Genomic DNA, 144,179 nt, shown 5'->3' with positions numbered 1-144,179 from the left:
TTTCTTCTTAGGGGTAGACTTATTGCAGCGTTGACTGCCTACAATGTGGTCTGCCGGCTTCCCTCTTGATTCGCATAGCGCACAGTGAGGGGAGTTCCCACACTGTTTGGTCGAGTGGCCCGGCTGACCGCAGCGGAAGCAGAGCTCGCTGCGATCGGTCTCCGATGAACACGTCGCCCGGGTGTGTCCCTCTTCATGGCACCTGAAGCACCTCATGGTGCGCGTGGACAACAGGGTTACCCGCACCACAGTCCAACCGACATATACTTTGCTGGTCGGCGCCGTCACTTGTTTTGCGGCCTCGACGGGGCACTTAACCCACGCCGAGCCGCGACCTCTCCTGTCCACGCGGATCTCTCCGACCCTAACATCCTCGGCACGACAGCCGCTCACTCTCGCTATGGCAGTCGCGATTTCTCCCGCCGATGCCGAGTCGTCGAGACCCGTCATTATCATTTCGGCACATTTCTGTGGCCGAGAGACGCGCACAATATCCTCTCCGACTATTTCCTTGAGTCTGCCAGCCAGAGCGTCAGCCTTCTCCTTGCAGGCCGCTCCCGAAACCTCGTACATACGGGCCCCGGTTACGGCCCGCTTAAATTTGACCGCCGGTATGTCCAGCGCAGCCAGATCCAAGTGCTGCTTTGCCTTGTCTATGACGTCCTGGTAGGTGACGCCTTTTTTCTCCGCGTCCGGCTGCAGCGTGAGCACTACGGCTGCAGACTTTGGGGCGCGGAGCTGTCTGTCCTTCTTCTTTCTGACTTTCTTTTTCTTTTTCAGCACCCTTTTCCCCTCTTCTTCCTTTCCAGATGCTTTCCCTTTTCCTTTCCCTCTCCTCACAACCTCGGTCCATGAGGGAGTGGCGACTGGCTGTGACCCAGCCGCCGCTGCCGCTGCGTCGCGCCTCGAGGTGGCAGCTTCAACGGCGGCAGCGGACTTTCGCCCCTTCTTCGCCTTTTTTGGTTTAGGCCCCGGGTTTGTCAGAGGCATCAGTGTGGAGACTGATGGCTCCGGCAGAGTCGGAGTCTCTATTTCGTTTTCAGCCTGTGGAGGCCTAGCGCCGGAAGATTTAGAGGCAGCACTTTCTCTCTTCTTATCCGCGGCCAGTGGGGGACGCAGGCGAGGCTCCGGTAGGAGCCGAGCTTCTAGCCCTTCTAGCCTCGCGTCCATGCGGGCGTTCATCAGAGAGACCGCCTCGCGCACCGCTCGCTGCAGTATCTCCTCCATGTTCGGTTCTTTCGTAACGGGAGCCGTCTGTGGTTGCACGTCAGCGAGCTTGCGCTTGACGGCTTCTAACTCCTTCTTCATTTCATCGAGCTCTCTGGTGAGTCGTGTGTTTGCCTCTACCAGGGCTCTCGTCTCATCCGATGTAGACCTGACGAGGAGGGCTGACCACGCCTCCCGTATGGTTAAGGTCGCCTTTTTCAAAGCGGCAATCGAGGTTCCTTTAAGGTTTTTCGATTTTTGGGTCACAGCATTGATGGTGTCCAGGCTCTGACTTATAGCCGAACCCAGTTTCGCCACCGTGACCACGTCATCCTCCGCCATCGTGCAATCCGAGAGAGAGGTTTCCGACAGCCGGTGGGACCGTAGGTCCGGTAACCTCTTTGTCATTTCGAGGACTTCCTTCTCCGTCTCGATTTGTATCTCCTTCTGCCTGAGCTCTATGTACTCTTTCTTTGTTTTGGCTAGACCGACATATTGCCCTGTGGTGGGCGGTCTGCCTCTTCCTCTTTTCGAGGAGGGCTTTGGAGCTGCTCCTCTGTCCTTTTCAGGACTGTCCTCGAGCTCACTACCGCGCCTCTTGCGCCGGAAAGTGGCCCGGGTCCTCTCCCTCTCGCTGTCCATGTCCGGGTTATGAGAAGCGGCGGACTCATCGCCGCTCTCGTCGCTACCGCTTCCGGGTCTTCTAAAGAACCCGGAGCCCATGCCGGTGGATACGGGCGTTGCCGCTCGTGATCCACCCTCGCTAGCCGTCAACATTGCCAAATCGCATTGCCTATCATTGTCCGTAAATTCGTTGCCAAAGTCGTCATTCCTCCTCCCCTCCTTCAAAGCATGTTTGGGGCCCCCAGTATACACGGCCCGATCCCCCGCCGAAGCGGGAGTGTGGGATTCTCCGGCGTTGCCGGTACCCACCCTGGGAGAATTATCCGCATGCTTGTATTCCATATTTGTGTCAGTTCGGGGTGATTCTGCCCCGGCGCCCTTGGTACGTAGCCACCTGCTCGTAACGCATCCCACGGCCGGGCGCCAAAAACCCTGGATTAGGGGCCCACAGGCCCATCCATCACTCATTCACACACAGATGTTCACACGCAAACAAACAATAATGTAGAGAAGAGTGTAAACAAAAAAGGAAAGACAGGGTAGAAAAGATGGTGAAAGATAGTGAAATAAAATAAAACAATACAAACGAAGGGTAAACTATAAAAAGAGAGAAAGACAGGAAAGACCGGCGTTCAGCCATCCTGAGTGCCTCACCCCGTGTAAAGGGCGGGGTGGCGCACCCAGGCGCCCAGGGACACGAACGTGGACGGACCGGTATCGCCCCCAACCTAACCTAACCTAACCTTTTTTTTTTTTTTTTTTTTTTTAGGAGGGGAAATGCTTTACGCATCCCCCGCCCCCTCGGGGGAAGGGGCGGGGGTATGTGGGACTCCCTACAAGAGGTCTACCCACTAAAACCCCCCCAGCCCTTCGTCATGCGCCTAGTGCGGGAGGGACGGGAACCGCGGAGCGACTACAACTCCGCCCCTCCCAGCGCGCTGCCGCAACCGGCACCTTCTTCGAGCGGCTTGAGCCGCTGACCTCACCGAGAGCCCCCCGGGCTATAGGGGGGCTGTCTTCTCGGGACCCTTTATGCGGGCGGGAATCCCCCGATCACCGCCCGCGGGTCTAGGCCTCCGTCTCCATAGCGGCAGAGACGGGCGGAGCCCGCGCGCCCTTGGGCTTCGGCTTTTGCCGAGCCTTCCTGGACGGGGCCTTCTCTTCTCGGGGGGCCGGCTTTTTCGCGGCAGATGGACATCCTCTGCCGCCCAGCACGTGCCCCCTTTCTGCCCTGCCAGCGGCCTCGCACAGGGCGCAGTTAGGTTCCGCAGCCCCGCACTCCACCGCCTTGTGCCCCGGTTTCCCGCAGCGGAAACAAGTCCCACTACGGTCCACCGGGCACTGGCACTTGGCAGCCACGTGGCCGGTGTCCTGGCAGCGGAAGCAGCGCGTCGGCCTCGCGGCCAACAGCGTCACTCCCGCCGACACCCAGCCAACCCGCAACCGCCCAGAGCTCGAGAGCTTCTTGGCGGCCGCGACTGGGAGGCGGATCCAACACGACCCGTCCCCCCGTGGCCCCTCTCTCATTGGCCCCACCCGAACATCGCCGGCCAGGCACTCTCCTTCGAGTGCGACCGCTTCCTTTATTTCGGCGGCCGTCACTGAGTCGTCAAGGCCGGCGATACGCACTTCAGCGCATGCAGCTGGCCGCCCGACTTTCACCTCTTGAGGCAGGACGGTCCTGAGCCTCGCGGCAAAGGCGTCCGCCTTCTTCTCTGCGCCCTCACCGGCGATAGTGAGGAGGCGCCCTCCAGTTCGGGCCCGGCGGAAGCGGACTTGCGGAATATCAAAGTCCGCAATGCTTATCGCCTGCCGGGCCGTCTCAAGAGCCTTGGCATACGTCAGCCCCGCCTTCACAGCCGACTCCTCAATGGTGAGAGCGACGGCCGCAGTGGCGGGGACACGAAGCCTTGGCTTCTTCTTCTTCTTCTTCGGGGCGGCTGTAGATGTTGTAGCCGCCCCCTTCTTCCTCTTACCCTTTAGACCCACCGTGGTCCAACGGGTCTCTGTACCAGGGGAGCCGATGGTCGCTCCCCCCTGTGCCGCCTCCTGAGCGGCCATTGACGGCCGCTTCTTCTTTTTGCGGGCCTTTTTGCCCTTAGGCGCCGTCGACGTGGCAGGGGCCTCTTGCGGGGCTGCCGCTACCGACGGTTGCGTCTTCTTCTTTAGTGCCGGTTTCCCTTTCGCCTTAGGCAGGGGGGGTCCCGGCAACTCTTCTTCCATGGGCATCACAGCGCTCGCGACGGCGTTCTGGGTTTCACCCCAAGTCCTGTCAGACGCCAGCGAGGGCCTTCGTCGCGGCTCCGGCAGGAGTCGGTCCTCCAGCCCGGCCAGCCTGGCGTTCAGCATATTGCCGAAGGTCACCGCGTTCGCGCGGGAGACCTCGGCCAATAGCTCGCGCATGTCTCCTCCGGCAGGTTGCGAGGTCTGTTTGCGCATCTCGTCCAGCTCCTGGCGTAGAACCGCCACTTGCTTTTCGAGACGCGCATTCTGGGCCTCGAGCCTCTGTATCTCCTCTGATGAGGAGCGACTCCTCATCTCGTCGAAGACCATTGCGATGGTCGACACCGACTCCTTAAGGTACTTTTGAAAAGTGCCCTTAAGGTTAGCGGATTTCTTGGCGATCATCTCAATGGTCTCCAACGCCTCCTTCACTGTCTTGGCCATGTCAGCGCCCGTCCTCTCCAACGCCTCTTCTCGCGCGGGAGATGAAGCGGGGAGCGCGGCGAGGGCGGAGCTGGCGTTCTTCCACGTCCTCCTAGCCCTTTGCGCTTTTTCGGCGACCTCTTCCTCGGCCTGCAGCCGGAGGGCCTCCTCCTTCTTCTGGTTGTAATCGGCCTGCGCTTTCGCGTAGCCGATGTACTGGCCGGTTGTTGGTGGCCGGCCACGTCCTCGTTTTGGTTCAGGTGCCGTCTCCTTACTAGTAGACGGCCCTGCTTCGTCTTCAGCCAGTTTTCGCCTTTTGATAGGCGTTGTCCGTCCGGTAGGTGCGGGCAGTCCCACGTCGTCCAGCGACATATTGCTGCCGGACGCCGAGTAACAGTCCTCGCTTTCGTCTGTGCTGATATCTGGGTACGATGTATAGCCGGCTCGCCTGGCCCGAGCACGGGCCAGGACGTACGTAATGTACTCCTTCTTTACACCGTCCGTATCACCCCTAGCCTCCTTCTTCTTCATCAAATCCCTAAGCCGAAACAATGCGTTCGGCTGCGGCTTTGAGAAATCGACGTCTTCGTCGGTGAGTGGCTCCCTAGCCGGCGCGGTTAGGTGCGCCGGCTTGGGATCCGCGCTCTTCTTGGCGCCTTCTTTGGTGTCTCCATCGATAGGCGGATCCCTCTCCAGTGGGGTCAGAAGCACCACCGGTTCGGGATCCCCGCGCTTTTTAGCGCCTCCCTTTCCTCCCTCCTTCTTCCTCGCCGCCTTAGCGGCCCCCTCGTCCTTCCTCGCGATAAGTGGCCCCTCCGTATACGAGGGCCGGCCACCGTCCGAAGACGGCGCATGGGATTCCCCGGCTCCCGAGGAGCCGAGACCCACCCGGAGAATACTTTTCTTATCGTGACTGTCCATACTTCCTCACTCCGACACCCCGGGTCGCGGGCCCTTTCGTCACACTGTGGGCGCAGCCAAACACACACACAAACACTCGCCCATACCGGCGTTCAGCCACCCCTCCCGTGTCACCGTGAAAACGCTCACGATGGCACGGGGGAGGTGCCCAGGGACACGACGTGGACGGACCGGTATCGCCCCCAACCTAACCTAACCTAACCTAACCTAACCTAACCTAACCTAACCTAACCTAACCTAACCTAACCTTTTTTTTTTTTTTTTTTTTTTTTTTTTTTTTTTTTTTTTTTTTTTTTTTTTTTTTTTTTTTTTTTTAGGAGGGGAAATACGCGCGTGGGAAACCGCGGAGCGACTACAACTCCGCCCCTCCCAGCGCGCAGCCGCAACCGGCACCTTCTTCAAGCGGCTTGAGCCGCGTACCTCACCGAGAGCCCCCCGGGCTATAGGGGGGCTGTCTTCTCGGGACCCATACTGTGGGCGGGATCCCCCGATCACCGCCCACGGGTCTAGGCGTCCGTCTCCATTCGGGCGGGAGCGGGCGGGGCCCGCGCGCCTTTAGGTCTCGACTTTTTGTGTCGAGCCTTTTTGGTCGGCGCCTTGTCTTCTCCGGGGGCCGGCTTTGACGTAGATGGGCATCTACCCAGCTCGTGCCCCCTTTCGGCCCTGCCAGCGGCCTCGCACAGGGCGCAGTTTGGTGCTGCAGCCCCGCACTCCGCCGCCTTGTGCCCCGGTTTCCCGCATCGAAAACAAGTCCGGCTACGGTCCACCGGGCACTGGCACTTGGCAGCCACGTGGCCGGTGTCCTGGCAGCGGAAGCAGCGCGTCGGCCTCGCGGCCAGCAACGCCACCCTTGCCGACACCCAACCAATACGCAACCGCCCAGAGCTCGAGAGCTTCTTGGCGGCCGCGACTGGGAGGCGGATCCAGCACGACCCGTCCCCCCGTGGCCCCTCTCTTATTGGCCCCGCCCGAATATCTCCGGCCTGGCACCCTCCATCTAGTGCGACCGCCTCTACCACTTCTGCGGTCGTCGCGGAGTCATCAAGGCCGGCGATGCGCATCTCCGCGCTTGCCACCGGCCGTCCGACCTTCACCTCGGGTGGCAGGACGGTCCTCAGCCTCGCGGCAAAGGCGTCCGCCTTTTCTCTTGCGCCCTCGCCGGAAATCGCGAGGAGGCGCCCTCCGGTTCGGGCCCGACGGAAGCGGACTTGCGGAATGTCAAGTTCCGCGATGTTCACTGCCCGCCGGGCCGTCTCTAGCGCCTTGGCGTACGTCATACCCGCCTTCACGGCCGACTCTTCTATTGTGAGAGCGACGGCCGCAGTGGCGGGGACGCGAAGCCTTGGCTTTCTCTTCTTTTTCGGGGCGGCTGTAGTTGGTGTAGCCACCCCATTCTTCTTCTTGGCCCTGGGACCCACCGTGGTCCACGGGGCCTCAGTACGAGGGGAGCTGGTGTTCGCTCCCCCTTGTGTCGCTTCCAGAGCGGCCATCGACGGCCGCTTCTTCTTCCGGCTCTTTTTGGCCTTGGGCGCCTCGGGCGCGGAAGTGGCCTCTTGCGGGGCCGCTGCGGCGGCTGGCTGCCGTGTCTTCCTTGGGGCCGGCTTCCCCTTGGCCTTCTGCTTCAGGGGCTCCGGCGTCACATCCGGTGGAGCCTCTACACTCTCGACGGGAGCCGGCGTAATACTCCGGGCTCTGTCCGCCGCGAGCGGAGGGCGCAGTCGAGGCTCTGGAAGGAGCCGACTCTCCAGTCCAGCCAGCCGAGCGTTCAGCATGTTGCTGAAGGTCTCCACGTTAGATCGAGAGACCTCAGACAACAGCTGGCGCATATCCTGCTCGGCCGGCTTTAACACCTGACGGCGTAGCTCCTCTAGGTCTTTGCGCAAAGACTCCACTTCATTCTGGAGCCGAGCATTCTGAGCCTCGAGGGCCTTCATCTCTTCGGTCGCTCCGCGACTTCTCATTTCGGCGACGGTGGTGCGTATGTCGCTGACCGCCTCCTTGAGGAGCCGCTGGAACGTCCCCTTGAGGTTATTCGACTTCGCTGCGACCATGGAGATCGTTCCCAGCGAAGTCTCAACACATTGGGCCAGAGCGTAGTTGGTCTGCTCTGGCCTGTCTTCTTCCATGGCGGCGGGGCTCGCAAGGAGCGAAGAACGCGTCTCTCGCGCCGCCCTGGCCGCCTCGGCTACCTCCTCCTCTGCCTGGAGTCGAAGGGCCTCCTCCTTTTCCCTATTCAGATCGGCCTGTGCCTTCGCCAAGCCGACATATTGTCCGGTCGTTGGCGGGCGGCCGCGTCCTCTTTTGGGTTTGGGCACCGCTCCTTTACTGAGGGGCGGCGCCATGTCGTCGTCAGAGCGCCTCTTCCGGCGCGTCAAATCCGAGAATGCGGGCAAGCCCTCGGAGTCCAGCGATATGCCAGACATCTCACTGGAGTCCGAGAGCCAGTCCTCGCTGTCATGTCCGTGTAAGTCACGTCCATGTTGGGAGACTCGACCGCGAGGGGAGTCTCTACCAATTTCGTCTTTTCCGGTACTTGGAGGCGGCATTTTCACGTCGCGTGTCAAAAGAACACGCGGCAGATCCTTGTCGCCTCTCAGTTTCTTCTTCTGCATCAACTTCAGCATCCGCTCAACGCCGTTAGGCTGCGGCTGACTGAAGTCGATGTCTTCGTCCGTTAGAAGCTCCGCCGCCGGCGCGGTAATGGGCGCCGGCTTCGGGCTGTCGCGCTTTTTCGCGCTGTCACTTCCTCCTCCTCCCAACGCCGCCAAAATGGCCCTCTGTCTCGCCGCTTTAGCGGCCTCTTCTTCCTTCTTCACCGCCTTAGCGGCCCCCTCGTCCTTCCTCGCAATAAGTGGCCCCTCCGTATACGAGGGCCGGCCACCGTCCGAAGACGGCGCATGGGATTCTCCGGCTCCTGAGGAGCCGGGACCCACCCGGAGAATACTTGGCTTATTACGACTGTCCATACTTCCTAACTCCGACACCCCGGGTCGCGGGCCCTTTCGTCACACTGTGGGCGCAGCCAAACACACACACAAACACTCGCCCATACCGGCGTTCAGCCACCCCTCCCGTGTCACCGTGAAAACGCTCACGATGGCACGGGGGAGGTGCCCAGGGACACGACGTGGACGGACCGGTATCGCCCCCAACCTAACCTAACCTTTTTTTTTTTTTTTTTTTTTTTGAGGAGGGGAAATACGTTACGTATCCCCCGCCGCGCACGGGGGTGGGCGACGAGGGTATGTCGGACTCCCTCCGGCTCGGTGCGCCGGAGGTTTACCGACTAAAACCCCCCCATGCCCTCCTTCCGGCCATTGTGGGGCGCGGGCACTATTCCGGACTTCCGCACCCCACACGTCCGTTTGCCGCATCCGGCACTACTCCACTGCGGCGGCTGGTGTTCTGCCGCCGCCTTTCTTCACCGAGAGCTCCCCGGGCATCTAGGGAGCTTTCTTCTCGGAGCCCTTCGTGCGGGCGGTGATCCCCCGATCAACCGTCCACGGGCCTATGGCTCCACCTCCATGGCCGGCTGGGGCTGACTAACCCCAGCACCACCGGCTCCAGGCTCTTTTGGCCGAGCCTTTTCGGAGGGAGCTCCGCGTCTTTTCCGGCGCTTGGTACTGGGGGGCGGCTTCGCTGTGACGCAGCCGCTACTACCCAGCACGTGGTCCTTCTCCTTGCCGAGTGCCTCGCAGAAGAAGCAATTGGGCTGCTTCTCCCGGCACTCGGCTGCCTTGTGCTCCGGCTTCCCACAGCGGAAACAGTTCCGGCTGCGATCCACCGGGCACTGGCATGTCGTCGCCAGGTGGCCGGTGTCGAGGCATCGGTAACACCGCTTAGGCCTCGCGGCCAGCAGTGTCACCTTCGCCGAGACCCAGCCCACTCGCAGCCGCCCCAAGCTGAGCAGCTTTTTGGCTGCCGCGACGGGGACGCTCAGCCAAAGCGAGCCGTCGCCCCACCTTCCTTTCGTAATGGGGCCCGACCTGATGGAGTTGGCCGGGCACCCACCTTCTCTAGACACCGCCTCGAGGACCTCGGCGGTCGTAGCCGAGTCGTCCAGCCCGGCGATGCGCATTTCAACGCATTTCGCCGGGCGTCCGACTTTCACAACGTCAGGGTCGAGAACTTCCCTCAGCTTCTCAGCGAGGGAGTCCGCCTTTTCTTGGGCGCCCTCACCAGGAATGGTGAGGACCCGCGCGCCGGTCTGAGCTAGACGGAAGCGGAGCTGGAGCTTTTGGATGTCCAGCTCTGCCAGTCCGCTGGCCTTCACCGCATTCTTAGCCTTTAATAGGACGTCACTGTATGTGACGCCCTTCTCCGCGGCGTTCGCCCCCAACGTGAGAGTGATCGCTGCGGTGGCTGGAACACGGAGTTTGGCCTTTTTCTTCTTCTTTCTTGGGGCGGCTTTAGCTGGAGTAGCCGCCCCTTTCTTCTTCTGCCTTTGCGGGCCAATGGTGGTCCACGGGGCCTCGGCGGGAGGGGCGTTGATGTTCTGCCCCTTTGTCGCTTCCTGAGCGGCCATTGTTGGCCGCTCCTTCCTCTTCTTCTTCTTAGGCTTTGCAGCCTCTTTCTCTGCAGGTGCAGTAGGCGGCTGTAAAGGAGCCGCCGCACCGCCTGCCGAACCTTTGTCCAGCGCCTTTGCCGTCACCGTCTTCTTCGGCTTCGACGTCTTCTTCGGGGCCGCTTTTGGTGGGGCGCCGGATGTTTCACCAGCACTGTCTGCCGCCAGCGGCGGTCTTCTTCTGGGCTCAGGAAGGAGCCTATCTTCCAGGCCGGCGATTCTCGCATTGAGCATGTTGCCGAAGGTCTCGATGTTGGAACGCGAGACCTCCGACAACATCCTCTGCAGGTCGTCGGCTGCGGGCCCAGTTACGCGACGGCGCAGCTCCTCCAGCTCCTTACGCATCGCGTTGACTTGGCGCAGGAGGCGGTCGTTCTGCGCCTCCAGTGCCCGCATTTCTTCTGTCTGACCGCGGCCTCTCATCTCGGTGACGGCCGCCTTGATGGACGCGACCGCCTCCTTGAGGGCCCGCTGGTACGTCCCTTTCAGGTTTGAGGACCTTGTGGCGACCATTGTCACCATATCCAAGGCCCTCTCCACGCCTGCCGCCAGGGCCGCGCCTGTCTCCTCCGAGTCCTCGGCAAGGGCAGGGCTTCCACGAAGGGAAGCTCTCGCCTCCCTCGCCTCTCGCTCCTCCCGTGCCTTCCGGGCTACTTCCTCAACCTTCGCCCTGAAAATAGCCCGGCGCTCCTCTTCCTTCTCCCGGTTGAGGTCCGCTTGGGCCTTAGCCAGGCCGACGTATTGGCCGGTGGTTGGTGGCCGGCCACGTCCTCTCTTTGCCTTGGGCACCGCTCCCCTGCCAATGGGCGGCGCCATGTCCTCCTCAGTGTTGCGCCTTTTACGGCGTGTCTTGTCCGGGATTGTGGGCAAGCCCTCGGAGTCCACTGATATGTCAGAGACAGTATCGTCAGAGTCCAAGGGCCAGTCCTCACTGTCATTGCCAGTATAGTCCATTCCTTGTGGAGGCGGCAGGGAGAATTCGCGCATCACGTCGCGCAAAACCACGCGAGGTGAGCGCGTCAAATCCCCACCAGCCTCATTGTCTCCTCCGGGTGGCAGCGCAGAAGGCGTGCTGGGTGGCGTCATTTTAACGTCCCGCCAGCGCAACACCTCTGGCAGGTCAGCGTCGCGTACTGGGCAGTTCCGCTCCTTCTTGCGCTGCATTAGTCGCTTTATCCGGTCTATTGCGTTAGGCTGCGGACCGGAAAAGTCGACGTCTTCGTCGGTGATAGCACCCGCCTCCGACGCGGTTAGGTGCGCCGGATTCGGGTTCGCGCTTGTCTTCGCGCCCTCTCCTTCTTTCGCCGTTGCAACGGCCCCCTTACCCTCCAACGCATTTTGTGCCGCCCCCGTATACGTGCGGCAGACTCCCGGCGGACCGGGAGTGCGGGATTCTCCAGCATTGCTGGTACCCGCCCGGGGAGAATTTTCAAAATGGCGTGTCTCCATGGTTCGATCTGTTAAGGGAGATTCTGCCCTAGTGCCCTTGTGACGTAAGCCACCTGCTCGCCACGCATCCCAAGGCCGGGCACCACAAACCGGGGATTAGGGACCCACGGGTCCATCCATCGCACAAACACACACACATATATACACGGAAACACACGCTGATGTAGAGAAGAGTTGAACAAAACAAGAAAGATAGAGTAGAAAAGGTGATGAAAAGACAGACAAAATAAAATAAACAACAAACGAAGAGTAAACTATACAAAGAGAGAAAGACAGGAAAGACCGGTGTTCAGCCATCCTGGATACGTCACTTCGTGTAAAGGGCGGGGTGGCGTACCCAGGCGCCCAGGGACACGAACGTGGACGGACCGGTATCGCCCCCAACCTTTTTTTTTTTTTTTTTTTTTTTTTTCCGGAGGGGGAAATGCATTACGCATACCACCCAGGCGCAGGGGGCAACCCGAGTGGTTATGTGGGACTCCCGTAGCTAATGAGACCACGGTATACCCACTAAAACCCCCCCCCCCCTCTTCCGCCACGCCGCATATTGACGGGGCCACAGGAACGATACACACATCTGCGACCCCGCCAGCGGCCCGAAGACTTCACGATGGGCGCACAACACATGCGCCCTCCTCCCCGGCCCCCACCAAGGCTGTAGCAGACGCCCCCCGAGTCTGCTACTTGGAGGCCATGTGGCAGATCAGGTCTGTGGCTCTGCCACCGACCACACCTCGGCCGCAGAGGATAGGGCAAGCGGCGCACCGTAATACCTACTTGCCTCTTCCTCTGCGGCCCCACCAATGCCGTTCAAGCGGAACGGCCCCGCCAGCTCGCAGGGGGGGTAGGGAAAGCGGCAACCTACCACAATGCCTCTCCCCCCCGCGATCCGTCCTCGGCCGCAGAGGATAGGGCAAGCGGCGCACCGTAATACCTACTTGCCTCTTCCTCTGCGGCCCCACCTCGGTGCGCATCCGCAGCGGACTCCTCCAGTCCGCTGGGAGCGCCCTCCTCGGGCCAGGCGGCGACACCGGCCGGCCCTGGTTGCCTCTTTGCTTCACCGCGGTTGTCCAAGCCGCGGTTACTAGAGCCCCACCGCCACGACAAGGCGTGCAACCATCGGGGGGATCGCCCCCAACCTAACCTAACCTAACCTAACCTAACCTAACCTTTTTTTTTTTTTTTTTTTTTCTTCCGGAGGGGGAAATGCATTACGCATACCACCCAGGCGCAGGGGGCGACCCGAGTGGTTATGTGGGACTCCCGTAGCTAATGAGACCACGGTATACCCACTAAAACCCCCCCCCCATCTTCCGCCACGCCGCATATTGACGGGGCCAAACCTAACCTAACCTAACCTAACCTAACCTAACCTAACCTAACCTAACCTAACCTAACCTAACCTAACCTAACCTTTTTTTTTTTTTTTTTTTTTTTTTTTTTTTTTTTCCGGAGGGGGAAATGCATTACGCATACCACCCAGGCGCAGGGGGCGACCCGAGTGGTTATGTGGGACTCCCGTAGCTAATGAGACCACGGTATACCCACTAAAACCCCCCCCCCATCTTCCGCCACGCCGCGTATTGACGGGGCCACAGGAACGATACACACATCTGTGACCCCGCCAGCGGCCCGAAGACTCCACGATGGGCGCACAACACGTGCGCCCTCCTCCTCGGCCCCCAATAAGGCTGTAGCAGACGCCGAAGACCGGCCGGCCCTGGTTGCCTCTTTGCTTCACCGCGGTTGTCCAAGCCGCGGTTACTAAGCCCCACCGCCACGACAAGGCGTGCAACCATCGGGGGGAACCTAACCTAACCTAACCTAACCTAACCTAACCTAACCTAACCTAACCTAACCTAACCTAACCTAACCTAACCTAACCTAACCTAACCTAACCTAACCTAACCTAACCTAACCTAACCTAACCTAACCTAACCTAACCTAACCTAACCTAACCTAACCTAACCTAACCTAACCTAACCTAACCTAACCTAACCTAACCTAACCTAACCTAACCTAACCTAACCTAACCTAACCTAACCTAACCTAACCTAACCTAACCTAACCTAACCTAACCTAACCTAACCTAACCTAACCTAACCTAACCTAACCTAACCTAACCTAACCTAACCTAACCTAACCTAACCTAACCTAACCTAACCTAACCTAACCTAACCTAACCTAACCTAACCTAACCTAACCTAACCTAACCTAACCTAACCTAACCTAACCTAACCTAACCTAACCTAACCTAACCTAACCTAACCTAACCTAACCTAACCTAACCTAACCTAACCTAACCTAACCTAACCTAACCTAACCTAACCTAACCTAACCTAACCTAACCTAACCTAACCTAACCTAACCTAACCTAACCTAACCTAACCTAACCTAACCTAACCAGAGGGATATCTTCCTCTCGTTCTGTAAGAGGATTGTGAGTGTAGTAAATAAGAGAAACTGTGATATTTTAGACTGTGATAAGTAGAATTAGGTTCTTAGCGGTAGGCTTCTCATTTGTGATATTAGGCTAGTTGAATGTTGTGCTGTAATTATATTATTGTATTATTGCTCTATTATACTTGACATTTTAATTTGGAATTTGAATCTGTAAATACTAATGGAATTTTAAAATTGGAATTTATACAACTTGGAAATTGAAATTGGAAATATTTTAAAGTATACCCTTAATTGAAATTTATTTTATTGCTGCATTAGAATTAAGAAAATGAAGAAATCACTTGTAGTCATAAATGTAAATAGATGAAGTAATGTAAAAGTGACAAATGATGTATCACGGAATTAGCTAATATATGTAGAAAATAAAACCTGAAATGTATGTAGCAATAAGAAAAGATGAACAAAATACATAGAAAAAAAGAAACGTTAAAAAGATAAAGACATAAAATAAGAAGTAAAAAAGATGAAAAGAAATAAAAAGAAAAGAAACATACCTAATCATGTTAGGGGGATGAGAAAAAAAAAAAAAAAAAAAAAAAAAAAAAAAAAAAAAAAAAACCTAACCTAACCTAACCTAACCTAACCTAACCTAACCTAACCTAACCTAACCTAACCTAACCTAACCTAACCTAACCTAACCTAACCTAACCTAACCTAACCTAACCTAACCTAACCTAACCTAACCTAACCTAACCTAACCTAACCTAACCTAACCTAACCTAACCTAACCTAACCTAACCTAACCTAACCTAACCTAACCTAACCTAACCTAACCTAACCTAACCTAACCTAACCTAACCTAACCTAACCTAACCTAACCTAACCTTTTTTTTTTTTTTTTTTTGATGCGCAGGGGAAACCCATCATGGGTCCCCCGGGTCGGGTACGTGCCTCAGTTAAGCTGAAGCACCCCGGGGGTATGTGAGACTCTTACTCACTAAAACCACCTGCGGTTGCCTTCAGCCGTACACGGAGGGATGTCCTGGATCTCTCTAACACAGGACTCCCTCCACGACCGGCCGGTCTACCTCACAAGGGACCGGACTTCCACCAAGTTAGGGAACGCTTAGGCAAACTAAAGCGTTCCCCTCGACGCCGGGACTAGCTAAGCCGGGCAGGTACCCATCCTGACCCGGAGCCCCGTGGGACGGAAGTTATTGGAGGTTCGCATAGCGACGCCTCCGCACTCCCGTCCTACGCCGGCGGAGCGGAACGGAGGAAGGGTCATCCTCTCTGTTCCGCTCCGCGGCCTCTTTCTGTGAAAGGACGGTTTCACAGAAAGAGACCGCCGCCTGCCAAGCCTCGTCACTCTCGAGCATGCAGCGCACCATGCTCGGAAGTGAGAGGTCTCCACCTAGCACCGCCACGAGATCGTGGCGCTGCACGGCCCAACGATCGCACACCTCGAGGGTGTGCTGGGCCGTGTCCTCCGCAGCGCCACAGTCGTGGCAGGCTGGCGTTGGCTCTCTCCTGGCGACCCTACACAAGTACGCACCGAAACATCCGTGTCCGGTGAGTACCTGTGCAAGGCGGAAGGTGAGGGGCTTTCTCTTGCGGCGCATCCACGCCGCAAGAACTGGACGCAGAGCCTCAGCAGTACGTTGACCGTACTGGGTCTGCGCCAGGTCCTCACCCCACCTCCTCAGCAGCCACTGCTCTCCTAGCCTTCGGACCCGCCGGAGCTCCTCCCATTGCAGGCCTTCGCCCTGCGACCTCCTCTCTGAAACGAGGAGGTGCAACTCGGCGAAGACCCTTGCAACCAGCTCCCACGGCGGGTCTCCCGCCAGGGCAGTAGCCGCCGCCCAGGAGACCGTACGGTACCCCCTGATCACCCTCATCGCTATGACCCGCTGCGCTTTTCGCAGCTGGGCCTTATTGCGAGCGGTGAGGGAATCCGCCCAAATTGGGGCACCGTACAGGGCTATACTCCGACAGACTCCGGAGTACAGCCGAACCTAACCTAACCTAACCTAACCTAACCTAACCTAACCTAACCTAACCTAACCTAACCTAACCTAACCTAACCTAACCTTTTTTTTTTTTTTTTTTTTTTTTTTTTTTTTTTTTTTTTTTTTTTTTGAGGAGGGGAAATACGTTACGTATCCCCCACCCCTTCGGGGGAAGGGGCGGGGGTATGTGGGACTCCCTACACGAGGTTTACCCACTAAAACCCCCCCATGCCCTCCTTCCGGCCGTTGTGGGGCGCGGGCACTATACCGAACTTCCGCACCCCACACGTCCGTTTGCCGCATCCGGCACTACTCCACTGCGGCGGCTGGTGTTCTGCCGCCGCCTTTCTTCACCGAGAGCTCCCCGGGCATCTAGGGAGCTTTCTTCTCGGGGCCCTTCGTGCGGGCGGTGATCCCCCGATCAACCGCCCACGGGCCTATGGCTCCACCTCCATGGCGGGCTGGGGCTGACTAACCCCAGCGTCGCCGGCTCCAGGCTCTTTCGGCCGAGCCTTATCGGAGGGAGCTCCTCGTCTCTTCCGGCGCTTGGTGCTGGGGAGCGGCTTCTTTACTGTGATGCAGCCGCTGCTACCCAGCACGTGGTCTTTCTCCTTGCCGAGTGCCTCGCAGAAGAAGCAGTTGGGTTGCTTCTCCCGGCACTCGGCGGCCTTGTGCCCCGGCTTCCCACAGCGGAAGCAGTTCCGGCTGCGGTCCACCGGGCACTGGCATGTCGTCGCCAGGTGGCCGGTGTCAAGGCATCGGTAACACCGCTTAGGCCTCGCGGCCAGCAGTGTCACCTTCGCCGAGACCCAGCCCACTCGCAGCCGCCCCAAGCTGAGCAGCTTTTTGGCTGCCGCGACGGGGACGCTCAGCCAAAGCGAGCCGTCGCCCCACCTTCCTTTCGTTATGGGGCCCGACCTAATTGAAGTTGTCGGGCATCCCCCTTCTCTGACGACCGCCTCGATGACGTCGGCGGTCGTTGCCGAGTCGTCCAGCCCGGCGATGCGCATCTCTACGCATTTCGCCGGGCGGCCGATCTTGACCACCTCCGGATCCAACACCTCCCGCATTTTTGCGGCCAGTACATCCGCCTTCTCTTGTGCGCCCTCGCCAGGGATGGTGAGAACGCGAGCGCCGGTCTGTGCCTGCCGGAAGCGAAACCCGACTCTGTTGATGCCGAGTTCCTGCACTGCCCCACCGACCGCGTCCTTCGCCTTCAGCAGCACGTCCTTGTACGTGACCCCCTTCTCCGCAGCACTCGCCTTCAGTGTGACGGTGATTGCCGCGGTGTTGGGGGCACGGAGCTTGGCCTTCTTCTTCTTCCTAGGGGCGGCTTTAGATGGAGTAGCCGCCCCTTTCTTCTTTTTGGGCCTGCGCGGACCGACGGTGGTCCACGGGGCCTCGGCGGGAGGGGCGTTGGTGTTCTGCCCCCCCTTTGCCGCCTCCTGAGCGGCCATAGATGGCCGCTTCTTTTTCTTCTTCTTGGGCCTCTCAGCCCTCTTCTCTGCAGTTGCGGCGGGTGGCTGCATAGGAGCCACCACGCCACCTCGTCCGGTGTTTTTGCCGTCGCCGTCTTCTTAGGCTTCGGCGCCTTCTTCTTTGGAGCCGCTGGTGGTGGGGCGCCGGGGGGTTGCCCAACGCTGTCCGCAGCCAGCGGCGGTCTCCTTCGGGGCTCCGGGAGGAGCCTGTCCTCCAGGCCGGCAATTCTTGCGTTTAGCATGTTGCCGAAGGTCTCAATGTTGGAACGTGAGACCTCCGACAACATCTTTTGCAGGTCTTCGGCTGCAGGACCAGTGACGCGACGGCGGAGCTCTTCTAACTCCCGACGCATCGCGTTCACTTGGCGCAGAAGGCGGTCGTTCTGCGCCTCCAGTGCCCGCATCTCCTCGTTTTGTCCGCGACCCCTAATCTCGGTGACGGCCGCCCTGATTGATGCGACCGCCTCCTTGAGGGCCCGCTGGTATGTCCCTTTTAGATTTGAGGACCTTGCGGCGACCATCGTCACCATCTCCAAGGCCCTCTCTACGCTGCCCTCTAGGGCCGCGCTGGTCTCCTCCGATGTCTCCTCGGCTGGGGCAGGGCTTGAGCGAGTGGAGGCTCGCGCCTCCCTCGCTTCTCGCGCCTCCCGCGCCGCCCGGGCTACCTCCTCTACCTTTGCCCTGAAGATAGCCCGGCGTTCCTCCTCCTTTTCCCGTTTAAGGTCCGCTTGGGCCTTAGCGAGACCGACGTATTGGCCGGTGGTTGGTGGCCGGCCACGTCCTTTCTTAGCCTTGGGCACCGCTCCTCTGCCAGGGGGCGGCGCCTCGTCCTCGTCCGAGATTCGCCGTTTGCGGCGTGTCTTATCCGGGTCTGTGGGCAAGCCCTCGGAGTCCATCGACACGTCAGATGTCATGTCGTCGGAGTCCAAGGGCCAGTCCTCACTGTCATAGCCGGTGATGTCACTTCCTTGGGGAGGCGGCAGGGAGAATTCGCGCATCACGTCGCGCAGAACTACGCGAGGTGAGCGCGTCAGGTCCCCACCGACCTCTTTGTCTCGTCCGGTTGGCAGCGCAGAAGGCGTGCGGGGTGACGACATTTTGACGTCCCGCCAACGCAACACCTCTGGCAGATCGGCGTCGCGTACTGGGCAGTTTCGCTCCTTCTTGCGCTGCATAAGTCGCTTTATCCGGTCTATAGCATTAGGCTGCGGACCGGAAAAGTCAACGTCTTCATCGGTTATTGCTCCCGCCTCCGACGCGGTTAGGTGCGCCGGATTCGGATTCGCGCTTATCTTCGCGCCCTCTCCACTACTCGCCGCCGCAGCGGCCCCCTCATCCCTCATCGCACTAGTTGGCCCCTCCGTATACACGGGCCGGCCACCGTCCGAAGACGGCGCATGGGATTCCCCGACCCCTGAGGAGTCGAGACCCACCCGGAGAATACTTTTACTATTGCGATCTGCCATTACGTCAAACTTCGACACCCCGGGTCGCGGGCCCTTTCGTCGCACTGTGGGCGCAGCCAAACACACACACAAACACTCGCCCATACCGGCGTTCAGCCACCCCTCCCGTGTCACCGTGAAAACGCTCACGATGGCACGGGGGAGGTGCCCAGGGACACGACGTGGACGGACCGGTATCGCCCCCAACCTAACCTAACCTAACCTAACCTAACCTAACCTAACCTAACCTAACCTAACCTAACCTAACCTAACCTAACCTAACCTAACCTAACCTAAACCAAACTGACAAAACTATAGCTGAAGCAAACACAACAATAGACACAAAGACCCAGACACAGAACATCCCGGTAGACTGGAAAAAGGACCTTACAGACATAAAAGAGACGATACAGGAAATAAGAGACCCCTTTACCAGTATTTCAACCAACATAAAAGACCTGAAAAGGAAAATAATAGAATCGACAGACATGACAGCAGAACTTATAACACCGATAAGAATAGCAATAGAAGAACTAAAAAACAACGCAGAACTGAGAAATAAACTAGACTTACATGATAACATCTCCGACGACGTCCACGACCTGAAAAGAAAATTAAAAGACACGATAGACACCACAGCAGACTTAATCAATCCTATCAAAACTGCACTTGAAGACCTGAAAAGAGAGAAAGCCCAAAATCAAAAAGATAAAAACCCTGAAACAAATGAAACAGATGGAAAAACACAAAAGACCTACGCCGACGTAGCAAAGAAAAGAAAAACAGACTTTAAAATATGCATAGCATCTGATGACAAACTAAAAACGGCAGAAGATATACTACAGACAATAAAAACAGATGTTAATGTGATAGACCTAGGACTGGGGATAAACACTGTTCGAAAAATAACCAATCAAAGAGTCATCATAGGGTGTAACACCATAGAAGACCGAGAGAAACTAAAACTAAACCTAGAAGCAAACAAATCCCTAAGAATGCACGAACTTGAAAACAAAAATCCCCAACTAAAAATCATTGGACTAACACATGATATCCCCAACAACCAAATACCGGAGGCACTAATAAAACAAAATAAAATAATAAATAAAGAAGACCCAAAAGAAATAAAGATAGTAAGAAGGATAAGAGGACGTACCAAAGAACTGACAAATGTGGTACTGGAAACATCTCCTAAGATATGGAATCTACTAGTAGGAAATAAGGCACACATAGGTTTCCAGATAGTACCTACGAGTATAGTGGATCAATCACCTGTAATCCAATGTTACAGATGCTTAGCTTTTGGACATACAGCAAAGGTCTGTACGGGAGACCTAACATGCGGATACTGCGCACAACCCCACGACACCAGACAATGTCCAAATAGAAACGGCCCACCTAGATGTAGCAACTGTCACGAGGCAGACCACCCATCGTACTCTGCAGACTGCCCCGTGTGGTGCAAATGGGACAGACTAGCAAGAGACAAGATTAGCTACTGCTAAAGTTGCTCCAGGAACCGCTACAGAAACTAAAATAGCACAAATCAATACAGGTAGAGGACAAACCGCGACAGTTGAAACAATCCAAGCCACAACAACCGCTAAGTTTACAGCAGTCCTCATTCAGGAACCCTATGTAGGAGCATCCGGTACACTGACATGTGGGTATAATACCATCCAGAAAACCAGCAACAGAATCAAACCCGTAAAGGCTGCGGTCATAATATAAGATCCAAACGTCAGAACCCTCACGAAAGACAAATGGCAAACGGAAAACATAGCAGGGGCCAAGATTACACTACCCAATAATCAAGAACTGGGGCTGGTGTCAATTTACTGGGAAGAATATGAGGATATAGAACACCAAATAAAAGAACTAGACACAGTGATAAATGATATGAATACAAACCTACTAATCCTGGGCGGCGACGTCAATTCTAAAAGCCAATGGTGGGGAAGTAACACAGAAGACAAAAGAGGAGAAATCCTAGTAGAACATCTAGCCAGTAATAATAATAATAATAATAATAAAGCCTCATTTATTCCTTAACAATTTACAATATTAACATTTACACTTTTAACATTTTTACATATTTTAATATTAATTTATATACTTATGTATCACATTTTTATCATGGCATGCTAATTTAATACCTTGAATTACCTATTAATTATTACAATTTCATTTTTCATATCAAATATTAGTATTTAAATGTATAATATTGAGTATTTATCAATTTAATTAAACTTTTATTTTAATAATTGAACAATTATAATTTTTAAAGAAACAATTTAAAATTATTTGATTACACCATTTAGAATTAAATTATATAGTAACTTTTAAATTATATAGTATTACATCATTTAAACAATAATTAATATGTTAAATCAAATTTCAATAAACCAATTTGTTATAGCATACTCCTGTTACATAATCACATAATTAAATTAAATTAAATTAAATGCATGGAATTTTTACAATTATAAAATACATTTTTCATAGTTTTAAATAAATTTCATTAAACTTCTTATTAAATAATTAAAAATTATAATTTTTGGAATAAATTAGCAATATTTTTTACAATTAATTTTACATTTTTATCATTTCAAATATCATTTATATCTTACTCGTTTATCTTAACATGCTAATAATAATTAGCATGTTAAGATATAAGGCTATCAAAACATACTTATATTACATTTTTAATAGTGCATGCATGCAATTTTCATATTTAAGATTTTATATTATTATTATTATTAAGGACCTCTCTACAGAGTAAAGGCCTCCTCCATTGATCTCCACATTTCCCTATCTGTCGCCTTTTCTTTCCAGTTGTTTCCAGCTATCTCTACAATTTCATCTAACCATCTTTCCATTGGTCTACCTCTACTCCGTTTACCCAGTGGGCCCTTCCAGGTGGTAACCTTTTTTGTCCATCTATCATCGCCCATACGAGAAACATGGCCTGCCCATTTCCACTTCATTCTTTTGCAGTGCTGTAGAGCGTCTATGACTTTTGTTATATTTCTAATATCTTTATTTGTTCTTCTATGTTTAAGTTTTATTTTTAGAGTACTTCGTTCCATGGCTCTTTGCGTTGTTAATATCTTGTTTTTAGTGAATTTGTTAAATATCCATGTTTGAGATGCATATGATAGAGTAGGCAGTACACAGGAGTCGAGAACTTGTTTCTTTAGCCTCACTGGAAGGTTTGATTTAAAAACTTCTTTTAGGGACCAGAATTTGTTCCAGGCCATATTTATTCTTCTTTTTAGTTCATCTCTATATCTAGATTTTTTGAATGATATCTGTTTTCCGAGATAAACATATTCGTTTACATAATCAATTGGAACATTGTCAACAAATATTGGAATTGTTCTACTATTCGTCATAATTTTTGTTTTGCTTGTATTTAGCTGTAGACCAATTTCACAGCTGACTTTGTGTAATTCTCTTATCATTGACTCTAGTTGTGATGCAGTTTCAGCAAAGAGAACAATGTCGTCAGCGAATCTAAGGTTATTTAAATATTTTCCATTTATATATATGCCTTTATTATTCCAATTCAGATTCTTCATTATGTTTTGCAAGACGGCTATGAAAATTCGAGGAGATAGAGGGTCGCCCTGCCGAGCGCCTCTACATATACTTATCTCGGGACCTGGTTTTTCTAATATAACTTTACTTTTGCTTTTCTTATATATGTCTTGAATTAGTTTAATAGTTTCTGAAGGTACTCCACAGTATTTTAGGGCTCTCCATATGCTATCGTGTGAGATGGAGTCAAATGCCTTGGCATAGTCTATAAACGCCAGGTAGAGCGGACGGTTCATTTCGACATACTTCTCTATTACCAGATCAAGAGTGTGGATGTGGTCTATGGTTGAGTAATTTCTTCTAAAACCCGCTTGCTCTACCGGCTGGTCTAGTTCAATGTATGCGGCGAGACGCTCTTCCAAGCAGGACGCAAATAATTTATACATATTTGATTGTAAACTAATCGGTCTATAGTTACTTATATCAGCAGGGTTTCCTTTCTTGTACAGGAGGATAATATTCGATTTCGCCCATTCTTCTGGTAGTTTTACTGTCTAATATCTTGTTGAAAAGTTCAGTCAGCAGTGGTATAAGCTCATGTTTACCTGCTTTTATTATCTTATTGGGTATGCCGTCCGGGCCGCTGCTTTTTCCGTTCTTCAATGATTTTATTTTTGTTGAGATTTCCTGGTATGTAAATCTTTGTAGAGTGGACGTGTTCTCTTCTAGTGGTCGAGTATCTGTTTGAGACGGTGGCTTGAATGAGTACAAATCTTTATAGAACTCCGTTGCAATTTTTATTATTTCTAACCTGGAATAGGTGTTTTTATTATTTTTGTTTGACTGTAGGCAAGGAATCCATTTTTTTGTGATTCTTAATTCTTCTTGAGCTTTTTTCAAGCTTCCGGAAGCTTTTAAATGACTCTCAATGGTCGATATTCTGAAGTCTTGGTATTCTTTCTTAATAATTCTATAAATATTTTTGTACAAGTATGATTTTTCTCTTTTTTCATCAATTGTTAAATGTTTTTTATTTGTTAAATCATTTCTTCTTTTTATAAGCAATTTTGTCTGGTCTGAAATAATTGTTTTTCTTTTTTTATTTATATGGTTCTTCAGTATCGGTTTTAGACTGTACTCTATTGCCATCTTGATTTTTTCATAATACAGCTCTACATCGTCTATTTCATCTGGATGTATACAGGAACAATGTAATTTTAGTGCTTCGTTAAACTGTTGGTACTGCTCTGCCGTTGACAGGGTGTAGTTTTTATTTTTGTACTTGGCTCTAGATTTTTTGAGCGTTCCCAGCTTAAAAGTACTTCTCAAGAATTTATGATCGCTAGGGAATGTGAAGTTGTGTAGTACTTCGATGTTCGTGAATTTTTCTTTAACATTGGACAAGATGTAATCTATTTGGCTTTTATTGTTCTTAGGAGAAAGCCATGTCCACAAGTTTTTTGTATTCTTGCGAAATAAGCTGTTTATTACAAACAAATTGTTTTCCCAGCAGAACTGTAGTAATGCTTCTCCACGGTCGTCTCTTTTTCCGAAACAGGAGTCTCCAAGAATTCTATCTTCTCCTTTCGTTTTACAGCCTACTCTCGCATTGAAGTCTCCCATAATGATTAGATTTTTACTACACTCTATTAACGATTTTTGTAGTTGATTATAAAACTCTAGGATTTCATTTAAATTTGCATCAACAGTGGGGGCATAAACTTGTAATAAAGATAAATTTACTGTTTCCAACTTCATGTGTAAGATACAAATCCTTTCTGATATTGCCTCAAATCTCTCTATATATTTTTTAAGGTGCTTTTTTATAAAGAAACCTACACCATATTGCCCTTTTGTTTCGCCGAAGTAGCAAAATATGTGTTCTGGATCTTCTTCGATATTATATCCTGTACGTCTTGTTTCTGCCAGACCAATTATATCATAATTAATTTTTGATAATGCTTGCTTAAAGTCTAGTAGTCTTTCGTAAGATAACAAGGATCTGGCGTTGTATGTGCATATATATAGTTTGTGGAGTGGAGGGTTGTAGTCTGAGACCCCCGCGGTGACCGGCCGTATTGGGGGACTTAGAGAGGTCGCTGTCCCGTGTCACATGTTGGATGTTGAGGAACTTTTTAACTCTTTATGCGAAGGCGATATGTTTTCTACATAATTTTTTGTCAGATATTGGTCCATTTTATTTTTCTTTATGGGATTTTTTTCCAGCCTTTGATTGCGGTTCTGTTTTTCAGGTGATTGTGGTAGAACTCTTTTTTGCCGGGTCTGAAATTCTGAATTATTAGTAATATTTTCTTTATCTGGTAGTATTATTAATTTATTATATTTTATGTAGCCTTTCCTTCCTTGTTCTTTTTCTTTTTGTAGCTGAAGATTAAGGTTTTTTCTTTCTTCTAGTACTTTAGGCGGATAATCTTGTTTAATGTAGTAGGAAGTGGCTTGTAACATTTTTTTATTTTTAAGAATTTCTATCTTTTTTCCCATAGTTGTAAGGGTGACAATAATCGGTTTAATTTTTTCAGACTTTTTCCCCATTCTTGTTACATATTCAATATCTCCTGCTTGACAGTCTATTTTTAAAAAGCTCTGTATTATATTTAAAATTTTGTTTTGTAGATTGAAATATGAGTTTTCGTCTTCCTCAACACCAAAAAATATCAGATTCTTTCTTTTTATAATATTTTCAGTAATTCGATTTTTTCCCCTTGTTTTTCAGTATTTTTTTCCAATTGTTGTTGTCTGGAGTCTAATATAAGAAATTTTTCATCTATGTTTTTGTTAATACTCTTGGGAATGTTTTCTTTTATTTCTTTTAGCTCTCTAGCTTGTTCGTCTAGTTTGATTTGTAGTGATTTCAATATTTCTGTTATGTGTTCCATTATGTATCTATTGTTTGAGCCCTCTACCGAATAACTTGTGAACTTTTATTGACTGAGGCACTTTGGTATAGTATGTAGTTCAAAACTTTTATTCATAGATGTCGCTGCTTGATCTATCTTGAACTTTTGATGACTTGGTATTTTGTACCAACTACCAATTTAGGTTATGTTTTCACAGTCATTTATAATTTGTCCACTATACACTTTGTAATCCACATATTCATTTTCTGCACGACGAAATATATGCGGCAATGCCCGTTGATTATGTTATTTTCAGCTTTTGGTAAGAATAATCCTTCAATGATGCCACTATAAGTCGCACCGTATTTTCAGCACAATCACTTATGTATTCTTGTTTCTTATATTCTCTGTCCACACATTGTTTACTTTTTCACTTATTTATTAAGTTTTTGCACTGTTTTGTTTGTTATTTTTATTTTTAGAACACAATAAACTCAGACACGATGTTGACAGTTGGGCAGCAGCGCCCTCTCCCTCTAGCCAGTAAAGACCTAGAAATCCTAAACAAAGGAAACACGCCAACTTTCTACACCATCAGGAGAGGTATCCCCTACACAAGCGTTGTAGACCTTACCTTCTGCAGCGCAGCGACCGCCAGACTCGTCAGCACCTGGAAAGTAGACAAAGAATTAGTCACAACATCAGACCACAGAGCCATAACTTTCACCAGCACAAACGGGAACCCTGAAACAGAAAAAACAACAAACCAAAGAACAACTAGGAAATATAAGACAACTAAAGCAAACTGGACAGAATTTAAAGAAGAAATAGTAGACAGATTAACAGCATTCAACATCACACCACCTGAAATAGAAAAGATAAATAATAAACAAAAAGCAAACGAACTAGCTGATACATATACTGAAATCATAAAAGAGGCAAGTGATAAAACAATACCTAAATTAGAACAAAACAAAACAAAAACGATAAAATGGTGGACCCCGGAACTGAACGAGAAGAAGAAAGAAGTCAAAACATTGAGACGAAAAATAAAGAAAGCAAACATATATAGAAAAGAAACAGTAGTGCATAACTACCTTCAAGCACTAAACGAATACAAATAAATGATACTTACCACAAAGACCGCCAGCTGGAAGAAATTCTGCACATCGCAAGAGAGAGAGAGCCTATGGGACAGAACATATAGAATAATGAAAACAACCAAAAAGGGACGAGAATAACAATTGCTGAAAAACAATGACACAGACTGCAACGCATATAATCAGCCAAACTACTAGCTGATACATTTTACCCAAATGACAGCCATGAAAACGACACGACACAACACATATTGACAAGAACAGAAGCTGCTAATTACATAGACGAGCTAAACAATGACGAGACAAATCCACAATACTATGACGATCTAATAAACATATCAGAAAATGAAATAGAGGCCACATTTAGAGATCTTCACCCTAGAAAAGCCCCCGGAAACGACAGCCTAACAGCAGATATTCTGTTCAACGCATTTAGAGCAAGCCCGAACACTATGGTAGCCCTATTTAATGCCTGCCTAAGGAATGGATGCTTCCCCAGGATATGGAGAGTAACCACAGTATTACAGAAACCGGGAAAAGACACATATAGCAACCCGAAGTCATATAGACCGATAGGTCTGCTTCCAATCCTGGGAAAGGTATTTGAAAAGATCCTCTGCAGGAGATTACTGAGAGGTAGAGAAGGCCTCAATCCTCGACAATACGGGTTCATGCCACAGAGGAGTACTGAAGACGCCCTTTACGATGCAATAGAACTAGTGAGAGATGAGGTTAAAAAACGAAAAATAGTGGTCCTCATCTCACTGGACATCGAAGGGGCGTTTGAAAATGCATGGTGGCCACAAATTAAACTCCAGTTAAAAAAGAAGAAGGTAAACAAACACCTGAGCAGAACCTTTGACGACTACCTTAAAGAGAGAAAGATAGAACTTACCTATGCTGGACACACCATCACGAAGGAGACGGAGAAAGGTTGTGTCCAGGGCTCAGTGGGAGGACCCCCGATGTGGGATATAATAATGGATCCCCTTCTAGAAGCAGCTGAAAACCTTGAGGCACATCTCCAAGCTTTCGCGGACGACCTAGTTCTAGTCGTAGCCGGAACGGACGCCACACAGATCCAAGGCAGAGCAAGTAAGGCACTGGAAGAGATGGAGAAGTGGGGCAAAGAGAACAAACTAAAATTTGCTGCACATAAAACCCAGGCAGTAATAATAACAAAAAAGATAAAATACGACACACCAAAAATAACCTTCTGTGGAACAACATTAGTCTTCTCTGACCACCTAAAACTGCTCGGCCTTACCATTGACCATAAACTAACTTTTAAAAAACACATAGAGAATGTCAATGATAAGGTCATAAACATCTACAGAAAAATATCCAGTGCCTGCAGAGCTACGTGGGGTTTGAACCCGGAGATAATAAAAGCACTTTACACGGCTGTAGTTGAACCCACGGTTTTGTACGCAGCAAGCGTCTGGGAACCGGCCATCGAGCGAAAAGACATCAGGAAGAGAGTTGACCGACTAAACCGAATGTTCACCATCCTGATGTCAAAGGCCCATCGAAAAACATCCCTCATGGACAGCTCGGTGATCAGTGGCACAATCCCACTGCGCTACAGAATTGTGGAAAATGCAGAACTGTACAGAGCAAAAAGGGGCAAACCATTGATACAATTCCCGGACAGACCCATAGAGCACAGAATGGATTCGAACTCCCACACCCAGCCAAAAGAGAGTCACTCACCATCGACTGGATCACTGAAGAGGAGGAAGTAACCAAACTGCCAGAACATATCCCAACCCTTTACACTGACGGTAGCAAATTGGAGGGAAAAGTGGGGGCAGCCGTTAGTTGCTGGACTAAAAATAGGGAAACTAAAACAGCTAAAATCAAACTTGCAGACTACTGTTCAGTGTACCAGGCAGAACTGGCAGCTATACTAAGAGCTATACAACTACTCCCAAAAATGAAAGCTAAGAAAGCAAACATAGTTTCTGACTCAAGATCGGCCCTCCAGACGATAGCAGACCCCAACAGCATCAACCCACTGGCAGTTGCAATTAAAGACCACATAAGAGAAAATAACTTGGACATCAGCTGGTACTGGATCAAAGCACATATCGGTATGGAGGGAAACGAGAGAGCCGACCACTTAGCTAAAGAAGCTACGAAAGCCAAAACAGCTCCGGCGTACGACGCAGTCCCAATAAGTGCTGTAAAATACTTCATAAGGCAATCCACCATTGCAAAATTCCAGAAACAATACGATGAGGAAAGAGCACGAAAAGTAATAAGAACCTTCTTCGAAGACATAAAAGAAGCGCACAAGATACTCTCCAAAATAAAGAAAGACAATATCACAGCCCAAATATTCACTGGTCACGGCGGATTTGGAGAGTATCTTGAGAGATTCAAAATAAAGCAAAACTGCAAAACATGTACCTGCGACAATGTGTCGATACAAACGGTGTTACATTGCCTGATAGATTGCCCCATATTTGGAAGAATGCGCTGGGAGACGGAGCAGGAGCTTAACATAGACATAAAGAGGGAGAACATAAGAGAAATAATGAAAAACGACAAGAACAGAGACATTTTCATGAACACGGCTAGAAAAATAGTACAAGAAATAAATAAAAGAAACAGATAACATGAAGAAGACGGAGAAGAAACACTCGGCACGAAACAAAAAAAAAAAAAAAAAAAGTTATATATATTTTATTTCCCTGTGTTAAGTAGATAGATATAAGGCTGTCGGATAGTCAAAACCGACAGTTATATTTAAAAAAAAAAAAAAAAAAAAAAAAAACCTAACCTAACCTAACCAGTTTCGTGCCGATTCTTGCCGAGAGCACATGTTTTTCGCAATCGCTCCGCTTTAAAAATCCGAAAAAGTGGGAAATCTTTAACCGATTTTAAAGTGCAATATACCATAAGACGCGTCTCAGTGTCACCTATACGGAGGTAAAACGAGCGCGCCTTAAAAAGTTCAAAAAATTTGTGAAAAGTGCGAAAAACCAAAAGTGTTAAAAATTTAAAACTTTAAAGTGCGATAAAAGACGCTGTAGTGTAAGGATAATTGTGTAGCAAAGTGGACATTATAGGGGACAGTGACCTTTCATAGTGTAGTGATTTATAGAATTAAAGACCTACGGGAAATACGTTTGACCGATATTAGTTTTTGGCGTCACCACGAGGTCAGTGAAACAAAGGACTTAGTGCTACAGTGAATAGTGCATTATAAAGTCGTCCACAGCAGCACAAAAATCCTGCAAACAGAAAAATTTTTGGAAACTTAGGGGGTGAGTTATTGCAATTAGAAAATAAAAAATTTAAATACCTACAGCAGAGGCGCCTATTGAGACGCGTGGGATTTGTCAGTGGCATTGGATAGCATAAATAAGGAATTAAGCAGCTCGCTACAAAAAGGTAGGTGGTCCTTAACTTCAACCCGGTGAAAACCGGGTAAAACCACTTTTCCGGAAAAGCGACTGCAGCAAATACCAGAAACCAGCCACCAGAGGCTACTCGCACTCACCCCCAATCCAACGCCCAAAACCGCGCGCCTGTAGCCCCACCAGAGCAGAAGATACACCTAAAAAGGTAAAAAACCGGGATCAAACAGGAACGGTCGGGAATAGAAAGAAGAAGGCACCGGGAGTAGACGGCTGACATCGAGACGAAACAAACGAGCCCTCGCACGCCTCTCTAGGACGTCGGGAAAGGGAGCTAGACCCAAAAAACGTTTTGGCCGCCATTTTGACGGCCATCTTGGAAAAGTTTAAAGGCTAATTACTCCCAATCTAGAAGTCTGATAGGGGCGTGCGACATATCGTTAAAAAGGGCTTGACGAGGACAATCAGACGGACTGATTAAAAGGGGGAAAAAAGGGGGAATTGGAACCCCCACAAATTCACCCCCCATCATCTAGACCAGGTACGGATACCCCCCCTAGAAGGAAACCGCGATCCGGGCAAATAAAAACTGACGGAGTTATAGGCCAAAAAAGACTAACTTTGACGTTTCGTCCGCCATTTTGGAAAAGTTTGGAAGCCTACAGCTCTGTAACCAGAAGCTTCAGAAGGACGCGGTTTCCAACTCCGAGCAGCACGAGACACCACCTAGACATTCCAGGGGGTCGGAACCCGGAAAACTCGAAAAACTGAAAAAAAATTCCGGAAAATTTTTCTTTAATCTGACACCGGAACCTGATAGAGGAGCTCAGACCGAGGCTAACAAGCCCAAGCACGCCATATCTACGTGAAACATTCACTGAGAAAACGGGCTCCAAAAAGTGACAGTGACAGTTCGTGAGCTGTCAAAAGGTGGACAAAAACCGCCATATCTCCGCTCCCAGACAAGCTAGAGGAATGCGGTTTCCTTTGGAGTAAAAGGCTTCACCTCAGCTACTCCATCCCCAAATTTGAACCGAATCCGAGAAGGTCAAGTTTCAAGGTCGAATTTGGGGTCAGGAACCAGACCATCGGGAAGAGGAGAAAAAACCGTGAAAAATGAGCCCAAACTCGTGGAGGCAACGATAAATAGCGAGGTAGCAGCACAAAAACAAAAATCCAGACTTTTAAACGGCGGCCATCTTGGAAATTTTTGATCGTGAATATCTCGGCTCCTAGACGTCGTAGAGCCACAGGATTTTAGCGGCCCTGGAACCATTCCTTGATGTTCTAGGGCCCCTAATTAGGCGACTTGCCCCTCTCCCCGTGATCGTGGCGGGAGACTTCAACGCCAAGTCCTCAGCGTGGGGGTCTCCGGTCACGAATCTAAAGGGAAGGGAGGTGGAAGAATGGGCGGTGGCGCCGGGACTATCCTTTATAAATAGAGGGACTGTCCCTACGTGCGTGCGGCAGACGGGATTTTCCATAGTGGACTTAACGTTTGCCACTCCTGTCATCGCACGCCGGGTGGAAGATTGGAGAGTAGAAACGGAGGTGGAGACGCTCTCGGACCATCGTTACATTAGGTTCGAGGTGTCTCCAGCCTCCACATCGAGTTCGTCGTCGTCGTCTGGGGGGCGTAGCAGGTTCCCACGTTGGGCGATTACCAAGTTCGAACTAGCGGAGGCGGCCATAGTCGGCGGCTGGAATCTGCCGTCTTTCGAGGGAATGGGGGTAGACGAAATTGCTGGTTGTCTCGGTAACACGCTTACGAATGTGTGTCGAGCGGCCATGCCTCGAGTTTGGGGTCGTCCTCCTCCTCAGAAGGCGGTGTACTGGTGGTCGACCGAATTGACCGACCTCCGTGCTGCCTGTAACACGGCGCGACGTGCTTATGTTCGCAGCAGGCGGCGGCGTCCCCAAGACGTTGAGCGGGATGGCCGACTCTACAGGGTCTACCAAGCTAAAAGGCAGATCCTGCGGTCGGCCATCAGTCGGGCCAAAGAGGGAGCATGGCTGGAGCTGGTTGAGGGGTTGGAAAATGACCCCTGGGGCCGACCATACAAAAGGGCGCGAGATAAACTTCGTGCACAGTCGGCCCCACTGACGGAGACGCTTCAACCAGACCTGCTGAGGAACATCGTCCGGGACTTATTCCCTGACCCCCCGGCGGATTTCGTTCCGCCGCGGATGGTCCGACAGACGCCGGGCTCGATGGAGGAGGGTGCTCCGCCACCCGTCACTGACCTGGAAATGAAGGAAGTTATGCTCCGCCTCCGTAGTAGGAGGAGAGTGTAACGATTTGGTCACTGTATGGACACTTTTGGATCCTTCTATTTGAATTCGCTAAGAAACCTACAGACTTAACTTTATAGATTTCCAGTTTATTTTTAATGCTCTCCGTAATAGCGCGATTTTGCTATAATAATTTGCCAGGCGCTGTTTTCGCTAATGATTGTATTAGCACATCAGTATGAAGTAAGCTACCAAAGTTCAGACTAGAGACGGTTGGAACAGCCGACATTTTGATTTCGTCAGACGACTACGGCTCAGCTGATCGATGACGCTGCATACCTACTTTTACTGCTTACAAGTTTAATATTGTAATATTAATAATTTATATCTTACAAGTTAAAAAACTTATTAGAAACTGTGTTTTTTCCCCAATTGGGTGAGTGGTGCACTATATATTTTTTTCTATATTGATTTTCGTTAGATTTATTGGATTGCTTTGTCATTGTCACTCGTAGATTCATCAAATTGAATTATTCACTCTTCGTATTGTTTTTGATTGATTGGAATGCTGTAAAACAAAATTAGCAGACTTTCCTTGATTATGCCGAGTGCCTTTGCTTAGATAAATTTATTTTTCAGCTATTTTGTTAAACGTCGTAACGGTCAAAAATTATGGCATTGACCGTTGTTACCAATGATATTCTATGTTACTAACGTAACTAGATTGGAAGTTTACGGTAGCAACGCGTTGCCACTTCGAAGATGCCTGCAGGCATATCTCACATACATAATGACATAACGAATATATGACTTGACATTGTCTTTTGAACAAAAAAGTGGTTACGCATTTCTGAGAATCTTTTGTAAGACATTGCTACTCTAGTATTTTAGAAACTCATTGGTTGTTACCATTTTAACTACTATCTACATTTTAGTTAAATAAGCCATTTATTTTTGTTAAGCGTGAAAGACAATTCGTCTATTCTTTTTATATGTGGAACCTTTAAAATATGATTATTTAACATTTTACATATTACAACCTCAAGTTGTAATTGCCTATTTAATTGTCATTGACGCTTATATTTCCATTAGTTAATAATAATCATTCTGTATGACTGCCTCATCATCGATTACTAGCTTTGCTTTAATCGCGCTTTATCATCCTTGCTCCATTTCATCAAGTCTCAACCGTTGATGTCGCAGTCAAAGTTGAAAATCGGACGAACACCAAAATGTCTGGTCTACTGATTCCAGGGTTCCTTGCTACGGTAGAATATCGCCGTGGTTAGAAGGGGACAAGATCTTACTGGAAGGAGTAATCTGCCTACTTACGACCATACCTGCAGAAATCGAGGACCTGTCCCACCTACCTACAATCAACAACTGTTGGAGACACCAGAGGCTCTTCTACTACAGGATAGTAAAGCCTTTTAAATTGGTTCGCATTAAAGCCAAACTATTGTGAGCATCAAACCCATGACCTGTTCTGCCTATTATAGCTGCTTATTTTTCTAAAGTGGAATTGTCTTATTTGAACACTTCCTAGATAAAGTGTTACAAGAGCGACTGGTCCAGACGGGTTGCATGGTATAGTTTTCTCCATAGCTCTCGTACACCTTGGAGAAATCCTTCGGGAATTGTTTAACCGCTGTTTCCAGTGCGGTCAGTTCCCGAAGGCGTGGAAGGAAGACCGCCTTGTCCTGCTACCGAAAGGCGGGAGGCCACTGGACAGTGCCTCGGCGATGAGGCCGATTGTATTGCTGAATATGGTGGGCAAAAGGCGTTTGAACGCGTCATTGCCTCCCGCCTTGTTCAGCATTTAGAAGGAGGTCCCGGACCCAGACTGTCAGATGATCAGTTCGGGTTTCGGGCCGGTCGGTCGACCGTCGACGCCATAGGGCGCTTAAGGTCAGTGATGCTGGAGGCGGAACGCAGAGGGGAGGTGGTGGTGGTGGTGTCCTTGGACATCGCTAACGCCTTCAACAGCCTCCCTCACAGCGTAATACGGGAGGCACTCGATTACTTTGAGGTGCCTGCGTATCTTGGGAGGCAGTTGAACGCATACCTCTCCGACAGGGAGATAGTGTACGAGGATCGGTCGGGGTCCTTAGTAAGGGTCGAGGTCGATTGTGGTGTCACACAAGGTTCGGTTCTGGGTCCGAACCTTTGGGACCTTGGCTATGACTGGGCCCTGTGGAAGGATTACCTCCTACCCGGAATGGACTTCGTCTGCTATGCAGACGATAAGTATATCACATTCCGGGGAAAGACGTATAGGGATGCTGCGCGGCTGGCTGAAGAGGGGATAAGCCTCGTTCTCAGCCGCATTGAGCAGCTTGGGCTTCGGGTTCGTATGGAGAAGACCGAAGCCGTGCTCTTCCACGGGCTAGGGAGGAAAGAGTGCACGTCTCCTTGTCGGAGAGTCGGAGGTCAGGGTGAGTCCGACACTCAAATGTCTTGGACTCATCCTGGACGGGAGGTGGACCTTCGGCCCACACTTCCAACAACTGGGACCGAAGGTCGTGAGGGCGGCGTCAGCGCTGGGCCGGCTACTGCCAAACATAGGGGGGCCCAGTGGAGCCTGCAGGCGGCTGTACTCCGGGGTCTGCCGGAGTATAGCCTTGTACGGTGGTCCAATTTGGGCGGACTCCCTCAGCTGCGAAGAGCGCAGCGGGTCATATCGGTGAGGGTTATCAGGGGGTACCGTACGGTCTCCTGGGTGGCAGCCACTGCTCTGGCTGGAGATCTCCCGTGGGAACTCGTGGCTATGGTGCCCGCCGAGGTGCGCCTCTTTGTTTCACAGAGGAGGTCACTTTTTGGTGAGTCACCGAATTGGGAGGAGCTCTCGCGGGTGCGAAAGCTGGGGCAAGAGTGGTTGCTACGAAGGTGGGGTGAGGATCTGGCGCAGACCCGGTACGGTCAACGTACCGCCGAGGCACTGCGTCCAGTTCTTGCGCCGCAAGAAGAAACCCCTCACCTTCCGCCTTACACAGGTGCTCACCGGCCACGGATGCTTCGGTAAGTACCTGTGTAAGGTCGCCAGGAGAGAGCCAACGCCAGCCTGCCATGAATGCGGCGCTGCGGAGGACACGGCCCAGCATACCCTCGAGGTGTGCGATCGTTGGGCCGTGCAGCGCCACGATCTCGTGGCAGTGCTAGGCGGGGACCTCACGCTACCGAGCATGGTGCGCTGCATGCTCGAGAGCGATGAGGCCTGGCAGGCGGCGGTCTCTTTCTGCAAAATTGTGATGTCGCAGAAAGAGGCCGCGGAGCGGGACAGAGAGGACGATCCCACCTCTCTGCCGCTCCGCCGGCATAGGACGAGAGTGCGGAGGCGTCGCTATGCGAACCTCCAATAGCTTTCGTCCCACGGGGCTCCGGGACAGGATGGGTACCTACCCGGCTTAGGTAGTCCCGGCGCCGAGGGGAACGCTTTAGTTTGCCTAAGCGTTCCCTCATTTTTGGTGAAAGTCCGGTCCCTTTTTTGGGGTAGACCGGCCGGTCGTGGAGGGAGTCCTGTGTTTGGTAGATCCGGGATATCCCTCCTTAATACGGCTGGAGGCGAAGCACAGGTGGTTTTAGTGAGTAGGAGTCTCACATACCCCCGGGGTGCTTCAGCTTAACTGAGGCACATACCCGACCCGGGGAACCCATGATGGGTTTCCCCTGCGCATCAAAAAAAGGATGCTTCTCATAAAACCAAAATCACCATAATATGTTTTCATATAAATTTTGAGGAGTTCCCTCGATTACTCATGGATCCCATCATCAGATCACCACTTTTGTGAAAATGGGACCAAATTGGAGTGAAACGTAATATAACAAAACAAAAATTTTGATTTTTTTGTTCTGGTATATTAGTATATTTTTTTGAATATATATATATATATATATATATATATATATATATATATATATATATATATATATACCCCGAATGCGGTGAAGTAGGGGTTGACAGTTTGAGTGAAATTCAGATTAGAAATTAATGGATACGTGTTTAAGCGTTTCTGGAAATTCGTGAAATAGGTCAAAAGCTGGGGCAGCCGCGTACGTCGCGCGGTGGTGGTGCATGCGCCGCAGCCACCACCCGCGCCGGGACTCCAGCAGCGCGCCGGCAGCAGCTGGTGCAGTGCCTGCGCCTGTCGCATCGGACCCGCCGCGCTCTGAGCTACGGGAGAGCGCAGCGTTTCTGGCGAACGCAGCGTTTGTGTGTAGTGTTAGTGACCAGTGCGTGAGTGTAGTTGACATTGGGCAATCGAGTGTTAAGTGTAGTGTTAGAGTGAAAGACCAGTCTACTTCTCCTGTAGTGCAAAAGCATAATAAGTTTGAGTGTCAATAACTGGGAGCCGCTGTCGCTACGAAATACTTAGGTTCAATTCAGACCGCAACGCGACAAGGCGTTGAGGCGCGGCATTCAATTGCGTGAGACGTCTTGCGAATCTGTCAAATCCATATAAATTTAGAAATCCATCTACGCGTCGCGTTGCGGTCTGAATCAACCCTTAGGAGGAAATAAAATAACATTTCGATTGTACTCTGTTCGCTTTATTAGTCGTTTTAAAACATACAACACAACAATAGTCAAATAAATTATTATCATCAATCATACGGGAGACACAAACGACTTTAGTAACGAAACGGTAAGGCGCCGAACGGCGCACCGGTCAGTCAGTACGGCACGAGGCGCGCGGCCGTACACATATAAAAATAGAATACTTACACGTAACTAGCCTACAGGAGAGAGAGTCGTAAATGCATATACTTTTAAGTTATGATATGAAACTATCTTCGGAGCACCATGGTAGTCACTCGCCGCGTCGATTCGACGCGACTCCAACTTATATACATACATACACGTCGGCCTCGCGTAAAACTATATATACAGGTCCCGATGCGCCCCCGTCGGCGCCGACGGCCGGCGACGTCCCGACTTAGCCTATATGGTACAGACGAACATCGCTCGGCATCTTTCGCGACTCCGGCTCCGCAGTCCAACCGCAGCCGCACTCTCGGGGGGAGTCGGATATCACATCAAAATATAGTCTCGTATATAACCATGCGGCGGGGGGTGCGGGGCGCGTGCTAGGCGCGCGAGCGGGGCTGCGGCGCTGCGGCCGCGCGCCGCTGTCACACCTCCGTGTGCGTGGCAGGCACGGGAGGCGCGGGGGGCGGGGCGTCCCCGCACTCGTCCGCGTCGTCCGCGTCCGACTCCTCGATCTCGCACAGGTGCGCCGACAGCGAGCTGCAGCGCGACGACCCACCCAGCAGCGAGTGCCGCTCCTCTGAAATGTCACTTCGAATGTAGGGGCTGGACGTGAAATTAACGCGAGTTACTTAGCGGAAATTACATAATTATTATTTGACACCCGACTGCGGCGAGTATCGAGCGAGTATATCGTCGAGAACACTGTGGATCTACTTTTGAAGCTGCAATCCATTACGTCCACAGATCAGAAGTTTATTTGTAAGGTCGGCGAGCTCACCTAACATCGTGATGAGGCTGTGGGCGTCGGTGTCCCGCAGCGAGCGCGCGCGCAGCGCCGACTCGTCGAGCGCGACGTCCGGCGGCGGCGAGCGGTCCTCGTGCAGCAGGCACGAAGACACTGCGGAGTGCGGACACAGAAATGAGATGAAATATATTTATTGCGAGAATTTATTTTTTGTTTTATTTATTTAACATTTATTGCACACAAGAGACTATTTACATAAAATTTGACATACAAAGACGACACAAAGGAACTGGTTATTTCAAAATAAATCTCTTACATCAGCCCTACGAAAAGAGATGTGATATAAGACATCAGATAGAGCGTGTGCAGTTACAAAATTAAACTTTAAATCTAAATACATTAAATAAACCAAACATACATAATACAAGAAATAATACAGAAATAAATCAAGATAGAACGGCTAAGCGGGTGGAGTACGCGTGTTTCAATCTTGCACAAGTGAGCAAGATTTGTTAAACGTTTATTTAGTCAGCGCGCACGTCTCAACTTGATTACACCGGAGCGGTTGTGCAAAAATGCCTCATTGTGCAGTTTCTAATTGTAAAAACAGTAACGTACGAAAATGAATCGGTCAAAAGGAGGTATTTCTTTCCACGGGTAAGTTATTTGTTCTAACTAAATGCAAAGCAAAAATTGACACGATCGATTCCTTAGCAACGCACGCGCGTCGCCATTCTATCTTGATTTATTTCTGTGCATAATACATATGTATAAAGTAACCATAATAATTAATACAATCTGTACTATTCTATATACTATAATTACTCGTAATATTATAAATACGAAAGTATCTCTGTCTGTCTGTCTCGCTTTCACGACTAAACTACCGAACCGATTGTAATTAAATTTTGTACACAGATAGTCTAAAGCCTGAGAAAGGACATAGGCTAGTACTTTTTAGCTGGAAAATAGGGTAGAGGGGGTGAAAATGCATAAATTTGTTAAAATGAAGTTAGTTCCGAATATTCATAATAGATGGCGTCGTGCCGTCTCCTACATCGCGTTGACGCTTACTCAAATGTCTTTTTATAAGAGGTGGTATCATCTTATATCGAGTTTTCAATTTTTTCGGTTGTTATTTCCTCATAACTTTATCTATGCACTGACGTAACCTTAAACCTATCAATGATAAATAGTTTGTGGGTAAAGTTGTGTAATTGATGGGCTAATTATACTTTAAAATTTGGCATAAATAAAGTTAAAAAAAATGAAATAAGTTATGTGCACGATGCACAGCTGTTTTTGGGTGTTTTGATTTAAGGGGTACCAGGGTCTTTTTATAAAGGTTTTGTCACCAATTTTGTTGACATCGCGCGCTATAAACTGAAGTCCACGCGGACGAGGTAGAATGAATTGTCCCGCCATGTATAGGGGGTTTCGGGGGCGAAAAAAAGCTAGATGCTAATCTAGCTTTTATAAATATATTTAATAACGGTATTTAAATGGATTGAGAGTCTTGAAGATAATGCTCTTAAGCGTTTCTTGAAGACATTGATGGTGGAACCATCAAGGACTGTATAGGAAAGCGAGTTAAACAATCTAACTGTACGGACTAGGAGGAATAGAAGTAAAAGTTGGAACATCTTATATATTTAAACGAGCAATTCTTATATACTAAATTTCATGAAAAGTATGAAAATCGTATATATATATGTGTCATTTTATTCGTGTTTTATCGAATACCGAGCAAAGCTCGGTCAAACAGCTAGTACTAATAATCTGAGATAAGTCAATGTTTGTAACCCACGTGCTTAAAGAAAATATTTCCAATTTATTACTAATGTGAATAGGAAGGGTACCAAATGATTCATGAATTGAAACTAACAACGGTTTACGTTTATAATTCCAAAACCGATTATGACACAATCAATATAGCTGATCTACTTATTCGATACAAATTTTATTCATACTTTTACTCTTTTTTTTTTTACTACTTGTGGGGGTTTTGCTAATGATACCAAATGTGTTCCCGAGTATATGATTTTTATTTATTGTCCCACATAAGATTGATATTATAAAGGTGCTGGGGAGCACGCGCGGTGCTTACTGATTATGAACGCGTACTGACTGTAAAATGCATTGTTAAGTGAAAAATGCTACGGTGTGATTTATGACACCGTACATACTCCCGAGCCGAAAAGATACAAAAATTAGGATGACTTTGAAGAAAAATGACATCTCGTAAATATAGGGGAAGTTGCTATGTCCCTCGTATTTACACTACACACTTCACTCGGCTGACGGTCAGCCGTACTCTGCTTTCGCGCACTAAACACTACACTAGGTTCTGCTTGCGGGGAGACACTGCTGAATCTTTTTCTATACTTCTTCCACAGTATGAATGCCGCTGCTACGACCACGACAGCGAGAAGGCTGTAAGAGATGCTGTATTGATGAACGTCGTGACCTGATATCTGATTGTCTGATGTCTTTAAATCTTTAGTGGCAACTTTCAACTCTTCAACTTGCTTGCCTAAATCACTGATAGAGTTGTTTATCTCAATTTCGCTGTTATCAACGATGTCCGAATATTGCAAATGTGATTGGTTGATCATATGATTAATATTATGAAATTTGGGAGCAATAACGCCCAAATTCGAATAGATCTCATTCCTGGAATTGGTCTGAGAGTACATAGTGAAGTCTCGGCCCTTTATAATGCAGTTAGGCTCGATGCTCAATATTCCAGCCCCATTCAGCTGGTCTGTGCTAACACGATCTGAACATATGATCCTGATCTGATATGTAATGCAGCAAAAATAAAAATATTGGGATTCATCTTTCAACTGAATCCACTGATCTCTGCATACTGATTTGCTGACGAGACATTGCTTCGTTCTTACGTCGATCTTACAGAACCTCTCATCTGGTGGGAGATAATGTATGGGCTTGCTGAGATGGCATAAATAAGTTTCCTCATTATTGAAGCATAATTGAAGCTCAAATGTGGAAAGGGTAAAATAGGAATCCTTTCCTAAATTGATTGCTACGTAATCATCTACTGGGAGGACAGTGATCGCATTTCCTGCTATCTGTTTAGGAATCGAAATAATTTTGTACACGTTGTATGCTTCTCTATTAGTTAATGGAAACGATATTTCGAATATAAAATAATCCTTTAACATTCTTGCTTTAATTCTAAGTAAACTGTAAACGTTCCGTAAGTCTGATTGTATGTTGTCAATGGGTAACGTGATACTCTTCGTCAACTGACTCCCTATGAATTGTAATTCGCTTTTAATTTGTTCCGGAGTTAATAAATGCATATTAAACTTGCCATGTGATATATCTGTGATAGTATCTAAAATTGTGTCTTGAATTCTTTTCAGGTTTTGAAATAGGTTCATCGCAGTGAATGACGACAGTAAAAAATGTTGAACGTCCGAAATCTGAATATGTTCCGACTTGAGAGAATTAGTAAAATTATACAAATCTTCAAGATGGTTATTTATTGACTTATGCTGAAGCTGAATCGATTGTTCTGTGCGTTTCAGTAAATTATATTGTGCCTCGACGACTGATGTTTGATTCTGTATCAAGTTGCTAAGGTGATGCTCATTCTGTCTGATAAGCTCAATGTCGTTCCTATACTGTTCCGCGAATCTCTCGTCTAATACTCCGAACAGATAGTTGGCGGCGTAACCGACACCATTGATAAGCGCCCGGCGCTTCCTCGCACGCGCCTTAAAACGCTGATTTAATAACAAACGATTGTAGTGATCCAGTTCCTCGAACTCGTGCTGTAATTGGAGCGTAATTGTTGAACAATAGTCATAGTCGGGAATATAACTACATATTATACCAGTATAATTAATGAACTTTTCTGCTGCGGTGAATCCTTCCCAGTATGGAGACATATTGTAGTATGCTATGAGAGTCCACTTATCCCGAATGACCTTTGCACTTCCGGTATAATCAAAATATAGAGACATGTTGCTAGGTAAATTTGTAGCTGCGTAAGAAGTCGTCGCAATTGACATAAATAAAATAAATGCTATCGCCATGGACATGAAACTACTCTGCGCGACAGGTTTTCTTTGCTTTTGCTCTTCCTTTTGTTCCTCAGGTTCTTCTTCACGGTCGCTGCTTGCTGCGTTCGAGAGAGGTAACAATGATAATTTAACTACTGGCCTTTTTATAATTCCGTTTTTTGTTTTCAGAGTGACGGCACGAACCAATCCGTCTTCTCCGGGATGCTGCTCCAATACCCTCCCCATGAGCCATTTGCCGGGGGGCATATTCTCGTCCTGAATAGTGACTAAATCGCCGACTTGTAGATTATTTCGTGCTCTTAACCATTTCGATCTTACTGAGAGCTGAGTCATATATTCGATCCTCCATCTCTTCCACAAATCGAAATATATTTTTGATATTAAATGCCATCTTGTCCTAGCATCCTGCTCCGTTTCTATGATAGTTAAATCTGCTCTGCCGACTAGAAAATGTGCTGGTGTCAAATAGTCTAAGTCCTCTGGGTCCTCTGTGAGTGCACAGAGGGGCCTAGAGTTTAAAATTGCTTCTATCTTAGCCAATAGGGTAGCATATTCTTCATATGTAAGTTTTTGCTCACCTACAACCCTTTTTAAATGATGCTTTAAACTTCTTATGTTTCTTTCCCATAAACCTGATGCATGGCACCACTTCGCTACGTTGAAATGCCAAGTGATATTCATGCTTGCTATCTCACTAAAAGTATTATCATCAAAAATGCTCTGAAATTGCTCCTGCATTAATCTGTTTGCTCCTACAAAATTGGTGCCATTGTCACTGAAGATGTGACGAGGCGTACCGCGACGAGCTGCCATTCTTAAAATTTTGCTTTTCGATGGTAATGGTCTTTTATTTAATAATAGTTTAATTTCTTCACTAAAGTGCTCCAGCTGTACATTCCTTACAATAAGCATTTTTGCGTATTGTAATTCTCGTAACGTGAGAAATCCTTCGCGGCGTTGTTTGTGCTTTGTTATTCGCAATATCCATGCAAGTACATGAGTAACTCGAGTTATGTTGCTATGCTTATTTAATAATTGTTCGATTATGTTTAATGCTTGATGATCCGTATGAATTATGGTATTAGATTGTTTGTATTGATTTTTTAGCTCTAGTGTAGTCTCGTATAATGTTTGCTCTTTAACTGTAAATGATGGTAACCATGATGGGCCGTTCCACCAGAGCTTATCTTCTTTAAGCTGAGTCACATTTAAACCGCGACTCGCTGGATCGGACGGGTTTTCGTCTGTTTTAACGTAGTGCCAACATGATTTTGGCATTACTTGCGTTATTGCTCTGACTCGATTGGATATAAATGTTTTCCATCGTAATGGGTCTCCTTGTATCCATCCTAAGACTGCTGTAGAGTCTGTCCAGCCATACACTTCTGCTTTATATTGATGTAAACATTTTTGAACCTTGCTCATCAATTTTGATAATAGTTCAGCCCCCATTAATTCCAATCTAGGGATGGTCTGAACTTTGCTTGATGGTGCAAGCCGTGCTTTGGCCGCTACTAATGATACCGATGATTCACCATTTTTTATGATCTTACAGTAAATTACCGCCGAAAATGCTTTGGTAGAGGCGTCGGAAAATCCATGAAACTCGATCTTGTCGTTTTCAGAAGTCCCGATCCACCGTTGTATTCTAAATGTGTCTATATTTTGCAACTCTTGGCGTAAATCTAACCATTTTGTTTTAATATCCTGCGGAAGATTATCATCCCATTCTATTTTCGATAACCAGACATTTTGAAATAATAATTTTAGTGTGGTACTCAATGGCGTTAGCCAACCCAAGGGGTCGTATAACCTTGATATTTCGGACAATAAAGATCGCTTAGTTGGTTCTGCTTCAGATAATTCTATTTTGCATTGAAATGTAAACACGTCACCTTGGGGATCCCAGCTTAGACCCAAAGTTTTCGTCGACTCCATATGCTTAAATTCGTACATCTGCTTGTCACACTGCTCTGTATCTAAATCTGCTAGAAGTTGCTTTTCATTTGACCTCCATTTTCGTAAATTGAAACCTCCTGATTTTAGAAGCTCAATTAAATCTGCCTGTAATTGCTTGCTCTGCTGTAAAGTATGATGACCTCCACAAAAGTCGTCTACGAAGAAGCTTTCTTCTACTTCTTTCGCTGCTTCTGGATACTTCTTCTTCTCTTCTGCTGCTAACTGCTTTAAACAATTTATTGCTAAGAAACTTGCTGCTTTTTCTCCGTAAGTTACTGTTTTTAATTGATATGCTTGCACAGGTTGGTCTTTAGACTCCCTCCAAAATATCCTCTGATATGCTTGATCTTCGGGAGACACCCAAATTTGCCTGTACATCTTTTCGATGTCTGCTGTATAAGCAAATTTAAACTGACGCCATTTCAAAATTATCTGCTGTAGATCCTGCTGAAGATTGGGCCCCTTGTACATTATATCATTTAAGCTATATCCACTCGAAGACTTTGCTGATGCGTTGAATACTACGCGTAGCTTCGTTGTGGTGGAGCTGTCTCGGATAACACCATGATGAGGTAAGTAGAACTCCATTTTTCTTTCAGATGCTGATCGTTCCATATGACTTAGATCCATGTACTCCTGCATGAACCTTTTATAGTCGTTTGCTAATGCTATATTTCGATCCAATCTCCTTTCTAAACTCTGATACTGTGCTAATGCTGTAGTTTTTGATGACCCTAATTTATGCTTTAATTCTTCTATAATAGGTAAACGAACCTCAAATCTTCCATCCTCCAACCTTTTAGTTGTTTTAGAAAAATATTGAAGACAAAATTCATCTTCTGACGTCATCTCCTTTTCTAGGGAAATGTCTTCGCATTCCCAGAATCTTTGTAAGTCGTCATAATTGTTATGTACCATGACGTTACATTGATATGATTTGACGGAGCCGCAGAGGATCCAGCCAAGGTAAGTCTGCTGTGCTATGGGTTCTTCGCTAGTCGGACCTCTCAAAATACCATTCAATAAAATTTTGGAGTAGACATCTGCTCCTAAAAGTAAGTCTACCGGACGTTTTATGTAATACTCTGGATCTGCTAAATTAATGTTTTCGATGTATGACCATGAAGGCTTAGGTAAATTAACATTTGGAAGATTTTTGATAAGGTTGCTCATGATGATAACGTCTATGCTAAATGTAAAATTATTATGCAATGATTTGCATTGTATAGTAAGCATTCCTTTGCTGCTGCTTTCATGCTCACCGACGCCGAAGATAGTGCCCTTGCACGTCGTTTTAATCCTAAAATCTGCGCTGCTCTCTCTGTAATTACTGAAATTTGAGAACCCGAATCTATGAGGGCTCTAAGATGATGCTGATCTCCATTTGCTGCTTTCACACCAACCATTGCCGTTGCTAGTAAGACCTCACAAGTGTTTGGTTGAGACACGTGGTGGGCCGTCGCCACATGGTTCGAAGAAGTGCTGGGTTTGGGTTTTGTGCATGCATCGTGCAATAAACTATTATGAAATCCTGCGCATAAGCGACACCTTTTACTGGAAAAACATTCTTTAGTATCGTGTTCGTTTAAACAATTCACACAATATCGCAACCGGGTTACGGTTTTTAATTTCTGATCGCATGGCATTTCTTGAAATCTTGAACAATTGAATAAACCATGTTCGCCTTTGCAAAGTCCGCAAATTACCTTGGTTGCATGCAATGCCTTAAAGTTTGACTTATGATTAAAATAAAAATTATTATTGCTAGATTTAAAGTTGCTCGGAGGAAGTCTTCGTTTATGCGAAAAATTTTGTTGCTGATTCGATGATGCTGGTTGCTTAAATGCGCCCTGCTCTTGTTTTCTGCGCGATGATTCGAGAACAGTGAATTTCGCTTCCAAAAAATTCACGAATTCCTCTAGAATTGGCAATTCTCGAGGATTCTTAACTGATTCCAAATATTCTGTATACGACTCACTGTCCAATTTTTGCCCTAACAGGTGGACCAATAAGGGGTCCCATGAGCTAATATCGACTCCCAGGTTCTTTAGTGCATTTAAACATTCTTTAGTTGTGTCGTGTAATTTTTTAAGTTGCGCTGCTGATTGATATTGAATGGTTGGCAGCCCTAGCAATATGTTGACGTGCGAAGTAAATATGAGCCTTTTATTGTTGTACCTCTGGTTAAGAATTTCCCAAGAAATATTATAATTAGCCGATGTAATTTGTAAATGTTGTATGAGCCTTTCAGCTTCGCCTGTTAATTTACTCCTTAAAAACTGCATTTTTTGTGCCTGAGACAGTGAGGAATTGTTATGAATGGCCTCACTGAATAAATCTTTGAATGACATCCATTGGTGATAATTACCGCCAAATGTAGGGATATCTAATTTAGGGGTTGATTTCTCCCTATAGGACGTTGACCACATCTTTTTGTTAATGCTCTCCTTGATGAAATTAAATTTCTTCTCGTGCGCTGTAAATTGCTTTTCATACTCTAAGTTAGACCCGTTTAATTCATTATCGAGCTCCCAATGCTGAGCGTCGATTGCTGCCCATCTCATCTGTAACTGCTGCAACGTGTCTTCAAACTGCCACTTTTCTGTTAATGCTTCCAGGTCAATGTTGCTTACTGTTCGTGAAAATGCTTTAAAGTTCGTCATCTGCTTACGTAACATTTCTGCTGTTTTGCTGTCGACACCTTGAGAAATTGTTCTCGACACCCGTTCTGCTGATGCTGCTGTTGACGGACCAGGGATAGGTAATGGGCTTGCTCCATGACTTGGGACCTCAAGTACCTTACCCTCTGGTTGTGCTACTGCTGGTGAAGTCACTTGCGAGAGATACTGCTGTAAAGTTGACTTCGTGATCTCGTAATTTCTGGTAGCCCGTTCATTGAGACTTTTCATAGGCTCAGAATTTTCGTCTACGTATCCTGCTAATTGCTGTCGATTCTGCTTAAATTCTTCCCAATATTCGTCAAGGGTTTGTAACTTCCGCTTAACGTAATCTACTGTCCTACGATCTCGCCCCGTCTTTTTGAAAGACGCAAGCAACTGCTCTATAGCACCTACTAACTGCTCTTGATTTTCGTAAATATCCTCCATTTTAGTAACTTATTGCTCAAAGTGAAAAAATGGAAAGATCTTACTTGATTGCTCGGGAACCTTCTGCTGCTGCTGCTGCTCACGCCCTGAAGAGCGTGATGATCTGCTGATGAAATGCTGAAGCGATGCTAATGCTGATGCTGCTGTCTGCTGCTTGCAGACAGGAACCACACTGCTATGCTGAATACTGCTGCTGTTGATGCTCGTCTCCCACTTCCACAACTGCACTGATTCGCGAGAAACTGTTCTGCTGTATCACTAGTCCACCGTTCTGCTACACTGCTATGCTACTCCACTGTACTGCTGTTCTGTTACACTGCTATTTACCACTACACCACTACTGTACTGTCTGCTGATTTTATTGAACTGATTTTCTGTTAGTCACTGATAGTCCTCACTCGCGAATGATCCTGCTTTGGCCAAATCGCGGAAGGTCACAAAGCTCGAAGGACCATATTATGTGGGGGTTTTGCTAATGATACCAAATGTGTTCCCGAGTATATGATTTTTATTTATTGTCCCACATAAGATTGATATTATAAAGGTGCTGGGGAGCACGCGCGGTGCTTACTGATTATGAACGCGTACTGACTGTAAAATGCATTGTTAAGTGAAAAATGCTACGGTGTGATTTATGACACCGTACACTACTTTTAATAAAACTACCGATAGTTAGATTCGAAAGCTACATTATTTACAAGTAACATAGGCTACTTTTCATTTTGGAAAATATAGGGTTCCGTAAGATATTTCAGTTTTTCAGAAACAACCAGAAAATTTTACTTATTTTGCGTACGCTGCCTAATCTATAAAAGTAAATGTATATCTTATAAATATCTACAAAAATGTCCGCGACACACTATACCTATCTATGTCGAGAGAGAACAACATTTTTTAAAAATCTAGATTTTTTTGGACTACATTTAAACGCATTTATTTTACTCATGCTAATAATCCTTATCAAAATAATTTAATTTCATCTCTAAGTACAGTTTATGTAGACAATATTTGGTCTTTGAATGATTAAAATTGGACGTTTGGTTTAGAAGTTATGGCGAAATTAAAATATTGAGATTTACGCCCGTTTCGAAGTGGGCGCTACAACAAGGCGGTGCGCTCGCGGGTGTTTGGATCTATGAGTATTGGCTATTAAGTAGTAATGTGCGCGCGGCGCTCCTACCTCATAGGACAGCCGTTTGCGTTATGGTGAGAGCACGGGTTTTACGAAGGGCGCGGGCGCCGGGTGGATGGGTCCGCCGCATAACCATGCCATAGCACTAAGTCACACGCACAACTCATAATATTATAGTACTTATTTTATATTATATTTTCATATTAATTATTGTATCTTATAATTTTATAGAATTCCATATATTATATTTATATATAAAATAATATTTTGGATGTAATGTATGTTACAATGTATTGCTGAGTGCTTATCCGTCCCTGTTTTCAGATGACGGTTTACTAGGAACCACATAATACCAGGCACTGTGGTGTACGTCACGGTGATACGCCTGAGTGGTGTCCTTTTTGGCAGTAGACATGACAATGCACTACTTGTACCGTTCTTCATGATATTATTATGCTAATATTTTTGTAATTATTTTTCTTTATGTATTGTAATGTGTTTTGTCTAATGGTAGTGTATTGTGATGTCTTATGTTAAATAAACGTTATTATTATTATTATTATTAACGTATCTATCGACGGGGAGCTGACGACCAAATCAGTCATGTAGCTTCAGCTGTGATAAAACTCCGTTAGCGTGCCGCCGTGGGCGGTGGGTGTAGGAGTAGTGTTGTGGGAAAAAAAAGAAAAAAAAGGAGGTGCAGCTGAATCAAAACTCCGTTAGCTACTTCTCTGAACAACCGTTTCTGATAATCTGCGTGCTGGCAGGCCGTGGGCAGTGGGTGTGGGAGTAGTGTTGTGGGAAAAAAAAAAGAAAACAAAGTAGCTTCAGATGTGATTTGAGTCGTCAGCTCTTAGTCGAGTAGTAGTAGTAGATCTATGAGTAAACAAACAAACAAAGTTTACCTCTTTATATTATTATTTATTAGTATAGATTAAAAACTACTGAATCGATTTTAATCACTTATCCATTGAGTGACATAGACTATATATTTTATACCCGTGCGAAGCCGGGGCGGGTCGCTAGTAATACTATAAACTGGAACTCACCGTCCGTGAAACGAAGCGCGTCGAGATCGTCGGGCGCGGAGTCGGTGTCGGGCGGCAAGAGCGCGCGCGGCCGCGACGTCGGCGGCGACGGCGGCGACGGTGACTCCGTGTCGGGCCGCTCCGAGCCCGCCACCTCGCTGATGCCGGGCAGCGCGCCGCCGCCGCACCAGTCCGAGCAGTCCCAGTGGTACCCGCCCACCAGGTGCGGCTCGCCCGCGCGCCCGCGCCGCGTGTTGCACGCCTTGAGATCTACGGGAGGGACGAGCGAGTCAGAGGGGCGAGGTCGGACCGGCGCGCCGGACGCGGAGGGAGGTTTGAGACACCCACCGTTGTATATCTTGTTGTCGACGAAGGTGTGCAGGTGCATCTGCTCGGACCAGGGCTTGCGGTCGACGGGCTCGACGTTGAGGTTCCGCAGGTAGTCGGGCGGCAGCTCCAGCTCGTCGCCGGCGGAGCCGTACGAGCGGAGCGTGTCGATGTTGTTGAGCGGCGGCGGCTCGGCGCAGGAAATCGGCCGGCCGCGCCGCCCCGCCTCCAGGTTGGACAGCTTGGCGCGCGGCGGCCGCTTCTCGATGGCGCTGTTGAGTGGCGCGGGCGGCGGTCGGCGCGCACGGCGGAGCAGCGGCGGCAGCGCGGCCAGTAGCAGCAGCAGCAGCAACGCCGCGCCCGCCGCCGCCAGGGGCCAGCGCGCAGCGAGCGCCCAGTGCCACAACTCGCGCAGAGCGCGCCCGCCGCCCGCGGCCTCGCCCGCTACCACCGCGTCCGAGTACAGCGGGTTGCCGCAGTTCATGCCTACCACCACACAAATTATTATTTCTATTTAAGAAGTCACGTAACGATGCGTCATCTTCTCTCTTACGTTTCCTGGAGCGAGAGTTGTTCTCAAAAATCATAGCAACATAATATTATGTTTGCGGCCATTGTGCAACTGGGAACCATTTACTCGCGTGTTTAAATCACGTATTATAAAAAAAATGTACCAAAATCAAAACACGTGGCTACTGTTGTTAATGAGGCATTTTCTTATTTTTTAAATTTGATTGTCAAACAGTTTTCATTTTAGTAACTAGATGGCGAATGGGTAGACAACTATCGGTAATACCATCATTAATTGCTACAAAACTGGGCAAAATAATGTAAAACTTGATACATTTCAATTTTAAAAAGATGCAATAATATTCCAATGAATAGAATAATAAAGTTATTATAACGATGTTTTAGTTAAAACTCACGGAAGAAATAGCCCTATTTACAGTTATTCACACCAAATGTCACAGGAATTATACATTTTGGTTTTGACAACATCTTACCTGCACTTGTGCAAGATAACGGATATTTAATAGCTTATATTTCACTAATAATGAACATCAAAAACCCAAATAACACAATTTGGGAAAAAATAATTAAAACCATACCAACAATAAAAAGTAGAAGAAGTTGAGAAGAAGTGTCAAAGTCACATGCTCGCCAAAATTCTTTCAGTCATTGAGATATTATAGACTGGAGAGAGCCTTATATCGGTGTATAAGCGTCAAAAGCGTGTAATGTTATGTCCTACTTACTAGGACATAACAAAGGAGTCAGTCTGGATATTTCACGTAATAAAAGTGTTAATAAAGGTTTTTAGTGAACATTTAATGCTAGATATTGTTGAGTTTTGTGGTTCCACTAAATAATAAACCATAAGAATGGCCAAATAATGCCTCTAAAACGTGGATTTAACATTAAATACGTAAGTTTTGAACAACGTTTTTTGGGCTTTTCAATCGGTAGTTTTGTAAGCTAAAAAGATAATTTATAAGTTTATTGATCCCTTATTCGTGCTATATAAGGCATTAGTGCTAAAAATGTAACATCAATTATTAATTTGGCTATAAAAATTGCTTAGCTTTTTACGTGTGTTTACGGATTTTCATCACTTGAACTATAGTTAATCGATATCATAAACTAATTGACTTCCTTGCCTGTATCAAAATGTGCTTTGAAACAATCGACAAATAGAAATATTCAAGAAAATAAACGCACATTACTTGTATGAAAATAAGCACAAAATAGCCACGCGATGACGGGCTAAGACTAAATCTATACTATAATACTTTATCTATGCTTTCAGTTGTCAGTTTTCAGTTTGACAAGTATTATATATGTCAGCGTGTTCCTAAACTGTTACCAGTATACTGGCCTAATCGCTTAGGCCAATGATCGCTTGGGCGTATGCTCTTCGTGAAATTTAAACTAGAGGAACGAACCAAAAAAAATATAGTAATATATGGAAATATTTAAATACATACAGTTTTATGTTAATATTATGCTAACGGAAACTAGGTTTAAGATATTTTCATTTATGTCACACTTGACAGTACATTGACATTATTCGGGGTTGGGATAGATAAACAAGAGATCAAAGAATATTACAGACATTTTTTAGAAACACAACCCATATGTAGTCAGTGATGCCAACCTGCAGATAATTTCTAATCGGTGGGGAACCAATAGAAAATCTAGAAGTGTCTATTGTCGCGCCGTCTGGTGGAGATTAAAAATAAGAAAACAACCCATTAACAAAAATATAAAAATCTGTTTACATCAGGCAACCCTAAGGGTGGGTGGCACCAACTTACTATAACTGTAACTTTAACTATAACTTTAACTACAATGCAAAATGTAAAATCTTTGGTCAAAGTCAATAATGGACGCCATATTTAAGGTTAACCATAGAGCTCGACATGGCTTTAAATGAACGTGGCAAAAAAAGGATTTAACGCTGTCATCATACAAAAACGTCATATTGACAGTTCATTTAAAGTCATGTCGGACCAGCAACAGACATCTTTCAAATTCTGTGGTCAAAGTTAAGGTTAAAGTAGCCTTAACAGCCATAACCATAACTTTGACCATAACTGTAACTATAACCACGCCTCTGGTGCAACCCACCCTAAATTGTGGCCGACTGAGAGCAGCTGGCAACCATTTTTATTAGCGTTCCGTACCCAAAAGGTAAAGACGGGACCCTATTACTAAGACTTCGATGTCTGTCTGTCTGTCTCCAGGCTGTAACTCAAGAACCGCTATAGCTAGACTGAAATTTTCACAGATTGTGTATTTCTGTTGCTGCTTTAACAACAAATACTAAAAACAAAATACTTAAAATATATATTTAAAGGGGGCTCCCATACAACAAACGTGATTCTTTGGGTATTTTTTGCTCGTAGTCAATAATGGTAGGAGGTAGGCGCTTGAAATTTTCTAAAAGCCCTTAATTATAATTATGTGTACTTCAATAATAATATAATTTAATAATAATCTATACATATAAATAAAATTGAAGTGTCTGTTTGTAATATTGAAAGAACCGTTTCTTACTACATGCGTATGAATGATGTACTTACGATACATACACCAAAATAGCATTTTTTACAATTTTTGTCTGTCTGTATGTCTGTCTGTTTGTTCCGGCTAATCTCCGAAACGGCTGGGGCGATTATGACGGGACTTTTTTTGCCAGATAGCTGATGTAATAAGGAGTAACTTAGGCTACTTTTTAACTGACTTTCAATAAAGGAGGAGGATATATTTTATTTTTTTATATATTTTGTTCGGAAAAATTCTTTTTTATTATGATCTTTGTTATCACATTTTGCTGACGCGGACGAAGTCGCGGGCAACAGCTAGTATTAAAATAAAATAAAATTTACACAATTTTTGGCCAATTTTTGCTTTATAAAGGTACTGAACCCTACGTGCGCGAGTCTGACTCGCACTTGGCGGATTTTTTAAATCTATATTAATATATAAAATCGGATTTTCAATTGTGTTAGTAACGCTAAAACTCGAAAACGGTAGAACGGGTTGGGCTAATTTTAGTCTTAAAATATTCGTAGAAGTCCAGGGAAGGTAAGGTGACGAAGTTCACCGGGACAGCTAGTTTCTTTCATAATTTTAAAATTTACTAAAAAACATAAAGCTTCAATTTATGTAACTTTATGAACTATATATACATCAAAATTAATTTCCTGCTAATTTTACCAAGACCTTTCCTTCATTTCACACATTCCATCACCATTAGAATCCTGTGAAATTAATTTCATCAAAAAACTGGAACTTGCAAATTCTTGTGTAGGCAAAAAAGTACCAATCGAAACGTACCGGTCTTATCGGGCGGGCACAGGCAGCGGAAGGATCCGGGCTCGTTGAGACAGGTGGCGCCGTTGAGGCAGGGCTCGCCCAGGCACTCGTCCACGTCATACTGGCAGCGCGGGCCGTAGTAACCGCGACACCGGCACGACGGGCCCCACTCGCCCTCCTCGCACGCGCCGCCGTTGAGGCACGCACCGGCGCCGCACCAGCGGCCACGCTCGCACCGCGCGCCCGCCAGCCCCGCCGCGCACGCGCACCGCCACGCGCCGCCCGCCGCCGCACAGTACCCGCCGTGCAGGCACGGGGCCGACGCGCATGGGTCCGCGTCCACCTCGCAGCGCCGCCCCGAGAAACGCTCGTGGCACGCGCACTCGTACCCGCCGCCGCCCGCCGTCACCCGGCACGTGCCGCCGTTGAGGCAGGGCTGCGCGCCGCACGCGTCCGGCGCCGGCAGCGCGGGGCACGTGCCGCCCACGCGCACTCGCACGCGCCGCATCAATTGCGCACGCCCATCCGCTGACGTGCTGCCCTCCTCCAGGGGTAGCGCGCTCCCTCCGATTTTGATGTCGGAGAGACATCCGTAAAATCCGTAAGTTATCTGCAAAATTACAAAAACGAAACCATTGCTAGGGTTGTTTGAAAAATTCTCCCTACATACTTCTATAATTATACGATTCTTAACTAGCATCTCGATACATAAAAATCAATGCCACTTTTCGTTGTCATTTAATAACTCAAGAATTTAACTTTGTTCACACTATTAAATAGATAGTTTATGTGAAGTTTGCATAAATCAGTCGAGCGGTTCTGAATTTTTTGTAACAAATGAATTTAATAAATGGCGGCTCATTTTGCTAATGGGGATTTTGCTGTAAAATTGAAACTTTTTACAGAGATCTTATATAATATTCTGTTTATAAGTTAATTTTATATTATAATTAATTTTATAATATAATGTTAATTTTAAATTATATTATATAAGATCTCTGTAAAATTGTAGGTCGTAGTTTACTTGGCGGTCCCCCGACACACCTTAACAACAATTATGGACTAAAATATTACTTTACACACGTTAGGAATTATTTGAACTTAAAGGCAGTTAATATTATTTCATTACTTTTTAAAGTTGGTTGGCGAGGGTTTTTTTAAATTTCTTAATTTTATTTTATTTCATACTTTTTAAACTTGTGTTGTTTTAAATAGTGCAGAATAATTCCTATCAACACAATCATATTATTCTCGTGATTACCATATTCTATCAATGTCTATTTCGATGAGGCCGTTAATATGAGCCCAAACATGAAACCTCCACTTTGGGTTCATACGAAGCTTGGTTCCTATAAAATCCAGGTGATGCTGCAGCAGCAGCATGTAAATATTTACTGGCTATCTACTTCTTACTGGTTGTCGCAATTAAAATGAGCCCAAACACGAAACCTCTGCTCTAAGTTGGCGAGGAGTTGGATATCCTATTGATTACCAGGTAATGCTGCAGCACCAGGTCAACTTTCCATTATTGTGTGTATACGTATATTGTATATTCACACATGTCACGAACTAGAATGAAATATAAAACCCATCAAACGACTACAAGTTGCCAACGGCCTTTCATGAACCAGATAAACCCTGATTGTTCAGCACTGAACAGGCTGATGATGATGAATCATATCTAAGAACACTCTCGATCATGTCATCTTTCAAACAAAAAAAACTAGATCAAAATCGGTCCACCCGTTTGGATGCTACGATGCCACGGACAGATACACACACAGACAAACAGACAGACAGACAGACAGACACGTCAAACTTATAACACCCCTCTTTTTTGTCGGGGGTTAAAAATGACTCCAAATAAATTATTGTTAAACCAAAAGTAGTAAACGATCACCAAAATTAGTAAATGATCACAACATTATACTAGCATTTTAATATAAAATGATCACCAAAGTTTTAACATCTCGCTCTCCTATTTATGCAAAATGACTCCAAATAAATCATTGTTAAACCAAAAGTAGTAAATGATTACCAAAATTAGTAAATGATCACCAACATCATACTTTTTTTTATGAAATAAGGGGGCAAACGAGCAAACGGGTCACCTGATGGAAAGCAACTTCCGTCGCCCATGGACACTCGCAGCATCAGAAGAGGTGCGTTGTCGGCCTTTTAAGAGGGAGTAGGGTAATAGGAGAGGGTAGGGATGGGAAGGGAATAGGGGAGGGAAGGGAAGGGAATAGGGTAGGGGATTGGGCCTTCGGTAAACTCACTCACTCGGCGAAACACAGTGCTAGCGCTGTTTCACGCCGGTTTTCTGTGAGAACGTGGTATTTCTCCGGTCGAGCCGGCCCATTCATGCCGAAGCATGGCTCTGCCACGTATACTAGAATTTTAATGTAAAATTATAACCAAAGTATTTTCATTTTGCTATCCTATTAAAGAAAAATGAACCAAAAAAATGATTGCTTACCGGAAAATAATAAATAATAAAAACCAAATTTGAACTACATTTTAATTTTAAAATGAGAAACAAAAGAAATACATCCTCTTATTTGACAATCGTAAATAAACAATAATAATACAATAATGATAACGGGACTCAGTAGGTATAAGTATCTCCATACCAAATTTCAGCAAAATCAGTTCAGTGGTTTGGGCGTGAAGAGGTATAAATGCGAAAGTCTGTCTGTCTATCTGTATGTACAGATAGACAGACAGACTTTCACATTTATAATATTATGTAGTTCTGTTGTATGTAAATATTGTATGTAAAACTCTCATCAACCATGCTAATATTTTAAATTGGAAAGGGTAGGTGTCCGTCTGTTATCTCTTTAGGTCCAAACTGCTAAATATAGCATAATATTATACTTTTTTTCTTAATACTTATACAAGTTACATTTTTTGTCAATCGTAGTGATTTATTTGGACAGAAATATCGCATTGATTTGCTCGCTTTGGTGATCATTTACTATATTTGGTGATCATTTACTATATTTGATGATCATAATATACAGGGTGTAACAAAAATAAGTGATAATACTTTAGGGTGTGTACGTGTTCCTTGTAGAGAGTTCACTGTGAAAGTAGCAGCACTGGAAGACCAAATTTTTTTTTCACTTTTGTATGGGGAAACTCGTGATGCTCGGGCCCTTGCCCATACAAAAGTGAAAAAAAATCGTCTTTCAGACTCAGAGCTGCTACTTTCACAGTGAACTCTCTACAAGGAACACGTACACACCCTAAAGTATTATCACTTATTTTTGTTACACACTGTAAACTATACTTGGTGATCATATACTATATTTGGCGTTCGATTACAATTTGAAGTGTAGCCGTGACTAAAATAGCTGGTAGTATTGCAATTTTAGACTTTATTTTTTTGGTGATAAGTATCTTTTTTTGGTAAATAAGTTTAGGGTATCAGAGCATTTTTTGGTGGTCAATATATTTGTTCCCATTTATAAGACCATGATCTTGTACTACATTCTGGCAATAAAGGAATTTGATATGATTTGATTAGTTAGGTAGGTGGGTATTTGACTTAAACTGTATAAATTTTAAAAACTTTTTCTGAATATTCTCAATTCAATCAATGTATGGTAATTAGTGGCCGCTTGTACCAGGGAGGATAACTGCCGCACGGCTTAGCCAATTTCGTCGGTACATAAGTGCTTATTAACATGTCGAGCGTGTCGTAGAAATATATAACGGCGTTATCGAACGATCTAGTACCCAGCTCGTTTTGCCAGTCCACTTCACAAAGATGGCGGTTAATGAATGCGAAATCGGCCTGTCGGTATAGGTACACGGGTAGCGGGCGGTGGGGAAGGTCATCCGACTCGTTAAAGTTAGCAATAACGGATAGTGCTTTATGGTGGGGATCCTCCGGCACCGATGGGTCCGTACAGAGGTTCACCTCGATTTTTTTTTTTATGAAATAAGGGGGCAAACGAGCAAACGGGTCACCTGATGGAAAGCAACTTCCGTCGCCCATGGACACTCGCAGCATCAGAAGAGCTGCATGTGCGTTGCCGGCCTTTTAAGAGGGAATAGGGTAATAGGAGGGGAGGGTAGGGAAGGGAAGGGAATAGGGGAGGGTAGGAAAGGGAACAGGGTAGGGGATTGGGCCTCCGGTAAACTCACTCACTCGGCGAAACACAACGCAAGCGCTCACGCCGGTTTTCTGTGAGAACGTGGTATTTATCCGGTCGAGCCGGCCCATTCGTGCCGAAGCATGGCTCTCCCACGTATAACGATATGATTTTTTGATTGGATTAGTTAGAATTCTACTATTTATATTTAAAAATGATTTGTACTGCAAAAAGTTACATATGTATCGAGATCGAATAGATTTATCTGCACGGACCCGAGCAGGTTCAAGGGCTTCAGTGAGCGGCCGTCGTCGGTCGAGAGATTCCACACTATGTTCGGCATATTAAAATCGCCCAATATAATATGTCTGTCGTGTATATTATTCTGTTAATCCAACCACTGTGCAAGCTATCAGTATTTCTTAAAATAAAATAAGAATATCGATATACCTGCTCCGGCGCAAGCGCATGAGCGTGTCGAGCGAGCGCAGCACCGACGAGCACGCGGTCGGCGCGCGCGTCGAGCACGGCGGCGGGGGGCGGGGCCGTGGCGTGCGCCGCGCGCCGGTCCACCGCCAGCCGCACCGCCGCCCCGCGCCGCTCCAGCCGCACCTCGTGCCACTCCCCGTCCGCTGCCGGCCCGCCCGCGCGCACCCGCGCCTCGCCCGCGCCCAGCTCCAGCCGGAACTGCACGTGCCCCTCCACCAGCTCCAGCACGCCGTAGTCCACGCGGCCCTCCACCGCCAGCAGGACGCCGCGCGGCTGCCGCGTCCGAAACCGGAGCGCCACCATGAGCTCGTCGTCTGGCACCCGCGCGCCCGCCACCGCGCCGCGCTCGAGCGCGTACGACAGGTAGCCGTCACCCTGAAGGTACGCAACCTGCGCCGCCACCCGGCAGCCCGGCTCGCACCGCTCCCCGCCGCAGTCGCACGGGGCGGCGGCCGCATCGCAGCGCTCGCCGCCGTAGCCCGGCGCGCATACGCACTCGCCGCGCAGGCTGTGCGGCGGTGCCACCAGCGCGAACACGTCCGACGCGACGACGCGCGGCGCTGCCGCCTCCAGGGCGACGCGCTCGGCGCAGGCGCCGTGAAGGCAACCGCCGCACGCGGCGCGCAGCAGCTCCTCCACCACGAGGCGGGCGCTCTCCTCCAGCCGCTCAAGATGCGCGTGCAGGCGGCGGCGTAGCGCGTCGGCCGGCAGGAAGCCACCGGCGCTGGGCGCGCGCACCGCAAAAGCGACGTCCAGGTCGCGCGCCACCTGCCGAGCCTGCCGCTCGCGCCCGTCCGCCGCCGGCATCACGCTGACGAGAACCACGTCACCGGGCTCGCAGTCGGCGGCCTCCCTCACCGCGCGCACAAAGCCCTTCCGATGGCTCAGCACGAAATCGGCGTCGGTGACCTCGCGGAAGCGCACGACGACGGCCTGCGCGAGCAACTCGTCCGACACGAGTACTACCGACACCCTGACGATCGCGAAGCCGGCGAACTTTCCGTCGTCGACCGTGACGTTGAGGCGGTAGTCACCGACGTCGAGGCGCGGGGCGGCGCGCAGCGTGCCGTCGGCGGCGTCGATTTCGAACAGGTCGGCAGGGGGGTACGGCGCGCCCTCCGCCGGCGCCAGGCCGTAGCTCAGCGTGTCGTCCGCGTCGCGGTCGGACGCGTACACGCGCCCGATCACGCCGCCCGGGAACTCGTCGAGGTAGGAGTTGATGACCACTTCCAGCGGGGTGACGACGGGCGGGTACTGCGACTCCTCGATCACCCTGATGTACACCCAGGCGTCCGAGAAGAGCGGCGGGGTCCCGTTGTCGAAGACCCGCACCTGCAGCACGTAGCGATCCTTGATGCGGTGGTTGAAGCGCGTCGCCGACCTCAAACGGCCGTCCTGGTCGAGGCGAAACGCGCCCTTTTCGTTGCCGGACTGAAAGTCGAAAGTGTACGGCGCGGCGTTCGGTGGTGCGTCCGCATCGTCGACCACGAACTCGAGGATCGTGTGCCCGAGCGGGCGGTCCTCCCGCACCACGGCCGAATAGTTGGTTCGCGCGAACAGGGGCGGGTTGTCGTTGGCGTCGGTGACCTCCACGGTGAGAGCGACGGTCGCCTCGAGCGCCGGCGAGCCGCGGTCGCGCGCCCGCACCTCCAGCGCATACGCGGCGACGGTCTCGCGGTCGAGGGGCGCGGCCACCGACACGTAGCCGGTATCGGGATCGACGGCGAAGTGCCCGGCGCGGTCGCCCCGCACTATGGAGTACGTCACGCGGCCGTTGGCACCCGAGTCCGCGTCGTCCGCGATGACCTGCAGAATACGCGCGCCGACGGCGGCGTCCTCGCGGATGCGGGCGCCGTACGCCGGCTGCGAGAACACTGGGGCGTTGTCGTTGGCGTCAGTGACGGTGACGTTGACGGTGGCGTGGTCACTGAGCGGCGGCGACCCGCCGTCCACGGCCTGCACGGTGAGGAGGTACTCGCGCCGGCGCTCGTAGTCGAGCGGCCGGGCGACGCTGAGCACGCCAGTGGTGCGGTCTAGGATGAAGTCCTCGCGGTCTTCGCCGGCGACAAGGTCGTAGTGGACGACGGCGTTGACGCCGGTGTCCTGGCTGGTGGCGCGGATGCGCAGCAGCTCGGCGCTGGGGGCGGTCAGCTCGGCGACGGCGATGGTGTAGGAGGTGCGCTCGAACACGGGCGGGTTGTCGTTGACGTCGGCGACGGTGAGGCGCACGGCAGCGGTGGCGGTGAGCGACGGGCGGCCGGCGTCCGCCACGCGCACGGCCAGGCGATGCTCCGCCTGCGCCTCGCGGTCGAGCGGCGCGCGCAGGGTGATGATGCCGCTGTCGGCTGTGATCTCGAAGACGTCGTTCGGGCCCTCGGCTAACGAAAACCGAAGCAGTCGGTTTTCCCCGAGATCTTCGTCAGTCGCATGAACCTGAGGAGTGTTCGTAACGTAAACTTCTTAGATAAATGATTGGTCTCGCGCGCGCGCTCGACTATACCGCGCTGTATAGAAAACACAGAATGCGGCACCTCAATATTGTAGTGTGTGTAAAACAATGCACAAATATTGTTGCGTGCGTAGATAATCGGGTTGCCAGATATGTGACTGGTGCCCAATCAATGGGGAAAAATTAGTTGCTGTGGTCTTGTAATTTATTATTATTGTATAGTAAGTGCTGATTTTTCTATCACCAGATAAACTTTACCATTGGAATAAAGTCCATTCGAAAAGAATGCGATAAAATAACAACGTTGTTTAGGTCAAAGAAATATAATGGGTACAATATTGATGAGAAAACAATACAAAAACAATGGTAGGAAGTTTAACGAAAGTTAAGAATGAGTCATAAAAAAGCAAATGTTAAATTTGTTTTCTCATTTGTTACTGTATTGTGTACTTACATAAAATATAAACTGTATTTAAGATTTTTATTATAATATGATACTCATAATTCATTTTTATTAATACACATTCATGATCCAGGAACTTTGAAAACTTTTTGTTCCGTTGGCGGGATTCGAACCAGCTACCCTAGCTAGAGATTTTAATGCGCTCATCCACTCAGCCACTATGTATATATAAAAAAATAAGATATAATAAATAAATAAATAAAAATCACAATCTCAGAAAAATTTGGGAATTTTTAGTTTATGGTAATTGACAACACTGAACATCAAGCGGTACTCCGATCCGAATTTTCAGGTTTATATTATTTTTCTGTGTTTATGACGATTTATATAATATTTACTGATGGTATGTGATGCGAGTACCTTTCTTGTTTCTTGTAGTGTTATTATTGCATAGTCTCACTACGCAAACTGGCATTTTGCTACGGACGTAACTTAAAATTTCGAAAATTATCGACACATCTACCTCACCCGAAGCTTGTGGCGCGACTGGCGCGGTTACGCCGCATCAGGCGTATGATTTGTTGCCGCATTTTTCAAGTACTCCGACGGTATCTAGTCGTAGCGCACGCGCGAGACTAATCATTTATCTAAGGTAAACTTAATAAAATTAATTAAGAAACTTAAAAAACCCCCGCCAAAAAACTTTAAAAAGGAATAAAATAATATTTAAAATTTAATAACTCCTAAGTGTAAAGTAATATTTTAGTCCATAATTGTTGTCATGTCGGGGGACCGCCAAGTAAACTACGACAACACCGACTTTTGCTTTTGTATCGCCAAGTCGCTGATTGTCTCGTGACTCTGAATGTTATGTGAAATCAAACATATTGTACATAAGCGGTCCCCAGACACACCTTGACAACAATTATGGACTAAAATATTACTTTACACTTAGGAATTACTTAAACTTTAAGTCAGTAAATATTATCTTTAGATTAATAAGTAGTCTGTGAGCATCTTTTCTTCTCAAAATTGTAAATCATTTGCGAAGACTTGTAACTGGTTCTAAATTGTAAACTTATCTTACTATTATTTTAACTTTAATGAACTGTAAGTCTTCCTGATCAATAAAATAAAATAAAAATAAAATAAATAAATAAATTATTTTATTCCTTTTTAAAGTTTTTTAGCGGGTTTTTTTTAATTTCTTAATTTAATTTTATTTTATTCTTTTTAAACTTTTGTTGGTTATGGTGCAGAATAATATGCAAAGAATACCGTCTATGAATGTGCTTTTGAACAAGCCCGTCAATATGAGCCCAAACGTGAAACCCCCACTTTGGGTTCATACGGAGCTCGGCTCCTATAGAATCCAGGTGATGCTGCAGCTGCAGTATTCAGTAGTATGCAAATATTTACTGTTCATCTACGTCTTACTGATTGTCGCAATTAAAATGAGCCCAAACACGAAACCTCTGCTCTATGTTGGTGAGGAGTTGGGTATCCTATTGTTTACCAGGTGATGCTGCAGCACCAGGTCATATTTCCATTAATGTGTACGTTATTCATAAATAATACGAACCAGAATGCAAAATATTAAACTCATCAAACGACTGCAAGTTGCTAACGGCCTTTCACAAACCAGATAAACCGCGATTTTCCAGCACTGAGCAAGCTGATGATGATGAACTATAGCTAAGAACACTCTCGATCATGTCAGCTTTCAAACAAAAAAAACTAGATCAAAATCGGTCCACCCATTTGGATGCTACGATGCCACGGACAGATACACACACAGACAGACAAACAGACAGACAGACAGACAGACACGTCAAACTTATAACACCCCTCTTTTTTGTCGGGGGTTAAAAAATAGCCGGACGACTGTTTTTTTTTAAATTATTTACCTACTCTAAATTCTAAACACTCGATATTTTCATTCTGCAGTGTTTCTGTTATTTCACAGTAAAATTGTGGAGACCACACCGTACTAGCTAAAAGCCGAGCTTTGTGAAGGCTCGTGTCGTCACATCTCGACTGACTGATGATGACACATCCACATATAGAAAACCTCGACTGACCGATGATAAGTTGATAACACATCCACATATAAATAAAAATTACTATGTTAAAGCACAAATCAATAGGCGTAATAGTTTTTCCGTAAAGTGTACCACAAACTGAAGAGTTTGTGGGATATACAAGGACTCGCTTCGATCGCCCTGACTAGCGAACAGCGACTTAAACTTTCATATAGTGTTTCAATACCATAAAATTTCTGACTGATAAGACACCTTACCTTGGCGACTAAGGAGCCGAGCGGCGCGTCCTCGGGCAGCGTGACGCTGTAAAGCGGCGCGGTAAAGGCGGGCGCGTTGTCGTTGACGTCGTCCAGGTCTATGTGTAGCTCGGCCGAGCAGCCCCAGTCCGGCCGCTCGCGGTCGGCGGCGTGCGCCCGCAGCGTGTAGCGCGCGCGCGTCTCGCGGTCCAGCGCACCGCCCACTCGCACCTGGCCGCTCTCCTACGTGTAGAAGTCCAGCAAATTTATAATTATTAAATAGGTACTTTGACTATTTAAACGACATTCATCGATGTTAGGAGTTATGACGTAACGCTAACGACTCCACGGAGACCAAACGGAGACAGTTAAAATGACGCGACCGCGCTCCAGCGAGTTTCAAGAGTGAATGTGCGTGGACAATAGGGATGATGACAAGGTCAAACATTAGCGAATTTTGTTAATAAAATAAAGAAATCACGGTAAAAAATAAGTGTTCCCAAAATTTCAGCTTGATAGCATTTGTATTTTTTCTGTTATGCGCCTTCAAAGTTGGATATTCAAGTCGACTTTTTTTCAATAAAATTTCTTAATATTTGTATACAATTTGATAACTTATGCAATTACGGGTAAAAGCAACTTTTGTTATGAAACCACTTTCATAAACGCAATATTTAATATACCTGTCGAACAAAGTTGTCTCCCGATGCGTACAAACTACGAAACACTGACGTCATACTTTCGTAGCACTTTGTATGGAGCGTTTCGGGCAGGTCTTTTTTATGAGATATTTGAATTTTTTTTTCTTAATTTGTGACGGTACTCAGTACGGTCTAGTCGTATTTAAAATCTAGTGATTAAAAATATTCGTTCGCTACCAAAATAAATAAACGTCGCGTATATCGTGTACCTGGTCGATGGTGAACTGTTCGGCGCCGTCGCCGGTGAGGTAGTACCGCAGTCGCGCGTGTTCGGGCGTGTCGGCATCGCGCGTCTCGAGCGTGAGCAGCGCCGCGCCCGCCACCGCCGCCTCCGACACGCGCGCGCTGTACCGCTGCCGCACGCAGTACGGGGGGTTATCTAAACGCAACACACGTGCTATTAAACATCGGCCGAGAAAAATTCATACAAATGTAAATTATTAAAAAAGTCATTGAAAATTATGTAACCTTAGCTAAAACATTGAAATAAATGGAATCTCTATTTATTTTTTGTAAATTTTATTTCGACATAATATAAAACGAACATTAATTAACTTAATATAATATTGTATTATTGTGTTAAATTATATAGTTAATAAAGCATCTAAAGCACTCGGATTCTCTCTAGTACTAATTTTAAGTCTATTAAAGCCATTAAAATTTTATATTGTTCATATGTACGAAGTATCCTGGAGTACGGTTCCGAGGTTTGGAATCCTTCTTATGATATCTATAAAAATAGAATTGAATCAATCCAGAAAGGCTTTCTAAGGTTTCTTCAGTTTAAGTGCCACCTTAACCTTCCTAACAAGAGGCAAGGTGTAATTTTCACTTCCTTCCCTTATGTCTTCGCAGAGACATTTCAGATTTAGTATATTTTTGTAAAATCATCAACAATGCCATTGATGATCCTGATTTATTATCAAAATTTAATTTCAATGTCCCTAGCAGATATTTCCGTTATTACGTATCGTTTCATGTTCCACCTTTTAAAACGTTCTACCGCCGTAATTCTTTTGTTTGTAAAGCTAGTGCACTTTTTAATAGTTTCTACTCAGGTAGAAATATCGAAGACATTTTTAAACTAAAAACATCCGAGATTTGTAGGCTCTTATCAAATGAGTTATTAGGGTTCCGTACCCAAAGGGTAAAAACGGGACCCTATTACTAAGACTTCGTTGTCTGTCCGTCTGTCTGTCTGTCGCCAGGCTGTAACTCAAGAACCGCTATAGCTAGACATCTGAAATTTTCACAAATTGTGTATATCTGTTGCCGCTATAACAACAAACACTAAAAACAAACAACAAACGTGATTTTTTGGCCTTTTTTGCTCGATATCAATAATGGCAATAGGTAGGCACTTCAATTTTTCACAAAGGCTTAAAATATATGTGTACTTTAATAATTAATAATAATATTTAAATAAAATAAAAATTTAAGGGGGGCTCCCCTACAAAAAACACAAATTTTGGCCAATTTTTGCTGTATAACGGTACGGAACCCTTCGTGCGCGAGTCCGACTCGCACTTGGCCGATTATTTAAGTGATGATAGTGTTGTTGCATATTTTATGATATTGAGTGGTTTCGAAAGGTACTTAATTAGTGCGTTTTGTGAGTGATGATGTGTAGTACGTATTTAAATTAAGTTATATTGTTTGTTGACCTATGTGAAGTTAGCAACCGAGTTCAAGGTAAATGATTTTTATATATGTCATTCGATTGTACCCGGAGTGTACCCGATTGTACCGCAATTAAAATCGTTTGTACCTCAATAGGGTAGAAATGGGGGGGGTGGTAAAATTTGCTTAGCAACCGACATAAAGATACCGGAATTTTAATGATGCCATCTGGAAGAGTATCGTTTGTACCGGATTGTACCCGTTTTTAAAGTTATTTTTTTTTTTTGATTTTACGAAAAAAAAACAAAAAAAAATGTTTTCCCTAAAAATAAGGCTTTGTACGGAGTAGAAGGAAAGAAAGTATATAAAGCAGTTCAAATGTGTAAAAGAAGTTATTTTTTGAGGTAGATTCGTTCGGTCTTGACGAATTTTCCAATATCTTACTATAAAAGTCGGAGTTATATTTTGCAGTTTTTTTGTCGTTTGTACCTCGCCAAAACAGAAAGATTATAAAAGAAGATACTATTCACTTTAAATTCACACAAAATTTTTTGAGACAACAACGACAGAAATTCGATCGGTCTTGACGAATTATCGAATATCTTACTATAAAACTCGGAGTCAAATTTTGCAACTTTTGTCGTTTGTACCTCGCCAAAACAGAAAAATTATTAAAGAAGATACTATTCACTTCATATTTACACAAAAAAATTTGAGGTACAAACGATTTTTCATATAGTAACAACGTCAGAGATTCGATCGGTCTTGACGAATTTTCGAATAAAATAAAATAAAACTCGGAGTCAAATTTTGCAAATTTTATCGTTTGTACCTCGCCAAAACCGAAAGATTATAAAAGAAGATACTATTCACTTCATATTTACACAAAAAAATTTGAGGTACAAACGATTTTTCATATAGTAACAACGTCAGAGATTCGATCGGTCTTGACGAATTTTCGAATATCTTACTATAAAACTCGGAGTCATATTTTGCAACTTTTATCGTTTGTACCTCGCCAAAACCGAAAGATTATAAAAGAAGATACTATTCACTTCATATTTAAACAAAAAAATTTGAGGTACAAACGATTTTTCATGTAGTAACAACGTCAGAGATTCGATCGGTCTTGAAGAATTTTCGAATATCTTACTATAAAACTCGGAGTCAAATTTTGCAACTTTTATCGTTTGTACCTCGCCAAAACCGAAAGATTACAAAAGGAGATATTATTCACTTCATATATACACAAAAAAATTTGAGGTACAAACGATTTTTCATATAGTAACAACGTCAGAGATTCGATCGGTCTTGACGAATTTTCGAATATCTTACTATAAAACTCGGAGTCAAATTTTGCAACTTTTATCGTTTGTACCTCGCCAAAGCCGAAAGATTATAAAAGAAGATACTATTCACTTCATATTTACACAAAAAAATTTGAGGTACAAACGATTTTTCATATAGTAACAACGTCAGAGATTCGATCGGTCGTGACGAATTTTCGAATATCTTACTATAAAACTCGGAGTCAAATTTTGCAACTTTTATCGTTTGTACCTCGCCAAAACCGAAAGGTTATAAAAGAAGATATTATTCACTTCAAACTTATATAAAAATTTTTGAGGTGCAAACGATTTTACATATAGTAACAACGTCAGAGATTCGATCGGTCGTGACGAATTTTCGAATATCTTACTATAAAACTCGGAGTCATATTTTGCAACTTTTATCGTTTGTACCTCGCCAAAACCGAAAGATTATAAAAGAAGATACTATTCACTTCATATTTACATAAAAAAATTAGAGCTTTTTCATATAGTAACAACGTCAGAGATTCGATCGGTCTTGACGAATTTTCGAATATCTTACTATAAAACTCGGAGTCAAATTTTGCAACTTTTGTCGTTTGTACCTCGCCAAAACCAAAAGATTATAAAAGAAAATACCATTCACTTCATATTTACACAAAAAAATTTGAGGTACAAACGATTTTTCATATAGTAACAACGTCAGAGATTCGATCGGTCTTGACGAATTTTCCAATATCTTACTATAAAACTAAGAGTTAAATTTTGCAACTTCTATCGTTTGTACCTCGCAAAAACCGAAAGATTATAAAAGAATATTATATTCACTTCATATTTACACAAAAAAATTTGAGGTACAAACGATTTTTTATATAGTAACAACGTCAGAGATTCGATCGGTCGTGACGAATTTTCGAATATCTTACTATAAAACTCGGAGTCAAATTTTGCAACTTTTATCGTTTGTACCTCGCCAAAACCGAAAGATTATAAAAGAAGATACTATTCACTTCATATTTAAACAAAAAAATTTGAGGTACAAACGATTTTTCATATAGTAACAACGTCAGAGATTCGATCGGTCTTGACGAATTTTCGAATATCTTACTATAAAACTCGGAGTCATATTTTGCAACTTTTATCGTTTGTACCTCGCCAAAACCGAAAGGTTATAAAAGAAGATATTATTCACTTCATATTTACATAAAAAAATTAGAGGTACAAACGATTTTTCATATAGTAACAACGTCAGAGATTCGATCGGTCTTGACGAATTTTCGAATATCTTACTATAAAACTCGGAGTCAAATTTTGCAACTTTTATCGTTTGTACCTCGCCAAAGCCGAAAGATTATAAAAGAAGATACTATTCACTTCATATTTACACAAAAAAATTTGAGGTACAAACGATTTTTCATATAGTAACAACGTCAGAGATTCGATCGGTCGTGACGAATTTTCGAATATCTTACTATAAAACTCGGAGTCAAATTTTGCAACTTTTATCGTTTGTACCTCGCCAAAACCGAAAGGTTATAAAAGAAGATATTATTCACTTCATACTTATATAAAAATTTTTGAGGTGCAAACGATTTTACATATAGTAACAACGTCAGAGATTCGATCGGTCGTGACGAATTTTCGAATATCTTACTATAAAACTCGGAGTCATATTTTGCAACTTTTATCGTTTGTACCTCGCCAAAACCGAAAGATTATAAAAGAAGATACTATTCACTTCATATTTACACAAAAAAATTTGAGGTACAAACGATTTTTCATATAGTAACAAAGTCAGAGATTCGATCGGTCTTGACGAATTTTCGAATATCTTACTATAAAACTCGGAGAGAAGTGAATACTATTCACTTCTCTCCGAGTTTTATAGTAAGATATTCGAAGAAGATATTCGAGTTTTATAGTAAGAATATCTTACTATAAAACTCGGAGAGAAGTGAATAATTCGTCAAGACCGATCGAATCTCTGACTTTGTTACTATATGAAAAATCGTTTGTACCTCAAATTTTTTTGTGTAAATATGAAGTGAATAGTATCTTCTTTTATAATCTTTCGGTTTTGGCGAGGTACAAACGATAAAAGTTGCAAAATATGACTCCGAGTTTTATAGTAAGATATTCGAAAATTCGTCACGACCGATCGAATCTCTGACGTTGTTACTATATGTAAAATCGTTTGTACCTCAAATTTTTTTGTGTAAATATGAAGTGAATAGTATCTTCTTTTATAATCTTTCGGTTTTGGCGAGGTACAAACGATAAAAGTTGCAAAATATGACTCCGAGTTTTATAGTAAGATATTCGAAAATTCGTCACGACCGATCGAATCTCTGACGTTGTTACTATATGTAAAATCGTTTGCACCTCAAAAATTTTTATATAATTATGAAGTGAATAATATCTTCTTTTATAACCTTTCGGTTTTGGCGAGGTACAAACGATAAAAGTTGCAAAATTTGACTCCGAGTTTTATAGTAAGATATTCGAAAATTCGTCACGACCGATCGAATCTCTGACGTTGTTACTATATGAAAAATCGTTTGTACCTCAAATTTTTTTGTGTAAATATGAAGTGAATATAATATTCTTTTATAATCTTTCGGTTTTTGCGAGGTGCAATCGATAGAAGTTGCAAAATTTAACTCTTAGTTTTATAGTAAGATATTGGAAAATTCGTCAAGACCGATCGAATCTCTGACGTTGTTACTATATGAAAAATCGTTTCTACCTCAAATTTTTTTGTGTAAATATGAAGTGAATGGTATTTTCTTTTATAATCTTTCGGTTTTGGCGAGGTACAAACGATAGAAGTTGCAAAATTTAACTCTTAGTTTTATAGTAAGATATTGGAAAATTCGTCAAGACCGATCGAATCTCTGACGTTGTTACTATATGAAAAATTGTTTGTACCTCAAATTTTTTTGTGTAAATATGAAGTGAATGGTATTTTCTTTTATAATCTTTCGGTTTTGGCGAGGTACAAACGACAAAAGTTGCAAAATTTGACTCCGAGTTTTATAGTAAGATATTCGAAAATTCTTCAAGACCGATCGAATCTCTGACGTTGTTACTATATGAAAAATCGTTTGTACCTCAAATTTTTTTGTTTAAATATGAAGTGAATAGTATCTTCTTTTATAATCTTTCGGTATTGGCGAGGTACAAACGATAAAAGTTGCAAAATTTGACTCCGAGTTTTATAGTAAGATATTCGAAAATTCGTCACGACAGATCGAATCTCTGACGTTGTTACTATATGAAAAATCGTTTGTACCTCAATTTTTTTTGTGTAAATATGAAGTGAATATAATATTCTTTTATAATCTTTCGGTTTTTGCGAGGTACAAACGATAGAAGTTGCAAAATTTAACTCTTAGTTTTATAGTAAGATATTGGAAAATTCGTCACGACCGATCGAATCTCTGACGTTGTTACTATATGTAAAATCGTTTGCACCTCAAAAATTTTTATATAAGTATGAAGTGAATAATATCTTCTTTTATAACCTTTCGGTTTTGGCGAGGTACAAACGATAAAAGTTGCAAAATTTGACTCCGAGTTTTATAGTAAGATATTCGAAAATTCGTCACGACCGATCGAATCTCTGACGTTGTTACTATATGACAAATCGTTTGTACCTCAAATTTTTTTGTGTAAATATGAAGTGAATATAATATTCTTTTATAATCTTTCGGTTTTTGCGAGGTACAAACGATAGAAGTTGCAAAATTTAACTCTTAGTTTTATAGTAAGATATTGGAAAATTCGTCAAGACCGATCGAATCTCTGACGTTGTTACTATATGAAAAATCGTTTGTACCTCAAATTTTTTTGTGTAAATATGAAGTGAATGGTATTTTCTTTTATAATCTTTCGGTTTTGGCGAGGTACAAACGATAGAAGTTGCAAAATTTAACTCTTAGTTTTATAGTAAGATATTGGAAAATTCGTCAAGACCGATCGAATCTCTGACGTTGTTACTATATGAAAAATCGTTTGTACCTCAAATTTTTTTGTTTAAATATGAAGTGAATAGTATCTTCTTTTATAATCTTTCGGTATTGGCGAGGTACAAACGATAAAAGTTGCAAAATTTGACTCCGAGTTTTATAGTAAGATATTCGAAAATTCGTCACGACCGATCGAATCTCTGACGTTGTTACTATATGAAAAATCGTTTGTACCTCAAATTTTTTTATGTAAATATGAAGTGAATATAATATTCTTTTATAATCTTTCGGTTTTTGCGAGGTACAAACGATAGAAGTTGCAAAATATGACTCCGAGTTTTATAGTAAGATATTCGAAAATTCGTCACGACCGATCGAATCTCTGACGTTGTTACTATATGTAAAATCGTTTGCACCTCAAAAATTTTTATATAAGTACGAAGTGAATAATATCTTCTTTTATAACCTTTCGGTTTTGGCGAGGTACAAACGATAAAAGTTGCAAAATTTGACTCCGAGTTTTATAGTAAGATATTCGAAAATTCGTCACGACCGATCGAATCTCTGACGTTGTTACTATATGACAAATCGTTTGTACCTCAAATTTTTTTGTGTAAATATGAAGTGAATATAATATTCTTTTATAATCTTTCGGTTTTTGCGAGGTACAAACGATAGAAGTTGCAAAATTTAACTCTTAGTTTTATAGTAAGATATTGGAAAATTCGTCAAGACCGATCGAATCTCTGACGTTGTTACTATATGAAAAATCGTTTGTACCTCAAATTTTTTTGTGTAAATATGAAGTGAATATAATATTCTTTTATAATCTTTCGGTTTTTGCGAGGTACAAACGATAGAAGTTGCAAAATTTAACTCTTAGTTTTATAGTAAGATATTGGAAAATTCGTCAAGACCGATCGAATCTCTGACGTTGTTACTATATGAAAAATCGTTTGTACCTCAAATTTTTTTGTGTAAATATGAAGTGAATGGTATTTTCTTTTATAATCTTTCGGTTTTGGCGAGGTACAAACGATAAAAGTTGCAAAATATGACTCCGAGTTTTATAGTAAGATATTCGAAAATTCGTCACGACCGATCGAATCTCTGACGTTGTTACTATATGTAAAATCGTTTGCACCTCAAAAATTTTTATATAAGTATGAAGTGAATAATATCTTCTTTTATAACCTTTCGGTTTTGGCGAGGTCCAAACGATAAAAGTTGCAAAATTTGACTCCGAGTTTTATAGTAAGATATTCGAAAATTCGTCACGACCGATCGAATCTCTGACGTTGTTACTATATGAAAAATCGTTTGTACCTCAAATTTTTTTGTGTAAATATGAAGTGAATATAATATTCTTTTATAATCTTTCGGTTTTTGCGAGGTACAAACGATAGAAGTTGCAAAATTTAACTCTTAGTTTTATAGTAAGATATTGGAAAATTCGTCAAGACCGATCGAATCTCTGACGTTGTTACTATATGAAAAATCGTTTGTACCTCAAATTTTTTTGTTTAAATATGAAGTGAATAGTATTTTCTTTTATAATCTTTCGGTATTGGCGAGGTACAAACGATAAAAGTTGCAAAATTTGACTCCGAGTTTTATAGTAAGATATTCGAAAATTCGTCACGACCGATCGAATCTCTGACGTTGTTACTATATGAAAAATCGTTTGTACCTGAAATTTTTTTGTGTAAATATGAAGTGAATATAATATTCTTTTATAATCTTTCGGTTTTTGCGAGGTATAAACGATAGAAGTTGCAAAATTTAACTCTTAGTTTTATAGTAAGATATTGGAAAATTCGTCAAGACCGATCGAATCTCTGACGTTGTTACTATATGAAAAATCGTTTGTACCTCAAATTTTTTTGTGTAAATATGAAGTGAATGGTATTTTCTTTTATAATCTTTCGGTTTTGGCGAGGTACAAACGACAAAAGTTGCAAAATTTGACTCCGAGTTTTATAGTAAGATATTCGAAAATTCGTCAAGACCGATCGAATCTCTGACGTTGTTACTATATGAAAAATCGTTTGTAACTCTAATTTTTTTATGTAAGTATGAAGTGAATAGTATCTTCTTTTATAATCTTTCGGTTTTGGCGAGGTACAAACGATAAAAGTTGCAAAATATGACTCCGAGTTTTATAGTAAGATATTCGAAAATTCGTCACGACCGATCGAATCTCTGACGTTGTTACTATATGTAAAATCGTTTGCACCTCAAAAATTTTTATATACGTATGAAGTGAATAATATCTTCTTTTATAACCTTTCGGTTTTGGCGAGGTACAAACGATAAAAGTTGCAAAATTTGACTCCGAGTTTTATAGTAAGATATTCGAAAATTCGTCACGACCGATCGAATCTCTGACGTTGTTACTATATGAAAAATCGTTTGTACCTCAAATTTTTTTGTTTAAGTATGAAGTGAATAGTATCTTCTTTTATAATCTTTCGGTTTTGGCGAGGTACAAACGATAAAAGTTGCAAAATATGACTCCGAGTTTTATAGTAAGATATTCGAAAATTCTTCAAGACCGATCGAATCTCTGACGTTGTTACTATATGAAAAATCGTTTGTACCTCAAATTTTTTTGTTTATATATGAAGTGAATAGTATCTTCTTTTATAATCTTTCGGTTTTGGCGAGGTACAAACGATAAAAGTTGCAAAATATGACTCCGAGATTTATAGTAAGATATTCGAAAATTCGTCAAGACCGATCGAATCTCTGACGTTGTTACTATATGAAAAATCGTTTGTACCTCAAATTTTTTAGTGTAAATATGAAGTGAATAGTATCTTCTTTTATAATCTTTCGGTTTTGGCGAGGTACAAACGATAAAATTTGCAAAATTTGACTCCGAGTTTTATAGTAAGATATTCGAAAATTCGTCAAGACCGATCGAATCTCTGACGTTGTTACTATATGAAAAATCGTTTGTACCTCAAATTTTTTTGTTTAAATATGAAGTGAATAGTATTTTCTTTTATAATCTTTCGGTTTTGGCGAGGTACAAACGATAAAATTTGCAAAATTTGACTCCGAGTTTTATTTTATTTTATTCGAAAATTCGTCAAGACCGATCGAATCTCTGACGTTGTTACTATATGAAAAATCGTTTGTACCTCAAATTTTTTTGTGTAAATATGAAGTGAATAGTATCTTCTTTAATAATTTTTCTGTTTTGGCGAGGTACAAACGACAAAAGTTGCAAAATTTGACTCCGAGTTTTATAGTAAGATATTCGATAATTCGTCAAGACCGATCGAATTTCTGTCGTTGTTGTCTCAAAAAATTTTGTGTGAATTTAAAGTGAATAGTATCTTCTTTTATAATCTTTCTGTTTTGGCGAGGTACAAACGACAAAAAAACTGCAAAATATAACTCCGACTTTTATAGTAAGATATTGGAAAATTCGTCAAGACCGAACGAATCTACCTCAAAAAATAACTTCTTTTACACATTTGAACTGCTTTATATACTTTCTTTCCTTCTACTTCGTACAAAGCCTTATTTTTAGGGAAAAAATTTTTTTTTTGTTTTTTTTTCGTAAAATCAAAAAAAAATTAACTTTAAAAACGGGTACAATCCGGTACAAACGATACTCTTCCAGATGGCATCATTAAAATTCCGGTATCTTTATGTCGGTTGCTAAGCAAATTTTACCACCCTACCCTACCCTACCCTATTTCTACCCTATTGAGGTACAAACGATTTTAATTGCGGTACAATCGGGTACACTCCGGGTACAATCGAATGACATAATATATAAAAATCATTTACCTTGAACTCGGTTGCTAACTTCACATAGGTTGTTTGTTGTTAATTATTGTTGTTGTTCGTTAATATGCTTATTTTTACGATCAAGTCACTAGACTTACAACTGTGCATGTTATCTATGATTGTTTTACTTTACTTTTATTTGTGAAAACTTTATAATTGGCTCTATGTTTTATAATTGTATCTTTACTGAAACTGTTTGCAAGCTGTTAGTTTTCTGAATAAAATAAAAATATAATTGGGTGAAGTGATGTCCGGTTTCTGAGTATTTTTACTAGAAACGTGCCGATCATGACTTTGGCCGACTGGCCGACTGGCCGACTGGCCGACTGGCCGACTAGCCGACTAGCCGATCATGGTTTCAGATGTTTCCGTGACGCTTCGTTTACTGCTGATTCGTGGGTAATGTCACATACGCCGCCTGCGAGCTTGTCGTATTGTGTTTAGTTTACTTTGCGTATGTTACTTTTTTGTTTTTATAGTACTGTCTATAATTTATAAAGTGTTTCACGTCATATCATGTACTTACATACACTCTTGATTTAATAATACTAATTTTTTATTGAAAATAATATGTATGAAACAAAATTGTTCTCTTTGCAAGCAAGTAATTTCAGAAACAGGCGCTTTTTGCCGAATAGTCGCCGACTACGAAAGTGGACGGATAGTTAATAGTCAATAGAATCAGGCGTGACATTGCGGAAGTCCATAGCTTAAAATTTAGTATGTTATTATTTTTAGCAATATTCCGCGAAATAAAATTTATTTCGTGGATTATTGCTAAAAATAATAACATACTAAATCTTTAGTGGACGGATAGTCGGCTTTACCTACTAGTCGGCACATCTCTTTAATTTTAACATAAACCCGAAACAAATAAGGTTCATCCAACGTTCCAAAAGCGCCACTTCGCGCAGCAGTTAATACTTTTCCAAATACATATAGACTAATAGTTGGCAGAGTCTATATATTTGTGGTCATTTTTTTTTTTACATAGGATTAATTTAATTTAAGCCAGTATAAAAATGTTGTATTTCCCAATTTTGATCATCAGAGAATAGGAATAATGGCTATCTACGGACGGATCGTCACGTACCCCGCAACCGAACTATAAAAGCGACGTACCATTGACATCGATGACGTCGACGTGAACGGCGGCGTAGGCGGTAAACTTGCCGTCGGTGGCGGCGACGGTGAGGTCGTAGGCGGGTTGCAGCTCGCGGTCGAGCGCGCGCGCCACCAGCAGCTCGCCGCCGCGCAGCTGGAACCGCGCGCGCGTGTCGCCCGCCGCCACGAAGTACTGCAGCGGCACGCCGGCCGCGTCCTCGTCGCGCACCGCCAGCCGCGCCACCACCGTGCCCGCCGCCGCGTCCTCGCGCACGCCTGCCGCGTACTGCTCCCGCTCGAACCGCGGCGCGCAGTCGTTGTAGTCCACGAGACGCACGACGAGCGAGCCGCGCGAGCTGCGCCGCGGCACCCCGCCGTCGTGGGCCACCAGCGCCAGGCGGTACTCGGCGCGCGCCTCGCGGTCCAGCGCGGCGGTCGTCGTCACCCAGCCGCTCTGCGCGTCCACCGCGAACGGCGCCTCGTCCGCACCCTCGTCAGCCGCTAGCGCGAAGCGAACTTCGCCGTTGGCGCCAGCGTCGGGATCGTCCGCCATCACTGCACGAGCGTCGAAAATTGGCATGTTTAAAATAATAAAACTTATGGGCTCCCCCTCGACATCTGCTACGCGTTTTAATCTGCGAACTTAGTTGAAAAAAAGGTAAACAAAAAACTAACATTGCACGAGGCTGGTGCCGGGCGGGGCGTTCTCGGCGAGGTGCACGACGTAGGGGCGAGAGTGGAAGGCGGGCGCGTGCTCGTTGACGTCCAGCACGTGCAGCCGAGTCACCGCCATCACCGCCGCGCCCCCCTCACCGTCGCCGCTCTCCGCTATTATACCTGCAAAATTCATTTTTATTTTTTATTTTATTCAGAAAACTTACAGTTTTTGAAAAATTTCACTAAGAATACAAATTATAGAAACAAAAAAATAAGCATTAATAGTAACATGCACAGTCTCAAACATGAGAATAAGAAAAATAAGCAACAACACTCAACAGTAATTAACAGCAAACAATATAGCTAAGTCTAAATCCAATGATCACATTAAGGCGCTGTGGTTGTTGCAATTACGTAAAATGAGTTTTTTAAATAATGTTTTTTGTAAAGAAAATGTCATTATTTAAGTTTAAAAAAGTACCGTTTTAAAATTGAGAAAATTTCCTATACGCAAAGTTATATCTGTACACAATTTGAAAAATTCTGCTCGATAGAAAAAAATCTCAAAGATGACTGTTATAACGCTGTTTTTCATAATTAAATCATTTTATGGCTAAATTACACACTTTCTAGTAAAAACAAGGCACGCTGATATGAATGTTATTTTAATATCCCTTACGTCGATATTCGTACTGACAGACATCGACGTGCTTATTTTAGGGACTACTGGGCCTTAACTTGCAGTTTATCTTATAATGAAACATATAAAAAAGCGCACATTTCTCCGAATTCTATCTTGGCTGTATGCAGCAATTTCATATTAAAAAACAAGTAAAAAAGACCGAGTCGCAATTTCAAAAAGCTATGGCGAAATTATGATTTTGAAGCATTCACTTCTATTCACTATTTTAGTAATATAAGTTTTTTTTTTTTTTTTTTTTTTTATTGATTCACTAAACTAGATAATACACATTTACAACTTATTTCTAAATACAAGTTAGTAAGTATCATAACGTGGTGTACATCCTTCTTGAAGTGAATACTACATGCAAAATAAATCTAAGTTACAAAAATGGTGCTAAATTCTTGTTGCCTAATCTTTGCTTACAATTTTATATAAATTATCTTTGAATAATGAGACAGAAGTACCAAAAATATCAATTTCAGCGCAGGTCTTATTGTATGAGGCACACATTCGGTATAATGGGGAGTTTTGTCCATAATTTGTGTGGTGTACAGGTATGTCAAAGGTTTTTCTATTTCGAGTACGGCTGCCCGGTCGATGAACTAATAAATTGATCTTATTTAGAAGTGGGGTGCTGTCTAAATTCCCGTTAATTAATTTATGCAAAAAAACAATATCGGAGATGCGACGTCTATGCTCCAGTGAAACTAAATTGAAGTGTGCTAATTTAGCTTCATAAGAAATTAAATTTTGACAAAGGTTTAGAGAGTAACATAAATGATACAAGAAGTGTTTTTGCAGTTTCTCGATTCTCGAAATGTGGGCATAATAAAATGGATTCCATACTTGAGAACAATATTCAACAATAGAACGAACATAACAGTTAAAAAGTATCACCGGTATTTCTGGATCTTTGAAAAACTTGGTCTGTCGTATTATAAAACCAGCCATTTTAGCAGCTTTAGATGTTATACTATTTATATGTTCTCGAAAATCTAGTTTGCTATCAACTATAACACCCAAATCACGCATGGAAGATACTTCAGTTATAGGATTGCTAGAGACATGGTACATGTGACGGAAAGGATTACGTTTACGTGAAAATTTTATATAATAGCATTTTACAACATTTAAATTCATTCCGTTTGACGAGCACCAATGAGTCACCTGGTCAATATCTCTTTGTAGTAAAACTGTGTCAGCCATACTTCCTATAACTCGGTAGATTTTAAGGTCATCGGCGAACATTTGATAATTGGATGTTAAGTTCAAACACAAATCGTTAACATAAATTAAAAAGAATATTGGTCCTAAGTGAGAGCCCTGGGGCACACCAGACGGTACCATTTTTAAAATAGACTTAAAACCCCTAATTTTAACTAGCTGAGACCGGTTTAGTAGATAGGATTCACACCATCTCAATAGGGAACCACATATGCCAGCATGAGCTAACTTAGCAATTAGGATTTGATGGTTAACTACATCAAAAGCCTTAGAAAAATCAGTATATATGGCATGAACTTCTTTTTTGTTTTCTAAAGCTTCATAAATATCCGAGACGTAACCTATAAGGTTTGATGTAGTCGATCTACCCGGAAGAAAGCCGTGTTGATTTATATCAATTTTGCTTTTGATGTGGAAATAGAGCTTGTTTTTCACAAATTTTTCGAGCAATTTACCCATTATTGACAAAATTGATATAGGCCTATAATTTGCTATATTACTTGGATCCCCGTTTTTATGTATCGGAGTAACGAAAGCTTCTTGTTACTTTGAAGGAAATTTTCCGCTACTTAAAGATATGTTATAAAGTAGATAAAGAGGATAAGCAAGTTGCTCTGAACAATTTCGGAGAAACAGTGGCGGAATGCCATCGGGGCCTGGACCTTTATTGACATTAAGTGTTTGAAGGGAGCTCTTTACTTCTTCTTCAGAGATATGAAGACAATTTAATGATTCGGAATTACATCCTGTCAAATCAGCTGAATAACTCAGCAATTTTGAGTTAGAATAAACAGAATAAAAATATTCTGCAAATAAATTGCTAATATTCTGTCCGCCTTCAACAACTCTGTCTCCTAAATACATTTCGTCAGGAATTTCGCCACTATTACATTTAATAGATCTGATAAAGGACCAAAAATATTTTGGATCACTTTTTATTCGAAGTTTTGAACTTATTTTAAATTTGTTAGCACATTCCTGAACCATAGTCTTGCATTGGCTACGCAATATTTTATAAGTAAGCAAATCTCTTGGGTTAGTGTATTTTTTATATCGTTTATGAACCTTGTTTTTTTCTTTTAGCAGTCTAAGTAGAGGACGATCAAACCAAAAAGGATATTTCTGATTTCCAATGTAGCATGTAGGGGTAAATTTTGTGATTATTTCCATGATTTTAACGTAGAATACTTCCACCGCATCATCAATATTTTGAATTAACTTTAAGGTTTCATCCCAATCGATTTCTGATAAGCTCTCACATATTTTGTTATAGTCAGCTTTATCAAAATTTAGTGAAGCTGTTCTATTTATTTTCGGAGGCTTTACAGAGGGAAGTTTAAAAGTAATACGCAGTGCCGGATGATGATCGTCTTTATTTACTATCGGGAAATTATGTCTACAGACATTAAAAGCTTTGCAGTTATTGGTAATTATAAGGTCTAAAATACGATCATTAGCATTTTTAACAGAATTTATGTTATATATTTCATTAAGCGATAGTGTGTCAGTAAATGTATTAGCCAAAGCATTCGAGCTATAGAAGGGTATTAGGGAGTCTGAGCCACTATCAAACCTCCAAGATATAAAGGGCAAATTAAAATCACCTGCTAATAGCAATATGTGGTTTCTAGGTAATTTGTGCTGGATGACATGTGATAAGTGATCCGTGACTTGTTCGATACTTGTATGAGAGACCGGTGGTGGTAGGTAAAGGTTACAAATACATAAAGATACGTTAGTACTACCATGTTTGACTTTTATAACTACCCAAAGATCTTCACTACTCGATTCCCATTTTAGTTTTCTTATAGGCTCTAATTTATTTTTTACAGCGATTAGAACTCCACCACCATCGGTCTTGGAAGAACAGGATGAGTCACGATCTCTTCTAAATATTGTATACCTATTGTCTAGTACCTCGTGGTCAAAAATAGTCTCATTTAACCAGGTCTCTGTTAAGATAATTACATCCGAGTTCTGTATAAGAGAGTTATGCCTTATTATATTTGTTTTAGTTCTGAGGCCTCTAACATTTTGATACAGAATATCTAAATTTAATATTTTTGTGCCTCTATTACCATTTAAAACAACGTTAATTAATATTACAAAAAACAAAATTTACAAAAAATATTAACTAAAGAAATTTACAGTGACTTAAGAGATTCTAAATTTTTTACTATAAAGTTTTTTGCTCCAACGTTTTTCTTAATAAAGATTTTACCGTTCCGCACCCACACGAACTGGAAACCTTGATCCTTAGCAAACTGGCGCACTTGTGCATGAAGCTGCTTATTATATGGTGACAGGTGCTCGCACACATATATTGGCTCCTTGCTGGCTATACCAAGATGGGCAGAGTTTAGTCTTTCGTTTGGGTTGGTCTTGTTAAAGGTTCTTACTGCCGCTAGGATGCCGTCTCTGACTAGTGGGCTGGAAACCTTAGCCACTATAGACCGGGGTCGCTTTGAATCCTTGTTAACCTTTGCAACCCGATGATAATTTATTAGCTGGTGTTCTTGTAGAGTATATCCAACAGTCTTAGCCAATTGATGTATGACGGTCTTTAAATTTTCGGATTTGTGCTCAGGAACACACTGTATTTCTATATTTGATTCGCGGGATAGTTGTTCAAACTGATTCAATCGAGTATTTACGTCAAAAAAGTTAGATTTCAAGGATTTGTTTTCGGAGACGAGATCTTCAATTTTACGGTCCCTTAAATCTAACTCTTTGCTAAGCTCGTCGTATTTGGCGGACATAAAGTTAGCACTGTCGGTAAGCTCCTCGATTTTGGATACGAAGTCCTTTTTAATATCTCTCCGAAGCTTGGATAACGAATCTTCGAGTTTATTATTAAAATATTCTTTTAATTCTTCTATATTTAGCGATGGGAGGGGATTCGCGAGCTGAACTAGTTGAATTAGCTTGAGTGGGTGTGAGAAATATATCCTTTTTATCAGAAAATTGTTTACACTGTTCACATTTCCAAGATGCTTTATGGGCTCTAGATTCTTTTCCAAAATTTTCAGGACTTATGCCCAAGCATTGAAAGTGAAATGCAGATTTACACTTTGAACAAGTCTTTAAGTCAGGGGACTTTATCTGCTTTGCACACTTGCTGCACACAGACATAGTGATTGCCACAAAATTGGGATCTTCTTGAAATCTGGTAACCCTAATAAGATGTCAATATCACTTTATTGCTTGTCACTTGATTTTGACAGCACAAATTATGACAGCAGTGGGTAGTTTTTGACGTTAAATTTTATTGACACCAGTTTCTCGATATTCAGAGGGTAGAAAAAATATCACTGGCAATCACTAATATTGTTGGATTATAACGAATGTAGCCGGTAAAAACGGTAAATAACAATATCACACGTAAAAGTCTCAATTAGCTTCACTTTGGTAATACACAAGATAAACTATTGCACTGGGTACTATTTTTAAAAGCAAAAGATATGCGGGACGTAATGCACACTATGCCGGGGTTGCCAGCCTCTCAGTTAAGCTAAATATTAGTCACTCATTGTATACTCAACGTTTCATAGTAGATATTATCAGTTTTCTTGTAATAGTTTATTTTTAGTAACAACCTAATAATAATTATGTTATGTATACTATTTATGGGTTGCCGTCTAGCCATTGCAATGACTGTAACCTGTCTGTATACTAAATATAAATAAATAAATAAACTATTTACGAATGATATAATATATTTACAGATAGGAAAAGCCCGAACTGTTTTTTTTTATTCTATTGTTGTAAGTTATCGATACTCACCGATGACATGTTCGTGAGCGATCTCGCGGTCGAGCGGCGCGGCTAGCAGCAGGCGGCCGGCGGCGTCGAGGGCGAACAGGTCGCGGTCGGCGGTGCGCGCCGGCGCCGCCAGTCGCAGCCGCGCGCCGCCCAGCTCCGCCAGCAGCGTGCCCGGCGCCGCATCCTCGCGCACGTACACGTCGGGCGGAGGCGCGCGCAACCCCACCGGCCCGCCCCCCGCGCCCTTGCCTGCCGCCAGCACCGACACCGCCGCCGCCGCCTCGCCCGCCAGGCCGCCTCCGTCCACCGCCCGCACCCACACCTGTACCGTGCGACCCGCTGGAACACAACACATCTGTTCACTTGTGGCTTTTTCACTAGCGACGAAACGCTTTCCTTACTGAAAGTCTGAAGTTCATAATATAATAATATACTGATTACGGCACATTATAACAAAAGAGAATGCAACTTATAGCATATCAGTCATCCTCGAACATCGACAGCGACCGCACGCTTGTCTTGTTAAACACAAGAAGCCAACCTTTTTGTCTATCGTCACTATAAATTCGTAAGACATCTTTTAACTTTGAGTTATGGCCACGTGTAGTAAGTGTAAGCTTTCATTCAACGATGGTGTCCAGTGCTCAATCTGTAAAAATAGCTATGATTTCGGCTGTGGCGGTATCAGTGAGACAGGCTACAGAAAACTGGATGCAGACAGAAGAGCAGCCTGGAAGTGTTTCAATTGCAAGAGTATGCTCAGTGCAAGTAGTGGAGGTGAAGACCCAGTATCTCTCGATAAAATCCTGAATGAGATTCTCGATATGAAGAAGCATATTTCTAGTCTGCCAGCACTGATCGATGATGTGAAGTAAGGAAATTACTCAGTGAGTGATCTAAAATATCATATATTTAAAACATACTAATAACAGAGAACTCCAACGAGTCTTTTAATCGGCATTCGTTTTAATTAAAAAGTTGGAACAGTTCTGTGAAAATTATGAAAAGAGTAAAATAAAACACGTGATACCGAAGGCGGAGGCGTTGCGCGCGAAGGCAAGCGCGCCGGTGTGCGGGTCGACGGCGAAGAGGCCGGCGGTGTCGGCGCGCTCGCCCTCCACCACGCTGTAGGTGAGGCGCGCGTGTTCGCCCGCGTCCGCGTCGCACGCCGTCATCGTGAGGAAGGGGGCGTGCGGCGCGCGGTCTGCGCGCACGGCGGCGCGGTACTCGCGCAGCGGGAACTCGGGCGCGTTGTCGTTGGCGTCGGCGACGCGCACGCGCACGGCGGTGTGGCGCAGCAACCCGCCACCGTCGCTGGCCGTCACTGGCACCTCCCACTCAGCGCGCTGCTCGCGGTCCAGCGCCACGCGCGTCGTCAGCGCGCCGGACCCGGGGTCCACCGCGAACGTCTCGCGCAGGACGCCCGACGGGATCGAGTAAGTCACCGTGCCGTACTCGCCGACGTCGTCGTCGTACGCCTTCACCTAGTTTAGTTTACCCACAATATTATGATAATAGTACTTTTGTAATTTTTACTTAGGCTAAAAACAATTATTATTAAATACTGCAATATTTCATAATTTCGCAACCCTAAGCAATACTGACCGAATTTCGTCAAACATCCTGTGCTAATGGTAATATTCGGAGAACAGACTCATCGATGCGGTCCTCGTGCGCTCGGCGAAGCGCACGAGATTTTTTATAGGGAAAGTAAATAATAAGTCTAAGCACAACGACACAAATCTAACTATGAAAACGTGTTAATAGTGTTAAGTGTTTATGTAGTATTTAAGGTTGTTAATTAAATCACTGTACGTTTTCCTAATAAAAATAAAACAGCACTTAAATTGTTTCGTTATTATTGGAAAGTTTCTTTAAGAGACAATAGAAGGATAGTCGAGCGCACCGTGGTGAGGAGCAGCGGCGGCGGCTGGTTCTCTACGGCCCGCGCCTCGTGCACGAGGTGGGGGAAGTGCGGCGGCGCGCGGTTGACGGGCGCGAGCGACAGCTTGATGCGCGCGAACGTGGCGTGCGCGCCGTCAGACACGGACACGTTGAGGGAGCGCGCGCTGACGGCGGCGGCGGCGGCGGCGCGGGCGTCCCGTAGCGCCAGGACGCCGGTGCGCGGGTCGAGCGCGAGTGCGCGGCGTGCGGCCGGCTCGGCCACCAGCGCGTACTCGAGCTCGGCGTCGGCGTCCTCGTCCACGGCCACGACGCGGGCCAGCGCCGTGCCGCGGGCCGCCTCCTCCGACACCACCGCTGAGATCACTGCGCGCTCCATGCGCGGCGCGTTGTCGTTCACGTCTTCCACTGTTCGAGGAGGAGTACCAAACTTAAAGGACGCATCACGCAGTACGCGACGAACGTATATGAGATTTTTTTAGTTTCTAGGAGCTATGTGAAAATTACTCGCACTTCTGTGTTACTTGTAAATTTACTTAATTAAAGGCGATAATGCTTTAACAAGTTTTAGCATTATCGCGATAATTAACGGCATTTCTCGTTAGTGTGGCCCGAGCATTAAAAGTTGTTGTTTTGACTATTATAACGGCCTGTTATATAATTAACAGACCTCCCCAGCAGGAATTAAAATTTAACACCGTGTTAGGCGATTTGACATGACATTAGCATATGGTGGAACGCTCGAGAGCTCTAACAGGCCGTTAACTGTTAAGTAAGAATTTTCATTTAATAATATTCTTTGTCAATATGTAAGTTTAAAAAAAAAATTATATGTTTCCGCTTTCGTTCACTTGGAGCGCGCTTCTGGTTGTCAATTTGTTTTTATGGAGTTTTGTATTGTGAATTACCAGTTTATAATTAGTTACAAATAAAAGTGATTAGAATATCTTATATTTTTATTGATTTTTCTACACAAAGTACAATAGGTTTTGAGGCCCAGACTATCAATAAAATTATAAAGTGCAGTAGTAAACTCGGTACAACGTGGTCGGCCATAAGACGCCAAAATGGATACCGGCAAAATGAACATCGAGCGCTTTGATGGAAATAATTTTCGCCAATGGCGATTTCAAATTAATTGTGCGTTACGAGCTAAGGGTATCGATTTATCTATACCCAAACCAGAAGGGCAAGATGAAAAGTGGATGAAAAATGATGGGATGGCTATGTTCATCATTACATCAGCTATGGAGTTACGGCAAATTGCTTTAATTGAAAACTGCAAAAGTGCTTCGGAAATCATAGAAAAGCTCGAGTCTATATATGAGCAAAAATCTGAATTCAATAAGATGCTAGTGCATGAAAGATTTTACAACTACAAAATGAGTCCAAGTGACAGTATGGCGCAACACATTTCTAAAGTTGAGAGCTTGGCTCAACAGCTAAAGGACAGCGGCGAACAAATTGGATGTCATTGGACAAAAGTCAGCAAACTATCCACAATCTAACTGCTCGGTTGATGGATGAGGAGAACAGTTTAACAAGCGAAGAACAGAATGAAGTTGCACACTAGTGCAACTTCATTCTGTTTTCAATTTCTGAAGTGTCTATGATAACCCTGTCACTAGACAGGGTTATCATATACACTTCAGAAATTGAATCTCAAAACAATTCTTCAGATGAATTTGTAGAAATACCAACTCCTGTGATGACATCTACACCCCAAACAGAAATTCAAGATAGCGAGGACAGCTTAGTAAGCTGTAATGATAATGATCCTACATATGAACCATCTGAGACACTTCAAGAAGGTGCTGATCAATTTATTAATGTTAATATGAGACCTCGACGTTTGAATGTAGAGTATAAAGCTAATTTAATAGAATGTCAAGTTCCCAAAGATTATGAGGAAGCTATTTCTTGTGCTGAGTCGAGTAAATGGAATGCAGCTATAAAAGATGAGTTACAAGCACATGAAATGAATAAGACATGGACTATAGTTGACAGGACAAATAAGAAACCAATAACCTCAAAGTGGGTGTTTAGAGTCAAGAAAAACAAAGAAGGTGAAATAGAAAGATTCAAGGCCAGATTATGTGCCAGAGGCTTTAGTCAAGTTAAAAATATTGATTATAAAGAAACCTTTGCGCCCACTACCAGATATGATTCTGTTAGAATTTTATTGAGTTTATCTGCGAAGTACAAATATGAGATAATACAATTTGATGTTAAAACGGCCTTTCTATATGGAGAGTTACAATAAGAAATTTTTATGGAAATACCAGAAGGAGTTAAGACAGAAAAAGACAAAGTGTGTAAACTGAATAAATCATTGTATGGTCTCAAGCAGGCACCAAGGTGCTGGAATTTAAAAATCAATAATTTCCTCAAGTCATTTGGTTTTAAACAGTTAGAGTCAGATTATTGTGTTTTTAGTGGCTGTTTTAATAATGAAAAAGTGTTCTTAATTTTGTATGTTGACGATGGTTTAATATTTTCATCTAAGAAAGAAACATTGAACTCTATTGTAAATGCTCTGACAGCTAATTTTAATGTCAAAATAATGAACACTGTAAGCTATTTTGTTGGTTTAGAAATAGAAAAATTTGAAAATTCAATTTGCATAACTCAAACTAATTATATTGAAAATGTCGTTAAAAGATTTCATATGAGTAATTCTAATCCTGTTTCGACTCCAGTTGATCATAATGTTGTGTTGAGTTATGATAATAATGAAAAACAGAATTCAAATTTTCCTTTTAGAGAAGCTGTAGGTTCTTTGTTGTTTTTAGCATCAGTTTCACGTCCTGATATATCATTTGCAGTAAATTTGATCTCACGTTATGTAAATAATCCTCAATATTGTCATGTAAATGCAGTTAAGCGTATTTTAAAATATTTATTAGGAACAAAACATTTAGGTATTGAATATAAAAGTAATAGTAAATTGGTTACTCAGACTCTGATTATGCTAATGATGTAGAGACTAGAAAATCAACTACAGGATACATATTTTTAATGAATAATGGTCCAATTACTTGGAAAAGTCATAAACAGCAAACAGTTGCACTGTCTACAATGGAGTCAGAGTTCATGGCAGCATGCGATGCCATAAAAGAGTTGTTGTGGTTAAAACAATTTTTGTTTGAATTAGGTGAAACTTATAATTGTATAGAGTAGTTTGTAGATAATCAAGCTGCAATTAAATTACTTTGTAATCCTGTATATCACCAAAGGTCAAAACATATTGATGTTAAATACAAGTTTATTCGTGAGAAGGTAGAGGAAGGTATTGTAAAGGTTAATTATATTCCAAGTGCAAGACAATTAGCTGACTTTTTAACTAAGCCTTTATCTGCTATTAAATTTAACGCTAACAGAAAAGAAATTTTATGTTAATATTAAGTGTTAAGTTAGAAAGTTAGTTGTTTCTTTTAAATGTTAAATTAATGATAGTGTTAAATGTAAAATTAGTGGGAGTGTTAAGTAAGAATTTTACATTTAATAATATTCTTTGTCAATATGTAAGTTTGGAAAAAAATATATATGTTTCCGCTTCCGTTCACTTGGAGCGCTTTGTTCAATCTTGTTCTGGTTGTCAATTTGTTTTTATGGAGTTTTGTATTGTGAATTACCAGTTTACAATTAGTTACAAATAAAAGTGATTAGAATATCTTATATTTTTATTGATTTTTCTGCATAAAGTACAATATTAACTGATTTAACAAGCCATTACTTATTTAACATTGCTTGATGAAACTGGGTCTAAAAGTCTGTCTGTACTAAACACCACCTACTTACCCTAGAGGACCGTCGTGTTATTGCAGATTTGTCTTTTCTTGTAAAAATTCCTTCGAAGAAACTTGACTGCCCCAACTTATTATCTAAGATGTCTTTTAAAATTCCTACTAAGTCCTACCGTCGTCATGTCCCTATCTTCTTACTCACTACCCACGCCTACTACAGACAGAACTCCTTCATGTATCGTGCAAGCAAGCTACTTAACTCGATTTGTTCCAATATGGATCTTGATATTTTCAATTGTAATGTTTCAGCTCTAAAAAGATCGTTATGCAAGCACTTTGTCGATCAAAAATAATTGCTGGTTGATGTTTATCTCTTCTGTATGAAATATTGTAATGTAAGAAATAAGATAACACTAAATAAATAACTGATATTCTTGGGTCGAGGTGTAGCCTTAGGGCACTATGGAAAAAGGGACTTGGAAAGGTTTTCGATTTTTTTGTGGTATAATAAACCCTATATTTTTTTAATTTAAATGTGTAGCGACAGTCATTACTGACATTTTTTGTTATTATATTTTTTTATTTTAGAGGCAACGTTTAAAATTTTTTTTTCGACTATGGCGTGCGTTCGAGTATTGCGAGATATTTGTCGAAAAACTTTTAAACGGTGCCTCTAAAATAAAAAATAAAAAAGTATAATAGTAGAAAATGTCAGTAATGACCGTCGCTACACATTTAAACTGGGGAAATATAGGGTTTATTATACCGCAAAAGGAGTCGAAAGTTTTTCCGTCTCTTTTCCATGGTGCCCCTAAGGATACACCCTGACCTATTCTTGTCTAAAATGTAAATTGTGTTGCAGTAGTAGGTACTAGGTATTCATAAAATATTTAAGTCAATATACTGTAAACTATTACTATTAGTGAAAACTTCTAATTGGCTCCTTATTATGTATTCCGGTTTTTTAATTTCATTGTAACAATAGCTGTAAGTTTTCCATGTATCTTAAAATAAAATAAAATAATACCAAATTAATCTATATTCATTTTGTTATCAATAGTAATTTAAGTTTGATTAACATCTACCATAAAGTATGAAATGATTAAAATTATCGCGATTATAGAAATGTACGACATCCCCATTTTAAAAAATGTCATTTCGTTTAAATTGATCGATGGGGGTAGGTGATCAAGCAAGACATAATTATTTTGTCAAAGACAGCAGCGCTGGCCATTGCCAAAAAAAAGTTATTAAGTTTTTTTTGTTTTAAATACTTTTTTAAGAACCGTTTTTAATTTGTTGGTTTTAACTAGGAGTAAAGTTATATTTATTAAGTTTGGGGTGTGATACCTGCGACGATGAGGTGCACGGTGGTGGCTAGCGGCGGTCGGCCGGCGTCGGTGGCGGTGACGAGCAGGTGGTGTGTAGCGCGCGTCTCGCGGTCCAGCGCCGCCGCCACGCGCACCGCACCGCTGCGCTCGTCCACCGCGAACGCCGCCGCCCCCTCGTCGCCCCACGACGCCAGCGAGTACACGATCTCCCCGTTCTCGCCTGGCTCCCAGAAAACGAGCATTGGAGATCGACAATCACGTAAGTTCTACGTTTCGTATCGATGAAAACTATCGACACAACGTATTTGACATGAATATCGAATCATGTCAAATACGTATAATAGTCTCTAGTTTTTTAAAACTTTCACATGACGTTATACAAAGACTTCTACTTATTAAATAGAATTCTTTGATGTTATATTGCAGAAAAAAACACATGTTTAAGTACCTACTCCATGGGAATTACCTCTAAAACTAGCTGTAACTAAACTTTTAATGAACACTGCAACTAATTTACGGCAGTCTTCCAAATTACTCGAAAGTAAATTTCATCATTTTTTATTATTACACTAAAAGGCAGGAGCAAATTTAATCTGAAAATTACCGCTGTCGGCGTCGGTGGCGCGCATCGTGAGAAGAGTCGTCCCGACGGCGGCCGCCTCTGTCACGGTGGCGCGGTACTCGTCGCGATCGAACTGCGGCGCGCAGTCGTTGGCGTCGAGCACGTCCAGCGTCAGCGCCAGGTCAGCGGCCAGCCCACTCGCCGCGTCCGTCGCGCGCACCACCAGCGCGTGCGACCGCGCCGCCTCGTAGTCCAGCGCGCCGCGCGCCACCAGCGTGCCTGCAACACCGCCGCCTCGTAACCTGTTCCGACGGCCGAGCCCGACTACCGACCTAGAAACGATAGCGAAGCGTCGCGAGCTGACGGTGCTTGGCGCAAATTAACGTCTATAATATCGATTTCTAGCTTCCCTATCGTTTCCGTCCGGTACTCTGCTCGAGCATCCGAGTGCGGATGAGATGCAGTGACGCATGCGGCTCGGGGATTACGGTCAAAGCGTGCTGATGCGGTGTCGGGTGCGGATTCAAAACGACGAATGCTCATTACACGATACTAGCTACGACCTAGCGAGGGTACTCACATGAGCCGCTCCCCCGGGGCGCTGCGGGGCAAAAGTAGGAGTCAGTGGGGTCTCCCCCGCCCGCTAGGGCGCCGCATTCGGGCGGCCTAGCGGACGAATTCTTCGAGTGCATTTTGAAACGATCGGCACTCTACCGTGCCGGACACTCGACGCATTCGAAGCGGGCCGGTCGTCACGAATGCACTAGGTCAGTGACGACCGGCCTGTCGACTGCCCTCCGCCGGTTCGCCGTTCATCTGTAAAAGCACTCCGGAAGCCCGAGGCGAATACTGACCCGTGTCAAAATGTATCTCGAAGAGGTCGGCGGCGCCTTCCTGCAGCGTGTATATGAGCTGGCGGGAGAGCGGGGAGACGGCGCGCAGGGGCGGGCCGAGCGGCGTGCCGGGGGGCGTGTCCTCGCGCACGGCGCGCGCCTCGTGCGGGGTGGGCCACGCCGGCGCCGCGCCCCCCGCCCACACGCGCACCGACACCGTCGCCTCCGACCCGCACGCTGGCGTGCCTGCACCGGAGAATGACATCGTTGGAATTGTAACTCCGCGAGAATATTACAAACGAAAGTAATTCCGAGAAGGCGTAAGCTCGGGTCGGCTACCTCCGTCGAAGGCGGCGACGACGAGCGTGTAGAGCTGGTTGTGGGCGTCGAGAGTCTGCTTGAGGGCGACCTCGCCCGACCGCCGGTCCACGCGGAACAGCTCGCCGTGACCGCGCTTCATCTCGTACCGCACCTACACATCGTGCACGTTCTTGTAATAATCTTTACATTAACACGTGAAGAATACAACTTTGGATGCTACGGACAGGCACACACGGAGACAGACCGACATTTACAACACATATTAAACGATAGAGTTAATCACGATTGGACTGGATGTAGATAACTAACATTTTATCATATAAGGTTTGTTCAAATTATACTCATTGTATAATTTGAACAAACCTTGTAACTTATCTACTTCATTATCTGGCTAAGAATTAAGATATCTGGCTATACATAAAATTCATATTTTTTTATTCCAAATAATTTTCCCGGTCCTAAAGCCTCTATTTATGCAAAAATGATCATTTTGAAATCTATAGTTGCCGACTTCATCGACTCACGTCTTCAATGCTAATAAAGACACAATTTCAATTGTTTTATTATAAACTATCGTCGAAACTCCTATGTTTTTAGATCCAGTAGAGCGTATAATGAGATGACTCGGAGCACAGAACTAGACTTATTCTGTACCAGTATAAAGAAGAACCTTAGCGACCCCTTTTTAGTAAATAAATATCAATAATATTATGCACATGTAAATCTGATAATGTCTATTCTTTGTTTGCTGTCTGTTTCTTTGTTTAACTTTTCTAGTGTATTTTATGTCTCTGAAAACTTTGTAATTGGCCTTCCTGTGTTATTTTAAAACCATTTGTTAATCTAGCTGTAAGTTTTCCTAAATAAATAAATAAAAAAAATCTTTTGTATATTTTAATGTTCGGGGCGCAAGACTTTAGCGATCCCGAAGTAATGATCAGTCAATGTACCACGGAACTGTTAATATACTACGACGCTTTTAAAATACCACAACATACTCATGAATTTTCGAGAGCACCCACCTCGCCATTGTCGTTGGCGTCAGCGTCGACGGCCCGCACGCGCAGCACCGGGCCGGGCTCGGCGCCAGCGCGCACCGCCGCCGCATACGGCAGCCCCACGAACACCGGGCAGTTGTCGTTGACGTCCGATACCGTCACGTGCAGCCGCGCGCGCGCCACCCTCCCCGCCCCCCGCGCCGCGCCGCGCCCCGCGCTCCGCGCCTGCACCAGCAGCATATACGAGTCGCGGAGCTCGCGGTCGAACGCCAGCCCCGTGGTGCGCACCGCGCCCGAAGTCGATCCGATCTCAAACCCCTCCGCCGGGTTGAGGATCGAGAACTCCACGTGCTCGTCGAGCGCGGCGCCCAGCACGGCCGGCACCACCACGGTCGCGGGCTTCGTCGAGTTCTCAACCACGGAGCCGTAGTAGTCCGCCTTCTGGAACGCCAGGCCCGAGTTGTCGGGCTCGAGCGCGCGCACGTCGACGCGCGTCGTCGCCGCGAACTTGCCGTCGGAGGCGCGCACGCGCAGGCGCGCGGCGGGCGGCACGGCGGCGGCGTCAGCGACGCGTAAGGAGCCACTCGCGTCCACCGTGAAGGCGCCGCGGGGGTCGCCGTCTGCGATGTCGTACTTGACGGCGGGGCCGTCGGGGTCGCGAGCCGCCAGCGCCAGCACGAGCACGCCGGCGGCGGTGGGCAGCAGGACGCTGGCCTCGTATGATACGCGCTCGAACGCGGGGGGCGTATCGTTCTCGTCGAGGACGTCGACGGTGACGGCGGCCGTACTGTGGGCGGGCAGGCGCGGCACGCCCGCGTCCTCGACGCGCACAGTGAAGTCGTGCACGGCCCGGGCCTCGTAGTCGAGTGGCGCGGCGAGCGCGAGCGCGCCGGTGGTGGCGTCGACGCGGAACAGCGCGGCGGCGGCGGGCGGGTGCACGGTGAAGGTGCGCGGGCCGGCGGTGCCGTCCGCGTCCGTCGTGCGGAGCACCAGCGGCGCGCCAGCCGAGTCCAGCACGAGCGCACCCGCTGCGGCCGACTACGAGTGGATAAAAACTTTTCATACTATAAGGTATAACGAGGTGAGAATTTTGAACCTTAGAGAGAGTGTGAGCGAGCGATCCTAGAGTGGCCATACACTTTAATCGTAAAAAATAAGATTTGAAAATTTTATTATGTCGTATCACCGTTACTACCATCTCAATTTTGTTTAAAGGTCTTGAATAAGATTCCGGACATAATAAGAGTTTTATTGGTAGGTAAAACTCTGCTATTAAATACCCCAGTTGCGTTAGACTTTAACTGGAATGAATTATAATGTTTAGAGGAGACAATAAATAGCTTAAATCCAAAAACTCGTCCAAACCCGACTAGGGCGTTAGCCGCCATATTGGTTTAAATCGGTTTATGTTATTTAAGGGCCCCGAAGACGATCAAACGGTTTGACTCAAACACGTAAATTTTGGTTTGACTCAAACCGATTTGATCGTTTACAAAGCTAGTTTGAACGGTTTGTGAAACATTTACGTGTTTGAAGCTTGTTTGATGAAATTTAATATTTTCGTTTGTTTGACGCTCCGTTTGATCGTGTTCCGACGCGTTTGAAGGTTTGATCAAACCCGACTTAGTTTAGTGCTGGATTATGAAGAAGAAAAAAAGAATTCTGTAGATGTTCGTGGGTAAAACGATATTGTTAGTCCATAGTCCATACCATTCTTTGGACCAGTCTTTTTTTTATGAAATAAGGGGGCAAACGAGCAAACGGGTCACCTGATGGAAAGCAACTTCCGTCGCCCATGGACACTCGCAGCATCAGAAGAGCTGCAGGTGCGTTGCAGGCCTTTTAAGAGGGAATAGCGTAATAGGGGAGGGTAGGGATGGGAAGGGAATAGAGGAGGGTAGGGAAGGGAATAGGTTAGGGGATTGGGCCTCCGGTAAACTCACTCACTCGGCGAAACACAGCGCAAGCGCTGTTTCACGCCGGTTTTCTGTGAGAACGTGGTATTTCTTCAGTCGAGCCGGCCCATTCGTGCAGAAGCATGGCTCTCCCACGTATATCTTTTTTTTTTCTCTTCTGACAGAGGACATTAACGTTATAAACATAAGATAAGAAAATCGCGATCCTCGTTCTAGAATCTAGAGCATCTTCTGCATCACAAGACGTGTACTCGACAGCGCGTATTGAATGAAACTGCGCAGTGTCGTTTGACAAACCGTTCAAACCGACATCAAACGGTTGCATCAAACACGTAAGGTTTGAATCAAACCGTTTGATCGTCTCCGGGGCTCTTTATAGCTAAATGTTGTCGCACTCAGTATAGTAGCTCGTCTGTCAAGCGCACAAAATGGGCGTCTTACTCTAATGCCCTTTTCACATGCATACGGTTGCGGCACGGTCGCCGTGCCGTACAAAGTAAAAACGTATGACACGGGTCACGGCACGGTCGCCATGTCATTTTTTTTAAGGTTCACAAAACCTGCCAGACACTTTACAGATAACATAAAAAAGGAATGAATTTAATAACATAACATTAGTGTTTGGCCCTCTCGATGTGAACACTGCATGCATCAAAAAATTAACAATAGGTAGGTACATTAACAGTCATTTATAAAAATTTAAATGCTAGTTAAAAGTTAACAATAATATTATTTAGTTACATATTTTTGAAGTAATGATGATTTCAAAGAGTGAATGGTTACATTAAATATATCTATTTCGCTACAGATTTTATTGTAGGTAGAACATATACGGTACAACGGTGCATGTTGACTATAGTTAGTTAGAGAGCAAGGTAAGTTGAAAGTTTTCCTGTTATGTATGCGGCTACCTGGCCGTGGCACAGCCACATACAATTTTTCTACCAGTCCAGGGGTGTCTAAGACTCCGTTCATTAATTTCGACAGGTACACAATGTCAGCACTGTTGCGTCTACTTTCGAGTGAAAAGAGTTTAAAATACTCGAACCTACTATCATAATATGATGTTAGTTCACGACATAGGTTGTGTGTACGAAAGATGGTACAGAAACTGTTTTTGGACTTTCTCAATTCGCGAAATGTGTACTCCATAAGATGGGTTCCAAATTTGAGAACAGTATTCAAGAATAGGTCTTACATAGCAGTTGAAAAGGAGGATAGGAATTTCATGATCATTGAAGAATTTAGTTTGGCGTATTACGAATCCTGCCAGTCGTGTTCCTTTGTTAACGATGTTGTCAATATGTTCCCGAAAGTCCAATTTAGTATCCACCACTACACCCAAATCCCGAATGGTCGAGACTTCTGTAATAGGATAATTTTTTATGAAGTAAGTAGCATGTAAGGGATTATGCTTGCGAGTGAATTTAATATGAAAACTTTGAAGGGGTCTGATATCACGATAGTCTTTAATTATGCGGTATATTTTAAGGTCGTCGGCAAACATTTGGTACCTAGATGTAATAGTGGAGCAAAGGTCATTTACGAAAATAAGGAAGAAGAGAGGCCCTAGATGTGAGCCCTGGGGCACCCCGGTTGTCACTTTTATTGGTTCAGACTTGTATCCTCTGACTTTAACCAACTGGGACCTATTCATAAGGTAAGACTCGCACCATCTGAGTAGGTTTCCACAGATTCCGGCGTGAGCTAGCTTATTTAGAAGAATCCTTTGATCAACTACGTCGAAGGCCTTTGAAAAATCCGTATAGATAGCGTGTACTTCACTTTTATTTTCCATTGCTTCATAGATAGTTGTTACATAATCTAAAAGGTTTGAAGTTGTTGACCTTCCTGGTAGGAATCCGTGCTGATTTGTGTCAAAAAAGGACTTAAAGTGATAAAAAATCCTATTGTAGATTAATTTCTTAAAGACCTTCCCCATGGCTGATAAAATTGAAACTGGCCTGTAGTTAGTGACGTCACTCTGATCCCCTCATGTGAAAGCTGTCTACGTAGCTCATACATTTCTACTTTGTACGGCACGGCGACCATGCCGCAACCGTATGCATGTGAAAAGGGACTTAGACTTTAGACCTTAGACTATTAAAAAGTATTTTCGAAAATGGTTTGACAGTTCGTGACAGATGAAAGGATAATATTATGTTGTCTGACCTCGGAGACGCGTCCGCGGTAGTGGGCGCACTCGAGCACCGGCGGGAACTCGTTGCGGTCCAGCACGTGCACCGTCACGCGCGCCGTCGCCTCGCCGCCGCCCTGCGCAGTACACGAGGTCATAACGTGCGAGCTGTGATGGCAGTTGTGATCTCCCCGGCCGGCCGGGTTCATTGTAACCGGGCCAGCTCCGCGGGACTTATTTTGTAGCGCCCGAAAGTGTATGCAGGACACGAGTGTTCTCTATATTACTTTTACTCCCGTAACATACGTTGTGAGTAAAATTGTGACCATGCGAACATAAGCAAATTGCTTATGGTTTGATGTATGAACTTTTTAAAATTAAGAAAGTATGAACGACAAAATATTGACAAGGTTATAATTTTTTAATTGTGTTTTAAAAAATTCAAACCTCAATATTGTAAACGTAAGCACCCAAGCTTATGTCCATAAAAATATTTAAAAAGGGGATAGGAATCTGGACTTTCCACATGTCTATCCCGAAGAGGATATAAACTATCCATTCGACGCACGGATCGTCCTTCTGGTCGGTCAATCGACCTGCAGTAACCTAAGCAAAATTGGAGACAATATTTTTAACGCAGGAATAGAACCCGTCAAAGGAGTCGAAGGTGCGGGCGTTAGGGGGGTTAGGGGCGTTAGGGGGGTGCTGACCATGTTCTGCGCGGTGACGGTGAGGTTGTAGAGGTCCCGGGTCTCGTAGTCGAGCGGCGCGGCGAGGGCGAGCGCACCGTGGGCGGGGTTGAGGCGGAATCGCCCCCCGCCCCCCGCCAGCCAGTACCGCACAGCGGTCGCCGAGCGCGCCTCCACCGTCGCCACCACCGTGCCCGCCGCCGAGTTCTCGTACACCTCCACCGCGATGTCGTCCGACACGAACCTGCCCCCAAAACATGTCTCGACGTTACTAAGTTTTATTTTTATTCAATAATTTATTATTAAATGATTCAGTGCCCTTTTGGAAATTATAGCGAGCAGGAATTATTTCTTTTCAACGTCGTGTTCGTAATCGCACCTGGGAGGCGCGTCGTCGGGCTCGACCACGATGACGTGAAGCGGCAGCGTGGCGGCGCGCGCGGCGGGCGGCGGGCCGGCGGCGCGCACCGTGAGCGCGTACTCGCGCGGCCCGGTGGCGGGCAGCGCGCGCGCCAGCCGCACGTCACCGTTGTCGTCGACGACGAACAGGCCGCGGGCGTCGCCGGTGAGCGAGTAGCGCGGCGGCGCGGCGCCGGCGTCGCGGTCGGAAGCGCGCAGCGGCGCCAGCAGCGCGCCCGGCGCGGCCGTGCGGGGCACGCGCGCCTCCCACAGCCGCCGGCCCCACTCGGGCGTGTGCTCGTCGGCGTCGTGGACGCGCACGGTGACGCGCGCGAACGCGACTGACGCGCGTGGCGCTTGGTCGCGCGCCCACACCGTCAGCTCGTGGGTGGCCGCCGTCTCCCTGTTCGGTACGTAGATGATTGATGATGATTTCGGATCTTCGTGCGTGAAATGTGAGCAGTAATAAAATCGAACCATTTATGTAAACGTTTCGATTTTACTACGGCAAAAAGGTTAAAATTCAATTACAGTTTATTAGCGACAAAAAGAGGTGTCCAAAAACCCGTTAGCAAATGAAATGTATACCAATGGACATAATATGGATTGACCAAAGACCTTTAAACCTAATCTTTATAGTACAATCTAAGGGTCAATTCAGAACCTAACGTAAGGCGTAGATGCATCTCTAAATTTGTATGGATTTGACAGATTTGCCAGACGTCTTACGCAATTGATATCTGTCAATTCAGTACAAATTTAGAAATGCATCTACGCGTCGCGTTGCGGTCTGAATTGACCCTAAGGCTACTTGACATTTTTTTTTTCATGCTAATCGTTTTTAAAACGTAGACACACCCACAAAAATGTTGATTGATCATTACGGCTTAAATGCCGCCAAAAAAACCTGTCCACCATAGTGTGACGACACATTACTTGGAATATTTAAAAGTGAAGTATAGTCTGTGAATAAATTAATTAAAAACAAAAAAACCCGACTGCAAAAATGTTAACTAAAAAGAACGAAACAAGACCTAATTCTGCCGGAGGCATCGAATTCATGTTTTAATTGATACGACTCTTGCTTACGAGTTTCATGCCAGGATAAATAGAAGGTCACATAGAAAATATAGAAGAAGAAAGTGGATTATAAAATGCAGTCGGAGGCATGTCGCACCAAGTTTAACATTAATTCATAAATCATAAAATATTATGCCTCCGACTGCATTTTATAATCCACTTTCTTCTTCTACATGTTTCTATGTAACCTTCTATTTATCCTGGCATGAAACTCGTAAGCAAGAATCGTATCAATTAAAACATGGATTCGATGCCTCCGGCAGAATTAGGTCTTGTTTCGTTCTTTTTAGTTAACATTTTTTGCAGTTGGGTTTTTTGATTTTTAATTAATTTATTTTATTTTCGACTTTTTAGTTGTAGCCATCTAGCCATTTCGACAATCAATCTAATACAAAATTGAAAAACTACCGTGCTGATATTTCTAAGTGTACCTACAATACGTTATAATGTACCTATTATAACGGTAGGTTTGGTACTGTTTCAATGTACGTTTCTAGTTTTAAATACCAAATCATTGTTTTTTTTAATACTTTGTCATTGAATTTTCATCTTGTTTCAGTAATGTCAGTTAATTTTTAATTATGTATTTATCCATGCAGGCGGATTTTGGTTTTTTCTTATTTTATTACTAGCGGTTGGCCGCGGCTCCGCCAGCGTGGATGTCGGTGAGCGCTGCAAAAAGCATATCCAGGAAAGGCTCGGTCAGCAAAATGATTCCCAGGTCAATTCACAGACTCCAACACTAACAATATCGTCGACGCAGTCATTATACGCTGGCTGCACCCTGCACAGATTGTGTTGCTGCGTAGGGTACCCTCAATGAAACCACTACACTGACTACTCACTCACTTAGATCCCGGGTTTCGGCACCATATGTTGCTGCGTAGGGTAACCTCAATGAAACCACCACACTGCTGTTGGAACTCGGTTTATTCGAAACTAACTCGGGCTTATATAGGCTCACATAAAGTTTTCGATAGTGCGATGTAGCGGACTACAAAATTTGTATAGTGCCATCTGTTATCATTTGCTATAACTAAAATAACAGCTAACGACCTAAAAACTTCCATACCTGCCTAGATATGAACCTTTACTGGGTGGGATCTTTATAATGTCAATGTTCTCAATTCACAATATTATTTTGTGTACTTATGTCATCTGTCATACCTCTTATTCGTATTAAACAGATTGTCTTCCTCCCGCACGCGCACTATCGTAATATTTTAATTTCGCCATAATTTCAAAACCAAATGTCCAATTTTATTCATTCAAAGACCAAATATTATCTGCATAAAATTAAATTAAGAAATTAAAAAAAAACCCCCGCCAAACAACTTTAAAAAAGAATGAAATAATATATTTTACTGACTTTAAGTTTAAATAATTCCTAAGTGTAAAGTGATATTTTAGTGCATAATTGTTGTCACGGTGTGTCGGGGGACCGCCAACAGTGTATTTTGCATTTTGTATCGCCATGTCACTGATTGTCTCGATTCGGTTCGCTGTGAACTGACCCTTAAACTATAATTTTATGTGAAATCAAACATCTACATTAGCGGTCCCCCGACACACCGTGACAACAATTATGGACTAAAATATCACTTTACACTTAGGAATTATTTAAACTTAAAGTCAGTAAAATATATTATTTCATTACTTTTTAAAGTTGTTTGGCGGGTTTTTTTAATTTCTTAATTTAATTTTATTTCATGCTTTTTAAACTTGTGTTGGTTATAGTGCAGAATAATTCCTATCAACAGAATCATATTATATCCCAATGAATACCATCTACGAATGTCCTTTTGGATGAGGCCGTCAATATGAGTCCAAACATGAAACCTCCACTTTGGGTTCATATGGAGCTCGGCTCCTATAGAATCCAGGTGATGCTGCAGCAGCAGCATGTAAAAATTTATTGGTTATCTACGTTTTACTAGTTGTCGCAATTCAAATGAGCCCAAACACGAAACCGTTGCACTAAGTTGGTGAGGAGTTGGGTATCCTATTGATTACCAGGTGATGCTGCAGCACCAGGTCAACTTTCCATTAATGTATGCACCAGGTCAACTTTCCATCATGTAATGTAAATATTCATAAATGTCACGAACTAGAATGCAATAAAGCCCACCAAACGACTGCAAGTTGCTAATCGGCCCTTCACGAACCAGATGAACCGCGATTTTTCAGCACGGAGCAGGCTGATGATGATGATGAACTATAGCTAAGAACACTCTCAATGAAGTCAGCTTTCAAACAAAAAAAACTAGATCAAAATCGGTCCCCCCTTTTGGATGCTACGATGCCACGGACAGATACACACACAGACAGACAGACAGACAGACATACAGACCGACAGTAGACACGTCAAACTTATAACACCCCTCTTTTTTGTCGGGGGTTAATAAACTGTACTTAGTGATGGAATAACTTATTGTGGTAAGAATTAAAAGAATGAGTAAAATAAACGCGTTTAAATGTAGTACAAAAAAATTCAAGATTTTTTAAATAAAAAAATGGTTATTGTGCCTCACTCGACACAGATACGTATAGTGTGTTGCGGACTTTTTTGTAGATATTGATAAGTTCTACAAATACTACGAACATTTTATGGTTCTATCTTTTATAGTTTAGGCAGCGTAGGTAAAATAAGTAACTTTTCTGGTTGATTTTTTACACATTGCGTCCGAAGAACCTAAATATCTTACGGGACCCTATTTTTTTTTCGAAAATAAAATTAAGCCTATGTTCAGCAAAAATAATGTAGAATTCCAATGGTAAAATAATTTTTCAAATCGGTCCAGTAGTTTCGGAGCCAAACAAACAAAAAATAAAATCTTTCCACTTTTTATTATTAGTGTAGATTTATCGTTCCAGTTAATATTATTAAAACTGCAAGTTATATACATATTTAGATTCAGTGTTTAAAATCCTTTATTTTGATACCCTACTCGATATGCTTGGTAGAATTTTTATTTTTTTTACCTCACAGGCGTCAAACATTTGCCATTTTGTTTTAAATATCACCTATCTAAGAACACTTGGGTCATTAAGACAAATCTAACGATACCTCAATTGTGAAAATCCATTTAGTGGTTCTGGAGATACAAGGTAATAAAGAATATTACCTACATTCAAGATACGCGCCAAACACATAACCCTCCCGGCAGTCGGGTAATTACAAGAGACCGACTCTTGTAATTACCCGACTGCCGGGTAATTACAAGAGCTTAGAACAAAAAAACGACCATCTGTTTTTAAATTGATATGTAAGTTAACGTTTTTACTTATTTTAGAACAATTTACAAAACTCCCAAACTCTAAAGTGTTAAGTGACAAACAATTTGAAAAAATAAAATTAAATAAGAAATAAGCTTCAATAAATCTTTACTTTTGCTAAAAACCATCAAACAATTCTGAATGCTAATAATAGTAATTACTCGAAGGCAAAGTTCTAGTGTCGCTAGTTACCTATTTTCGTGAGGGCAAACTCGACGACAAAAAACACTTGACGAGACGAAAATGACCACTGAACGCTTACCGGTCGAGCGGGCGCGCCAATTCCAGCACGCCGGTGAGCTCGTGCAGGCGGAACAGCGGCAGATCACGCGGTGCGCGCGCGGCCAGCACACCGTACAGCAGGCGCGCGCCGCCCGCCGCTGCCGCCCGCAGCGCCACCAGCGCCTCGCCCGGCCGCGCCGCCTCCGACACGTCCACCGCATACCGCTCGCGCTCGAACGCCACGCCCCCCTCGTGCGCGTCGTTGATCACGGTCACGGCCACGAGCGCATGCGTCGTGCGCGCGCCGTCGGTGACGCTCACGTTGAGCGCGTACGCCGCGCGCCGCTCCCACAGCAGCCGGCGCGCCAGCACCACGCTGCCGTCCTCGCGCCCCACCACCCAGTCGCCGTCTGGATCGCCGTCTGCGATGCGAGAGGTTAATGCCGTCTCTTTAATGATAAATCGTCCTAAAATGAGCGGCGGGAGGTATACCGACCGACGATGTCGTAGTAGAGAGCGTCGCCGTCGGGGTCGGTGGCCTGCAGCAGCGCCAGGAGGAAGCCGGGCGCGTCCAGCTCGGCGGCCTGCAGCGGCGCGGGCGCGCGCAGCACCGGCGCTCCGCCCCCGCCCCGCCCCGCGCCGCGCACGCGCACGCGCGCCACCGCGCACCGCGCCGGCCGTCCGCCGTCGCACGCCCGCACCTAGAAAACATATAAAAATTTTAATATGCATGATGCATATAGGGTTGAAATGACGAGCTTAGGTTTTTCGAAGGTCGGACACTTTAATAACAAAAAATAAGGCTTGTGATTTTGATTTTACGGTAATATAGTAAGTAGCATTAATATTGCAGGGCATTCAAGTTGCGATAAAAATCAAGTATTTTGTAACGGTGCGTACATAATAAAACAACTTTTTCCGCCGTACTCGGAGACATTGAATTATTTTAGATATTAACTTTCAATTTAATGAAGAGTTTGAAAGATAAATATATGACTTATATTATAAGGCTTAATTTTTTCAAAATTTGAAATTACATTTAATTATGTTCGACTCTGCGTGTGGCAGTTTGTCGCCATGGTCATACAAACGGACATACTTATCTTTCTGACGGACCCTATTTTATAAATGATGTAATAGTTATAAGTTTGTTGACATATTAATTTATTCCATACTCTTCTATACTCGGTGCGGCGAACCTTGGTCCCTATGACACTGACAGTTAATAACATTGTAATGGCGTCACCATTAAATTAGGATCATATTAGAGCCGTCTAAAAATGCCATTTATAAATTTCACGTAGCTTTATGCCATTACAATGATATTCCATTAGAACTTTTAACAATCCTTAACATTTACAAGAAATAATCTCAATCTGAATTCACGTTTACGTCCTGCAAAACTTACGTCATCACACAAGGTAAGTTTTGCAGGACGTAAACGTAATAAAATTTATAAATGGCATTTTTAGACCCCGTTTATATAGCCCGCCTTAGCCATCTAACCTAACCGAAAAAAGTCATGGCGGGTAGATTCGACACAGAACGATATCTCTTTAACACCCTAGAAACTCTCCACCCAGCTCGCAATTAACAATATGTAGTTTTCATTAAAACGCTATCAAAATATAAAACATAAAGCCTCAAATAGAATATCAGTAACCAATTATCATTAATAAAGCAGCTCACAAAAGTGAACTTTTTAGTAGCTCGTAATAAATAAGCTCACTTAGAAAAAATGAATCTATATTTAATATTGAAGTTGCCCGCTATGTATTTCCAGTCGCTCACTTAGTAATACAGTCGCTCGGATAGAATTTTTTATATCTGAAATAGATTAATCGCAATCCACATTTTATAAGCTCATTCTGGATTTTATTATAAATCAATATTAGTCGTTATCTAAACTAACCCAATCAAGTCGTATTGGGCCAACATTGCTATTAATTATCATTAATAAATTTATTGACCCATACAATTACAATACAGTAGTGAATTTTGATAATTTTTATCAAGAAACCTTGAATTAGGTATATAGTTTTAGAATGGTAAAATCTTTCCCCATATCTCATCATAATTACCAAAAATCTTTGTCGCTAACACAGAAATAGATCAAGATATATCTGTGGTCGCTAAAGAGTAAAGAGCGAGCGCAAAGGAGTGAGTGCGGCGTTAGATGAGGAGGCCCCAACATGTTTTTCAGTAAAACAGAGAAACAAAAAGAAAATAAAGTTAGGTTAAAAATATTTTAGTTGCACGATTTGTCAATTTGTAGACTTGTTTTGATAATAGAAATTGATTTTATTGTGATGCACCTTTCGATATCATTTTTAGAAATTTAGTTGTAAGATTGTCCAATTTAGAGTGCAAGTTAGTATTTTTGATAAACAATTTAAATTTTAGTTTTACAAATAATATATCCGATGTATGAACCATATTTTTGGTGTGAATTCGGTTATAAAGGTCGTCTCATTTTGTATGATGTTTAAGTTTTTTTAAGGACATGTTCAGTTAATCAATTGATTTTTTTGATCAGCATTAGTTTTTCTGGTATGTATTCAGTTAATTAGCGGAATTAAGGTAGTGTGCTGAAAAATTATTCTGATGTGCATTTAATAATATCCCATTTTAAACTGAGAAGAGTTGCTCAACAGGTGCATGCTGTCACCACACTGTCACAATTGTTATTTAATCAATAAACCTTCTTGGTTCTATTGATTAAATTACAATTACTACCAGTAATTCCCAAAGCGGTTAATAAAAAATGACATACAGCAATCTCGTGAGCGCGGGGCGGCGCTAGATCGAGGCGCGGAGAGACGTAGACGCGGCCAGAGCGCGCATGCACCCGCAACAGGCGGCGCGCCGGCCCCCGCGCGCGGCCGGAGTAGCGCACCGTGCCGTTGTCGCCCGCGTCCGCATCCAGCGCCAGCACCGTGACCGCGTACGCGCCCGCCGCCGCCTCGTCGCCGTCCCACAGCTCCCAGCGCGCGCCCTCCCCCTCGTCGTCAGCGTCGTCCGCGTCGTCCGCCTCGCCCTCCGAGCTGGCGTCGTCTTCGTCGCCGGCGACCGCGCCCCGCGCCCCTAGCCCGGGTACGCGCACGTCGTAGTAGCTCTGCGTGAAGGCGGGCGCGTGGTCGTTGATGTCCGCCAGCAGCACGCGCACGCGCGCCGAGCCCGTCAGCTCGCCGTCCGACACGGCCACCTCGATCGCGTGCGCCGCCGCCGCCTCGCGGTCCAACGCGCGGCCCGTCGTCGTCACGGCGCCGGTGAGCTCGTCGACGGCGAACAAGCCGTCTGGGTTGCCAGCCGCGATGGAGTAGCGCAGGCGCGCGGGCGCCGGCGCCGCGTCGCCGTCCACCGCGGTTACGCGAGCCACCGGCGTGCCGGGGGGGCAGTGCTCCGGCACGACCGCGATGTACTCAGCGCGCTCCGGCCACGGCGCCACGTCGTTGACGTCCTCCACCTCGACGTACACGTGCACGCAGGAGTGGCGCGGCACGAGGCCGTGGTCCTGCGCGCACAGCGTCAGCCAGTAGTGCGGCGCGGTCTCGCGGTCGAGCGGCGTCTGCGTGCGGAGGGTGCCGGTGTCGTCGACGGCGAAGTGCGGCATGCCGGAGCCAGCCAGGATGTAGTAGGCGAGACGGGAGTCGCGGCCGGGCGGGTCGGCGTCGGCGGCGGCGACGCGCAGCACGGGCGCGGGCGGCGCGGCGTCCTCGCGCACCGTGGCGGCGATGGCGGGCGCGGGGAAGGCCGGCGCGTGCGCGTTCTCGTCCACGTCGCCCACCTCCACGATGAGCGTCGCCTCCGCCCAGAGCGCCGGCGCGCCGCCGTCCGTTGCTCGCACAGTCACACCGTACACCTGCGACAAACTCTTTAGTTATGTTCGAGGTAAACGAAAGCACTTGGAAACAAATCGCCCATGACTATTAACAATGTCGGATGTGAAAAACGACAACTTTACAGGAGAGCGATTCAAAGTCTAAATTGTGCATAACTTTTTACTTATTTCAAGTAGGATTCATGATCCTACTTGAAATAAGTAAAAATTTCAGGGTTATACTATAAAAGTTATTTACGTTTCATATGTTATTATGAGTATCTCGTATTTTATGCCTAAATATGAGAAAAGTCACTTCTGACCTTTTTAACGGGGTACGAGTAATGCTGATTTGTCGGAAGTGCCAGAACCGACATTGTTGCTTGTAGAAAATCGATAATTGCTTGTCGGAAGTGGCATTTACGTCATTGTTAAGTGATAACTGCTAATTTAAAAATATATCGCATATAGAAATTACCAACAAAAACGACAACAATTTAAAGAAAAAAAAAATAGTTTATGGACTTCTGTCAAATAAAACGTAAAAACAATGTACGTATCAAATTTTCATCCGAAATCAAATTTTCGTACGGACGTACGGAAAATCAAATTTTCATCCGAAATGAAAACTTACTTAAAACATTGAAATTAAAAAAGAACCAAACTATTTTGTTGACTTTTTGATAGTAAGTATAACTTAAATTTACTAAACAAAATAAAAAATTAAAAAAATTACATTAATTATAAAGAGAAAAAGTTTGTTTTATTCGTATGTTTGTTTGTATTGAATGGGTTCAATAACTACTGAACTAATTTTAAAAATTCTTTTACTTTTGGAAAACTAGATCATTTGCAGAGCACACAGACTATGTATTATTCTGAAAAATATTAGGGATCCTACCGAAAATAGCAAAAATATAACCCAAAGTGGTAAAAATTTGCCAAAAATTTCATTATTTCGCTTCCACTACGAAAAATACTGATGATACATCAAAATAATGTTGTACATGTTTATAGTACTAATCATTATCTACAAAAAAGCCCAGGGCAGCTTATCTTTTATGGTTAACGGATAATAACCATTACTTTCATTTAAAAATTTACTTCAAATCATCTCCTTCTAGCGTGACTTTTTTTGCATATTCGTTATTAATCCTTACCTACATAAATATCAAAATATTAATTGGAATTATGTGAAAAATAGAATTGTCCTTTAAATTATTACCATGGGCCAAATATTTTAGAAGTAAGGACAGTTTGATTAAAGCTCAAAATAAGGCGCCCGCGCCGACGTGGCAACGGCGGCGGCTACCACGAATGTGTAATGGAAAATATTATATTTGCAAGTCGAACGACCGGCTATCGATCTCATCTAGATCTTCCAAATATGCTGGAGAGATGATAGTGCCTAAATGTGTGGGGAATACAGAAAGTACTGACGAAGGACTGACTGTTTTGCAGGCCCATGAAACGGAGTTCGCGGAGTCAAGTAGTTCTTAAAATTTTTTACATTTTAGGACACTTACGTACCATTACAGCCTTTGTTTACATGAAAAATTGAGATTAGTATTTATTAGATTAATTATTCAAAAGCAGTCTTCTTCATCCGAGATTTTCTCTGATCCATTGTGGTATTTTAAATAGCATTTTAGATATTATTTTTGGGAATTATGTCACTTTTTACATAATTTGAGTAAATCTAAATTTATGTTTGTTGTCTACCTGCTTAATAGCAAAATGCCAAGAAAGTCTGGCTTTATTGCGGCTACTAGTCACCAAATCGCAAAACCATGAAAAATACGATTAATAAATAAAAAATTATATTAATTCATTATGTATGACATGTGCCAACAAAAACCTAATTTTCGCACAAAAATTACCTATTTTAAAGCCTTCTGAAATTTCTTAAAAGTCGGTAAGCAACGACAGATATGGTACAAACTGCAAGCGCCATTTAATCAATAAGAAAAGTAAATGAAATGATTATGATTTAGTACTACCGACATTTTACCAATTTATAAATCCACATAAGAATGTCGGAAGTGGCACTACCGACAATTTAACCATTTATAAAACCGATTAAAAATGTCGTATGTGGTACTACCGACATTTTACACATTGGAAAAACCGGTTAAGAACGTTGGATGTGGTACATCCTACAATTTTTTAAGTTTGAGGAAGAAGTAAACAATGTATTTAAATAGTGACCAACAGCTGTTGTCATTACCAATCAAACCTGTAACTCCCAAAGAATTGGCAGCCGAAATAAAATGACTTAGAAGACGAAAAGGAAGAAGAAAAGCCCCTGGATTTTACATGATAACGGGTGAAGTATTAAAAAATTTACCAAGAAAAGCAGTAGTATTCTTAACAATACTTTTCAATGCTATATTAATAAGATTGAATTAATTTCCAAAATTATTATGGAAAATATCACATATTACCATGCTACCTAAGCCAGGAAAACCACCTACTGATCCTAGCTCCTATCGACCAATAAGCTTGCTGCCAGTTACTTCAAAGCTATTTAAAAAGCTTTTAATTAGAAGGCTTAAACCAATTTTGGATGAAGAAAATATAATTCCTGACCACCAATTTGGGTTTAGACAGCATCACTCAACAGTAGAGCAAGTCCATCGTGTAGTAAGAAACATAAGACAGTCTTGGACAAAAAAGAGTACTGTGCTGCTGTATTCATTGATAAACAACAAGCTTTTGATAGAGTCCAAAGGCCTTCTATTCAAAATAAAAAACAAGTTACCTAACTCTTACTATATGTTTCTCAAATCCTATCTTGAAGACAGAAAATTCTAAGTTAAATTTGATGACGAAGTATCAAAACTGTTTGATATCAAGGACTCCGTACCACTCAGGGCTCGGTCCTCAGCCCAATACTGTATTCTATTTTTACAGCAGACTTGCCGAGTAGCAGAAATGTAGTCACAGCAACATATGCTGATGACACAGCCTGCCTTGCTAGTGATGAAAATTCGACCATAGCATCACAAAAACTGCAGGAACACCTAAACAAAATAGACAAGTGGAGGATTAAGCCAAGTGTTAATAAATCTGTGCAAATCACTTTAATACACTGCGAATAGGGATGCGCATTGATAAAAGACTAACCTGGGCTAAACATATTAAAACAAAGAGGCAACAGGCAGATCTGGAGTTTAAAAAATTGTACTGGCTTATTGGACGACAATCACCTCTGACATTAGACAATAAACTTCTTGTATACAAAGCTATCATCAAGCCAATATGGACATACGGTATCCAACTGTGGGGCACCGCAAGCAAAAGTAATCTGGCCATGTTACAACGTTTTCAGAATAAATGTCTGAAAACAATAGCCAATGCCCTTTGGTTCATAACAAACTCTGAGATACATGAATATTTAAATATTACCACCATAAACGAAGAGGTACTTAATACTTATCTAAATATGTATTAAAAATTTTAGGGGTCCCCATAGGTACAACAACAAAATGTGTGTCCCCCCGGGTCTCTAACTTTTAAAGTAAGGGCATGATAAGTCTAGAAAAATATATGATGTACATTACTATAAAAACTACCAACGAAAATTAGTTTGAACGAGATCTAGCAATTAGTTTCTTTATATACGTCTTAAATGGTAAACCTTAAATTAACTTTCATTAAATCAACTGAGATATAAAAATAAATCAAAAACCTTTTAATTTCATAAAAATAAACCTTATTGCTGCTGCGGAACCCTTCATGGGCGAGTCCAACTCGCACTTGGCCGGTTTTATTCAAAATTCAACTAAGTCTCAACGAATTATGTACTAAATTTTTATTCTTTTAAAGTCGGTACTGGCTAAGTTCTATGTCAAGTATCTCGGTTCTGGGCTGGTACCGACTTCAAACGAATGAAAATTGAGTACAGACTACAGAATTCATTGAGATTTAGTCGAATTTTGAAAAAGGCACTAATCAATAATAAGAATTATTTCCTACTTTTTAGGTCATTTTAAGAATATTGTTTTTACCTTAGAAGTCGGGTTCAATTTTTTGTTAAAAATAATAATTTTTTATTTAAGGTTCACAAAACCTGCCAGACACTTTACAGATAACATAAAAAGGGAATGAATTTAATACATAACATTAGTGTTTGGCCCTCTCGAATCTCGATGTGAACTGCCAAATTTGGATATATTGATCCTTGTTAAAAATAAAAATACACGTATTTCTTCTTTTATAATCACTCAGTACTAAAATTTTGAGAAATAGCCTCCGAAACTTATCCTACCAAACACCACTAATTATGGACACAATATGCGCGGCCCGGCTCCGCCCCGCCCTTCCATTGACATTCTTGCAGTGACGAATTAAGACTACTTGATGCCCTAAGCAGTCCATGCCTGTGGGCCCCCCTATCCGTATCTCAACTAGAATCGGTCTTTGAACCTTTACTTCTCTGGTGCCCCCTCAGACGTGATGCCCTAGGCAATTGCTTAATTTGATTAAGGGCTAATCCGTCACTGCATTCTTGTTATTATCAAAAGTTGCGAATTTTCCCTTCATACTTTGACGGACTTAGGACCGTCAAATGTAAACTTAGACAGGTATGTTTAGAATAAAATAATTTGATACACATCCAAAGAATGGAAAATTACAACTTTTTAATTACGAAAAATAAGCACTTTAGAAATTTATAATAAATCTAAACCACATCCTTTGCATTTAGGCGTATTTATAAAATTCAATTAACTTATATACACAGTACAACTAATTAAAAATCAAAAGAACCCACCTCTAAATCTTATTAACTACTTAGGACCGTCAAATGTAAAGGACGTAGACAGGTATGTTTAGAATAAAATTAATTGATACACATCAATTAGAAATTTATAATAAATCTAAACCACATCCTTTGCATTTAGGCGTATTTATAAAATTCAATCAACTTATGTACACAGTACAACTAATTAAAAATCAAAACAACCCACCTCTAAATCTTAGATAAATGATTGGTCTCGCGCTCGCGCTACTACTAGATACCGTCGGAGTACTTGAAAAATGCGGCAATCATACGCCTGATACGGCGTAACCGCGCCAGTCGCGCCGCAAGCTTCGGGTGAGGTAGATGTGTCGATAATTTTCGAAATTTTAAGTTACGTCCGTAGCAAAATGCCAGTTTGCGTAGTGAGACTATGCAATAATAACACTACAAGAAACAAGAAAGGTACTGGCATCACATACCATCAGTAAATATTATATAAATCGTCATAAACACAGAAAAATAATATAAACCTGAAAATTCGGATCGGAGTACCGCTTGATGTTCAGTGTTGCCAATTACCATAAACTAAAAATTCCCAAATTTTTCTGAGATTGTGATTTTTATTTATTTATTTATTATATCTTATTTTTTTATATATACATAGTGGCTGAATGGATGAGCGCTTTAAAATCTCTAGCTAGGGTAGCTGGTTCGAATCCCGCCAACGGAACAAAAAGTTTTCAAAGTTCCTGGATCATGAATGTGTATTAATAAAAATAAATTATGAGTATCATATTATAATAAAAATCTTAAATACAGTTTATATTTTATGTAAGTACACAATACAGTAACAAATGAGAAAACAAATTTAAAATTTGCTTTTTTATGACCCATTCTTAACTTTCGTTAAACTTCCTACCATTGTTTTTGTATTGTTTTCTCATCAATATTGTACCCATTATATTTCGTTGACCTAAACAACGTTGTTATTTTATCGCATTCTTTTCGAATGGACTTTATTCCAATGGTAAAGTTTATCTGGTAATTGAAAAATCAGCACTTACTATACTTACTATCACACTTACTATACAATAATAATAAATTACAAGACCACAGCAACTAATTTTTCCCCATTGATTGGGCACCAGTCACGTATCTGGCAACCCGATTATCTACGCACACAACAATATTTGTGCATTGTTTTACACACACTACAATATTGAGGTGCCGCATTCGGGAATCTGTGTTTTCTATACAGCGCGGTATCTAGTCGAGCGCGCGCGCGAGACCAATCATTCATCTAAGCTCTAAATCTTATTTACTTCCATCTTGTCTACACTTAACATAGTCCAAACTGCAATCCGTTTTGCTCTAAGCAGAGTCTAGCGCGTTTTGCACATTGTCTATAAGACTTTAAAAGTTTGTTAATCACAACTTTGTCACTTTTAACCTCGTCAGAGGCATGTCTTCGAGGCTTGCTAGGCATGTGTAGGTGTTGCGAAGTACGAACTGCCCATAATCAGAGTCTTCGATTGTCTCGCGATTCAGATTCAGCTACAGCTGCTGCATTCGAGAATCATCTATCAGCTGTTACGAAGACGAGGAAGGCTTTCTTGCTCGTACAGTCTCTGGGTTCCGCGTAAACTTTCGCCACTCAAAAAAATGTAGCACCTCCACCTATGCCTCCACATTTCATAACACTCGATCGTGGTTAGGGTACATTGTAACATACACTAATTAAAGCGCGGGGGCCGGGGGCTGTGACAAACAAAATAATTACGTGTTAGCTACATAACTACTAAACGGTCGCCGGCGACCGGCGGGCCTCCCGTCTCCCACCCCGCGCGTCACCTCCGCATTACCCCTACGCATAACCGGTCTTCCGACTGGATTATGAACTTATAAAGTGACCATTGTAAATCAATTTTTTTTGGGATAAAATATGTTATTGTAAAAAAATTAACACCCTATTTTGTTTGGTTTAATGGACTCAACTTATGATACCTAAGCCCCAAAAAAAATTTGGCAAGTAGGTTTAATTGCACCCTGTATCTAAGAGCATTGTTAATTTTGAGATAGAGTCACTTCATAATTATAATTTTTCTTTATCGATTAATGCATTTGTTTTAAATTCATTAACATCACTTCTTCCATCTTCCAAAGCTTGCATCCTGAACTGCCCAGATCTCGATCACTTACCTTTAGCTGAAAATAAAAGACGATAGTATGCTGAAACAATTTCGAGATATCGAGAGAGATCCAGACATAAAGGAAAGGAAATTATGTAAAGAAAAAAAAAGAGATGTGAAGAAATAGATGAGACTAGCTGTTGCAAGAACTACTAAAGGCAGACATGTTGTGAGATTACCATTTCGAGATCCTGATCCACAGTGTTTGTGTGATAAATCCAAGGATGTCGAAATAAAGAGATCTAAACAGTTCTTAAGAAGCAAATTTAATAGAGATGAGTTTAAGGAAGTGCTTACCTCAATGAATGTTGATCACGAAAGACAATCCCGTAGAGTTGCACGTTCTCACTGATGTGTCTCAGGTGGCATATGCTACAGCCTTGTATCCAAAGTCTAAGAGGTAAAGTGGTAATACTTAAGTATATATATCGTCACAGCTAAACCTATTTACTACTAAAAGCTAATTACTATTCCAAATTTCGAGTTGAGTGCAGCCGTGCTTGAAGCAAAGTTGTTATTTGAAGTATGTATTCAGAAATTCTGAAGATACTAGAGGAGATTTGCCTGGTCCAATTCAACTCTAGCTTTAGCTTGGCTTAGAGGAGAACCGAGTTGTTGGACCACATTCGAGAATAAAGAGGTTTCCGAAATTTTGACCAGACTACGACCACTGGATTTACATTGCCACAGATCAAAACCCACGGTCCGTGTCTCAAGAACAAGAGGTACGTTCGGTCAGAGAACTGAGAGAGCACGATTTGTGGTGGTATGGTTCAGAGATAATGCAAGTGAGTGATATTTCCTGTAAGAAAATAGATGTCAGCACTGACATAGAAGCGAGATCAACCACGGTGCTGGCAATTTATCCTAAAGAAGATTTTGTGTAGCTGAGACTTCCAAACTTGAGTGAATCCTGAGAGTATTCTTAAAATCGGAAACCTGAAACAAAAGTAATACTAGTCAAAGAAATGGATAAAGTATTCGATAATCAAAAAAACGTGTTACGAAAAAAAACCAACTGCACACCCTATCATCCATTTTCATTGAAACGGAGTGTTCAGGGTGGGCGGCCATATTACCCAATGTTATTTTTCTTTCAATGGGAAATAATTTTGCCTAGTGAATCGCACGTCAGAGAGAGAGAGAGAGTACTAGCAACACTTACCTTTGAAGAATTGACAACGGTTTTTGACCCTGGTGGAAGTTGCTTAAGTTTTATATCCAATTTATTTTTTGAGTGAGAATGCAGGTGATCCAATGCCTTTGACGCCCTCATTTTTTGATCGGAGAACCACTGGTTACAGTTCCAGAACCAGATTACACTGAAACGCGTCTTACTGGCCTTTTGTTATATTGGTATTAATTGTTTTAAGGGAAGTGAGAATATCCGATTTTGGAATGAAACATGATCCAAGAGATTGTGAGTTGTCATAAATTTTATCTGTTATTAGGCTTTGATAACTGTTTGTTTGTAGGGAAAACCGACTGAAAATACTCCGCAAAAAGATAGGTTATATTTTGGGTTCCTTGAGCTGATTTATTATTGTAGTAGGTACCTCTCGTATAGAATCTCGGAACTCTTTGACCCTTATTTGACCTCACTGATTTAACGAATGACCAAAAATATTGTGGATTTTTTAAAATTATTTATTTAGATTCAGACAAACTATTAATGCATTCTTGTAACAAGGTTTTAGATTTGTGACGTAACGTGTCGTTGACCACAAAATCTCTTGGATTTGAATATTTTTTAAACTTTTTGTGCATTTTTTTTTCATTTAGTGTTTTTATTCAGGGTCCTGCTAAACCAAAAGGGATATTTATATCTATCACTAAGGGATTTAGGGGTATTTTGTGTTATAATTTCACCCAGTATGGCATAGAATATATCGACGGTTTCGTCGACAGTTTGATCTGCGATAAAATGTTCGTCCCAATTTATCGCTTCTAGCTCTTCCTTTATTTTTCCATAATCTGCCTTAGAAAAGTTTAGTGATGAAAACTTCTTTATTTTCGGTGTTTTATGGGTATGCAGTTTAAGGTGTATATTTAATGCCGGATGATGAAGGTCTTCACTAACAAGCGATGTGCTGCACTTGGATACTGTAAGTATCTTGTTACAATTAGTTAAAACCGGGTCCAATATGCGCCCATTTTGATTTTTAATGGAATTGACGTTATAGAGGTCATTGAGAGATAGATCATCTGTAAATATATTTACTAAATTACTTGAGCAATCTACTGGGACCAGGGAATTTGCATCGGTATCATGTCGCCATTGTAAATTGGGTAGATTATAGTCACCAACAAGAAGCAGAATTGAATTTTATGGTGTTTTATGTTGAATTATATTTGTCATAATAATATGATTAACGAGGTCTTCGAGACGGTTATGTGTAATCGGTGGAGGAAAGTACAAGTTACATATACAAAGTGAGATGGTAGAATTACCCTGTTTTAGTTTTATGACTATCCAAAGGTCTTCGTTTGCATATTCCCATTTTATTTTTCTAACAGGCTCAAGTTTCTTAGATACCGCTATTAAAACACCGCCTTCTTCATCTTTTAAAGAAGAGGAAGAACTTCGGTCGCGCCTAAAAATTGTCTATCTGGTATCCAATACTTCATGGACATAAATGGAGTCATTTAACCAGGTCTCGGTGAGGAGAACCACAACATAACCCGAGGGGAGGGGTAAATGAGGTCCCATTTTTAGTTTTTACTGACTTTTCGAAAAGCATTAAATTCTCAAAAACTTTACCCTGGTGCGTCTCACCTGGCGCTCCTCGTAGTCGAGGCGGCGGGCGGTGCGCAGCGTGCCCGAGGTGGGATCGACGGTGAAGGCGGCGTCGTCGGGCGGCTGGTCGGGCAGGCTGTAGGAGACGCGGCCGCCGGCGCCCAGGTCCGGGTCGAACGCCTCCAACACAGCCACCACGGTGCCGCGCGGCACGTCCTCCCGCACGCGCGCGCTGTACGCCGCCAGCGCAAACCGCGGCGCCACGTCGTTGACGTCGTCAACGGCGACGCGCACCACCGCCTCGGCGCTCAGCCCGCCGCCGTCCGTCGCGCGCACCGTCAGCTCGTACAGCGCGCGCCGCTCGCGGTCCAGCGCCGCGCACACCGCCACCACGCCATCGCGGTCCACGCAGAAGTCGCCCTCGCCGCCGAGCAGCGCGTACGACACGCGCCCGAACGCGCCGCCGTCGGGGTCCGTGGCGTTGGCGCGGAAGATGGCGGTGCCGTTGATGGCGTTCTCGGTGACGCGGAAGCTGGCGAGCGTCCTTTCGAAGCGCGGCGGGTTGTCGTTGACGTCGAGCACGGTGACGGGCAGCAGGCGCGACGCCGAGCGCTGCGGAGCACCCAGGTCGTACGCGGTCACGTTCAGGTAGTACTCGCTCTCGCGCTCGCGGTCGAGGTAGCCGATCACCTTCAGCTCACCCGTGTCGGGGTCGATGCGGAAGGCGGAGTCGGCGTCGCCGCCGGATATGGCGTACACGAGTAGCCCGTTGTAGCCCAGGTCGCGGTCGCTCGCGTGGAGGTGCACCAGTGAGGTGCCGAGCGCGACCGACTCGTTCACTTTCACTTCCACCGGAAAGTCCACGAACTCCGGGTAGTGGAGGTTCTCCCCGTAACGGGACGGCGCCGGGGGGAAGTCCTCGGCGAAGTCGACGGGGGCGTTGCTCCGCTCCGCCGCGGCCAGCGTCTCCGTGAGGCGCCGGGCGACGCCGGTGTCGCGGCACTCGAGCGCGCCGGCCTCCGCGCGGCCGGCGCCGCTTACCAGGTGGAGGGTGAGCGTGGCCGCGTCGGCGAAGTGCGTTCCGTCGGTCGCTGTCACGTTCAGGATTCGCGTCTCCGCCCGGACGTCCGCGAGGTCGCACGAGAGAATCAAAACCCCGGTGGTGGAATCGAGCGAAAAACAGTTGTCCTCGTTTCCGCCGATCACGCGGTACGAGACCACGTCGCCGGAGTCGAAGTCGATGGCCGACAGGGTCACTATCTCGGAGCCGATCGCCGAGCCCCGCGGCACGTAGCCGACGCAGTCGACGCGCTCGAACTGAGGTCGGTTGTCGTTGACGTCCTCGAGGCGCACCGTCAGCCGCATCTCGGCCTGGCGGCGGTACGGCAGCCCCCAGTCGCTCGCCCGGATCTGCAGCACGTACTCCCGCCGCATGCTCTCGTAGTCCAGGAGGCGCGTTGTTCGAACGACGCCGGAGAAGTGATCCACGTCGAAGGGCACCGGCTGCAGGTTGGCGATGCTGTACGATATGTACGCGTTCTCGCCGGAGTCCGCGTCGCGCGCCAGCACGCGAGCCACCTCGGCGCCCGATGCCCCGTTCTCGGCCAGCGCCACCTCCATGTCCCCGTCCTCGAACACGGGGTCGTTGTCGTTGGCGTCCAGAACCGCTATCTTCACCTTTGCCGAGGACTGCTTCCTAGTGCCGGCGTCGCCCTGGTCTATGGCGGACACGGTGAGGGTGTACAGGGCCTTGTCCTCGGCATCGAGCCGGACAGCGGTGTACAGCACGCCGGTGTCGGGGTTCACCGCGAACTCCCCGCCCTCGTTGCCCCCGACTATCTCGATGTAGACTCGCGCGGCGCCACCGTCGCGCTCCGTCACTTTGAGGCGAATGACCGGCGTGTTCGGCGGCGCGGTCTCCGACAGGCTCGCCTCGTAGATCTCGCGGCTAAAGACTGGGGCGTCGTCGTCGGTGTTGAGCAGCGTCACGGGCAGCGTCGCGTAGGAGGAGCGCGGTGGCGTGCCGGCGTCCGTCGCGCGCAGGGTCAGGTTGTAAACGCGCGGCGCGCCCCCACGGTCCAGCAGCGCGTGCACCAGGACGTCGTACTCCCCCGCCTGGGCCGACTTCCGGACGCGGAAATGGCCGTCCGGGTCTCCGTCGACGATGTCCAGGTCGGCGATGCGGCCGTGCTCGCCGGCGTCCCGGTCGGTCACGGCGACGATGGCGTAGATGTCGCCCGTTGAGTTCCCCATCGGGAGCGGCAGGTGGCGCACCGCGATCTCCGGGGCGTGCAGGTTGGCCCGCGCGACGCGGACCACGAGCGTGGCGCGCGCGGCGGGTGCGTCGTCCCCGCGCGCGATGAGCGAGGCGCGGTCGTGCGCCAGCACCGTGACGACGTGCCTAGTACTCTCCAGCGCGGACAGCACGCGCGTCAAGGTCACCACGCCGCTCGTCACGTGCACGGCGAAGCGGTCCGTCGGCTCGGCGAGGCTGTAGTATATCTCGCCGTTGATGCCGAGGTCGGCGTCCTCCGCGAAGACCCGCGCGACGCTCGAGTGCAGCGCGGCATCCTCCGGGACCGTCACGTCGTACTCGGTCGGGTAGAACAGCGGGCTGAGGTCGTTCTCGTCGGTGACCTCGACGGCGACGACGGCGTCGGCCTCCAGCTGCGCGCCGCCTGCCAGCTGCGCCGTCGCGCGCACCTCCAGGCGGTAGGAGTCGCGCCGCTCCCGGTTGAGCACGTCGGCCTGGCCCGTGCGCGTGCGGATCTGCAGGAAGCAGAAGTCGCCGACGACGCGCTCCTCGGCCTTGAAGAACTTGTCCTTGTCGCCGTGCCGGATGCGGAAGCGAACGCGTGCGGCGGGCGCGGGCAGGCGCACGCCGAGTGGTGGCGCGGCAGGCGACTGCACCGCGTACGTCCGCGGCGCGCTATTCTCGGGAATGGAGACGTTGTAGAGCGGCAGGTCGAAGCTCAGCGCTGGCGCGGCATGTGGGGGGGGCCCGGGGCCGGCGCCGCGCGCGCCGCACAGCGCCGCCAGCAGCAGCAGCGCGCGCGCCGCCATGTGCTCATGTGCGGGGGGCGGGGGCGGGAGCGCGGGGGGCGGGGTCGCACGCCGCGGCCCGCCGGCTGCTGCTACCTGAACGTCTTCGTCGCTTTGACATCAGCTCCTGGAACGACAGAATATTTTATTTAATTTCAATTTATTCCGATTACAATGTTGTGGGGGTTTCAGACTTCGAGTTTGGCTAATTAAACCAAATGTGTCCCCGATTATAATAATAATAATAATAATAATAATAATATCTATGGACGCTTCACACCATGTCAGTCTGGCCCCGTGCTAAGTACCTAAAGCACTTGTATTACAGGTACCAGACAACGGAAATATATTTAATACTTTTATACTATACATATATTTAAGATTTTTATTATATCATACACATATTTAATACACATCCAGACCCGGGAACATTGAAAACTTTTTGTTCCGTCGGCGGGATTCGAACCCGCGACCCCCGGCTTGAGCTACCGACGCGCTCACCACTGAGCCACAGAGGTCGTCATTATAAAGATTTTATTAACTGTCCCACATAAGTTTGATATGACATCACTATAATGTTCTATGGCGGTTGCATACTAAGGTATATCTCGATGGCCGCCGCGGCCTGGCCGCTGCGGCTCGGCCGCAAGTGCGCGCCCGGCCTATTGGTACCCGGCCCCCGCCACAATAGACATAACGACCAGTAGTTCGACTGCAAAGAGACGGACAGGTTTCAATATCTGTCAAATTCGTCGGGTTTCACTAGGATTATGAACGGAATGTGCCTCGCGCTGGCTGATATAATTTATTTTTAAATATTTAAAATAAAGATTTCAAAATTGGATTCTGACAATTTTAATCACATGTGCCAAAACACAAACAACAGTACGACCAAAGAGGAACACGTCCAACGAATATGTCATAGTTTTAAATTCGTAGGTAACAAGTTAACAACCCTAGCGACGATTTTCGTCATAATACGTCAAATTTAAAAATTTCAACAATTTTTCTAAGGGCCGGGACACAAAAACACGGCACGACGTCGTACGGCGTCGTACGGCGCCGTGTCGGACGCGCGTCGAAAAAAACCACGGCACGGCGCCGTACGGCGTCGTACGACGTCGTGCCATAGAAACTCGTCTTGAACTTCTAGATGGGTTTCTACGGCACGACGTCGTACGACGCCGTACGGCGCCGTGCCGTGGTTTTTTACGACGCGCGTCCGACACAGCGCCGTACGGCACCGTACGACGCCGTACGACGTCGTGCCGTGTTTTTGTGTCCCGGCCCTTAGTCGGTATACTCTATAAATGCTCTATAATTCTGTCTACTCTGCCCGCGCCGCCGCGCCGCTCGTTTGACAGCCCTGGCAGATTGAAGCGAGACGGCAGACAGTCTTGTACTATGAACGCTAAACGCAATGCAAAAAGTTGAAATTAGGTTGTTTTCTAGAATAGTAGGAAAATAATATTTCGGCGATTTCGCGCCGTTTGTATGGAAGTGAGACAGGCATGTTACTTGTATTATCGAAGCAGCTTACCTCTCAGAAGTAATGTCAAATGTGTGCCTTACGCTCTGGAGTTAAGGCTGAATTTGTTATGTTCAATTTTGGTAACATTGGTGACCCTGACGTGGTAATGATGATGATGATGATGAATGTAATTTTCATAGTAGCATATGCTTTCAGTTCTTAAAACAGCGCCTAAACCCCCAAACTCATATTTATAAGGAATCCGGAGTTCTCTTACTATCTTCGGAACCATAGTATACCTCGGTGCAAAATCTTGAGTTTTGGTAGCATATGCTTAGGATGCTTCTCATAAAACCAAAATCACTATAATTTTATTTATTTATTTATTTAGATCAGGCATCTTGGCCCATATTATATATACCTTATTGACTAACATACGTATAACATTCTTACTAAAACTAACATAATATGTTTCCATATAAATTTCGAGGAGTTCCCTCGATTACTCATGGATCCCATCATCAAGTCACCACTTTTGTGAACATGGTACCAAATTGGAGTGAAACCTAATACAACAAAACAAAAATTTAGTTAATCGGTTCACAAACGGCGGAGTAATCGTTGAACATACAAAAATATATATCCACAGCCGATCATATTATAACCTCCTCGTTTTTTGGAAGTCATTTAAAAAAAGTGATAAGGTTTACATAATGGACTGCAATAAGTTAAACTGGTCTAAAATGGATGAAATTAGAATTGGTCCCTTTGAGATCGAAGAAACGATATCAAATTCACTATGTAGAATAAACACTGGAAAGAATAAAAAGTCTCTGGGGTTGTACCATGTGACGAAGCTCATTCCCCAGTTTGATTACTCAAATTAACCACACTTAATTTGTAGACTTGAGGGGGGGAGATGTAATGTTTATACACAGTATATTGTGTACCTAACGTAATGTACAATCATGTGTATTCGGCCTTACAAGCATGACGTTGGAGTCTATGAATGACAATGACAGGACGCTCAAGATGGAGAATTGAGCCTGCTCGTGAAGTGATATAACTTTTGTCAATTAAAAGTATTATAAAATTACATGGAAGTACGAGTAATTTATTGATAAAAAAATAAATATTGTAAAGGACTAATAATTATTGTGGTGGAAGTAACAAACCTTAAACTGTCAATTTTTCTGTTTTAGGTTAGTACCCCACTAGTTTTACTTTTTAATAACAATAAACATTTCTGTTTTAGATAAATCAAAATTGGCTTTAAAACTTCCGAGTCCTGTATCATCTAACGTATTACAAATCGACAATTATCAGAGTTTGATCGTTGAATAGTAGTCAGTAGATGATGGCAAGATTTTAGTTTGAAGTTGAGCTGGCAACAGATGAAGATCCGAAGAATAACATCATAGTTATAAAATCAATAACAAAGGAGGTGGATATCCATGCCAAGTGATATTTTAGCTCTGTATGTAGATGATGCCGGAAATTTGGTATTTAATGATTATTTATTACAAAAAATGACTCTATTTACGAGCCAATCTATTACAGACGGAAAATTATTAGAAATTTTAGAGAAATTAAATTATAATTCCTATGTGAACAAAGAACATTACAGCAATTTAAGCAAATTAAATGAAAAGTTTGTTTTAAAGAAGTTTGATAACGAGATAGCTAATGCCAAACAGAGGCTGCAAAGTTTTGAAAGTGAATGTACAAGATTTGATTTAAATAGTGATACAGAGAAAATCAGTGCTTTAAGATTATTTTTGAATGACTCAGAATGTGACTGGTATGATGATGATGATGACTCTATGTTAATTAAACACAGTTTAAACTCGTCATGGAAAATATGGCAAGTGAGTTTTTTAAACACGTTTGCTGATAAAAATTGGTCTTCTGTAATGTATGCGCTGAATTTCAAACATTTGAATGGCTCTCTGCTAGAACATGCATTGAAAAAGCAACTACTAGTGTATAGTCATACAGATACTAGAAATCTCTCTGACCTCATATTACAAGTAAACTAGATAGACAAGAGGTGACAGACCCAACTCTTTTGTTTAGTGCCCTACGGATGTACGAAAATCAGAATAAAAATATTCAAAAACACTTTACTTAAAAGAAAGGTGTTACTAAATTAGAAGTGGAAAATAAGAATATCAGTGATAATGTAAAACATTGCAAAAACTTTATGTTGGAGGTCGAGCAGTATCAAGATACAAGAAACTAGATATTCCCCCACTTATAACAGTTGATGTTGTGCTGAATAGTAAATTTAAATGCAGAGGTATTTATGACCCTGGCTCTAATATTACCTTAATAAATTCCAAAATAATAACAATAACAGATCCAAAGAAAAATTACTTTAAAAATAAATTCAACACAATTGGTGGTGGGGGAAAAACTACAGGTTTAATAAGATAAAGTGGGAAAATACTGATTGCAATGATAAAAACTTCACTCATGATTTACTTTTGGGTCTGGACACAATAAAGCGGTTTGGATCGACCCATGATGGGAATTTAAACATCCAACTTCAGAGATACTAACTCAACAGATAAATATTTCAGCCCCATTGAAGAAAAAAAATGAAATAAATTTCAATGAGGGTATTGATGTGAATAAATTTGATATTGATACCAATTACTTAGAACATTTCATATCAAATCTACTTTTTGAGTGAGAATACAGAAGATCCAATGCTCTTGACGCCCGATCACTTTTGATCGGTGAACCACTGGTTACAATTCCAGAACCAGATTAAACTGAGACGCGTTGTTTTGTGGCCTTCAGCGATGGAAGTTTACTCAAAAGATGGTTAATGTTTAACAGAGACTCTACCAGAAATTAATGAAATAAGGAATACATAGAAACCAGCGACGACACGTCGTCTACAGTACTACAGTTGTCGCGTGTCGCTCGGTTCCAACGCTTCCAACCAATGACTTAAGAAACAGGTTCCAACTTGTAATAGTAAGTCAATGAAAAGACACACAGATGACACACTTCACAGTTATTTAAACCCATCCGTGCCGCTCCGGTGAAACTAAAATCTAATTATGCTTATTTTATCACAATAATTATAATTAATCGCCAGGGAACGATAAGTGGTGCAGCGTCGCGTCTTATCTGCCGATGCCGATAACAGACAAGTCGTACGTACACAACTACACACACTGACCCACTCCGCCTGCCCTACTTGCGTCTGACGACATCTTATCGTGCCATTTTTGTTTCAGACTCAATTATGAGCAATCTTGTAGCGCGTAGGCGGCATAGAGTACTGACTACTGAAGCAATACCAAAATCATGAGTAAACTTCGATGTGGTAGAGCAAATTAATAGCTCGAGGGTGTAGCACGACAGAATCTCTCTCGCAAACTATTCAGATTACAAAAAATGATTTTAGAAACCTCAATATGATTTTTGAAAACCTATCCATAGATACCTCACACGCATAGGTTAGATGAAAAATTGTTTTTTGTTTCAGTGGTACAGTATGAGGACCCCTTTAATAATTATTTTTCCATTTTTGTATCAAAATCTAAATGCGTTTTTTTATGAAATAAGGGGGCAAACGAGCAAACGGGTCACCTGATGGAAAGCAACTTCCGTCGCCCATGGACACTCGCAGCATCAGAAGAGCTGCAGGTGCGTTGCCGGCCTTTTACGAGGGAATAGGGTAATAGGGGAGGGTAGGGATGGGAAGGGAAGGGAATAGGTGGGGTAGGGAAGGGAATAGGGGAGGGTAGGGAAGATAATAGGGTAGGGGATTGGGCCTCCGGTAATCTCACTCACTCGGCGAAACACAGCGCAAGCGCTGTTTCACGCCGGTTTTCTGTGAGAACGTGGTATTTCTCCGTTCGAGCCGGCCCATTCGTGCCGAAGCATGGCTCTCCCTCGTAGGTTTATAGACTACATCACCAAGTTTCAATAGTATAGACGGACAGACAGACATGACGAATCTATATAGTATACCTCCATGACTGACACATTTCTTTTGTCAGTCCGCCATTTTGTCAAATCTACAATAGAAATAAATTTCTACCGTGTACTTCAGAGTTTAAATGCAAAGCGCATAAAAATGGCGATATAGGTCCTCAAACGTAGGTCCAGAGTAAAAGTTTTAAACCGATTTTTTAAATTCTTGTGTTGTTGTATAGCATGTAATCTAAATTTTGTATAACAATTACGAAAGTGGTGATCTGATGATGGCATCTATGAGCAGTCGAGGCAAATCCTTGAAATTTATTAAAACACACACAGTGGTTACGAAGTTGTTTCTAGTAACTTAAACATATTTATTATGTTACAAATAAGTGGAATTTTATACGGAGGTGTCCCTGAACCCAGAGAACCTGAACAGAACTCCTGAACCTTTATAATAATAATATCTATGGACGCTTCACACCACGTCAGTCTAGCCCCGTGCTAAGTACCTAAAGGACTTGTGTTACAGGTACCAGACAACGGAAATATATTTAATACTTTTATACTATACATATTATATTTAAGATTTTTATTATATCATACACATATTTAATACACATCCAGACCCGGGAACATTGAAAACTTTTTGTTCCGTCGGCGGGATTCGAACCCGCGACCCCCGGCTTGAGGTACCAACGCGCTCACCACTGAGCCACAGAGGTCGTCATAAAATAATTAAAAGATAAAAGTTTGGAAATTGCAGCATCGTTTAGATAACTGCAAGCATTTACCACAATTTCGCTTACAATAACTTAATGTGAATAGTTAACATTCGTAGTGGTTATTTAAGCATAAAGCCTTATCTTGTAAATCTAAAAAACCCCCGCCAAAACAACTTTAAAAAGTAATGAAATAACATTTACTGCGTTTAATATCAAATAATTCCTAACGTGTCTAAAGTAATATTTTAGTCCATAATTGTTGTCACGGTGTGTCGGAGGACCGCCAAGTAAACTACAACCTACAACTGCCAAGTCGCTGATTACCTATCTCGATTCAGATCGCTGTGAATTGATCCTTAAACTTGTTATGTGAAATCAAACATCTACATTAGCGGTCCCCCGACACACCTTGACAACAATTATGGACTAAAATATTACTTTACACAAGTTAGGAATTATTTGAACTTAAAGGCAGTAAATGTTATTTCATTACTTTTTAAAGTTGTTTTGGCGGGGGTTTTTTAAATTTCTTTATTTAATTTTATTCCATAATTTTTAAACTTGTGTTGGTTTATAGTGCAGAATAATTGTTATCAACAGAATCATATTCCTTTATTGATTACCATCTATCAATGTCATTTTCGATGAGGCCGTTAATATGAGCCCAAACATGAAACCTACACTTTGGGTTCATACGAAGCTCGGTTCCTATAGAATCCAGGTGATGCTGCAGCAGCAGCATGTAAATATTTACTGTTTATACTTTATCTACTTCTTACTGGTTGTCGCAATTAAAATGAGCCCAAACACGAAACCTCTGCTCTAAGTTGGCGAGGAATTGGATATCCTATTGATTACCAGCTGATGCTGCAGCACCAGGTCAACTTTCCATTATTATGTGTATACGTATGTATATTGTATATTCACAAATGTCACGAACTAGAATGAAATATAAAACCCATCAAACGACTACAAGTTGCTAACGGCCTTTCATGAACCAGATAAACCCTGATTGTCCAGCACTGAGCAGGCTGATAATGATGAATTATAGCTAAGAACACTCTCGATTATATCAGCTTTGAAACAAAAAAAACTAGATCAAAATCGGTCCACCCGTTTGAATGCTACGATGCCACGGACAGATACACACACAGACAAACAGACAGACAGACAGACAGACAGACACGTCAAACTTATAACACCCCTCTTTTTTGTCGGGGGTTAAAAAGAGTGAAACTATTATTTTTAACAAAAAATTAAAACCGACTTCAAAGGTAATAAAAACAATAATAATATTATGAACTAAAAAGTATTAAATAACTCTTACTCTTTAATATTGCCTTTTTCAGGATTCGTCTAAATCTCAACAACTTCATTATTTTGAAGTCGGTACCAGCTAATTTACGGCCGGTCCCAATATTTGATCCATCTCTGGTTTTGCCCTACTAGAGATAGGAATAGCTTACAATTGACATAATATGTCTAATGTGAGCTATTCCTATCTCTAGTAGGGCGAAACCAGAGATAGATCAAATATTGGGAACGGCCGTTAATCGTGAGTTCAGTCAATGTCAGAATTTCTGAAACTTTTGGGACTGGTACCGACTTCAAAATAATAAAAAATAAAGACTGTAGTATGTACAGAAATAGTTGAGATTTAGACGAATTCTGAAAAAGGCAATTAAGAGTTATTTAATACTTTTTAGTTCATATTATTATTATTTTTACCTTGGAACTCGTTTTTAATTTTTTGTTAAACATAATAATTTCCAATGTGATACTCTTTAAAGAGCAAAACAAAGTTTGAAATTTCGTAAACAAACAGCTGGGATTTACAAATTTTGTTTGATTTAACTATTAATTGTAACGTTAGAAGTAGTGGTTGGTGTTTTTAACCCCCGACAAAAAAGAGGGGTGTTATAAGTTTGACGTGTCTGTCTGTCTGTCTGTCATGGGAAAATACAGTACGGTTTCTGTAAAATTCCTAATTTACGCGGGTGAAGCGGCGCGGGACATCTAGTATTATAATATTATTGTGACATTGTTCCGGTCGTAAACTACATTGCTTCAAACTACATAATATTAGATATTATAATCTAAATATATATTAAAATTAATTTCCAATTGTGTCATTAACGCTATAACTCGATAACGGCTGAACCAATTCTGCTAATTTTAGCCATAAAATAATCCTTGAAATCTTTATCCTTACGTAACACACATATAAAAGTGTATGTATTTATGTATGTATGACGTATATACGTACAATGTACATACTTAAAAACATTAGTTTATTGTTTTTAGAATACTAAATTATTACAATTTAACTATTTTTGACTAAATTGGATGGTAGTTTTAATATTTAAATCTGGCCGCACTGACAATGTGCAATCCCTTCTACGATCGCTTCACTTAGAGTGGGGGTTGACGGGTAAAAATGATGTATAAATGCCCCAAGAGCGCAGTATGATGCGGAGGATTAGCTCGGCTGTCGTGTGGTGCGAACGTATTTTTGGTTGCTCGCGATCGAAAACATTTAATAATAATAATAATAAGAAAGATTTATTTTGCTCATCACACAACACAATATTTACAAACAGACGCAAGAACAAGGACAAAGTATAATTAAATTAACATTATATTGTGTGATGCCAAAGATGGACCCAGCTCAGCATTAGCAGCAAGACTGCTGCACTGATATTCTGCTGGGACCAAGATGTGACATCACAATGATAAAGTTACGATATACAAATACAAACAAAAAGCATACTAAATTAATAAAGTAATCATTAAAAAAAATGAGAATAAAAACAAAGGTGAGTAATAATTAGTGTAAATAAACAGTATTTAAAGATATTTTAAATCATAAACTTATATACTATGTGCCAAACAAAACATGAAAAGAAAAGAAAGAAAAATGACATTTGTCTATGGGTATGACGTTTGACACAAGAACAATTAATCAAATTACAAAATTACGTAATAATTGTAACGCATGGTTATGTACGTGGCATAACCTCAAAGTTAAAACATTATGTGGCCCCTTAAAAACCTATAAAGTTACACCTGAGGAGTGAGGAACGGGCATGTAAGTGAAACACAAAAGACAATGAGCGTGGAACAAATGGGATTCGAAATGAGAGGCCGTCCCGCATTACGACAATGGACCAACCCTACACCACCGCCAGAGCTGCATCAATCGGAAGGTAATATTACGCTGAGAGATGTTGTAATTGAAACAGGTGTCTTTTATAATTCTTGCTAAAAGTTTTTTTTTGTTTTCAGCGCCCTAAGAGGAGGTGAAAGGTTGTTCCAACATCGAGATGCGGCGTACCTAAATGATCCACGAAACGCTGCTGTCCTGTGACGTGGTGTCAGGATCCGGTATTGGGAGGCTCGAGTACGGGTGTTGATATCACTTAGCCAATTCAACTTCTCATATAAGTAGGAAAGACATTGTGAGAGGATTATGCCAAACAGAAGTGAAGCAAAGTGGAGCTTCCTGCGTTCCTTCATTTTAAGTAGATTGGCCTTGTTGATAAACGGTGTAACATGAGCTCGAGGGGGGATTGTGAAACAGAAACGCACACAGGCATTCTGGACCCTCTGTACAAGCCTCTCCGTTCTGGTGAGTAACGCATGACCTATAACTGTATCGGCATAGTTCAATTTAGATAGAATAAGAGTCTTACATAGTCTAATTCTTATATCCTCACTAAGGTAGGCACGGTAGTTGTAAAGGATTTTTAGCCTATAAAAACAGCCCCTAACTACCTCCAGCATGTGCTGTTCAAACTTTAAGCTTGAATCAAATAAAACCCCTAAATTACGCGCTATATTGACATGTTCAATTGCTTGTCCCGAAATCAAGATACTTGGTTTTTTATCCAAAATATCAGCGACCTGCTTTCTTGAGCCCAATATAATAAATTTAGTTTTGGTGGCGTTTAAAACTAGACCACATGAGGCAGACCACTCAGCTATGTGTTGCAGGTCTTCATTTATTTTCATAACAGCTTCGGTGCTGTCATTAGGATAAAAACTCAGGTAAATCTGTGTATCATCAGCGTACATGTGGTACTTGCTGAATACTATTTTTTGACAAATGTCTGCACTAAAAAGGATATACAGTAGATGGCCAAGAATCGATCCCTGAGGTACACCTTGATCCAATCTAGCACCTGACGAATATGATTTTTTGCCATTGCGAGTTGTGGTTTCAACCTTCTGATATCTATGCTTTAGATAGCTAGAAAACCACTGGATAACGGCAGGCTCAAAACCATAATATTTGAGTTTACTAATTAGTAGTGGAATATTAATTGTCTCGAATGCCCTCGAGTAGTCGAGTAAAACGAGAATAGTCCCCATACCCTCATCCTGCGCTGACAAAATTTTATCCAAGACGTCAAGTAAAGCAGTTACTGTACTATGTTTTTTTCGAAAACCTGATTGGTACTTAGGTAGGATTTTGTTTGCTTCAAGGAAATTCATAACTTGCTTGTATACAGCTTTTTCAACTATTTTGGACAGGCAGGGCAGGATACTAATAGGACGTAGGTCTTTAAGGGAGGAAGGGTTATGGATTTTAGGGATAGGCTTGATAAGTGCGGTTTTCCAAACTGAGGGGAAGGTAGAGGTTAGTAGCGATTTATTCACTATATTAGTTATGATTTTAAGGGTATTGGGCAGTGTCAGGTTCAACATTTGTAAAGATATGTTATCAATACCAACAGCGTTAGACTTAAGGCCTTTTATTATTGTCAACACCTCATGCTCTGACACAGGGGAAAAACTAAATCTTGATGGGCCAATTATGTGAGATTCATAATAAGTAGATAATAAAGTAGACTGTGATAAAGCATGTGAATGAGTAGGTAAATTAACAAAGTAATTGTTTAGAGTGTCGGAATCATTACAAAAATCTGGAAGATCATCCTTATTATTACAGAAATTTATTTGCTTTTTAACCCTAGAAGCCCAAACATATTTTTCCAGCTATAAAGCCCAATCATACGTCACAACGACGTGTATATAGTGAAGTCACTCGATTTCACCTTTTTATTTTAGAATATGCAGATTTTTTAAATTATTTATTTAAAGTATGTTATAATGAAATGAAAAAATGCAATTTTAAAAATATATAATTTTTATGAATACTACAATAGACAAAAGAACAAAAAAAATAACAAAAATGAGATCCTCTCAGGTTTTCTTCTTATAATAATAAAATTTCTATATAAATTAACGTTTTAAATGTTCCTCCTAAAAATTAAATCATCTCTTATCAATAATAAATAAGAAAATGTATGTAATTCAGCCTCTAAATACATTATTAACAAATGTTAATATTATGTCCTCCGCATACCGCTTTTTTGCATTTCAAGCACTGCGATTTGGTCATTCGCCTTTTTTATAGGAACAAAACCCACGATATCGTCGTTTTATTTGGTTCAGGCTCATCATATGATGTCCGTGGTGTTGTCTGTGGTGCAGGTTTTATTATATTCGTTAAATTTTGTCGCAAATTCTTCTACAAAGTAGGTGACTCCAAATATTTTTCCATCCACGGTTCCGTCAATTGTGTGCTCAATATCTTCATAAAGTCTGTACGACTAACTGGTTTTTCCCTTTGGTTTACTTTGTTATGACAATATATGTATAATATAGGAATTCACAAAAGCCATGTTTAAAATACCATAGAAGACCGCCATTGGCTACTTATAAGTTTTCCTATAAGAACTAAACTAATTCCGGAAAAGATGCAGGATTTTGTGGGTTCTCTGGTCCATTTTCTAGACTTGTATTTTCCACGTAGTCCACCACTTCATCTTCTACGTCACTCATAACATCGTCATGAGTAACACAATCTTCATCTTCAGATTCTGTATCAAGTAAGTACCAAAACATCATCTTCATTTGCCAAAATAGCAGCAATTTCTTCTTGATTGAGCTGCCGACTGGACGTCATGGTATGGTTGGATCCAAAAAGTGAATATCGAATGAAAAACCACTCAAAACAAAATATAATTAAATAAAAATCAGAATAAACAATCATCAAAGCTATTACCAAAAGTTACAAAAAGCCCAAACATACGTCGAATCGACGTGCAACATGTGTGTAACAACAAAATGGCGGCACTTACCAAAGCGAAACAACCGTCCCTTGTTTCGTCTCGGCGGCTACTGAGTTAGTTCGGGAGTTTGCGGCGATCCGATCTTGCGCGAGAAAGAGAGAGCAGATTTTCGTCGGAGTATACGTCGAAACGACGTAGATTGGGCTTCTAGGGTTAATATTGTTCCAGAGAGTTTTCGGCTTATTAATGTTCTGATTTATAGCTTTATTATAGTAAGCACGTTTTTCCGAATGAATGGCCGAAATAACAATAGACTTCAAATCTTTGTATGATTTTTTATAAGTCGGGTTTTAGTGGTTTTCCATTTGGAAAAACATTTATCACGAAGTTCCATCATCTGTTTTGCTGTATCTGTGAGCCAAGGAGGCGATTTTTTTAATCTTAACATCTTTCATGGGAGCATGCAAATCAAAAAGTTGCAGAATAAGTCTGTTGAACTCTAAAACCATTTCGTTTAGGTCGGTAATGTTATCAAGGTGCTCCCAGTTAATTTGGTCCAAATCATAATTGAATAATTCAAGTACTATGTCCTTAAGAGGTCTAAATGAACATACAAATGGAGAAAATTTAGGCTTCTTGAAATTAAACTGTGCCGTAACTAATGCATGATTGCCCAGATCAGGAATGTGGCTCACCAGAACAGAGCGGGCAACAGCATTGGTGCACACAATATCTATCAGGGTTTCAGAGTGCTCTGTAAAGTGAGTGGGAGAAGTCACTATTTGGTCTATGTGTAGAGACTCAAAAAACTGTGTAAGCAATGTAGTCTTATTATCAGACTGTTGAAGCATGTTAATATTAAAATCTCCTAGTAAAATAATATAATCGTATGTTGCTAGTGAGCACCAAGACTGAGTAAGAGCATCAATAAAAAAAATCACATCAATCCAAGGAGGCCTGCCTGTATGCTGTTCCTACAGCAATTTTGTACCCATTGAGTTTAATACTAAGCCAAAACTGCTCAACAGATTGCGTCTCAGGGGTTGAGATCAGACGAGCGCTGATACTTTGCCTGACATAGAAACCAACTCCGCCTCCGCAACCCCCCCGAATGTTACTGGGACGTGGACGGTGACGCAGTCTGTATCCAGGCACTTTTGGGGCTTTGCCGTCTTCACCCTGTCTAAGCCAGGTTTCATTTATAGCCATTAAATCCACAGACAAGCGCTCCATCATGGCAATGAACTCATCATGCCTGGTTCCAAGTGAGCCAGCGTTGAAGAGACCTACAGTAAACAATTTATTATGTTTGCTAGTCATATGAATATTCAATGGTATACTGCACTAAAGTACTACCTCTTCTGACTATTGAGAACATACTAATAGCATACACAAACTTAAAAAATATTAAAAATATATTTAATTGTAAGGTGAATATTGTATAATATGTTATAATGTATAATATGTAATATAATATAATATATAGTAAAGTGTATAAAGATTTATAATTATACCATGTTATTGGTACTTTTCATAGTCTTTTAGATCGAGACTCGAGTTTGTCAAGCGATAATAAAAAAAATCTATAAGTACCTACCTAATATTATAAACCTGAAGAGTAAGTATGTTTGCTTGAACGTGTTAATCTCAGGAACTACAGGTCCGATTTAAAAACTTATTTCAGTGTTAGATAGCTCGGCATATATCGAGTAAGGCTATATATTATCACGCTAAGACTAATACGACCGAAGAAACTCAGGAAAATGTGGGAAAAATGGGGAAATATTAGAAATTACAAACTACTGGAGCAATTTTTATGGCAATATTTGGCACAGATATAGAGTAAACCAAGTGAATGGAGTAGAGACATAAGCTATTTTTTATGGGAAAATGTACTGTTTCCGTAAAATTCCTAATTTACGCGGGCGAAGCCGCGCGGGGCATCTAGTACTCCCATACAAAAGATTTGTGATAATACTTAAAAGTCAAATATATAGAAATGGATTTTCAATTATGTTAGTAACGCTAAAACTCGAAAACGGCTGAACGGGTTGGGCTAATTTTAGTCTTAAAATATTCGTAGAAGTCCAGGGAGGGTTTTAAAGTGACACGAAGTTCACCGGGACAGCAATATCAATAAACAACAAAATTACTTATCTAGGGATTGAACAAGTGACTGGAATTACCACGTGGTGGCCCACGAACTTTCATTTTGGCACTGATTTATAAAATGACTGCCGCAGAGCGAGTGTTGTCAGAGAATAACTTCATGTAATACTCTAAAATTCACCAATAATATTCAACGTACATTCTAATGATGTCGCGAAATTTAAAAATTCGTAAGTGGCTAGGGCCTGACGAATACAGCTTAGGACACTAAACTCATTCGATATTGTAATATAATGTTACTTTTAATATAATTTGGGGGATAAATTTAACACATTGTAAACTATTATTTAGCAATTGTGGTATTAAATAATTAGTATTGATTTTAACTGAAATGTGCTGCGGAAACGAAGTTTCCCTATTTTTGTGAAACCACACATATACTTAAAAAATTTAAAATAGCTATACTCCCTTCACGTGGTCTACTCTATATCTGTGCCAAATATTGCCTTAAAAATTGCTCCAGTAGTTCGTGAGATAAACCGTTTGTAATATTTCCCCCGTTTTTCCCACATTTTCCTGAGTTTCTTCGGTCGTATTAGTTTTAGCGTGATAATTTAATATAGACTATAGCCTTACTCGATAAATGAGCTATCTAAAACTGAAATAAGTTTTTAAATCGGACCTGTAGTTCCTGATATTAGCGCGTTCAAGCAAACATACTCTTATATTCTAAAACATTTTCTATTCAGAGGCGAAATATGCTTTAAAATTTAATAGTTAGAATATTTCGTATTTTCTTAGGCTTTAATGAAATTTATACATCCTCATGATGATTTTCACTTAAAAAATTATTAAATTGAATGCTTGATCTAAGTACATAATATAAACGAGTTACGACGATAGTATGTATAATTATCTTATATCTAGCGGTTCCTCAGGCAGGCGCATTCACGTCTGCTTGTCGGTCCCAACGAAAGTAGTACCCTGGTTACTCTTTTGTTGGTAGTTCCTTGTTTAATCAATTCCAAAATCGTTACTGTATAATGTGTATTATTATACTCATGAACGAACTTCAAGAGTCAGTTTTTAAGACCTACGAGTATAACTACTCGTATAAGATAATATTATTATAAGTTTGATAGAAAACGAACTGTTCGAATAAGGCATCCAAGACTCAGGAGCTACTTCAACGTAATTATAAAATTGTAGTCTAAGCATTGAACAGAGCCTACCTTAGGTAGGCCAAGACGAGCCAAATGAAGCGCAAGGCCAGGGCACTACCTACCTTTTCTCGAAACGTTTCGTCGTATTTTTTAACCCTCGTAAGTTTGGTTTGGATAGTGCCAGATCGTTCAAATTTTTAAGATATATACTGACATGAGTGTCATAATTAAATGCGCAAAGTTTGAATATCGTGGCTAATATACTTTAGATTTTATAGGTGTCCAAAACCCACAATTTTGTCACTGACTCACTCGATCATCAAAACTGTTAGGGTACTTCCTGAAGTCTTAGAAAGCTGAAATTTGGTATGTAACATAATATTAGTACAGTCATAACAAAAAAAATCAAACCTTTAATATTATTATTAAATATTAAAGTAGACATATAACTAAGGACTTTGAAAAAAAATCAAGTACAACCTACCTGTTGCCATTATTGATATAGAGCAAAAACGGCCAAAAAAGTAACGTTTGTTGTATGGGAGCCCCCCTTAAATATTAATTCTATTTTGTTAGGGTTCCGTACCCAAAGGGTAAAAACGGGACCCTATTACTAAGACTTCGATGTCTGTCCGTCTGTCTGTCTGTATGTCTTCAGGCTGTAACTCAAGAACCGCTATAGCTAGACTTCTGCAATTTTCACAGATTGTGTTTATCTGTTGCCGATATAGCATCAAATATTAAAAATAAAATAAATTAAATATTTAAGGGGGGCTCCTATACAACAAACTTGATTTTTTTGCCATTTTTTTCTCGATATCAATAAAGTCAATACATAGGCACTCGAAATATTCAAGAGATACTCAGTTTTATTTGTTCTTTAATAATTTATAATAAAATTTAAATAAATGAATTAATTAAGATATACCCACCATGATGAATTATTAATTAAGATATACCCATATACAAAAAACAATTTTCAGCCTATTCTTGTTATATTGTGGTACGGAACCCTTCGTGCGCGAGTCCAACTCGCACTTGGCCGATTTTATTTTTAGTATTTGTTATTATAGCGTCAAGAGATATACATAATCTGAGATTTTAAAATTTCAACTCTCTAGCTATTACGGTTCTTTAGTTACAGCCTGGAGACAGACAGACGGACAGACGGAAAGACAACGAAGTCTTATAATTAATAGGATCCCGTTTTTACCCTTTGGATACGGAACCCTAAAAATACGTGTTATCTTTGAGAGACAACAGACTCACAGAGAACCGGCGTGAAACAGCGCTTGCGCTGTGTTTCGTGTAGTGAGTGAGTTTAGCGGAGGTCCACCTTATTCCCTATCCCTATTCTCTTCTGCTTATTCCCTTAGCCTATTTCTTATGAAAAGGCCGGAAATGCACTTGCAACTCTTCTGATGTTACAGTGTCCATGGGCGTTGGAAGTTGCTTTCCATCAGTTGACCCGTCTGCTTGTTTGCCTCCTAATTTCATAAACAAGGGAAAGAGAACAGGGGAATAGGGATACCTCTTTTCCCTATGATCCCTCAATGTCTTTTGTCTGAAAGGCTGGCAACTCGGCGACGGTAGTACTTTCCATCAGGTCACCTGTTTGCTCGTTTGTCCCCTAATTTTATTAAAGGCTGGCAAAGCACTTGAAACTTTTCTAAGTTACGAGTGCACATGCTCGTATGCCTCTTAATTTCATAAAAACGTGTGTGGTAAAACTTACAAAAAGAAATGAAATCCAATCAAAAACATTTTCATGTAAAAATGCTGCCAAGACGAGAACATATAGTTCGTGTTGTCAAAAAGTAGTGAAATCTCATGTAGAGCCAAGTTTCTAACCTTACATACTCAGACCTAAATCTAAAAACCTTAATTTTACACATAAGTCGCGGCAAAATTATCAAGTATAATGTGCCAGCCGCACGAGAAGAATCTAAAAACTCTATGCATTAAACAAAAAATGGGTTGCTTCGCCATTTTGTTATTCGTCAATCGTCATGCTACGGGCTTTGAAGTAAATATTATATTACTCTTCTTTTGTACTGTATAATTATGATGTTATGCTGTGTTACAATTATTAGTTATAATACCCAAATCCAGCAAAACTACGCTATCCTGAGGTGCACACACATACGGTAAGTAACTACATTTTATAAGAGCCTTCTTTCTGATGGAGGATCTTACTGCTTACACCTTACTAGTCTTATTCTAATTTTTACTTCTTGTTTTAGCACCCATCTTAGGAAGCTGAAAGATTTGGATGAAGTTGCACATGAGTTATGACTTGAGGTTATTCATGAATACTACTTACATATTTTATTATCCTGACCACTACAACAAAGACATTGATGGGTAAATATGAGTTATCCACTATTTTTTTCATAAATTGTACACCTATTAGTAAACTTAATGCTAAATATTTCAATTGGTCCATGATAAGTAAAGTCTAAATACTATAGAAAAATATACAATTTTAGAACATGTCAATTACAGTTAGAATAAAGTCATTGGATTAAGTTATAAAGGATTAATTATTTATAAGTCAACACTAATACACAATTTTGATGTCGAGTAAGATATTAAGATAAGAAAATGTCAATAGAATATTAAATAAAATTATAAATAATATGTCAGTCAATAATTATATAATGAATTTATATAATGAATTCGTCTAAATCTCAACTATTTTTGTACATACTACAGTCTTTATTACTTTGAAGTCGGTACCAGTCCCAAAAGTTTTAGATATTTTGACATTGACTGAACTCACGATTAAATTAGCTGGTACCGACTTCAAAATAATGAAGACTGTAGTATGTACAGAAATAGTTGAGATTTAGATGAATTCTGAAAGAGGCAAGGTAGTTAAAGAGTAAGAGTTATTTAATACTTTTTGGTTTGTTTTTACCTTGGAAGTCAGTTTAATTTTTTTATTAAAAATAATAATTTCACTCATTTTAGTTATCTACAAGATAAGGCTTTATGCGTAAATAACCACTAGGAATGTTAACTATTCACATTGTTACTGTAAGCGAAATTGTGGTAAATGCTTGCAGTTATCTAAGCGATGCTGCAATTTTCAAACTTTTATCTTTAAAGGTTCAAAAGTTCTGTTTAGTGTCTCTGGGTCCAGGAACACCTTCTTATGAAATTTCACTTATTTGTAACATATGTTTAAGTTACTAGAAACAACTTCGTAACCACTGTGTGTGTTTTAATAAATTTCAAGGATTTGCCTCGACTGCTCATAGATGCCATCATCAGATCACCACTTTCGTAATTGTTATACAAAATTTAGATTATATGTATACAAAAACACAAGACTTTAAAAAATCGGTCCACAAACAGCGAAACAATCATCAAAAACAACAGCTTTGATGCAAAATATCATGAAAAGTACCACTAATTGGGTCATAATGTGATGACCCATGGTATAATTATAATTGTGATGATGATGATTAATCAAATTGATATATTGGCTTATGCTTGCAGTGGTTTACACAACGTCAAAATCCCCGAACCTGTATCTATAACGATTCAAAAGTTCTGTTGGGTACCTTCGGATCCAGGGTATAACTTGATGTGAAGTCTTACTTTTTGGTAACATGTGCCTCAAATACTTAAGAAAAAATTGAAATCACTATATTATGTTCTCATACAAATTTCAAGGAGTCCCCTCGATACATCATCAGATCACCACTTTTGTGAACATGGTACCAAATTCGATTTAAACCCTATACAACACAAAAATAATTTTGAAAATCGGACTACAAACGGCTGAGTAATCGTTGAACATACAAAAAAAAAAAAAAAGAACGTATTACTGATACCGAGCCTCCTTTTTGGAAGTCGGTCAACTAAAAGACAATACAGTAAGTGTTTAGGGTTAGTGTTAGGTTTAGTATAATTGTATGTATGTTAATCTATAAGGTATTTATAATATGAGTCAAGATGCCTGAATTAAATAAATAAATACACTAGACGTGCCGTTGTTGTTGATGATGAACATAAAGCTGCATTCATAACTCAATACTTATTTTTTGTGGAATGGTACACAAAATAATTAAGATTTAAGCTATAACGATATTAAATCATTACAAATTATAGTTTACTTGTTGATCTTTTAAAGGCCAAACCGTTAATACGTGATAAAGTGTACTTATTAAGTTTATAATTAATATGTATGTTAGACATTAAGGTATATATTGTATGGGCCTACGTAGCCTACGTAGCGTATAACTAAATAAAATAAAATAAACATTGGAGTGACATATAATATTATGGATAAAATTATTATATTATGCGATGTGAAATTTTTCCACTTCACCTTCAGTCGAGTATCGATTCCCACGACACCCCTCTCATTACTCAATCAGCTGACGCCACTGGCGACCTGAGGGGGACCTCAAAAGTCAAAGTAGTATCAATATTAAAGCTCTAATAGGTAATTGATCTATAAAAACATCAAAATATTACTTCCTTAAATTGCCTTAAAAGTGGTAGAAAACCACTGTTTCATTAAATTTGAATGTTCGTGAGCCTAACTCTGTCAATCATGGGCAGGAGCTGCATTTGGGCGAGGCCGCCAATTTTTGCTGATTTTGTAATTATTTTTCTCCGCCCTTTGTATTTTAAAAAGTATTGTGTTTATCGTATGTTCGAAAATTGCTTCTAACGCAGAAAACAAAGCACTCAAGCATGCATTAGAATTATTTCGGTTCAAACAATACTCTAAAAATATATTTACAATTAAACATAAAAAAAGGTAAGAAAATAGCTTAAAATATACAATCCGCCTTGGAAGAGGTGCACTTTAACTGTCGCTGTACCAGTAAGTATGGCAGATTTGAAGATAAATCAAAATCAAATCAAATCAAAATCAAAAATATTTTTATTCGGAGTAATTTTTTTACAAAAACTTTACCGAACGTCGATACTACGGTGCCTACCACCGGTTCGGGAACTAACCCGGCGAGAAGAACCGGCGTAAGAAACTCGCACGGGGCCATCTTTTACTAAAAAGATGGAAAATTACAATTTAAAACATATAACAGTACAACACGGTCACATTAACCTGACGCACCACTGGAATGTATATGCAAGCTTCGTATATAAATCGGATATGTTATGAATCCTTATATAAATGGCTATAATCCATAAACCTATAATGCTACAGTATATATTATGTCTATGCTATAATCTCATCTAATTCTTATAGTATTTTAAGATAACTTTCTTTATAAACTTTTAAAATCAAATGAATCGTTAGAAACATTAATTTTACCCCACTTTTTAAACGTCACCAATAAAATTCATTTATTATTATCGTTGGGTGTTAGGGAAGGTAAAATCGGGAGGTGGCAATGCTGAGTTTTTACGTATTCTATGGAAAATCTCGTTATATCCGCCATCCCGCAACCTCAGACGGGCTGTGTACACAGTTTTTTCAAAGGAAGTTTTTTTGTGACACAAATGTAAGTATTACTGTTTCACATAAAACTATCAATGCATCATGTAAGTAGTCAAAAGGGCCATGTTTCGGGCTATAATACAAACCACATTGTGTATTATTTACAGAGATAAGATGATTTTCTCAACGCTACGGTAGCGTTGAGTAGGTAATTCGCTACCATTTTGGTGCTCCAACGTCACCAGCAGCTTAGATATTCGCCATTTCCTCAACGCTACCAAATAAAGGTGAGTATCCAATGGTTTTTCACTTTTTGTTATGCAATAATAACTAGAGGTAAAGTACTTAACTGCATAAACTTTTGTTCAATGTGTTTATTAATTTCGTAATAAATTAGAGATATACTTATAAATACTTACTTAAAAACATAATTTAGAAAGTATGGAGAGTCAATCAATTTTGAGTTCACGACAATACCAACTCGCGCCCGATGATGTGTTTGAAATACAGGATACTCAAGAGTATATTGTAGAGGATAGAGATGACGATGCCACACCAGACATTTATATATCCGTGAAAACATAATATAATATAGTCTGTCAAGAAAGTCATGACAGGCGGGAAAATTTTCTAAGGTAATCACGCTTATAAGGTGTATTTTTTTCATTGTATTTTCACAATGAAATGAAATGATATTTATTTGGATAAAATATGGTTGCTAGAGATGTTACATTTCGGTAGATCGCATATTTTGTCGTAGTTGACGACGTCCAAATAATATTATAATCACAATTATAATAACTAAGTAGTAAAGTTATTGAGAACGCTTATTACATTTTAAATATTGTCACCTTGCACATTTTTATCTCTAATTAATAAAGTTCTCATATTTTTTATTTCCTTTAAAAATTTCCTGCCTGTCATGACTTTCTTGACAGACTATAAACAATAAAATATAAACTTTTTTAATGTAACATTATGACATTTGACATAGAATTGACAGAATGCATTTTTTGTGCGACGGGATAGCGATGGACGTTGCCATGATGCCATACTTATTTAGTCACTTTAATAAAATAATATGGGGGAAATCGGAAATACTTTATATGGCAAAACGACGTTTGCCGGGACAGCTAGTTTAATATAAAATATATTAAAAATAATATAGCATTGTATTGTACGAACACCTTAACAATTATTCGTCACTTTAAACGCTACTGTGACGCTACGCTACGCTTTTTTCTTCTGCGCCATATCAGCAAAAATTGGTGCCCTCACCCATTTACCAAGTGTAGAGCCTACTTCCTGTATTTTTATATACAGGTCTAACAAAAATAAGTGATAATACTTTCGGGTGTGTACGTGTTCCTTGTAGAGAGTTCACTGTAGAAGTAGCAGCTCTGAAAGACGACATTTTTTTTCACTTGTATGGGCAAGGGTCCGAGCGTCACGAGTTTCTCCATACAAAAGTGAAAAACATTTTTGGTCTTTCAGCGCTGCTACTTTCACAGTGAACTCTCTACAAAGAACACGCCATAAATTATTATCACTTATTTTTGTTACACCCTGTATACAGTATACAATATCTATACTAATATTATAAAGCGGAAGAGTTTGTTAGTTTGTTTGTTTGTTTGTTTGAACGCGCTAATCTCAGGAACTACTGGTCCGATTTGAAAAATTCTTTCAGTCTTAGATAGCCCATTTATCGAGGACGGCTATAGGCTATATTTTATCACTCTAAAACTAATAGGAGCGAAGAAATAGAGAAAAATGTGAAAAAAGCGGGGAAATTATTTGAAAGGGCTTATCTCACGAACTACTGGAGCAATTTTTCTGTTATTTGGCACAGATAATAAGTAGACCACGTGGAGGATCATAGGCTATTTTTATGGACTAATTTGTCTGTAAAATATCTAAATTACGCGGGCGAAGCTGCGCGGAACGTTATATTTCGCGTGGTCACGAGTCACGACATCACGCGTAAACGGCTGAACCCATTTTGCTGAAATTTGGTATAAAGATACTTTGAATCCCGAAAAAAACAAAGTATAATAATAATAATAATAATAAAGTTTATTTGCAACTACATTCATTCATACATGGTGCAGATTTACAAGATAATATATAATTCCAATTAGCAGCCGCAAATTGGGTCATGCTCGGCATGTGCTGGTACACCCAGGGGCATATTCAGCGCCGGTCTTCCGCAAGAGCCATTGGTGACGACATGGGTATCACTATAAACCAAGTAGAATAGCTAGCAAACACTTTAGATAAAACACAACATAAATATATATATATATATACATATATTTATGTTGTATTTTATGATATATAGATAAAATACAACATAAAAAAGAAAAATAAAAATTATATACATTTTGTCCCGGAAAAATGTACGGTTACTGCACAATATACTTTTATGATTTGCGCGTAAACTATTCAATCTATTGTGATGGAATTTGGTATGTATATACTTTAAGTGTCGGCCCTCTGGAAAGGACAAGGAATACAAATTTTGTCCCGGAAAATGCATGGTTCCCGCACAATTAACTTTTATGATTCTCGCCTTAACTATTTAGTATTTAATCTATTTTGATGAAATTTGGCATGGAGATTGGAGATACTAATTTGAATCTGGGACAAGGAATATTTTTTGTCCCGGAAAAATGTGCGGTTCCCACGCCATATACTTTTCTGATTTGCGCGTAAACGATTCAAACGATGTACGGGTACAATTACTATAAACTAAAGTCCACGCGGACGAAGTCGCGGGCAACAGCTAGTAAAACATATTATAGTACACTGTAAATTGTACAGTCGTAAAAGCATCTGGTTAGCCGGCGCGGCGCGCACTCTGCGCACCGCGCCGCGCCATCTCTGAGTGGTGAGTGGTGACACATCTCGGTTAATTTTAAAGGCGCGTGCACCGTCCGCGGTCCGACATTCAGCCGTGCTTTACTATCTGACGCCCCTCGCTCTACTACATCCGCCGATCCACGACAAACGGCTCACCCGCACCGGGCGGTAGCGAGCCCAAGCTGCCATACACTCGCTTGGGATACTACGAGTACAGCCCGGGTTGACGCTTTTTAATTTGATTGTTTTAAGTGGTTTGCGACAGTGTTTCGTTTTTTAAGTATTTATTCCATTATTTTACAACATTATGTCCTTATCCTAAAAACCGCCAAACTGCATTTCAGTTTGTTGGCGATATTTGTAACACAAATAATATAATATTATATGTTATAAATCAACTTAATACTTAATAATAAACTTATTGTATGTAGGTACTTATTTAGGTATGTAGGTACTTATTTACAATGGTTCATACTACATGTGCTATATTTTTGATATCTTCAAAATTACATACAAATTTAATACTCTGATATGTTTTTTTCGTATTTAGTTGAATCGAAATAATTTGTATGTCTGATAATTTGAAGATAGAGAAGTAAAATTAAACTCATTTATTTATTATTGATATTGAAAGTTTTTAAATAAATTAAAAATCAACGATAGATACTTTTATAAGTATCAATTTAAGTAAGTATTAAATATTAACCAGAAGAAAAAAAGTGTATTAATTTTATCAGTCGAATTAATTTGACACATGGTATAAATGGTATAACAATAGTATAATAACCATAGACTTATAATATATACTGTATGATAATAACAAACAAGGAATTTTCTTCCGAAAAACAGGGAGTCACGTGGGTCAGATGGGTGTTAGACAGATTATAATAAAAGACATTATTGTAACAACCCTGCAGCAATGACGAATTACGAATACCTACACAAAATCGGCATTTCGCGCGACTTCAAAGTTCAAACGCGTTGACCCACTGTATCTTTATTACGCTGTGAATTGTGATATTATGTAGAGTATCTCTGACTACCGAGCTTCGCTCCCCGGTTTAGTATTGACAAGTACATTAGTGGACAGTAAAAGCTGGGGATAGCCCCGGCTAAATTATTTTGTCTCCTTCAAACACACTTTTAATAACAAGATTACGAAATCAATTGTAGAAAAAATATATGTTCTAGAATTAAGATGACTATCACCCAAGTTAGACCCCAGTCTTCCACCGTGCGTTTTTCGCGTAACTCTCTGCCGCGCACTGTAAAACTCTGGAATGAACTGTCACCAGCAGTATTTCCGGACCTATCGGACCTATGCGACCTGCAAACCTTCAAAAAGAGAGCGTAAGTATTCCTTCTTAAAAGGCCGGCAACGCGCCTGCAGCTCTTCTGATGTTGCGAGTGTCCATGGGCGACGGTAGTTACTTACCATCAGGTGACCCGTTTGCTCGTTTGCCCCTCGTACGAGGGTAGTCGTAGAACAGACCGCCCGGTGCAAACGAAGACGTCGCGCTCCTGCAGTCCCCTCGTGACCACGGCCGTTGCAACACGGCCGAAACGCCGTGAAAAAGTATGTACTCATAGTAGCATTACTACTTAAATAAGTCGCGTTAAGTCCCGATTAAAAAGTTGGATCTATATTACACACGAAATTTTTTATTTACATCAAAGACCCAGGAAACTTGAACCTCAGATACTTATCGTTTTGAAAAATCCTTTCGTTGAAGACCGCTTGGCGTGGACAGGGGATGGGGCCACAGGACAGGGGAAAGGAACATGTGACGGAGATAGAGGATAGACTTCAGAAGACGGGATATAATGTAGGCATCTATCCCTCTTTAACCTAACTCTTATTCTCAGATTCCTTATCTACAATTAAACCACAATTTCGAGGAGTTTCTTCAATTCCATTACTTATCAAGTCACCGTTTTTAGGGTTCCGTACCCGAATGGTAAAAACGGAACCCTATTACTAAGACTTCGTTGTCTGTCCGTCTGTCTGTCTCCAGGCTGTATCTCAAGAACCGTTATAGCTAGAGTTCTAAAATTTTTACAGATTGTGTATATCTGTTGCCGCTATAATAACAAATACTGAAAACAAAATAAAATCAATATTACACGGGGGCTCCCATACAACAAACATGATTTTTTTGGCCTTTTTTGCTCGATATCAATAATGACAACAGGCAGGCAGTTGAAATTTTCACAGAATTCTTAATTATATGTGTACTTTAATAATTAATAATAAAATTAGAATATAATTAAAATTTAATCCCATACAAAAACACAACTTTTGGCCTATTTTTTCTCTATAACGGTACGGAACCCCTTGTGCGCGAGGTGACTCGCACTTGACTGATTTTATTGTAAACATGGTATCAAATTCGGGCAATCATAGACAACAAAAAAAGAATTTTGAAAATCTGACCACAAACAGCAAAGTAAACATTAACTCCTCCTTTTTTGAAAGTCGGTTAAAAAAAAGTATCTAAGATGTTGACCAAGGATGTAACGTATCATCATACCAAATTTCATTGAAATCGGTCCAGCGGATTCAGAGATTAGCCTGTACAAACAGACAAACAGACAGAGAAACAAAAATTTCAAAAACAGTTAAAATGTGTTCTATTACTCTTCTACTATGCCCCTGACTCGTTTTTTCAAGTTTATTTTCAATATACAAAAAATTTACCTCTACGATTTTATAATAAGTATACTTATATACTAATCGTAGAGGTAAAATCTTATTATTCTAAATACTTATTATAAAATCGTAGAGAATAAAGATATAGATGATAATAATAATAATAGGTCTCTAACTCTCTATAGTCCACGGGTCATAGCTATTTAGTGAGTTAACAGGGCTTGTTGTAGGATAGTTTCCAGGAACCACGTGGACACTCACAAGTCACACCGGCGCGGCGCGCGGCGTTATCTGTATTCTGTATTTAATTGTGTGTGTGTCACCAGTGTGTGTGTGTGTGTGTGTGTAACACGTTTCTATGAACTCAGGTGAATAACATTTACGATTATTAGATAAGCGATGTGTTGGTTTTGAATCATCCACAAAACTATTCGGTGGTTATTCGGAACGATCACCCGAGCATGAGCTACTGGACGTTCTAATTCTATGCTGGACACCGTTTAACTCATAAAATCTAACATTGTACTGATGAAAGCTCTAGTT

General features: G+C 42.9%; 4 protein-coding genes and 1 long non-coding RNA gene across 5 annotated transcripts in view; 2 read left to right on the top strand and 3 right to left on the bottom strand.

The window, feature by feature from the left end:
* The window catches only part of LOC121729121, a gene marked incomplete at its 3' end in the record, with an annotated part of 4,678 nt that extends 2,506 nt beyond the window's left edge, over positions 1–2,172 (bottom strand). Inside the window, exon 1 of the mRNA XM_042117507.1 lies at positions 1–2,172. This exon is cut by the window's left edge and continues 75 nt beyond it. Within this exon, the coding sequence (XP_041973441.1) occupies positions 1–2,172 (2,172 nt within the window).
* A 28,552-nt stretch (positions 2,173–30,724) lies between these two features.
* LOC121729115 lies at positions 30,725–31,903 on the top strand. The gene is made up of 2 exons (XM_042117501.1): positions 30,725–30,744; positions 30,913–31,903. The coding sequence occupies exons 1-2, from the start codon at positions 30,725–30,727 to the stop codon at positions 31,901–31,903; spliced, it is 1,011 nt and encodes a 336-aa protein (XP_041973435.1).
* A 1-nt stretch (position 31,904) lies between these two features.
* LOC121728882 lies at positions 31,905–34,894 on the top strand. Its single transcript, XM_042117205.1, has 2 exons — positions 31,905–32,276; positions 33,095–34,894. The coding sequence occupies exon 2, from the start codon at positions 33,756–33,758 to the stop codon at positions 34,860–34,862; it is 1,107 nt and encodes a 368-aa protein (XP_041973139.1). The 5' UTR covers positions 31,905–32,276; positions 33,095–33,755; the 3' UTR covers positions 34,863–34,894.
* Positions 34,895–36,366: 1,472 nt separating this feature from the next.
* Positions 36,367–117,239, bottom strand: LOC121729114 (fat-like cadherin-related tumor suppressor homolog). The gene is made up of 26 exons (XM_042117500.1): positions 114,216–117,239; positions 103,460–104,548; positions 101,183–101,387; positions 100,727–101,108; positions 96,089–96,511; positions 95,731–95,953; positions 95,056–95,157; positions 90,992–92,005; positions 89,988–90,120; positions 89,670–89,894; positions 89,396–89,416; positions 88,858–89,094; positions 88,273–88,473; positions 83,181–83,584; positions 82,305–82,758; positions 81,296–81,613; positions 75,622–75,783; positions 74,965–75,501; positions 63,350–63,519; positions 62,461–62,682; positions 57,271–59,742; positions 52,739–53,327; positions 48,920–49,384; positions 48,593–48,841; positions 37,327–37,446; positions 36,367–37,125 (listed from the first exon to the last, which is right to left on the bottom strand). The coding sequence occupies exons 1-26, from the start codon at positions 117,237–117,239 to the stop codon at positions 36,971–36,973; spliced, it is 13,596 nt and encodes a 4,531-aa protein (XP_041973434.1). The 3' UTR covers positions 36,367–36,970.
* Positions 73,152–74,054, bottom strand: LOC121728883. The gene is made up of 3 exons (XR_006035882.1): positions 73,932–74,054; positions 73,660–73,665; positions 73,152–73,162 (listed from the first exon to the last, which is right to left on the bottom strand). It is a non-coding gene; the product is annotated as an uncharacterized LOC121728883 (long non-coding RNA).
* Positions 117,240–144,179: the final 26,940 nt, after the last annotated feature.

The sequence above is a fragment of the Aricia agestis genome, chromosome 7, assembly GCF_905147365.1.
Source record: "Aricia agestis chromosome 7, ilAriAges1.1, whole genome shotgun sequence".
NCBI classification, from domain to species: domain Eukaryota; kingdom Metazoa; phylum Arthropoda; class Insecta; order Lepidoptera; family Lycaenidae; genus Aricia; species Aricia agestis.
The sequence above is the reverse complement of the archived record's forward strand: the minus strand, read 5'-3'. Positions and strand labels throughout refer to the sequence as shown.

Excerpts from the sequence above, each read along its gene's own strand:
- LOC121728882 (XM_042117205.1), top strand. The coding sequence starts at position 33,756 with ATGCTGGAGGCGGAACGCAGAGGGGAGGTGGTGGTGGTGGTGTCCTTG.
- LOC121729114 (XM_042117500.1), bottom strand. The coding sequence starts at position 117,239 with ATGGCGGCGCGCGCGCTGCTGCTGCTGGCGGCGCTGTGCGGCGCGCGC. Across the intron at positions 83,585-88,272 it reads CGTGCACCTCATCGTCGCAG|TGGAAGACGTGAACGACAAC; the intron begins GTATCACACCCC and ends CTCCTCGAACAG. Across the intron at positions 62,683-63,349 it reads AACAGTTCACCATCGACCAG|GAGAGCGGCCAGGTGCGAGT; the intron begins GTACACGATATA and ends TTCTACACGTAG.
- LOC121729115 (XM_042117501.1), top strand. The coding sequence starts at position 30,725 with ATGAGCCCAAACTCGTGGAG. Across the intron at positions 30,745-30,912 it reads ATGAGCCCAAACTCGTGGAG|GCGACTTGCCCCTCTCCCCG; the intron begins GCAACGATAAAT and ends GCCCCTAATTAG.